General features: G+C 34.3%; 1 protein-coding gene across 1 annotated transcript; it reads left to right on the top strand.

The window, feature by feature from the left end:
* Positions 1-60,401: 60,401 nt before the first annotated feature.
* On the top strand, positions 60,402-136,241 carry LOC143224307 (fibroblast growth factor 18-like). The gene is made up of 5 exons (XM_076452703.1): positions 60,402-60,779; positions 106,708-106,753; positions 120,364-120,589; positions 123,744-123,856; positions 134,290-136,241. The coding sequence occupies exons 1-5, from the start codon at positions 60,766-60,768 to the stop codon at positions 134,608-134,610; spliced, it is 720 nt and encodes a 239-aa protein (XP_076308818.1). The 5' UTR covers positions 60,402-60,765; the 3' UTR covers positions 134,611-136,241.
* Positions 136,242-144,179: the final 7,938 nt, after the last annotated feature.

The following is a 144,179-nucleotide window of genomic DNA, read 5'->3' as shown; positions in this document are numbered from 1 at the left end:
AAAGGTTTCATCAGGACATTGTTACAATGGAAAAACGATATCAGGGCAACTGGAATCCGTCAATACTTGCTGACTACTGTTGAACACTGCAAAATGATGCACCGAACATTGAATACAAACGAAAATCAGGAGCAAAACACTTTTAATTATGTTGAACTTAATAGCGTATAACTAAACTAAACTAACGTGGCAGGGGTTCAGTTTAGAGAGAGAGAAATCCGAAGAGTTCTCTCTCCAACTGGGGTGTTCAGGAACTTTGTAGTTCCTCTTCGTCCCCTCGTGGATTGTTATTAGGATTAAGTGGTGGTTTTTTTATTATTATTATTATTTTAATAAATTAATTATCGTTATTATTCTTGACTTTTTGGGTGGGGAATGTCTCACTAAATGGTCTTTTGGGTGGAGGCAAAGGTAGCAGTGGAAAGAAGGAAAGGTCGGGACCTGTCTCGAAAAGAAAAAGTTGGGTAGATGTGAACATGAATGTAATTCATTCAAGTTCAGATCAAATCAAACGGCCCGATTCTGGGTCTGGCAAAAAGGTTGCCTGGGCTGGGATCTAGAAATCCAATGCCTGAAGATTTTGATGTGGGGGGAAACGGGAGTACCCCGAGAAAACCCACTTTCACCCGACAGGCGCCGAAAGTTTTGCCTGTCGTGTGCCCTGTACCTGAAAAGAAAAGGAATTCATGTTAATAACATAGTTTTTATGTATTTAGACTCTTTGTTGAGTGGATTGTGTATTTGAAACATAAACGCATTTAAATACGTTATTGCCAGTAAATAGTTAACTATCTATTTTTCAGAGTTTCTACGTGATGAAGCAAAACCAAAACTATATTTGTGCATACCCACCAGGTACCTGTCACAATCTTTTCAGGAAGCAAAACATTTAAAAAAAATGTTGTGCAATGTTATCAACCAGTGTGTCTAGCTAGCATGGTAATCTCACACTATATACTCTTTTATTGTCTTGTTCCATCACATCTGGACCATGTACCATCGTAAGAACCTTTTTGAAACTAGCATGAGTGAATATACTTGAAATAATATTTAGCTGTGTGGGTGTGGGATACAACAGAGGGAGATTTGAAAAGTCTACAAACTACACTATTAACTGATATATATATCAGACGTTCTATTCAACACTACTGACCATGATTTGAAAAGTCTACAAACTACACTATTAACTGATATATATATCAGACGTTCTATTCAACACTACTGACCATGATTTGAAAAGTCTACAAACTACACTATTAACTGATATATATATCAGACGTTCCATTCAACACTACTGACCATTAACAGGTTTGGCTTTCTTGTACTGTGACTGGCACGTTTTCTTTATGATCTAATGGAGAAATAAACGGTTGTTACCGTTCTCCAAAGACGCATCTTTTACATGGTTTTTGTGTATATAACTATATGCAATATCTTTTACAGCCTATTATTCTTAACATGTGGTTTTTGCATCTATTACAACATATATTATAATTCACTATAGTCTGCATGTGGTTTTCCCATCAAGAACAATACTTAATATATAATGTGTTATCGTTATTTTTCGCAGTCATTAAGGATAGCATCAAACAAAGTAAAATCTATGAAACATTTTGTAATATCTGGGCAACCTTCCCACTTAAATCACGATCTAGTGATTAGGGCATTCGACTAGTAATCTACGGATAGCATCTTCGAATTCCAAAACTGACTATGGTCGCTTTTTCAGCCTTGAAGGCGCTGTAATCTGACGGTCAGTCCTACTATTCGTTAGTGGTAGGTGGTTTTGACTAGCTGCCTTTTCTCAAGTCTATCGCTTTAAAGTTAGGGACATCTATCGCAGATATATTTCTAGTAGCTTTGTGAGAAATTGAGTGAACAATCAAACAATGTTACTTCAGTTTGCCAGAAATATTCGAAAAAGAAATCTGAAGATTACATAAGACATTTGAACGTCCTACATTACTTGTGAACACTGACATACTTTAAACATCACATGTTATCCTTGTTAGCGTTACCATATAACACAGGGTTACATATAGCTGCGTGCACTGGACCAAACAACCAGCCTGAAAACACCGAAGTAATGATAGGAAAACTCGACAGATGCGATCTAGTAATTCTAAAATAAGAAAAAAAGTTCATTTGTATTTAATAGTCAATGAAATATACAGTATACTTTATGTTTTTAACCTTTTTAAACATTTCTACTGTTATTTAATCAGAAGGAAATTTAAAGTTATATTTCAGAAGTTTGTTTGTTTTTTAATTTCGCTCAAAGCTACACAAGGGCTATCTGCGCTAGCCGTCCCTAATTCAGCAGTGTCAGACTAGAGAAAAGGAGGCTACTCATCACCACCCACCGCCAACTCTTGGGCTACTCTTTTACATTATAACGCCCCCACGGCTGAAAGGGTTAGCATGTTTGGTGTGACGGAGATTCGAACCCGCGACCCTAAGGTTACGAGTCTTAACGTGCCTTAACCACCTGGCCATGCTGGGCCTCGGAAAAAAGTAAACCTCAGGACAGAATAACATTCGTTAGGAACTATAAGTAAAAGTGTTTAATCTGATTACTGTTTACAGCTCAGAATGTCTTCCAGTTTCAACCTAAACCAGTATAATATCAGTAAGTACACGCATAAGAAGTTAGGGTTATAAAAAAAAACTGTTTCCAAAGGAGAACGTTGTTATACGTATGGCAAAACAATGGACACATGACCAAGATGGCGCTATGGAGATTAGAATACTTTATATGTTTTAACTGAGATAGTAAATGAATCTGTCGATTAGTGTATTGGTTGATGGAAAGCCTTGCAATATGTTAATCAACAATAGTTTTGTATCTGGCTGATCTGAAGTTAGACAGACGGACTGATGCAAACAGTACGAGGCAAAAACCTCCAAAAATAATGAGATTTACAGTCACCCTGATAACGGGATGTTTCTTTGCAAATTATTTGTGTGATAAGAGTTTAAATTACCTTTACTGTTGGAAACTTCTCTGCACAACATAATGTGAGGGTAATTAACAATTATGGGTATAGGCTTCAAACAAGATCACAAATGTGGGGTAAGACTCGCCTCAAAGGCCTTAACAACTTATTACCAGGGATAACGCATGCGCTACACGACCATTACATGAAATATGGAACTTTAAGAACAAAGATGAATGTAAATGAGAAGAACAAATTTAAGATGTAGTAGAGCAGAACTGGTTCGAATCAGAGGTAATGAGAAGAACAAATTTAAGATGTAGTAGAGCAGAACTGGTTTGAATCAGAGGTAATGAAAAGAACAAATTTAAGATGTAGTAGAGCAGAACTGGTTCGAATCAGAGGTAATGAGAAAAACAAATTTAAGATGTAGTAGAGCAGAACTGGTTCGAATCAGAGGTAATGAGAAGAACAAATTTAAGATGTAGTAGAGCAGAACTGGTTTGAATCAGAGGTAATGAAAAGAACAAATTTAAGATGTAGTAGAGCAGAACTGGTTCGAATCAGAGGTAATGAGAAAAACAAATTTAAGATGTAGTAGAGCAGAACTGGTTCGAATAAGAGGTAATGAGAAGAACAAATTTAAGATGTAGTAGAGCAGAACTGGTTCGAATCAGAGGTAATGAGAAAGAACAAATTTAAGATGTAGTAGAGCAGAACTGGTTCGAATCAGAGGTAATAGAGAAGAACAAATTTAAGATGTAGTAGATCAGAACTGGTTCGAATCAGAGGTAGTGAGAAGAACAAATTTAAAATGTAGTAGAGCAGAACTGGTTCGAATCAGAGGTAATGAGAAGAACAAATTTAAGATGTAGTAAAGCAGAAGTGGTTCGAATAAGAGGTAATGAGAAGAACAAATTTAAGATGTAGTAGAGCAGAACTGGTTCGAATCAGAGGTAATGAGAAGAACAAATTTAAGATGTAGTAGAGCAGAACTGGTTCGAATCAGAGGTAATGAGAAGAACAAATTTAAGATGTAGTAGATCAGAACTGGTTCGAATCAGAGGTAGTGAGAAGAACAAATTTAAAATGTAGTAGAGCAGAACTGGTTCGAATCAGAGGTAATGAGAAGAACAAATTTAAGATGTAGTAAAGCAGAAGTGGTTCAAATCATAGGTAATGAGAAGAACAAATTTAAGATGTAGTAGAGCAGAACTGGTTCGAATCAGAGGTAATGAGAAGAACAAATTTAAGATGTAGTAGAGCAGAACTGGTTCGAATCAGAGGTAATGAGAAAAACAAATTTAAGATGTAGTAGAGCAGAACTGGTTCGAATCAGAGGTAATGAGAAGAACAAATTTAAGATGTAGTAGAGCAGAACTGGTTCGAATCAGAGGTAATGAGAAGAACAAATTTAAGATGTAGTAGAGCAGAACTGGTTCGAATCAGAGGTAATGAGAAGAACAAATTTAAGATGTAGTAGAGCAGAACTGGTTCGAATCAGAGGTAATGAGAAGAACAAATTTAAGATGTAGTAGAGCAGAACTGGTTCGAATCAGAGGTAATGAGAAGAACAAATTTAAGATGTAGTAGAGCAGAACTGGTTTGAATCAGAGGTAATGAGAAGAACAAATTTAAGATGTAGTAGAGCAGAACTGGTTTGAATCAGAGGTAATGAGAAGAACAAATTTAAGATGTAGTAGAGCAGAACTGGTTCGAATCAGAGGTAATGAGAAGAACAAATTTAAGATGTAGTAGAGCAGAACTGGTTCAAATCAGAGGTAATGAGAAGAACAAATTTAAGATGTAGTAGAGCAGAACTGGTTCGAATCAGAGGTAATGAGAAGAACAAATTTAAGATGTAGTAGAGCAGAACTGGTTTGAATCAGAGGTAATGAGAAGAACAGATTTAAGACGTAGCAGAGCAGAACTGGTTCGAATCAGAGGTAATGAGAAGAACAAATTTAAGATGTAGTAGAGCAGAACTGGTTCGAATCAGAGGTAATGAGAAGAACAAATTTAAGATGTAGTAGAGCAGAACTGGTTCGAATCAGAGGTAATGAGAAGAACAAATTTAAGATGTAGTAGAGCAGAACTGGTTCAAATCAGAGGTAATGAGAAGAAAAAATTTAAAATGTAGTAGAGCAGAACTGGTTCGAATCAGAGGTAATGAGAAGAACAAATTTAAGATGTAGTAGAGCAGAAGTGGTTCAAATCAGAGGTAATGAGAAGAATAAATTTAAGATGTAGTAGAGCAGAACTGGTTCGAATCAGAGGTAATGAGAAGAACAAATTTAAGATGTAGTAGAGCAGAACTGGTTCGAATCAGAGGTAATGAGAAGAACAAATTTAAGATGTAGTAGAGCAGAACTGGTTCGAATCAGAGGTAATGAGAAGAACAAATTTAAGATGTAGTAGAGCAGAACTGGTTCGAATCAGAGGTAATGAGAAGAACAAATTTAAGATGTAGTAGAGCAGAACTGGTTCAAATCAGAGGTAATGAGAAGAACAAATTTAAGATGTAGTAGAGCAGAACTGGTTTGAATCAGAGGTAATGAGAAGAACAAATTTAAGATGTAGTAGAGCAGAACTGGTTCGAATCAGAGGTAATGAGAAGAACAAATTTAAGATGTAGTAGAGCAGAACTGGTTCGAATCAGAGGTAATCTACCGTTTATCTGCAAACAAGTTAAATAATTGCTGGTTTCTAAGTAGTGAAGGACATTCAAATGGAAATAAGGTTGTATTCTTGCATTTCTTAAAACAATTCTATAAGAGATTATAAAACAAGGATTTGTGTAGACTATGAAGCAGAGAAAACGTAGCATGAACACTGTGTATAGAATCGAAGATGAGTCTGCTTTTAAAACAAAACCTATATCATTTATCATGAATCAAGTGTTAATGTCAAGTGTGTTTATGTAAAATGCCCGTGGATGGATAGGATAAATGTTGATATCGAACTGATATTGTTTGTTAAATATGAAAATAGTGTATCTACTTTTCTAGGCTTGCAATAGTGTATCTACTTTTCTAAGCTTACAATAGTGTATCTACTTTTCTAGGCTTACATTTATTTTGGTTTTACACCTTTGTTTACACCACCAATTAGAGCGATTCAAAATTAGTTTGGCAACACCTTTTATATATCATTTAAACCAAATGTCATTTCTAAGGTCGTCTGTGAGTTGATGTCAAATACCTTGACAGTTTGTACAATTAAAAAAGAGACAATTTTTGAAAATAACTGATATTTTACGATTTTTTAAAAACAGCACAATAAATATTATGAAATCACAAAATACCAAATTGCCTAGCCATTCATTCATCCATCAATAAATATGAGATCCCCAAAGTTAAAAACAATTAATTTTTAGAGAAAGTGAACAACCAGCTAAGTTTATTTAAATAAATGTTATTTGATATATTGAACATCTTCTTCTATTGGTAATGATAAAGAACAGTTAATTATTGTACAGGCCAGGCGTAGCCAAGTGGGTTAAGGCGATCGACTCGAATCCCGGTCGCACCAAACATGCTCGCCTTTTCAACCGTGTGGGCGTTATAATGTAACGGTCAATCCCACTATTTTCGTTGGTAAAAGAGTAGCCCAAGAATTGGCGGTGGGTGGTGATGACTAGCTGCCTTTCCTCTAGTCTTACACTGCTAAATTAGGAACGGGTAGCACAGATAGCCCTCGAGTAGTTTTGTGCGAAATTCAAGACAAACAAATAATTAATGTACGAGATCATCCAGGGCTTAACAGAGATTTATTTGATTGTTTGAGCTGAGTTTCCAGTATTATATATCCTCATATGTACCGCTGTGCCACTAGAGGACATTTGATAGAGGATTTGAACGTCTAACTAAAATCCGGCATAGCTGTTATATTTAAGGATTAGCCAATCCTAATTCAAATAACAATGTTTTGTATGAAGAAGTAAATTTAATACAGAAAGGAAAAGCTAGCAATGCAGAAATATCATAAATTAACGGAAATTAATTACAATAATAATATGGAACAAATATAACATACATCAAAAATACTGAATTGTAATTCCAGAGAACAGAATTTTCATGTCACTTATTCCTATTTTTATTAATATCTTAAGAAACACGTGTGTGAGTATGAAAATGACAATTTATTTCATGAATATTACTGATGAAAAACTAGTCATTTTTAGATCCAATAGAGTAGTTAAGATAGCTTACTGTGAACTAAATGGGAAACGTTCCTGAGTGAGTTCATAAGGCAAATTATTTGTAACACTTCCACTACCGTTTTAAAATTATTATTAATGATTTGGAGAAATTAATATTTACAAACTTCTAAAGCATTTTAAAATAAAACTCATATACAAAGATGGAATATTGAAAAATAGGATAAAATTTGGTTTAAAGCAAATAAAGCATATCAAATAGTCACACAAATGAAGCATATCAAATAGTCACACAAGTGAAGCATATCAAATAGTCACATTAATGAGGTGGAAAATTTTCTCTGGAAAAGGACAATATTAAAAATCTCAGTTAATGTGCTCAATGAATTAACAACAATAAATATTATAAGATAAGATTTCAAGAGCGTTTGACTAGGTACAGTTTCAAATCGTTGTCATTTTAGATCTTAAAACATTTTCATAGAACAAATAATCAACTCACATAATGATTACACGAGACTAGTGTTTTTATAACGAGACGTGCAATTTCCAACTTCGCGAAATTTTTATTCTGTTCATGTAGATTTGCAATAAGGGTCACGTTTCACCTCCTTTTCATGTGACAGAGAACTTTATTTTTCTTCATTCTTAGGATTCAGAGATGACGTCAAGAATACGTCACACGCGGATCTAATGCACTGGCGCCACCTATATAAGTATAATAGTACTGTCTGTTATGTGGCCATGTAAATGCTTCGCAGGTTGTGGATGGACTATTTCCACCAAGGGAAACTGAACCCCTGATTTTAGCGTTGTGAGTCCACCGACTTACCGCTGTATCGGAAGGGGGGAAGGACAAATTTTAAACAAAATTGTTACGGAGGCTCATTAGGTTCATGGGGAAATACATACAAATTTTCGATTTTGCATTTGGCGGTTTTATGAGTGTTTTTGCGGAGTTTTTTTTAACCACTACTTCACCCCTGTTGATGGATTTTCACTAAATTTGGCCTGACAATTTGATGGTTCAATGAGGAGATATATATCCAAATTTACGATTTCATATTTTTTGTTTTGCTATTTTTATAGGCATTTCGGGGTTTTCAACTTATCTATCAAGGAATCAACTTTTCATGTTCTAAGATAACCTTTCATTAATCATGAATTTACGTAACTTCCATCCAGGGTACAGGCTACCTGCCAGTATTGTTAAAACGTCATTACGGTATGGAATGCCTTTTTTAAGCTGGCGAGACATAAGAATACATATTATCAGTTTGTATTACCAATTATTAATTTAATCTAAATTTGTAAAAAGGTAAGATTTAAATAAGTTATTTTTTAGTTTTATATTTATTATTCACAGTATGAGTTTATAATGTAAATAGTGAACTGAATCTAGATATGTAAGATTATAGAATGTAACGTAGGTTATTTTTGGTACCGTACTCGTTAAACACAAAATCAGTTACTATTGAAAATCTTTAGTTTATATATGAATTTCCCAAATGTTTAGGTTTATTTACACATATATATTTGCAGATCTATAAGAGTATAAAACTTAAATCAAGCTATTTTTGGTTTTAAATGTTTTTATGTACATGGCAAGTTTATAATGTCAGTTGTTAAATGAATCTTTCTGTATTATACAGTGGTCCGTCCCCCGCTAGTAAAGCGGTATGTCTTCAGATTTACAACGCTAAGATCAGGGGTGCGATTCCCCTCAGTGAGCTCAGCAGATAGCCCGATGTTGTTTTACTATAAGAAAACACACATACACACAGAGTGGTCCAAAATATCTTTCCTATTTTACAGTTTAATAATTAAATAAGTAAAGAAATACAGCAATGCAATTTTCAACAACTTGTAACCAACTGATGTAGTTTATATTGACATGTCAGTAGACATGCACAACTAGTAGCTCTCACCACGTGTAACCAACATTCGGTTTTCTTCTACGTTTATTCAACTATGTCATCAGTAACAGTGGAGATGGCGTTCGTTATCATGGTGTTAAGCTTCAGGATGTTTGCTATAGGTTTTAGATATATGATATCCTTAACATACCCCTATACTTCTTTTTTTGTACTTATGCTGTAACACAGCCACTGACTGAGCCTTTTCTTGCACGGTTACTATTTCATGATGTAATATTACTCACTGGAGTGTAAAATAAATATCACAATAAAAGCTGTTTGAGCTGAACTATAGGATATTGAAAACTACATGACTATATTTCCATTGTTAATTAGGTATTAAAGTTTAAAAGATAATATTACACTACCTTATCTTACATTTTACTAATGTATATTTATATTTCCGAACTCTTCTAAAGGCCACTTTTAAAGGGTAAATATACTAATTTTTAATATAAATGTATTCAGTGATTTACAAATGGAAATTATTGAGGTAATTTCCAGTATATTACAGGAGAGGGGACCACCAGCGGTTTCCATCAACTGAAGATAACACTCCCCACCTCCCGAGAACAAGCAGCGTGTAATAACGCAAGAGGTCATCTCACCTACCGACACTAAGTTAGAGAAAAAAAAACCCATCAAAACCTTCGGTAAACGAACAGTTTAGGGACCATAACAGACAGAAATGTATTTTCCTAATTACATTCGTAATCGTACACCGTTTCACATATTCATTTAATGCTTACAATGTCAGATTCACGAATATTAATATTATTAATTGTCTATGGTTATTGCTCAGATAGCTATAGAAGTTTAACTTTAATATCCAGTTGTTCTATTTATTTTATAGGACTGATTATTTAACAGATTTCATAACACAGGGATACGACAGTATTGTTTCGTCTAAAGATTTCTAAAATGTTTACTGTTAGTGAGCTGGAAGGAGGTAGAAACATAGCGCGTTGAGCGTGATTTTTATGTCTGGAAATTTCATAAAAATCCAGGACAAAAAAAATTGAGCCATATCAGAAGGGGTGATAAGCTGGAGTGTACGGCTGACTTAACATGTTCGTCAGTTAATAAGTAACTAGTGCATGACATAATTAATGAGTAGCCAATAATAAATTAATTAATTAATCTGCTACTGTTAGCTCTTTCGTCATCACTCGTTCAGTGTTATGAATATTGACTTTATATTGTGTTTTGACGAAGAAGTAAAACTGTAAAATGAGCAAGTAGAATTTCTATTACGTGTCGCTTATTGTGAAAATAGGCTTATAGACTAACACTGGCTATTCTAAACGTAGACTTTTAAGTTTAAGAAATAAAAGTTTTTTTTTATTTCATTATGTGGACTGATTGGACTTTCCATTATAATATTTACTGAATAATCGAAAAGAACTATCCCAACAATATAAATCATCAAAAATATAGAATACGGACTTAAAGGATGGATAAGATCACTTCACGATAACAGAAGTTAGCTGGATGAAGTTGGATCAAAGTGGAACTATAAAGATGTTCTTTGAATTAAGACCAAGACCCGGGATGACCAGGTGGTTAATGGACTCGACTCGTAATTCGAGGGTCGCGGGTTCGAATATCCGTCACACTAAACATGCTCGCCCTTTCAACCGTGGGAACGTTATAATGTTACGGTCAATCCCAATATTTGTTGGTTAAAGATTAGCCCACGAATTGATGGTGGGTGGTGATGATTAGCTGCCTTCCCTCTACGCTTACACTACTTAGTTAGGGACGGCTAGCGTAGATAGCGCTCGTGTAGCTTTGCGCGAAATTAAAACAAACAATTCATACCATCAGTAGACTACAGAACTGTTCTCTGATTTCAGCTATCAGTGGACCTAGACAAATTCTCCATAAATGCAGGCAAACAGAGAGTCTATATAGTCGTTCTGTTTGTTCAGATCCACAATGGGCCATACATTCTCTCCATGAATTCAAATAATAAACTTATACAGGTGTTCCATGAATTCAGATCAACAGTGGGTTTATTTTTCTATTTTGTGAATTCAGATTAACTGTAGGCATATACAGCTGTTCAATTACTTTATATAAACAGCGAACCTGTACAGCTGTTCAATTAATTTAGATAAACAATGAATCTGTACAGCTGTTCAATTAACTTAGATAAACAGTAAATCTTATATACGTACAAACGGTTGGTACGAGTAAAGAAGGCTCTATGTAGAGGAGCGAACAACATAACAATGAAACAAAACAAAAACTCAACATACTAAGAAACCAAATAAACACAGCCATAAAACTATGCTCACCAGATAAAATTAACGATGAATTAGACAAAATAAAACAATACTTCATCAACATCAATAAGTTTCCTCCACAAACCGTAGAAAACATTATACGCACACACCTAGACAGAAAGCAAATTCAACCAACAAAAGTAAATATATCTCACGAATCAAAAAATCACGAAACCATATACTGCTGTATACCATATATTCCTGACATCAGCAAACAAATAACCAACATTTGACAAACTAGTAACAACATATGACATTCCAGTTAATACCAAATTTATTCAAAAACAAGGCACAAAACTAAGGTCTATACTATATGAAACTACAGTGACAAACACCACACCAACATTATTTATAAAATACAATGTGATAACTGCCACGACTTCTATATTGGAAAAACAAGCAGAAAAATGGAAACCAGATTCAAAGAACATAAAAAGTCACCTTCACACGTTTTCGGACACTGCAAGTCAAATAAACACAACATAACCATAGAGAACACTCAAATACTAAATAAATAAATAAACATAAACAAACGTAAAATTAAAGAAACCTTACTTATACAACAACTCAAGCCCAAAATAAACCAATACAAATGAATGCCTTTATACCTGTATTAATAAATATAATCCAGCATCTAGGTACGCCCTCTACATTCCTACACTCAATTACACAACCGCCTTCAAACATGTGGTCAAGTATCGGTCAGTTACCTCTTTCTTTCTTTGTGAACCTGATGATGACCGAAGAAGGTCGAAACGTTGTTCGCTCTTCTATGTAAAATATTTTCTCAACCCAAACAAGCCGTTTTTGCATATAAACAGTGAATCTATACAGCTGTTTCTTGAGTTACAACAAGCAGTGGGCCTACACATTTGTTCCGGGAATACATACCAAGAGTGAGCGTATACATTTGTTCTAGAAATTCAGAAAATAGCTGGTCAGTACGCCTGTGTCCTGAATATTATTACACTAACGTCCTATTTGTAGAGTTAAACATACGTAGGTGAGTTGAAATGTATATCTGGCTTCATAACGTATACTACAGAAGATGCAGTACAAATACAAAACTATTGGTCAAAAATGATGACTTGTTATTGACTCTTTTGAAAATATTTACACAATGATGCAGTTTAATTAAAATAATTGTAATTGAAGATAATGTAAGTGTTAGTAACAACTGCGGTGCTAGTTACTGAAAAGCTGTTGTTCCTAGAGGTCTGGATTACTATTATGGTGTTAGTGACTCTCCAAAACTCCTGCTAGATAAGGTTTTGGTTATAACTATGGCAAAAATCACAGATATTTGGGTTACCATTATTGTGTTAATGATTGGATCACTATTGTTACTACAGGTTTAAGTCACTGTTATTGTGTTAGTAACTGGATCACTGTTACTGCTAGAGATTTGGGTCACCTTTATTGTGTTAATGACTGGATCACATTGTTGTGAAAGGTTTTGGTCATCATCAATGATTGGTCGACTACTGCTACCACAGTACCAATGAGAAAATTGCACTACTTTGGTCAAAAAATAATAAATAAAGTTATCTTCACTCTTATCTATAATATTTTTATGCTACAAAAGAACGTTATAAAAATTAAGATATTAGCTTAACGTGTAAAACAAATAAAGAATGAAGTATATTTCTTTCAATAACTAGGTGTGTGTGAGTTTACTTATAACAAAGCCAAATCGGGCTATCTGCTGAGTCCACCGAGTGGAATCAAACTCCTGACTTGAGCGTTGTAAATCCGTAGACTTACTGCTGTACTAGCGAAGAACCTAGGTTTGTTTGTTTTTGAATTTCGCACAAAGCTACTCGAGGGCTATCTGCACTAGCCGTCCCTAATTTAGCAGTGTAAGACTGGAGGGAAGGTAGCTAGTCATCACCACCCACCGCCAACTCTTGGGCTACTCTTTTACCAACGAATAGTGAGATTGATTGTCACATTATAACGCCCCCACGGCTGGGAGGGCGAGCATGTTTGGAGCGACGGGGATGCGAACCCGCGACCCTCAGATTACGAGTTGCACGCCTTAACACGCTTGGCCATGCCGGGTCCAAAGACCTAGGTAAGGGTATTTGCATTTCATATTAAATACGAAACTAAACTTTAACATAAAAATCGTTAAACGTTTTATCCTTTTCATGATCGATCTTTTTTAGTGTTATTAGTAATAAGTTAGCTTAAGGACTAGTATTACAAACTTGTAGATTTAAAATAATATAATAAAATTTAGGCTTAAAAGCTGTTATCATAGTATTGTGATTTGATATCATGCGGAGAATATTGTGAAAATTTTCAAGTTAACTTGTTTTGTATTTCACAAAATAAACGCAAATCATGTATTAAAACATATTTTGTTTCTAAGAACTTGCACCAAATTCCTTTTAATAAATTCATTAAACAACGGATCATCAAATTGACCAAAATTTACCACACCAAACTTTCACATCACTTAAACTAGCGAATATCCACCTTTTGTTGTTTCAATATGAATGTCACCTATCAAGACAGAAGTAAATTTAAGGAATTAAAATGCAATAAATTCATGGTTCGATTCCTCACCAGAGTGACCAGTGTCGTTTTGCTGCTATGAAACAAACAAACAAGCAATTGAAATTTAAATTAAATATTATAAGTAAGGCGGCAGCACTGTCTATGTAGTAATAGTCCACATTGTTCATTTAATGGTATTATAAATATCTCTCCAATAATGTTTCCTTTTATAATAATATATATGTAATAACTGAGTCACAAGTTATGATAATATTGGTAAATATCAGAGAAAAAACGTTTGGAATTTTATTTTTATTTCTTCTGCGTTTTTGTTTATTAGCCCGTCAGAAATAATCGGACAAGTACTGTTACGCCCATCCCAAACCAATAATATACCCTAACTACACATTTTGTAGCAAATTGAAATAAATACATTTTACGAAGAAGAATAAAAGTGCAGTCGAAAGAGTCAAACATCGGTACATTCTTCTGTTAGCCAATCAAAATTAAGATGGTTCATGAAATGAATTCGTAGCGTACTCATAGAATTAATTGTTTGTAAAAATCAATTAAATTAACAGCTTCTAATATATAAAAAAGCCAGAGCGTTTTGGTAACGCTACGTTCCAACAATGGCTTTTAATTCATGTTGCTTAGCAACAAAAGTATATCCTAATATTGTTGTTAGTCTATGTGCTAAAAGTATGAAATGAATTGTATATTACAACAAAAATGGCAAAACATTTGTTGATTTCTTAATCTAGAGTCTATGTTGGCTGAGGAATTTATCATTTTATTGAAGACGTTGATGATATAAAAAAAATAGCTTAATTCAGAAACGATTTTTACTTTCGTAATAAATTTCATGCACCTGGCTCTAAATCCACAGTACATCTTTACCTTAAGTTATCATAGCAACACTCACTACACTTATAAGGTTTCACGGCCTCCTAGTACTCCAGTCACTAAATCTGTAACAAGCAGACAGTAATCGAACCATTCTATCTGGATAACGAATCGTGATATGGCGTGACACACACACTGGTTTTATCTTGGTTATGTAACCACCAAAACAATGGTGTCAACTAATTTCATTTAGGTGACATCGTTTCAAACTGATTTTATAAGCATTATTAATGATTATTAGTAATTAAAAACAGATAAACGTAATTATAGTGTGAACGATGTTATCATTACCTCTTGCAGTTGATGTTCTTACAAACATTGGTGTTTGTTTAAAATTTTTATGCATTGAGTGAAAGAGTAATTACTAACCAATAATAGACAAACAATAAATATTATAGTCGGTGCTCCCCAGTCTGCGGACTTACAAACAAAAAACCGGGTTTCGATAGCCGTTGTGGGCAGAGCACACATTGTGTAGCTTTGTGCTTAATTCTAAACAAACAAACAAAATTATAGTTGAAATATCATTGTATTTAGAACTTGGTTATAAAAACAACCTTCTTATGTATGTTGAAACACTGCATTAAATAGAACAAGCAAACAAGTAACGAAAAACTTTTAAAAACGATTAAATCATAGCTAAGTTTAATTTATTTTATTTTTGTCTATCAACATTCTTCTACACTATGCACGTTCATGTGTTGTTATGTAGAAATGATACAACTGTCATCACCATTATCTTGTTTACATCGATTTCAAATAATTGACATCAGCCATCCATGCCTTTACTTCCATTTTTGAAAATGTTATTTTTCCTTAAATGTATGGTTACTCCAGTGATATATTTATGGCAGCAGTTATGGCAAAACTCGCAATACGTTAGTAACTATGGGCAAAAATTATTCCTCAATATTTACAGACTATCGTTACACATTCTGCTTTGTTTTGAAATTTCTGAATATTAAAAAAAAGGTATTTTAAAGCACATGCATAATAAAAAATATGTTGTATTATTCAAGGAATACATCATACATATTAGTTCAGAATGTCATCTGTAGCTTCGTAAATTATCAAGAACTTTTGTCAAGAATTTCTATGAAAAGAAATATGCCCTTAATAAATTGTCTTTCGTGCGCATGCGCATCGCCCTGGATATTCAAAAAGGATGATTCCTCTCATTAGAGTGTCTAAATACTTCCAGTAAAGTTAAAGATATTAGTCACGAAGTGTTAGAAGACCGCGGCCATCGTAATTTACTCATACTTGTGTGGCGTTTCGATAATAGCTCCTAGTAACTGGAGGTAAACCTAATAAATTACACAGAATTTCGACTGCTGAACTAAGCGACTGCGCGAACGGTTATCAATAAAATAACTCTATAAATCCGCAATAGCGGTGTTCCAGCTTCAGTTCAGTGCTAGGCAGTTATTAACCTTTGATTAGTGATGGCGGGAAAACTGAGAACACCACGTGTGAACAGATCTCTAGATACCATAAAATTGACTCTTATTATGAATATATAACGACTTGGGTGTTGTCTAATTGTTTGTATTTTTTTTTCTAGTCTCTATCAGTGGGAAGGTTGCTAAAGTACGAGACGCTATCTGTTCTCGAGCATATAAATTGACCAATTAGCATTGGCCTATTTGAACCTTCTGGTTCCTTCCATCTTCTCATCTTTAGCTGACATTCGTGGTTGATCTTATTTACTGAACATTTTATGGGACGTAAAGTTACAAGTGACCTCAGAGACGTAAAATATGTAACCAAATGCACTTTGCCGTGGTCGCTCTAAGCATCCTTTGCCAACCTTCCTTTCAACTTCTGCAATATAACACATTTGTGGGATCACAGAAAACTCCCGACACCGTAATAGATGGGCAAACATTTTGTTATTTACTATGCTAATTAATTCATATAACTATTTAATTCTCAAGCAATCGAGGAGAGAAGATAGTATCATGTAGTAAATGCTGTTGCACGTAGTCTTTGTACCGCAGCTGCTTGGGAATTGAACGTTGTGTGATCTGCTTTCTGATCTGTGATACTGCATTCCGCTAATATTTATAGGCAATTTCTTTTCTATCTTTTGTAAGACCACATGACAAAAGATTTACAACGCTTGACTAAGGACGAGCATGATAACTTATCTGTAAATCGGGTTATAATATTCATTACCCCCTGCTCTTGACCCAAAGAACGTGAAACTTTCAATGCAATAATTTATTTGTTTGTTTGTCAAAAGATGAGTAATACACGACTTATCAGATTTCTAGTAAACTTTATGAATCAAAAAGACAAGCAAAGGTCGAGGTCAAGTATAAAACATTATCTACAAATTATGCTTTTGTTTCACTGCACAACTACTTGGATATTAGAGTAATGGAAACAAATATATGAGTTATCAAGTTAATATCATTTTACATTTTAACTCTAGACACGCATTTAGAGCACTTGGCTTTCAAAGTACAAAGGATGTTTGTCAGCGTTATTATTCTGCTAGTGGGTACTTTAGGATTTGTGTGCACAAACGTTTACAAACTTAATACTTCCATGGAAGGTGATCTGTGACGTAGAATTGACTGGTACACCAATCAACCTCCCAGATGTAGTTTTAGGTGGATAACGTTGAACGAACTGTTTTCTTACACATAAAATGAATAGTGAATTTTCTGAGTTCGCTTACAACAATACAGATTGGATTCCATAATCTGAAGTAAACTCTACACATAACGTTTGGCCAGGAGAAGAAAAATAAAGTTACCTGAATATAGATTTAAAACACTGTAGATAAAACTAGATAGTAGAATACAGAAGTACGTAATCATGAAACTGGAGAACTACAAGTATGATAAGGAAACTTTCGATCAATCCTTGGGTATGTTTGTGATCATTTTAACATACGGAAAAACATGAAAAAGGATTAGAGGTTCTATGAAATTTAAAGTTTGGCCTTTTCATCTATTTCTTTCTTTATGTTGAAGTCCTGACAGAAATCGTTGATTAATAAATCAACAAAAGATCGGTGATAAGAAAAGTATATTTTCTCCGAGTCATTACGCATGCTGGTTACTTAATGACCAGTGGCATCGCAACCAGAATGTGAGGTAGTCTACCACAGGAGTCTTCGGAACAGTAGGGTGTAATCTTGATTGCATCCTGCAACTTACGACCCTGGAAGCTGAGATTCAGTTTGGAGAAGTACAGTTTGACAGAAAAGACGTGGTAACTTCTACGGAGATGAATAACTGGGTTTAGACGTTGGCAGGAAGTCCATATTATCTAAATGAGTTTCAGATAGTAAATGTATTTATTTAGCGAACCTATGTAATTATTAACAACATTTATATCAAGTAGGAGTAATATGTAGAACTAAGTAAAATGTATTACATGGATTATTGAATTTATTAAAATGTTATCGAACAATAACCTGTACACTTTTAGCATAAATTTATCAGTATAATCAAATAATCTTAAAAAAAATAGTTTTATATATAATAACAGAAGTTTTGATTTCTACGAAAACGTATCTCAGGTTCTGACGAATTTGTTTAATTTTATGAAGAAGGAAACACCAAGTGAAACTGGATTATCTTTGTATATAATTAAACACAAAGCTACATAATGGATTATCTGTGCTCTGCCATAACGGATATCGAAACCCAGTTTTTAGCATTGTAAGTCCGCAGACATGCCGCTGGAGGTAGAGAGCTCGGAACCTTTACAATCAAAAGGTTGAAATAGAGAAAAGTTTTGTGAAGTGGATATCTAAAATACGATATGTACCTAGCTTTGTGAAGTGGATATCTAAAATACGATATGTACCTAGCTTTGTGAAGTGGATATCCAAAATACGATATGTACCTAATTTTGTAAAGTAGATATCCAAAATACGATATGTACCTAGTTTTGTGAAGTGGATATCCAAAATACGATATGTACCTAGTTTTGTGAAGTGGATATCCAAAATACGATATGTACCTAGTTTTGTAAAGTAGATATCCAAAATACGATATGTACCTAATTTTGTGAAATGGATATCCAAAATACGATATGTACATAGTTTTGTGAAGTGGATATCCAAAATACGATATGTACCTAGTTTTGTGAAATGGATATCCAAAATACGATATGTACATAGTTTTGTGAAGTGGATATCCAAAATACGATATGTACATAGTTTTGTGAAGTGGATATCCAAAATACGATATGTACCTGCTAAACATAAGAATTTACAATGTGTATGTCAACATTTTAATTTTTCTCTACTTTAAATTAGTATTCACAAATTAATTTTACAAATTTTGGTTTATATTTTTTAAACGCCAGCTAGCGTTGACAAAATTAATTTGATTTATTTGATTTCTGCCCCTTAGACATTAGTGTTAAAAATAATTATAAAAAATATGATTTATTTGCTTATTAATACCCTAATCATACAAACTAAAATATGCTTTTAGTCCTTACCAGGGAGTACACTAACCATTTCTATGCAGGGATGGTTCATATTAAAGCAATACAAAAGTCACTTTTAACTCTGGTGTGATGCTAAAGTAAACGATGCTATTATTCCGAGAAATCAACTCTTTTACATTACACGTGTTTTTTGAAAAACTTGCGCACAGACATTACGAACCAATAACAGGTGAAAATTAGACGACAGTAACATGTAGAATACTCGACGCTTTGTACACAGTACAATTGGTGTCTTTAGGTAGCAAACCCATATATTATGTAAAAGGTTAAGAAGTAAAAATAATAATACACAGACAGGTAAACAGAAGCTAGATATGATAAGCTATGTGGCATAGCCGTTTTATATCCGAATTGTATGCCACTTTTCAACTATCTGGATCGTCCCAGTGTCTAAAACTGGCGAGCTGCCAAAACAAGAGTTCGTGTTTTCGTTCATCACCAACTTGCTTCATTAGACCTAGTATTTACTTTTTCTAGCAGTAACTATAATTTTGTCTTTATTTGATAGAGCAAAACAGACTCTATGATCTCTCACTAACTATTTTATTATTATTCTATGCAAAATGCATAAAGCTTTAGTATACATTCTATAACCTACTAACCCACGTACATCATCTTATGAAGAAACGAAAGTAAATAAAATTATATGACTCAATTTCTCTCAATACATCAACCACACAAAGTGAAACATGTTTTAGTCCTATTAGTGTTAATACATCAACCACACAAAGTGAAACATGTTTTAGTCCTATTATTGTCAATACATCAATTACACAAAATGAAACATAATTAGTCCTATTAGTGTCAATACAGCAATCACACAAATCGAAACATGCTTTAGACCTATTAGTATTAATACATCAATCACAAAAAATGAAACATGCTTTAGTCCCATTAGTATTAATACATCAATCACACAAAATGAAACATGCTTTAGTCCCATTAGTATTAATACATCAATCACAAAAAATGAAACATGCTTTAGTCCCATTAGTATTAATACATCAATCACACAAAATGAAACATGCTTTAGTCCCATTAGTATTAATACATCAATCACACAAAATGAAACATGCTTTAGTCCTATTAGTATTAATACATCAATCACACAAAATGAAACATGCTTTTGTCCTATTAGTGTCAATACATCAATCACAAAAAATGAAACATGCTTTAGTCCTATTAGTATTAATACATCAATTAAAGAAAAATGAAACATGCTTTAGTCCTATTAGTATTAATATATCAATCACAAAAATGAAACATGCTTTAGTCCCATTAGTATTAACACATCAATCACAAAAAATAAAACATGCTTTAGTCCCATTAGTATTAATACATCAATCCCACAAAATGAAACATGCTTTAGTCACATTAGTATTAATACATCAATCACACAAAATGAAACATGCTTTTGTCCCATTAGTACTAATACATCAATCACACAAAATGAAATATGCTTTAGTCCCATTAGTATTAATACATCAATCACACAAAATGAAACATGCTTTAGTCCATATGTATATATTACTGGAATCGTTTAGAAATGTTTAAGTATTACAACTAGAATACATTTATTGATTCATACTCATGACGTCATTTAACAAAACTCCAAGTTTGGTTTTATATATATGTACTATAACCAATATATATAGGTGTATGTATTTACTGGATGATTTCATAAACGCACGAGCTCGTATTCTCTGTCTTAGCCATCTTTTCTACTTTTTGTATTTTTTTAGAAGGTGGACGCGTAAAGGTAGTTTTGGTTAGATTAAAATACAACGTTGAAATATTTTTAACTTCGGAGATTGGATGAGTAGTTTTATATACACGGAACTCTTGTTCTTGGCAACAGAACTACACGGACCAGTATGGCGAGGTGGTTAGGGCGCTCGACTCGTAATCCGAGGGTCGCGAATTCGAATTCCCATATCACAAAACATATTCGCTCGTTCAGCCGTGAGGGCGTTATAGAGTGATGGTCAATATCACTTTTTTTTTTTGAAAAGCATTTCAATAGTTGGCGGTGGGTGGTAATGATTAGTTGCTTTCCCTCTAGTCTTACACTTCTAAATTAGGAACGGCTAGCGCAGATAGTTTTCTTGTAGCTTTGAGCGAAATTCAAAAGGAAACAAACAATGGGCTATCTTTTCTGTCCCCTCAGGGGTATAAAACACTTGTATTATGAGCCTTAATATTGAAATGTTAAATTAAATTCGCATCTTCAACAAGATATGAAACATTAATAAATAAACTGTACCATACCTTTATTTATACAAAACGTTTATGCTAGAATAATTTTTCGTTGTGCAATTTGAGATATCCAAGAAACTATGTCCGCTACAATCAGTTTTCGCTTTCTCTGTTAAGCGTGATATATCCTATAACCTACGTGTAGGCCTACCAGTTTAGTGTTACCTTTAGCAGCTGGAGGTATCCTACAGTGTTATATATATATATGTTTTAAACAGTTACGTCTTACCTTTTGCAGTTTCATATATCTTACAGTTCTTGCCAATTTAACCTTACCTACCGGTTCGAAATATTCTAAAGTTTTTTATATTCTTTCACGAGTTTAGTCTTACATTACAGATCTTGAGACGTATTTCAATCTCGATATGCTAGTTTATTTTACCTCCTGCAATATAAAATATTTTAAATTCGATATGATTTGTTGAAAAACATGTGAATAAAATATTTTGTTCGCTACTTTTATGTTTATTAATATGTGTTTGTCGGTGTTTAGGTTTCATTGGGGTCATAACTATCTACATTTGATGTCTACCATTAGTGGCTGCTATATGCGAGTACAATTTGGTTGAGAAATGTTTTGATATACGTTGAAGCGAAAACGATATATTCTCGAAATCTGTCTTCATGATGGCGGCGCTTTCAACCCTAACCATAAACTTTACTTAAAAATTGTTTTTGATCGCGATTATTCCCGATAGGTGAAGGAAAACTAAATCAATTTTAATTTTATATGCACAAACTGATGAAGATTACTTTAGTATGAGGCTTTCTAAGAGTACACGTTGTGCTTTCTGTTATCTTTAAATAGAGCTGGGTATAACTAGTACAATCAATGATTTATTTGAATTTTTTGTTTTTTTACTGACTCCATTAGAGACTTATTGGGCAAGCTACTAACTGTATTCGAGTAGTGTAGTGCATAATATTACTTGTTATCTATGTTTCAGCATATTTCTAGGGTGGAGTTTCCTCACGCCTATTTAAACTATTGCCTAATTATATAAACACAGAGGAAATGTGTCGATCACCTGCGTGATGACGTCTAAATATATCTTGATTGGTGAAATGAATAACGATTGTTGATGGTTTAGGTACACGTGACAAGAAATTACCAACATTATATATACGTATGCAGACGACAAAAACACAAAGTTAAATTCATAAAATAACAGCGAAATAAGTACATCAAACGTAGGCACTTACACATGAGCTCTAGTTTCTTTTAGCTCTTCGTTCTGATAGTTTTTTTGTACTGAAACTCATTAACCTTTAGGGTTTATTCTCACTTCACTTTACGTGACAAAACTAAGAACAATTCTCTTCAGAGCTTTGTCGAACATGATAATCTTATTGGAAAGCTATCGCTATTTTTATTTTTTTATTTTGAGTCCTCGTAATTTTTTAACAACTGGTTTGTTTTGAAATTCGCGCAAAGCTCCTCGATGGCTATTAGCATCACGAATACATGATACATGTAGTCCTATGAATACCTTGATACATGTCGTCCTATGAATAGCTTGATACCTGTAGTCCTATGAATACCTTGATACCTGTAGTCCTATGAATACCTTGATACATGTAGTCCTATGAATACTTTGATACATGTAGTCCTATGAATACTTTGATACATGTAGTCCTATGAATACCTTGATACATGTAGTCCTATGAATACCTTGATACATGTAGTCCTATGAATACTTTGATACATGTAGTCCTATGAATACCTTGATACATGTAGTCCTATGAATACCTTGATACATGTAGTCCTATGAATACCTTGATACATGTAGTCCTATGAATTTCTAGTGTGTTGATAATATCTGATTAGCAATACATCAAAACTTACTCAACCATTACCATTATTATGGGAACTAACCTGGTCTGATGGTTAGAGTGCTTGCCTCGCAATCAGAAAACTACGAGTACAAATCACGTTATCGAACATGATCACCCTTCCAGCCGTGTAGATGCTATTATGTGACAGTCAATCATATTTTTGTTTGGTAAATTAGTAGTCCAGGAGTTAGTGGTGACTGTGTTGATTAGTTACCTTCCTCCTGATATAGCATTTCCAACTTAAAGACGACTGAAGAAGATAGTTCTTGGATAGCTTTATGCGAATTTACACAAAACAAGCCAACTTTATGCCTTTTCCCACACAATTGTATATTAAACTAAAGCAAAATAAAATTTGATAAAATTAATGACAAACCTTTTGATTTAAGATGTAGGACACAATAATCTGATTTAATATTATTTATTATATTATGATTATTACAGAAAATTTACAATTTACAAGTTGAAAACAGAACTCAATACAGCTGTTATGTTTTTAAATCATAAATAGTTATATGTTTCACTTTGATGTTATCCATAACTTCTGACAAACTGAATGATAATCACCAATCTCTTTTCTCCACTCTTTTCGAGTTAACAAACTATAAGATTTCTTACTGGCTATTCACTCAAGATTACTGACTTACTCTGTTTACTTCGAATATGGAACATCTCTTCACTATATGACATTATCATAAACCTCCCTTTATAGGATTATACATTCATTTTGATAGAAATATACTTATGATTTCCAAAAAAAACCTTATCAACATCTTTGTTAACCAAGCTTTCAACTTAGTGAATAATAGTGTCCTGTTTCACACTGAGTTGAATTACATTAAAGAATGCCTTTGTAATACTTCTTTCCCTAAACTCTGTGTGAAACAGTTATCAACAGAAATTTATATGCAAAAACGGCTCGTTTGGGTTGAGAAAATATTTTACATAGAAGAGCGAACAACGTTTCGACCTTCTTCGGTCATCGTCAGGTTCACAAAGAAAGAGGTAACTGACCGGAAGGCCCACCGCTAGTACAGCGGTATGTCTACGGATTTACAACGCTAAAATCAGGGGTTCGATCCCCCTCGGTGGGCTCAGCAGATAGCCCAATGTGGCTTTGCTATAAGAAAATACAATACTGAACGGAAGCTGACCACACTGTTACTTTTGATGTGCCAAATAAGGAAGTAACACTGTTCTTATACTTTATGGATAAACACTTGTATAGCATAATAAGTAAGAGATTTCACAAATGTTATCTGAAAGTACAACTCCACAGCATCTTTAAAACACAAAACTGACTGTTATCTGTGTTTATCTTTAAGCAAATAGTGGTCTTATGTAAAAGTTCTCTGTGGTACCTCTCTACGCATGCCTAAGCTTCAAACTTTAGTACATGGATTCCACTGCCAGGAGGCTTCAACAATGATAACAAGTTCATCGGAAGTTAAAAACTACATGATTCTGGCATCGGATAAAGCACGTGACACTAACGTATATAAGCAGCAGCTCAAAATTAATTCATAAAAAAGCAATTGGAAACCATCACCATTTTACTAAGAAAACCAACATTATACAATAGACAACAGGATGTACCTCTAACATTTAATCAGAGAATCATGAACCGTTATTGATGTACAATGTTTCTACATCTTTTAGAGCGAGCATTCACCCAAGTTTGTCCAACTCTCAGAGTTATTATTGTATAATACTTCTTCATCTCATAGAATGAAAAATTACCATAATATGTCCGTTATCTCAACACGGTTTTGTTGTTTTGGTGTTAACCATAACCCTTACCTTTCACTCAATGTTACACTTTTAACATGATGGTTTTTCCTGGATCTATGTTAATTGTCACCTCGACCTCTCTATCATTTTGTACTATCCTCTTCTTTTCTCCTGTGTTTCAACGTTAACCATCATAATATGCCCGGCATGGCCAGGTGGTTAAGGCTAAACCTAATGTATGCTCCAAGGCTCGTGAGTTCGAATCTCCGTCACTCCAAACATGCTTGCTCTTTCAGCCGTGGGGGCGTTATAATGTAACGGTCAAACCCACTATTCGTTGGTAAAAGAGTAGCCCAAGAGTTGGCGGTGGGTGGTGATGACTAGCGGCCTTGTTTCTAATCTGACACTGCTAAATTAGGGCTGGCTAGCGCAGATAACCCTCATGTATCTATGCGCGAAACAAAAAACAAAACCAAACTAAACATCATAATATTTTCTTTCACTTACTGATATCGACTTACTCTATTTAACTTTTTATATGTGTTAAAAATAACCCAATGTTTTTCCTTTCATGCAGAATTGCTTTAAAGGTTTCTCTTTAGAGAAACGTTGCATAATTCTTGAAGTTTTTCCATTCTGTGATTATGAATTTGAAATATCTTCACATAAGTTACGAAGCATCAAATAACTGATTTCCAAGGCTTTCTGTTTAATCAGTGTGGTTTTATATATTCTTTCTAGAAACAAGAAAATCAACTCTTCTCCATGTTTATTTTATTTTAATACTTTGTGGGTAAAACTGTACCATTATCGCATGAACGCAAATTAGCAACACCTTTGTAGTGTCCTTCTGAGAAATATATATATGCAATTACTGCTCACCCAAAAAATGTAATTCTAATAGCTGTACATTAAAATTATCAAATTACATATTAGTAATAATAAGAATATGGGACTGAAATATGGAGAACTTCAGGGTGAACCAGCTATATTGATTTTATCAATGTGTGAGTGAAATATAAAAACTTCAGGGTTAATCAGCTATTTTGATTTTAGCAATGTGTGAGTGAAATATAAAAAACTTCAGGGTGAACCAGCTATATTGATTTTATCAATGTGTGAGTGAAATATAGAAAACTTCAGGGTGAACCAGCTATATTGATTTTATCCATCACCATTTCATCCTACAGAACTATAGGAGTGAGCTATGGAACCTCAGGGTAAACCAGTTATGTTGACTCTAAGAATGTATAAAGGAAATACAGAAACCTCAGGGTAAATCATTTGTATTGATTCTAACAATGTTGAAGTGAAATACAGAAACCTCAGGGTAAATCAATTGTATTGATTCTAATAATGTTGGAGTGAAATACAGAAACCTCAGGGTAAATCATTTGTATTAATTCTAACAATGTTGGAGTGAAATACAGAAACTTCAGGGTAAATCATTTGTATTGATTCTAACAATGTTGGAGTGAAATATAGAAACTTCAGGGTAAACCAGTTACATTGATTTTAACCATGTTGGAGTGAAATATAGAAACTTCAGGGTAAACCAGTTACATTGATTTTAACAATGTTGGAGTGAAATATAGAAACTTCAGGGAAAACTAGTTACAATGATTTTGACAATGTGGGAGTGAAATATAGAAACTTCATTGGAAACCAGTCACATTGATTTTAACAATGTGGAAATGAAATATAGAAACCTCAGGGTAAACCAGCTATATTGATTTTAACCATGTGGTAGTAAAATATAGAACCTCAGTAGATCAGAAACACTTATTCTAACTGTGTTGGACTAGAAAATAAAGGTATTTTTGTCTTCATACTGATCTATACATCTGACTGTTACATGAAGCTAATATTTTTCTACATACTTGTATAAGATTTCTCTGCAATGATTTGTGATTATTTCTTGTAATTGATACTTGTGAATTTTAAACATTTAATCTGTTTATGTTTGATTCGTAAATAATTCTTGTTTATACCTGAGTATTTTAATGGTTTACCTTAGCTAATCCTCGATTATATCTTTTATATCCCTACCGCAATCTGACATGTTCCTCACTAATAAAAGGTTTTAATTCTAAGAAATGGTTTGTTGCTTTATGTTCCGTCAACGAAGTGTACCTGATGCTTTCAGTCGGTTCAGTCAATGTTTATAGACTCGCACACACAAAAAAAGGGGAAAAAAGTCTCTTTCTGTTGAGTTTAATCCTGTTTAATGACATCTACTAAACTTTACAGCACATCTGGTACATTCAAAATGTAATTTTGTAGTAAAACAGACGTCAGCCGCTAAGATTTTGTCTAGTTTAATGGATTTCAGCAATAGGTGACGTTGTCACGTGCGGAATTATTTTTATCAGTAAATCTAAAAAAACAACTGACTAGCTACAAGCTTGGTATAGGTGATTGGTATACACAAGCTTTAGATAGCAGGTATACCTAAATAACAATAAAAAATATTGTGGATTTAATTAATTATTCAGACGACGGGTATATCATTCAGTCTACAGGTGTAAAAGCAAATTTATTTATATGAAATGGTCTTATTTGCGAAGGTTGATAAAACATTAGTTCATACTAGTGAGGCCCCAGTATGGCCAGGTGGTTAAGGCACTCGTCTCTTAATCTGAGATTCGTGAGTTTGAATCCCTATCTCACCAAATATACTCGCCCTTTCAGCCGTGGGGGCGTTATAGTGTGACGGGCAATCATTCTATTCATCGGTACAAAGAATAGTACCAATATTTGACGTTGGGTGGTGACGACTAGGTGCCTTCTCTCCAGTCTTACACTGCTAAATTAGGGTCGGCTAGCGCAGGTAGCTTTGCCGCGAAATTCAAACCAAACCTAATTTTTGAGAACACTTATTGATCTTCCCTTATAATTGTTATTTCTCTCTATTATTCAATACTGAACATCTTTTATAACAAATTTTCAGTGTAAGTCAGTAAAACTCGATCATTCTCAGAGTTCGTATCTTTAAAACTTCTTACTAACTTTTTACATGGTATGTCGGCATCGCCTTACAACACCAAATTAAAAAAAACAAAAACCAAAAGCACAGATGTCCATTGAAGTTCCATCAAGGGACTTCCTTGGTACGTAGTCCAATGAAGTGAAAAAGTCACTAGTTTCTAATTTTGCAGTGTAAGACTAGATGAAACGCAGTTAGTCATCACCACCCACCGCCAACTCTTGGGCTACTCTTTTGCCAACGAATAATGGGATTGACCGTCACATTATAACGCCATCATGGCAGAAATGGCGAGCATATTTGGTGGGACGGGGATTCGAACCCGCGAACCTCTATTAATAAGGAACAATTTACGTCAGCCGTCCATGATTTAGAAACTATAGACTAAAGGAACATCAGCTAGTTAACACTACATACAGCGAACTCTTCGGGTACTTTAATTCAAAAAGAGGTAATAACTATGACATTATAACACATCATGGTTGAAAGGGAAGACATGGTAGAATTCGATTCACTATCCGCAGATTACAAGTCGACAGATGCTACCAATCATATTATTGCCAAGCCCGATTTTGAAGTTTGTTTGGAAGATTGTGAATCATAACCAACTTCGTATTCTTGTTGTCTTTTCATTATTTTGTTTATGATGTTGTAGATATGCTCTGCCTAGTCACAATGGCTATTTTGGGGTTAGTGGGTACTATTTCGCAACCACTAATTTTGTTGTGCGGTTGGAGACTTTGCTCCGTATTTAATACAGGGTTTTTGAAACCGCTGCTATATCAAGTTCTCTTTTCTGGGGGTTTATCTGCTTCGAAATGCCTTTCATAATACGACATTAGCAATTTTCATGAGTGAAAATATTTCCCTACAAAAAAAAATATATGTTTTCCTTCAGCAGTCTCATGCTGGCAACATTACATTTTTAAATAGTCGAAACTTGGAGTGAGATAAATATGTGGATTTTAAACAAATTACTCGTCTCTGCACTACATCAACCTCAGGATGTCTATAAAAATATTGTACTTTGGGATTTATTTTGAAAACCGTGTTTGTTATTTCATTGTAGCAGAATGATCCTGTTTAATCTACCAGAAAATTAAAAATACTGTTTCTGTTTATTATCAAGCACAAGGCTGCACAAAGAGTTAGCTGTGTTTCTACTTGGTTTATAGTAGTATAAGACCGCAGATATACCGCTTTGCAACTGGGGAAGGGGGAAGCAAGTAAAATAATTATCACTCATCTAGTTCTTTTGTGCAAGTAAAATAATTACCATTCATCTGGTTCTATTGTGCAAGTAAAATAATTATCATTCATCTGGTTCTATTGTGCAAGTAATTAAACAATTAAATAATTACCTTTCAGGTTATTTTATGTTTTTTGTCTATCACAACATGCAGAGAATATATCTGATTAGAAACACAATCGGGAGTAATCCATTTTGTGTGTAGTGTTTAGGAAACCTTATTAGTAATTATTAGTGTTAACAGCATTGATAATTTTGGTTAATTTTTTACCTTCAGTAACTATTCTAAGGTTTTTCATTCAAATTCTAACACCAACTTAGTAACTGCTGAAGATATATTTTGTCAACTTTTAACATAACTAGTTAAATTATTAATATTTTTTCCACTTTATTCATCTTTCGAGGATTGTAAGGTTAAAGATCAAAGGTTAATGATATCAGCTCTAACATAATTCAATAATTATCTTATTTTGTCCCTTTTTCCATTGCGTATCACGTATTTAATGATCGTGTTTTAGTATTAGATCACTTCAAACATAATTATGTCACTAGTTCTTCTGTTGTATTCCCTCATGGATCCCCTATCACGTGAATAAGAATCTATCTCTGGATGACACCAGTTCTAATATTTTGTTTACAATCTTTCCTTATCGACACAAGGTTACGTGGATAAGAATGTTAATATTTCCTTATCAACACAAGGTTACGTGGATAAGAATGTTAATATTTCCTTATCGACACAAGGTTACGTGGATAAGAATGTTAATATTTCCTTATCGACACAAGGTTACGTGGATAAGAATGTTAATATTTCTTTATCGACACAAGGTTACGTGGATAAGAATGTTAATATTTCTTTATCGACACAAGGTTACGTGGATAAGAATGTTAATATTTCCTTATCGACACAAGGTTACGTGGATAAGAATGTTAATATTTCCTTATCGACACAAGGTTACGTGGATAAGAATGTTAATATTTCCTTATCGACACAAGGTTACGTGAATAAGAATGTTAATATTTCCTTATCGACACAAGGTTACGTGGATAAGAATGTTAATATTTCCTTATCGACACAAGGTTACGTGGATAAGAATGTTAATATTTCCTTATCGACACAAGGTTACGTGGATAAGAATGTTAATATTTCCTTATCGACACAAGGTTACGTGGGTAAGAATGTTGATATTTCCTTATCGACACAAGGTTACGTGGATAAGAATGTTATTTCTTTTCAGTATCAATTCCTAGATAACTACTTTAATAATGTCTTATATCCTCATGTTATCGATACAAGCTTACTCTGTTTGTTTGTTTTTGAATTTCGCCTAAAGCTACACGATGGCTATCTGCGCTAGCTGTCTCTAATTCAGCAGTGTAAGACTAGAGGAAATGCAGCTAGTCATCACCACCCATCGCCAACTCTTGGGCTACTCTTTTACTAACGAATAATGGGATTGACCGTCACTTTATAACGCCCCCACGGCTGAAAGGGCGAGCATGTTTGGTGTGACGGGTATTCGAACCCGCAACGCTCAGATTGCAAATAGAGCGCTCTAGCCACATGGTCATGTCGGGCCTTCGAGGATAAGAATATGGGCTCTTGCAAGAAGAAAATGGATGTGAAACTTTCAACATTAAAGATTTAACACCGTATTAGAAATGATATATTAAGTTGTAGTTTTATTCAGATACCGAAATAACTACTTCAATAATGCAGGCTCTCTATCAAGAGTTTCGTATGGATTTTATAAAACGGAGTAGGTGATGCTAAAGTTTTAAAATAACAAATTATGGATTATTAAAAACAAACAAGTGAGTTTACTTTGAATTAATAGAACAACAACTTTATCCTTCGCCGCCTGTTTTGATGTATACATACAATAACTATGTAAAAAAATAAAAAGACGACCTGCTAGGAGATCCCCCAATGATACAGCGGTAAGCCTACGGATTTACAACGTAAAATCAGTGATTCCATTCCCTTCGGTGGACTCAGCAGACAGCCCGATGTGGCTTTGCTATAAGAAAACACACACACCTGCTAGGAGAGCCAAGCGAAGATACGCATTTTTTAAGTGACTGCATTTACACTGGGGATGAAATTCATTGTTTTTTTATTGTCGCTAATTGCTATTCGTAATCTTTTAAATTGGGCTGCTTAACAGTGTCGTCTCTCTTTCAAGTTCGAGGCGCCCGCTATTTACAAAATCTACTATTGACGACCCAGAAACGAAACCAATAATTTAGACTTAGTAATAATGTTCAAAGAGTACGCACGAGGCATAAGCACATCTGAATTCTTACATCTTCTTACAAACTATTTTTTTCAACGATTTTGAACATTCTCGATGTCAAACCAAAATCAAGCATATAAAATAGTCTGATTTCATTAAACTTAGTTCAATACTTTAAAGATTGGTGTTCCTCCTTCGAGAGTGAGCATATCATGTAAAATATTTAAAATAACATAATATGCTTTGTAAAGTGTTAAGATTTGTCTTTTTTGAAAACTCGATTTTCACTGTGACTGTATATCCTAACTAGCCTACTATAAACAATGTGTTTTTCTTATAGCAAAACCACAAAGGGATATCTACTTAGCCCACCGAGGGGAATCGAACCCATGATTTTAGCGTTGTAAAGCCGAAGACATACCGCTGTACTAGCGGGGTACGCTAGAAACAACCCTAAAAATAAACATTAGAAAATTAAAAATAATAAACCTGCACAAAAAGCATTATGGAGTACTTTTTATCCGATTAGAAATACTATATTTAAGTCTAGTTTCAGCTTTAACTAATTTAGCGAACATCAGTTAAGTAAACATAAATTTATGATATTTTATGGTGTGCGTAACACATTCTTCAGCCTAATTTTGTGTTTCTCTAGCATTGTTCTTAGGCCTACTTTCGAGGTGTATTTAATTCAAAACACACAGTACACTTTAACTATGATTTTTATTTCATTCGGTTGAGATAACATGACGTAAAATTTAATATTTATGTTTATCTAGTCGAGTCAAATTCATACACCTATAAATAAAGAATATTTCACGCACCAAGTATCAGGTTTGTTGTCAATAGTCTCTTCATATATTATAATTTATAACTATACACTGAGCACCAATACATGTTACGCTGCCCGGCATGGCCAGGTGGTTAAGGTACTCAACTCCTAATCCGAAGGTGGCGGGTTCGAATCCCGTCACACCAAATATTCTTACCCTTTCAGCTGCAGGGGCGTTATAATAAAGTAACAGTGAATACCATTATTCGATGGTAAAAGAGTAGTCCAAGAGTTGGCGGTGGGTAGTGATAACTACCTGCCTTTCTTCTAGTCTTACACTGCTAAATTAGGGACGGCTAGCGCAGATAGCCCTCGTATAGCTTCACGCGAAACTCAAAACAAACGAAACATTTTGCTCAAAACGTCACATATGCTATAACTTACCAGCTGAAGACTTACATTGAAGTCATCTCGTACGATTTCACTATTTTAACTCTGACCAATGAGGAACAATACCTCCTTATAGAAGAGAGTTTGTTCAGTCACAAACTAAGATCTAAAATCAGAGTTAAAGAAGTTCAGTGGTGGCGCCAGGATATTTTCGTTGAAGGGGAGGAGGCTGAGCGGGGCTGAGGTAAATTGTGGAGGGGCTTTCCAAAATTCCATCAGTATGAAGTACAGATGGTAAATTATAATAATGTAAATACCAAGGTACATTTCAGAAAGGTGTGCTATTTTGAACTGCCTTTTCAATGCAGTTTTCATTGGAAACTCATACTCTGATTAATAATGCATTATTGCAAATTAGAAATAATTTGTGTATGAAAATATGCGTATATGTAAAAGATGAAGCTCACCCAAGGTAATACATAATAATGAAGAAAATCAAGATTAACTCAGATTGAACATTTAATATACCATTAAGAGTAAAGCTACAAATAAAAAGAAATATAACATAAAGACATAGTTTACATAGCAAAAACGAATTATCCCATGTGAAGTTAATACACTCTGAGGAAAAGTAAGGTTACTATCAGCCTAACTATCTTTCAGTACGTTGCTGTGGGACGCATGACACATACTTCCGTCTTTATGAAGACGTTGCGTTCTACAGCTTTATGTCTCTCTGATGTTAATTGTTAAGCAACAACGACGATTGTGTTTTCCATATTTTATGAATGTCTGGAGGTAACAATATTGGGGGGCTGAGGGGGTCTTGGGGGTTAAAGTCCCCAAGCCCCCCTTGGCGCCGTTTACAATGCTAAACTCAGGGGTTTGATTCATTTTGGTGGATACGGCAGCTAGTTTGATTAAGTTTTACTATAAGAAAACAAAAGCCCGGCATGGCCAAGCGTGTTAAAGCGTGAGACTCGTAATCTGAGGGTCGCGGGTTCGTATCCCCATCGTGACAAACATGCTCGCCCTTTCAGCCGTGGGGGTGTTATTATGTGACGGTCAATCCCACTATTCGTTGGTAAAAGAGTAGCCCAAGAGTTGGCGGTGGGTGGTGATGACTAGCTGCCTTCTCTATAGTCTTACACTGCTAAATTAGGGACGGCTAGCACAGATAGCCCTTGAGTAGCTTTGTGCGAAATTCAAAAAACAAACAAACATATTAAACAAACACACAAATAAAGAAACTTGCGTAAGGTACTAATGGCAAAATACGTAGTAGCGGCTGTTTGTGCTTGAAAACCATTAGGCTTAGTGCCCGTAAATGTTATAGTAAGAAAGAAATTGGAATGCTCGTCACTTTACTTTTAGTTTCCTCTTTAAGACTTAAGCGATGAAAGTTGACAAACCTTTGGAAATGAATAGGCCTGACGTAAGTAATGAAAACCACGTAAGTTTTATATTTTTTAATCATTAATTTGTCCAAAATAGGGAAGTTAAATTTCTTTTTAATAAAAATAAGGAAACTATTTTGCAATATGCTGCTCACTATGACCATGACATAGTATATTATGGACAAAGTATGGAAATTAACAATAGTGCATGACCAAAATAAGTGAACCGTACTGTAAACGTTTAACATTATGACTTAAAACTTCAAAGTTAATACTGGTTATAACAAAATTAGAAATTGATATGAATATGTTTTACTAAGAAAGTAAAGTTGCCAAATACATTAATTTTATGATTAAACACAAAACAAAGTACTGTTTGTAGTCACGACGGAAAATCTAGATCAAAACTTAAAACATATATATAAACATTTATTAATGTTTTTTAATTAAAACGAAGTATATAACAAAAGTGGTTTATTTCTTATAACGAAAATTAAGCTTAGAAGAATTAAGAAATTTCAATAAAATCTATCTTGAAGGCTTAAAGTTAATGCAAACTAGGGCACACTATATTTCACTAATTTTTGTTTGTTTGTAGCTAAGATTAAAACTACACAATGGGCTATCTGTGTTGTACTCATCACGGGTATCGAAACCTGGATTGTGAAGCTATAAGCCTTTAGACTTATCGCTGAGTTATTGGGGGTTTCAATAAGGTAAATTCACAATATTCAATACATACTCTTCATAGCAGTATCTCACATTCTCCCAGTCATAGACTAACCCAGTCATAATTGTCTCTCCTTCCTGTAAATTGGGAATCCTCTCATAATAAATCTCTCCTCCCTTCAACTATGGGCTTCAGTCGCAATAGAATATCTACTCTCTCTAACTATGGACTCCAGTTGTAGTAGAGTATTTACCCCTCCAACTATGGACTTCAATCATTGTAGAGTATCTACTCTCTACAATTAGAAAATGCTATCAGAGTCTCTCCTCCATTGAGCTAGGGAATCTTATCATTGCAGAGTTTTTCCTTCCTCCTATTAGAGAATTCTGTCATGGTAGAATTTCTCCATCTTTCGTTTGGTGAATCCTGTTAAAGCAGTCTCTCATTGCTTAACTATGGACTCTTGTCTTACCAAAGTTTCTCCTGGTTCATGATTCTATAAGTGATTATTTTCCTTAACCGTTCTTGGTAGATTTTGACATGCAAACAGCATGAATAAATATCGATTATATTTAGTTTCGTATACTTTCATACAACTGAATATGAATTATCGTTTGAATTTCGATTACACGTGCCTCAAAAATAACCTCACGATGATTCTAAATTAAAAAAGAAAAGAAAAACAGAATAATGCTAATCAAAGTAAGGAAATACTTGAAACAGACAATGTGTTCAGTGACCACCGTTTGTCGGGCCTATTCATACATTAGGTTTGGTGTATTTTGAATTTTGCGCAAAGCTACACGAGGGCTATCTGCGCTAGTCGTCCCTAATTTAGCGATGCAAGACTAGAGGAAAGGCAGATAGTCATCACTACCTACATCCAACTCTTGGGCTACTCTTTTACCAAAGAATAGTGGGACTGACCGTCACATTATAACGCCGCCACGGCTGATAGGGCGAACATGTTTGATGTGACGGGATTCGAACCCACGACCCTTGGAGCATATATTAGGTTTAGCGGCTGTTCGAAACTTCACAGCATACAATATATTTGTTTTAACTTTTGTCATATGATTCCGTTCATTATTATTATTTTGAATATTGAGTATTTTAGTTTCGTATGATTGGTTATTACTATATTAGTTTCGCTGATCGAGTCCATTTATAAGAAAATTATTGTGGTAAAACGGGTAAAATGATACTAGTACTAAAATCTTGGCATACCTCAGTATAACTATGGATATAAAAAATATGCCAGCCACATCACTTTCCAAGGATAGTACTTAAAAAAATAGAAATAATCGTTTTTAGATCCCTTTGCTCGTTTTGTGCGACAACAATTCACCATTGTCTTGTGAAAGGAAAGTCAAGTATCTTTAATTTTTGGTCTTCATCAAACTACAGCAGGTTTTACCATTATACTTGGAGTCAGCACGTTCCACCACAAGGTATAACATAGTTCTTTAACGCGTTTTTACCAACAAACTTGGAGTCAGTACGTTCTACCACGAGGTACGACATGGGCCTTCAGCGAGTTTTACCATCAAAATTGAAATCCAAATTTTCTACAGTCAGTAAATTTTACCACTAGGTGCTCGTTCAGCGCGTTTTTCCATCAAAACTCCTTAGAATCGGCAAATTGAACTACGATGTGCAATATGCTAATTCGCTTCTTTGTTTTTAATTAAACACAAATTTGTCATATGATTAGGATTTTTAACAGTGTTAAAATATGGACAGCAGGAATCAGCACAGTACTTTTGTTTTGTATTTACAACAAAGCTGCCATGTCTGTTTGTTGCCTTCCATAAACTACTGGCTGAAGAGAAGATTTCCGATTAGTGACACCCTATCAATCACCCACCATCCATGCGAAGGGCATGACACTAACTCGTTTAGCATATCCACATCTTATTAAAACATGATGAATAATTTGTAGCATCGCGTGGATTCGAACCCGATTTAACAGCTCAGAGATCCTAAGCTCTCTTTTGGAGCCAACTCGCACCCTAAAAGCCATTCCCAAAATTACTGCGTCTTTTTTTTCCAGACGCATCGATATTTTGTCACTAGAAAATCAAACAATCATATGTATAATTCTTATTTATCTACCATGAAATCAACGACTATTCCGATCTTTAAAACAAACCTGAATATATTGTTTATTTTTTTATTTACTGAACACGTGTTAACTGTCTGAATATAAAATAAAGATTTAACTGGAGAACACGCAATGATAAAGTAAACCAGTTTATCTGGTGAGATTTCTCTTCCTCCTTGTCTACGTTTTGGTTAAATGATAAACGATCTTATTTTTATCAGCACCTTTGACCACAAACGTAGTAAAAACTGGTTTAATGATATCACATTACGAATGACATAATGCAGTTTATGCATACCAGTAAATATTGGTTTCTTATTATTTTAGTAAAATGCTGCAAGGTTGGTCATCTGTGCTCTAAGAATCAAAAAAAGATCGTACCATGGATTTTAACACTGTAAGTCTTTAAACTTACAGCTGACCCTCTTGGAGAAAGATTAACACCCTGGCCTATCTGTGCTCTGCCCATCGCGGGCATTGAAACACGATCTTTAGAGTTATAAGCCCACGGACTTACCAGTGAACTATCGGGGAGCGTAAAAAACATAACCAGTTACACGATCTGTTATCGCCGCAGAAATCTAGCGATGAATTTTACTGGTTTAAGCCCCCAGAATCACTGCTAACTAACCAGTTTGTTTGTTTCACATGTTCGTGCAAAATTTCGCACATGTTATCCGCTTTGCTGTCCGTCATTACGAATAACATGGATATGTCATTAATAGTTTCCACCAATATCTTCCGTCATACAGCAATGTCTGTTTACTTCTAATGCTAAAAACAGGTAGAATACAGTTACATGTATTTAAGTTAGAGACATAACAACCATTTTCTTTAACTATGATTCGTTTTATTCTTATGTAACCAACATGTTCTAGTCATATAGTCATAATTCGTGTCATTCTTATGTAACCAACACGTCCTGGTCATATAGATATGATTTGTTTTATCCTTAAGTAACCAACACGTCTTGGTCTTAACACTATGGTTAGTTTTATCCTTTTCTTTGTTTGTAATTTAGTGCAAAGTTACACGAGGCTATCTGCCCTAATATAGCAGTGTAAGCTTAAAGGGACGATAGCTAGTGACCACCACCAACCGCCAACTCTTGGGCTATTCTTTTACGAATGTAGAGTGGGATGGCCGATACATTATAACACCTCAAACGTTGAAAGGGCGAGCATGTTTGGGGTGATGGGGATTATCATTCTAGCCACGCTTATTCTTTATACTCTTGTAAGCAACACTTTCTGGTCACACAGTTTAGAAGTTTCAACTGTCCATCTGTCACATACAAAATAATGTTCTGTGTATCCCTGACTTACAGCTAATTAAAAGGCTTAGTTGGTTGGAATATGGATTATACACAAGAGCTGTCATAAAAAAAACAGTAAAATTACAAATATACATTCCTTTTGGTATCGTCTGTGAACTTGTTTGTCTGAAGAGGTTATGATTTGTTTTTCTACAGATATAAACCCATTCGTCATGGCTCTGTACGTTCCAATAGCTGAGAGCTTGTCGTGAATCGTATTTGTAGGTGACAAACATGTTCCACAAAAATGCATTTTAAATAAGTAAGTACGTCTCATAAAATACAATCAATTATTTTTGGTCTGTTTGCTGAAACGACAATACCTTGCTTAACATTGTTTTGTTGCACAAAGTTGTCGAATACGTTGTTTTTAAGAAGAAAACGAAACTAAAATGGAACCTATGAGTGAAAAATTGGAGATCTAAAGAATCACAAACAAACACAAGAGATAATTATTAAAAGCATCTTAAATAAATAAAAGCGTACTCCACATTCTGGGTTCGGTGATTCAGTTGTTGAAAGCGCGCAGATAACCTGTTGTGTGGTATTGAACTAAAAGAAACAAACGGAGGATAAATAGATAGAAATGGAAGATCAACATTTTGGAGCATTGTGTAAGTAAGATGGAAGATATTAAAACAATATATTGTAACGAGTTTACAGAGTGGTCGAGTCAAGTAACAACTGTGAAATTGACATAAGGCTGGATTAAATTAAAAGTAGAAAATAACTAAGAGTAGATGATTGGATAGTCGGCTGATAGTAAGCGTAGGTACATTAGGTAACTAATTAGTAGAAATATTGAGAGTGTAAAAAGAAAGGTGCCAGTGTCTTACGAAAAAATATCTCAAATAAGTACACTAACAGATGAGTAAAAAAAATAGAAACATATTTGATGACGTCGTTGAAGATTTTTAAAGCATAAGGAGAAAACCTAGAAAATATATTTCAAAGATGCAAGAAACGCGTCCCCTAAGTGGCACCGTAGTATGTCTGTGAACTAACAACGCTAAAAACCGAGTTTTCATACCCAATATTAAAGAAAATACATGGGGAATCAAGTATGTACAAAATTTTAAAAAGGGAAAAGAGGTTTTTGATTTGTTTGGAATTAAACAAAAGTTACACAATGTGCTATGTGTGTTCTGCCCACCACGTGTATCGAAACCCGGATTTTAGCGGTATGAGTCCGAAGACATACCGCTGTGCTACTAGAGGGGGAGCACCATTAATGAAAAATTAATACGAAATAGAAAACATTATGGAAACGAAGATATTGCATCTAGTATTTTATTAATCAATTTGTATTTGTGGGAGGGGTTAACCATCGTACATAACTCCATATATTTTGAGAAACAAACTAACTATTGAGGATATATGGAAAAACTCAAATTTTCAGAGAATGAACAGTGAGAATATTTTTGTATCCAAAGACATATTTTAATGGTGCTGGTTAGGAAAGGTAAGTATCATCTTAAAACAGACTTGACACAAAGTAGAAAGCAAATCCTTTTGTAGTTGGAGGATTGGAATCCGACATCGTTTTTGTTTTTAGGTTTAGCAACATATTGATAAGATCAGAATCGAGACAATTAAAACGACTAAAAGTAAGATAAAGGCACCGCTCTTTGGTGCACAACAAATGAAAAAGGAAACAGGCTAGTCACATTTTACACCTTGACAACCTGCCAGAATTATATCAATTTAAGTGTAACATGTTAAGAGGTAATTTATTTCTTCATTTTGAAAGTAAAGAATCAAGGCAACTTTGAGCGTTAATCTCAAAACAATAACTTCAAGGACGTCCAATGTGAACAGTTGCCACAAGAACTGTCGTGGAAAACAGATGTACAATGTGAGCAGCTACAATAAGAGCTGTCATGGAAGGTAGATCTACCAATAGATGTACAATGTGAACAGCTAGCTACCAAAAGAACTGTCATGGAAGACAAATCTACCACTAGATGTACAATGTGAACGGCTACCACAAAAACTGTCATGGAAGACAGATCTACCAGTAGATATACAATGTGAACAGGCACCACAAGAAATGTCATGGAAGACAGACCTACAAATAGATGTAAATTGTGAAGAGCTACCACAAGAACTGTCGTGGAAGACAGATCTACCAGTAGATGTACAATGTGAACAGCTATTACACGAACTGTCGTGGAAGACAGACTTACGGATAGATGTACGATGTGAACAGCTACCACAAGACCTGTCGTGGAAGAAACATCTACCAGTAAATGTAGAATGTGACATTTATAGGTGAAACTTCGTGATGAATGATGAGAAAAAGTTAAACTACTATGTCAAAAATTAGAATATTTTAATAAGTATAATTTATTTATCAACAAAATTTCTGATTATGATTGGTCTCGTAAGTTGAAACACATTATAACAGAATATATAACATTTTGTTTTACTTAACAAATGGGACGTAACCAGTTCTTAGTCCTCCTGAGATTTGTTGTTAGGAGTTTATAGCCTGATTTTTCTTCTTTCTTGTTGTGATCTTATTGAGGTCTCACTTTATTTCATTTTTGTCGCCCCCCGCTAGTGTAGCGGTAAGTCTACGGCGTTGCAACGCTAAAATCAGGGGTTCGATTTCCCTCGGTGAGCTTAGCAGATAGCCTAATGTTGCTTTGCTATGAGAAAATACACACACTCATTTCTGTCCTAGAAGTTCCCTCCTGGTACAGCGGTATGTCTAGGAATTTACAACGCTAAAATCAGGGGTTCGATTCCCATCGGTAGATTCAACAGATAGCTCGATGAACCTGACGATGACCGAAGAAGGTCGAAACGTTGTTTGCTCTTCTATGTAAAATATTTTCTCAACCCAAACGAGCCGTTTTTGCATATAAAATTCTGTCCAAGAATGTTCTTATCCACTGACAGGTTTTCCTCACTCTGATAATTTTTTCTCAGTATTTACAACTAACTTTATTTTGATTAAATTTTCATGATTTCTCATACGTTCTCACCTTATATCATCACGTAGATTTTTCCTTATTCGTTGTGTATTTCCTTATCATCAGCTAACAGATCTGTCGTCCTTTTAGACTCATTGAAAGTTTGGCGTCATAGTGATGACAAACTTAAACTGTACGGTGTGTTTGTGTTTTCTTATAGCAAAGCTATCTGCAGAGCCCACCAAGTGGAATCGAACCCCTGATTTTAGCGTTATAACTCCGTGGACGTACCACTGTTTTAGCGGGGGGCTAAACCATACAGACTCTGGTGAGTAACATTGGAAGACCACTGTGTGAATAAGAAAGTTAATTTTTTATCATTGTTAAAAAATTTGAAAATAATTTTCATTCGACTAATTAGCAGTGAGTTATCAATGATATAAAGAGAAATATCTCGAAAATATTTATTTTAATGTAATATTGGCTTCACTTTTACAATGCCTCCTAGACAATAACAGAAATTATTAACTCATAGAGTTCCGGCAATAATTTTGAAATGTCAATGAAGAGCATTATCCATAAGAAAATGGAAGTAAATTTTTCTGACCTAAAAAAGCAACAACTTTTCTTTAAACTAATATAAAATCTTAGTCTTTATCAGTAGAGTTAGGCTTAACAGCTTTAAGAATAAAATAGAAGCAACAGAATTCATCCTATTTTTTGGACTTTCTATGCTTTATGAAACAAATACAGTATATTAAAGAAAAAAATGTCAAACGTTTTCAACCAACTCAGGTAACGCTGGTCCAACTAACGTCTAGGAGAGATAAACCTGGTGCAACCGGCCAAAATATTTTCTAACTGACATTTTCCAACCTTTTTGTCTTTTCTTGCATGAGTAAGTTTAACGTATTATAAATAAAAAAAGACGTTTAGATTTGTTGTGAAAGAGGGGGGGCTCGCAGTTTTGGTTTTCAATAGACTTCTGTACGTAAAGCGCCATCTGGGCATCGTGTAACTGAAACATCAAGCGACAGTGTTTGTTCATTGCATTCTTCTTCGTAAGTTCAGCTTTTCATGAAACCATTTAATACGAATGTCGTGATGAGGGCTTGGAATGAATATGTCATCAACATATCTCACGTGCTCCGGGTGAGATTCTGTTGAAAACAAATACGTACTAAACTATAAGCATGAGTAACTGACACAAGTATAACTAGATGTGCAAGTTCTCTGAATGTGGGCGGAGTGAGAATTTCATCTAATCAAGATAGTAGTTTAGAGCTCCATCTATTGGGACGTTGGTAAATACGTTTTTTGTTATTTTTTTTTATTTATCGAAAGACGAAATAAGTTTTTCATTAAATTTCTTATTTTTACTTGTGATAAAATACTTTTAACTTTAAATTTGTATACATTATAATTTATATAAATACACTAGCGGTAACAGTTTGTTAGTTAAACATTTGGCCAAAAAACAAATTAATTTATTGTTACAACTAGATTCAGTCCAACAGATTTGTACAGTTTTGGAAAGAAGGAAACTGTATAAGAAGAAAGGAAATTCAATTTTTTTGCACTATTAAACTTTCAACTGTCTTGAATATAGGTTCGAGTTGTGTCACAATGCCTTTAGTTAGTTAAAACATATTTCAGATTATTTATCGACATTTATTTGATAAACTGATAAAAGTTTTAAACATTGAACCATCTCTCGAGACATCTTGTGGCCTTTTTTAGATTAGAAAGATTAATCTGTTGGAACTAATAAAGAAAGTTTCAACACACGTATATAACAGTTCACAAAACTCTAAAAATCTGTGATAAACATATAGTACTTTGCAAAAGTGTTAGGACAAAATTCAAAAGTTAGATTCCAGGCTACTTTCAAATAACAACAGAAGATAAACCGCAGATGAAACATCAATGCTTTATAAATCTTCATATTCACTGCAACAGAAACTCAGTGGAACTGCTTGAGTTTAGCAAACAGATCATCAGTGGAACTGCTTGAGTTTAGCAAACAGATCACATTTTGTGTACCCCCTCTTGCTTTCAAACATTGTTTCAACATATTTAATCAAAGATTCCTATGGGATTTAACTCCAAACGTGTCTCATACACCCCATCATGTTTGAAGTGGTGTTTGATTTGTCAAGTTTGTGATCTGTCAAATCCAAGTTCTGTGAAACTGGGTTGAGATAGGACTCTGTGGGGCCATCACATTATTTGAATTTCTTCAGCAGCTTCGTTCTTAGCTTAGTAATTTCTAGTTGGAAGAGTGTTTGGAGTCGTTATCTTCTTGGTTGTAGAATCTTTTACCAATAGTACGAAAATCACTAGATATATCATGACGGTTGAGTATTTGATAAAACTTGCGCTATTCCATTATTCCATGTATTTTGCAAATATCTCTTGTTGCTTTATTAGAAAAATACCCTCAAACCATCACACTATCTCCTTTCACAACGTTTCGTGGTAGATGCTATACATTGAGGTAAGTATATTTTATCTTTTCGCTGCGGAACGTACAACCTCTACTTTGAACCAAATATTTCAAACTTCGACTTATCCATCCATAACATTCTTTTCCAATTATCAATAGTTTAGTTTTTTGTACTTTTTAGCAAATTTCAGTATCTTGACAATATTTGGAGATCAAAGTAGAGGTTTTCCAACTGCTACGTCACCAAATGTTCCAATCACATTGAGTCTTCTTGATACCGTAGATATGGACACTTTTCTGTCATTTGGTACAAGACTGTTTATCTCGTGCTTGAGATCAATGTCAGTATTCCTTCTGTCCCAAAAGCTTCATAAACAATGGTACTTAACATTAGTATCAATGGTACTTAACATTAGTATCAATGGTACTTAACATTAGTATCAATGGTACTTAACATTAGTATCATTGAAGTAAGGTGCTCTGCCACATCTTACTTTTCAGACTTACCTGCTTCGGTTTCGTGATCTAGGGTTACCTGATAGTGTTTGGGGAGCGTTTCAATTCTGCCACAATTTGTTGGAGAATCCAACTTGCATCACGTAAAACTTTTATGCGACCTCTCTGTTCTACTGATAATTGTTAATGCTTTTTGGGCCGTGACATGACAACAAAACTGTATATATAGTGTTAAACACTGTTTTTATAAATGTTTATTTTTGGAGTGCTATTAAGTTGATTTTTTCTAACATATAACGGTATCATATGATAGCTTCTTGTTACCTTCTTTCTATGTAGTTAAAACACTGCATGAGGTACCATGACAGTTATTTCATACCCTAAATTTGATCAGTTTGTTGTTCAAACAGAACCCTTATCATATGCCCTTAGTACGAGTGTATGGGAATTCTAAAGACTTAACTTATCTCATTCAGGGAATGGTGAGGCATTTCCATAATGTTGAAACTTAGATTCTGTAATAGTATGGAAGAACTATTCCAATAAAATGGAAAGAATGACAAAACATTCTCTTGTCGTAACAGTTTTTCACATTATTGCATAAGAATCACATTATGAAACTGGCTGATAAAGTTTCAACAAACATTTACAACCAATTGACAAAATGACTACTAATATATAAATAAAATTAATAAGCAAGAACTGACTGGAAACGATTCATCAGAAGAAAGTTCAGATAGTAACTATCGACCTTTCTTGAATAGACCACCTGAATGTTTTATCAAACAAATACAACAAGTTCACAAAACAGCTGGTAAATTTTGTTTTGAATTTAATTTGTCTTTCCACCAAAAATCCATTTACTAAACACATCCATACGCCTCACGATCATCCATAGATCGTGTTGGGTAAGTAAGATTAGTAACTCATAATTAACAAACAAAGTATACTCACACACCTAGACCAACAACAATAAATACCAAGATTGAACAAACTACGAATACCCCAGATATTAAATAGGGAAACAAATATAAACAAACGCAAAGTCAAAGAAGCCCTACTTATACAGCAACTAAAACCAAAATTAAACCGATATAAAGGAACACCTTTATAGCTATACTATTTAATAACCTAAGATCCAACTGCATCGCCCCCTACTTTCCCGTACACGTTTATACTCTCGTCCCTAAGATATGTGTCCGTCAACGGCCGCATTCACACACTCTTTCTTTCTTAACCTGAAGATGACCTAGGAAGGTCGGAACGTTGTTCTCTGCTTATCAATAAAAGTGTTAATATTCATATCAGTCGTTATGATATCCATTTTTAATTCAAGTGGGTTTCTCGTCATCAAGAACAACAAACAAAGTTCTTTTAAGCAACCGTATACAACTAAGTAAAAAAGACACCTACCTATCTTTCTTGAATCGTAAAATTAATGTTTTGCAACTGACGAAAACTAAAATATTAAAACGATTCGCTAAACATAGGCAGGATCTTAACAAATAGTAGCTAAAGATACGTGTTGAATAAGTAATTTTTATCTTTCAAAACTAACAAAGAAAGACCGGCATGGCCAAGCGTGTTAAGGCGTGCGACTCGTAATCTGAGCGTTGCGGGTTCGAATACCCGTCACACCAAACATGCTCGCCCTTTCAGCCGTGGGGGCGTTATAATGTGACGGTCAATCCCATTATTCGTTGGTAAAAGAGTAGCCCAAGAGTTGGCGGTGGGTGGTGATGACTAGCTGTCTTCCCTCTAGTCTTACACTGCTAAATTAGGGACGGCTAGCACAGATAGCCCTCGAGTAGCTTTGTGCGAAATTCAAAAAACAAACAAACAAACTAACAAAGAAATTTTCATGAAAACATGTATACCCGTTTATAAAAGTAACTTATCGAATTTTGTTGTATGTGTTGTGAGTGACCAAAAATGATTTTAAATTGTTTGTTTTTTTAATTTCGAACAAAGCTCCACGAAGACTATCTGCGCTAGCTGTCCCTAATTTAGCAGTGTAAGATTAGAGGAAAGTCAGCTAGTCATCACTATCCACCGCCAACTATTGGGCTACTCTTTTACCAAAGAATAGCGGGATTGACCGTCACATTATAAAGCCACCATGGCTGAAAATGCGAGCATGTTTGGTGTCACGGAGATTCGAACCTGCGACCCTGGGATTACGAGTAGAGTGTCGTAACCACTTGGCCATGCCAGGCCAGGTTTATAAAGCGTATAGAAAGAACTCGCATAACATATCCAGATAATTGTTGCATCAGTGGTATTAATATGGTAGAACTACTACAAAAATTTATACAATAAATCCAACGAACCCAAAACCATCGACCAAAACTTTGAGGTATAAATAAAACTAACTTGTAGAAATTGACAGATATCGTTTCATTAAATATATACACGAACGCACAAGTAAAGACCTTTTATAGATATATAATAGTAACTTGCCAGAACTACTACATGAAGTATCTAACATACCAAAACCTCATTGGCCTCTTTGTTGAATAAGTGAGATTAATACGCTGAAACTGACCAAGGAGTTTCAACAAACAAATAAAAACCAACTCTTTCGATAAAATCTATTGACTGTTCTTAGATAAGTACACTTAATAGTATTGGCCAGGAATGAATCATCACACACACCTGACATCTTACGCCTCTTATTGGACAATTAAAATTAGATGTACAGGTTTATGTGAAGTAAAGCACCACGAGTATCGAAACCCGGTTCCTAGTGTTGTAGGTCCACAAACATACCTCTGTGCCAATGGGTGACTAACAAGACCCGATCAAAAAAGTGAGTGGAAATAAGGTTCGTAATATCTCAGCCATGATATCAACCATCTCAACTCTGTTCATTTCAACAAGGATCAGTTGTCTAATTAACGACCGATTTATTATACATCAAACCGATATGTCTTAAGAACAATAAAAACAGTCTGACTGAGGTTCAAGCACAGGTCATACGTACAAACATTATGGTTCTGATTGTTCTTGCTCTCTTGCATGCAGGAAGACTGTTTTGTGCCTTGTTACGAGTGGAATGCATCTTGTATGTCTTCTGATATATATGCTGGACTTATGAATTCACGGCTGCGAACATCTAATTCAATCTCGAAGACCGTACTGTAGTGAGCAACAACTGTTAAATAAATTTTGATTGTGTTATAGCTTATGGTCTGATTTTACAGTGAGAGCAGTTTCACGTTCTATAAACGACAGTTACAGTCTATTCGCGACAGCTTGCTCTGATCTGTTGAATTTCGTTTATGCAGTGGCTGTCCACGATAGGAAAACATCCAAACTTCCTTTTTATGGCTTAAAATAAACTTAGCATATTGTGAGTAATGAGACAAGAAAGTAACAAGAGGTATTTCCTGGGATTCAGTAAGTGTACAAACAAAATAACAGTTCCTGAGAAGGAAGGAAGAGGTCAGCACTGAACCTGACCCTTCCTGGTCCAAAACATGGACTGAATCTTGATAAAAAAAAAAAGGGGTTATATGTAGGTCATAAAACGTAACATAAACTGAATAAGTTATCATGAAGCCAATATAATAAAAGGAACCAAAGTGAATGCTAGCTTTGAATAATTATAATCTGAAAACCTTTAATTATCAAATATATTAATGTGAGAAAACATAATCTGAAATTATGTTATGTACGTTTTCATTGGCAACCCTTTGGCTCATCGTCGGACTCACAACGCTCGAAAGCGATTTTTGATACCAATGATGGGGAGAGCACAGATAGCACTTGTGCAACTTTGTGTTCAACTACAAACAAACTGATCTTTTCATTATTCATTTCTGTTCCAGAAAATATACACTTGGTTTTATTTTTCAAGTACGACTTGACTGGATTTTTATTTCTAAATACCAGCTTTCTTTGAAAATGTATACACGTCCATGGCTGACTTTGTTAAACTCATCAAAACCCTGAAAGCTGACGGAATAATTTAGTTCTGATTATACGTCGAACGAAGGTTATAATACTTTTCCATGAATGAGGTTACACCAAGGACCAGAAATATCTTCCAATGTAGAACGTCGGAGCATGAGCAGTGTATTTTGCTTTTATTCAGGTCTCGTGGGCTTATAAACCAGAAGTTAATTATCTGCCTGTTTGGTACTTATCGATCATAAAATCAAACCACTTATTGTATCAAATTCTCTGTTTTTTGTTTTTTTTCTTATTTTAATTTGCGATGAATTCCGGCTACGTAAAGAGGTTCTTTTGTTACTTAAAATTGATAAATAGTTTCTTACACTACAATTATCTGTAAGTTAAAAGCTTTAAATCAACTATCAGAGGTATTGTCTATAATTTTGGTTTGTAATAAATCACATACATCTGAGTTTTCAATACATTACAACGTTTTCGTAAGCCTTTTTAACTAGCTTAAAGATCTTATAGTAATGCAAAATGAAGCTTATGGTACAGTCTGTCTTTATACTGTACAATTAACCAACAATGATATCCTACTCGCTTTAGAAGTTAAATTACAATAAATTTGCAGATAATTTGAATTATAATATTAAAATAGTTTTATTTCATAAAAGAATCTTACACCTGTTTCAGTTAAATATAAAAGTTATGAGTACATTAAAACAGGTCTTCTCTTGCTGGTACAAGGGCCGATGTGGCTTTGCTATAAAAAAACATACACGCATTAAAACAACTGGTTTGTTTGTTAGTATATTGGATTTCGGACAGAACCAGTCGTAGGTTATTTCCAAAAGCTGTTCCTAATTTGGATGTGATAGAATAAAGGAAAGGCAGATAGTTAATATTACCCACCGTCAACACTAGATCTACTCTTTTACAAACAATTGACCGTCAAATTACAACGCCCTACGACTCAAAAGTCGAGTTTGTTCAGTGAAAGGATTTGAATCCCAGACCCGAAGAGAAGCCAGATGGTAACCAGCATGAAATATTCCTTGTCGATACACCTCTTGGAACTGACAGATTATTTATTTATAAAATAAATATATAGAAATCTTGGTTATCAAACTGTAAACAGACACTTTATTTTATATGTTGAGTGTTGAAACAAATCCAATATTACACCCCTGATAGTGTGAGAGCTGACACGGATTAATCTTTCTGACGTTTTAGGTTAACTGAGTTTGAGTTACCTAAGCGTTAATCTTTTTTTAACGTTTCCACATCCCAATTACCTTCTATCAAACGTTTGCACTTCTAAAGCTGTATTTTGATTTGTTTAAAAAAAGGATCAAATTTTCTTATAACATGAACATGGTCAGTTTGTGGACTTATAACATGAACATGGTCAGTTTGTGGACTTATAACATGAACATAGTCAGTTTGTGGACTTATAACATGAACATGGTCAGTTTGTGGACTTAGTGTATTACGAAATTCTTCTTATTTTCGAGATGATGTTTCGGACTTTACGGCAGAAGAAGCCCTTAGTAATCTTAGTCCAACAATTCACAATAAGACCACAGTAAACTCATTTAACAAAATTTATAGTAATTGGAGGCTTAATTCAGTTAAATTAGTTTGATTAAAATAGATAATGTTTTACTCACTTTTAAAATGCAGTGTTATTCAAGATGGGTTAAGTACCACAATTTAAACTCTCTGTACTAATGATTACATAATTTTACGGCTAGTTACGATTCTTAATAACAAAATGTTTCAGCATTAATAAAATTCATTTGTCGACACTCTCGTTTAAATCAATATGATTGTTAATCGATTGATAAAGTTTAATACAGAATGTTGAATAACCACTGAGCAGGTTAATAATCTAAATTAAACGCCACTTTGGAATTGTGAATTTTTCAGTCCTGGGTTGAGATCTTATGTTTAAACCAATATGTTAATAGTTGCAGAGCTAATACTCAGTAGGCGTAACCATATGTCACATGACGTGATAAGTTAGCTATAATTTTTACATTATATGTAATCATCTAAGTTTTCTTGTTCTTTAGTTGACATAGTTAAAATATGCTTGTTAAACTGCCAAGCATGCTAACTCATAGTGAATAATAAAACTCACACCATTACTAACTGAGTTCCACAGTTTCGACTACACCTGATCAGCTGCATCAACTGAAGAGTTACGGGGATACATTTTACAGGAATGTTGGAGTGCGAGAAGCACTCTTTAGAAGATAACTATCAGGTCATTGCACAAGGAATGTCCGAAAATATAATATAGAAAGTGCATCATTTCTCTCTTTGTAGAAGGTTTTAATGACTAAAATATGATATTTAGTAGGATATGTATAAAATTATCCAGACAAGTAAAAGAAACTAACCCAACTCCACTTTTTCAGATCATTAATCAAATAAACCCCGACGAAGATGGATGTGTCTGAAGAGCACATTTGGCATATTATGCCTTATGAGTTTAAAAAAGGCAATAGTGTAGCAGAAACTACACAAAACATTCAAGGTGTTTATGGTGTGGAGTCTCTTAATGAAAGAAAATGTTGAAGGTGGTTTTGGAAACTCAAATCAGGTGACTACAATTTAAGTGATGCGCCACGTTCAGGTTGTACTGTTGAGTTTAATGATGACTTGCTGCTGGCTGCATTTGATGAACATTGTGCTCTAACAGTTGAAGAACTAGCACAGAAGATTAATTCAACCAATTCAACAGTTTACCGTCATCTGCAACAGCTTGGAAAAGTGTCAAAACTTGGAAAATGGGTCACTTATGATTTTACAGAAGCCAACCTTACAGCAAAAATGGACATTTGCACTTCTTTGCACTCTCGTAAATGTAACTCACCTTTCTTGGACAGGTTAGTGCTGAAGATGAAAAGTCGATACATTATAAAAATGTTAAGCGCCGCAGACAATGGCTCAGTGCAGGTAAACTGGCTAAAGCACAGTCCAAAATGGACCTCCACTCAAGTCTTGTTAAGCGTTTGTTTTTAGTTTGTTTTGAATTTCACGCAAAGCTACACGAGGGCTATATGCGCTAGCCGTCCCTAATTTAGCAATGTAAAACTAGAGGGAAAGCAGCTAATCATCACTATCCACCGCCAACTCTTGGGCTACTCTTTTACCAACGAACAGTGGGATTGACCGTCACGTTATAACGGCCCAACGGCTGAAAGGGCGAGGATGTTTAGTGTGACGGGGATTCGAATCCGCGACCCTCGGATTACGAATCGAGTGCCTTAACCACCTGGCCATGCCAGGTCTAAGCGTTTGGTGGGATATTGTTGGTGTCATCCACTTTAAGTTGCTGCCACGCAATGTAACGATTACATCAGACTTTTATTATCAACAGATAGAGCGCTTGAATATTGCACTAAAAGAAAAGAGGCCTGCTTTGATCAATCGTCAAGATGTTGTGTCACACCAGGATAATGAACGTCCCCATACAGCAAGGTTCACATTTGTAAAGACTGAAGAGCTAGACTGGGAAAACTTTTACATCCTCCCTATTTTCCAGACCTTGCCCCATCTGATTATCATGTATTCCATAGTTTACAGAACTATCTTGATGGAAAAGAGCTTGGAACATATGAAGATGTCAAAACTACCCTCTACATTCTATTCCTCCAAACTTCAATAATTTTACAGAAGTAACATTCAGAAACTTGTGAATCATTGGCAGGAAGTAATTAATAATGATGGAACATATATTATTGATTAAATATCATTAAAAGTGTTTGAAATCCCTTCTCTTTTTCTAAACCTAAAATCGAACATTACTGTAGAAACTGTTTTGTATAATCTTAGCTTATCACACGAGCGCACGCACACACACACACACATACATATATATATTATTGCAATACATTAACTGTTAAATATCCATTGGTTTCTGAGAATGTGAAAAGAACTACTAAGTTTTTATTTACATGTGTATACAAATTACTCTAATGAGTAAATTTTGTTTGTTTATCGTAAAGCACAAATGTATGAAATGAGATTGCTATGTTCAGTCTATCAGCAGTATTAGATCCAATATGTAGAGTTATAAGCCCACTGAGCCACCAGGGGGTGAATCAATAAAGATAATTTATTGTTATTACGGAATCCCCAAGCAGATGTAAAAAGGTTAATCATTTCGACCTATAAACCAAGTATAAAAAGCTTCAGCTGGAAAAGATTTAAAACCTGCCAACAATACTAACCTAATCTTTAAAACACACCAATAATGCTAACCTAAACATTAATACCCATCAATACTGCTAACCTAAACATTGAGACTCACCAATAATGCTAACCTAACCTTTAAGACCCACCAACAATGTTAACCTAACCATTAAAAGCCATCAATAATAAAAATATATTTGAAGATAAGAAATTCAACTCATATTGTAACCTTCAACTCTAGGAGAAGCTATCATTACACTTTTTTTTGACAACTATGTCACTTTTAACCCATTGTAATATTTTATTTTGATATATTCCAACCTTGGCCCTTGACACTGAATCTAAACCTATTCAGTTGTATCCTCTACAAAACTATATTTTAACATCTCAATCGAAGAAATCCACCTTATAAAGGAATATACAGAGAAAAACTGGGTCAGACATAACAACGCAAACTAAATAAAATATATATAAATATTTGTTTTCTTCATGATCTACATGTGTTCTACCCATCTTAAGTATCGAAACTCGAATTTTAGTGGCACAACCCCACACACTTACTGCTAAACCTTCATTAGCCATATAAAAATAACCACTGGCAAAAATTACAGGAATAGCCTGGTAGTTGTGGCACTCAAATCGCTACCTGAGAGTCGCAGATTCGAACTCACGTCACTGAACATGCTTGCCCCTTCAGCCTTGGGAGCGTTATAAGGTGACGGTCAATCCACTATCCGTTGGTAAGAAAGTAGTCCGAAGATTGACAGTGGGTGTATTTTGACCAGCTGTCTTCCCTCTAGTCGATCATTGACAAATTAGGGAGGGCTAACGCAGATAGCCTTTGAGCAGCTCTGCGCGAAATTCAAAAACAAACAAACAAAAATACAAATGACCGTAAAATATTCCAAATAAATTATAAAAAAAAGTAATTTTAAAATATATTTAAATTAGGGGGTGGTTTACAGAGTATTACGTAATATTATCATTCCTTAATATGTTTAAAAACTTATCATTAACGGAAGGATTTGTTTAATTTCCAGTTTAAATACCATAAATTAGATTATTTCGAAACAATGCTGTAGTGACAGGTACATTTAGTCTCTAGGTAAGCACAGTGGGGGGAGTGTCATATCTTAACTAAATGAATGTGAAAATATGACACTGGTTTCTTTGTTTAACCTCCTGCTGGGACGTTTACTCCTTCCCTGAATGTTTGTGAAAGTGATTCAGTATATTAGGTCTAGTTTGAAGTAATCGAATCTCTTCATATGATCCAAGAACTGTCGTTAAGTGTGTAAGAAGACATAAAAAAACTACTCTGTGTTTTAAAATACAAACTAACAGGAGCTTGTCTGAAATTGACAAGTGTGTGTTTCATTCGCTTGTGTTATCTAAGGCTTCGTGTTGCTCGTGCATGCTGTATCACTGACATCTATTCTTCTATCTAATTAAGTATAAAAAAAGTAGCAAAGTTAATGGTGAAAATAGCCTGATTGTGTAGGAACGCCTCCCACTCACATAACTGATAACTCGAATATTCTAATTTCAAGAAAACTAATAAATATCCGCTTTAAATTTCGACAGCTGTGCAGTAATTGTTTTAAATATGGTGAAAGAACCCCTTTGTAAAGTTCTTCAGTTTGTTGATTTCTGGAATTATTTATTTTAAAGACATCACGAATTACGTATAGTCTTAGCTGTTTCTTTAATTGCCATGTCTTCCTCAATGTTTGCAGTTTTATACTTTTATTACAACGATGTATTTTTTTGTTTACTGCGCAAGTGAATATGTGTATATATGTTGTATGTACCTCTTTTCACTTTTAGCAAACACTTTAGGCCCATATTTAATTATAGACGGTATATAATTGGTTCTGTTGGAAGATATAAAGAAGTCTCGTTATTTAAGTCTAAACATAGGAAACCTCACCGAATAACTATTGAGTCCTCCTATGCTCTTTAATGACCAAGTAACATCAACTTCACAAGTGTCTAGTAGGTAACTACCTCAATCTTTGATCACTAATTAATCAGTATCGTGATAGAACTGGTGTTGATGGACTACATCTTGAAACTGGGCAGAGTCAATGGTGATAGACTGTCTCTAGTCTAAGTAGAGTCGATAGTGTTGAACCATGTTTCTGGTCAAGGTAGACTTGATAGTGTTGAACCATGTTTCTGGTCAAGGTAGACTTGATAGTGTTGAACCATGTTTCTGGTCTAGGTAGACTTGATAGTGTTGAACCATGTTTCTGGTCAAGGTAGACTTGATAGTGTTGAACCATGTTTCTGGTCAAGGTAAACTTGATAGTGTTGAACCATGTTTCTGGTCTAGGTAGACTTGATAGTGTTGAACCATGTTTCTGGTCAAGGTAGACTTGATAGTGTTGAACCATGTTTTTGGTCTAGGTAGACTTGATAGTGTTGAACTATGTTTCTGGTCTAGGTAGACTTGATAGTGTTGAACCATGTTTCTGGTCTAGGTAGACTTGATAGTGATGGACTATGTTTCCAGTCTAAGTTGCTAGTTGACGGTGATGGACTATGTATCCAGTGTAGGTTGTTAGTTGACGGTAATGGACTATGTTTCCAGTGTATGTTGTTAGTCGACGGTGATGGACTATGTTTCCAGTATATGTTGTTAGTTGATGGTAATGGACTATGTTTCCAGTGTATGTTGTTAGTCGACGGTGATGGACTATGTATCCAGTGTAGGTTGTTAGTTGACGGTAATGGACTATGTTTCCAGTATATTTTGTTAGTTGATGGTAATGGACTATGTTTCCAGTGTAGGTTGTTAGTTGATGGTGATATGGTAATTGACTATGTTTACAGTCTAGGTAGAGCTGATGCTAATGGACTATCACTCTAATCTATCTAAATTTGGTAGCAATGGACTATGTCTCTAATTTAAGTAGAGTTTATGCTGATGTGTCCAATTTATTTAGAGTTGATGAAAAAGTACTTTTCTAATACCTTGTTCTTAAACACCCAAACAGTCTTCATGAAATTAAGATCAGAGTATTGGCCAGTAGAGACTGAATATCAGTGTTATATCACTGAAAGAATCACAATCAATATTAACTTTGTGGCTGATGTCATTATCGTCTTGGAAGTAACGATCTCTGTTTGGATGAAAGAAAGTCATAATAAGGAAAAATTACTATTGAATATGGCTAATTCAGAGGAACAATAAATCCTAGCTTATGCCCGGCAAATGAGTCCCATAATGTTGCTCTGCCTAAGGAACTTTCACAGTTAAGACTCTGCTATATGGGTTCACAACTCCATTACTTCTTTGGTACGCTCTAACCTTTCCGCCATTGCAAAACAAAGTAGAGTTTCATTAATCTGAACCAATCACACATTTCCAATGGTCCAATGTAGGTGATCTAATCACCACTACCATCATACATTTCCAATAGTCCAATGTAGGTGATCTAATCACCACTACCATCATTAATTTCCAATGGTCCAATGTAGGTGATCTAATCACCACTACCATCATACATTTCCAATGGTCCAATGCAGGTGATCTAATCACCACTACCATCATACATTTCCAACGGTCTAATCTGGATGATCTAGTCACCACTACCATCATACATTTTAAACAGTAAAATCTGGATGATCTAGTCACCACTACCATCATACATTTCAAGCAGTAAAATCTGGATGATTTAATCACCACTACCATCATACATTTTAAACAGTAAAATCTGGATGATCTAATCACCACTACCATCATACATTTTAAACAGTAAAATCTGGATGATCTAATCACCACTACCATCATACATTTCAAGCAGTAAAATCTGAATGATCTAATCACCACTACCATCATACATTTCAAATAGTGAAATCTGGATGATGTAATCACCACTACCATCATACATTTCCAATGTTCCAATCTAAATGATCTAATCACCACTACCATCATACATTTCAAGCAGTAAAATCTGGATGATCTAATCACCACTATCATCATACATTGCAAACAGTAAAATCTGGATGATCTAATCACCACTACCATCATACATTTCCAATGTTCCAATCTAAATGATCTAATCACCACACATTACAAGCAGTAAAATATGAATGATCTAGTCACCACTATCATCATACATTTCCAATGGTCCAATGTAGGTGATCTAATCACCACTACCATCATACATTTCCAACGGTCCAATCTGGATGATCTAGTCACCATTACCATCATACATTTTAAACAGTAAAATCTAGATGATCTAGTCACCACTACCATCATACATTTTCAATGTTCCAATCTAAATGATCTAATCACCACTACCATCATACATTTCAAACAGTAAAATCTGGATGATCTAATAACCACTACCATCATACATTTTCAATGTTCCAATCTAAATGATCTAATCACCACTACCATCATACATTTCAAACAGTAAAATCTGGATGATCTAGTCACCACTACCATCATACATTTCAAACAGTAAAATCTGGATGATCTAATAACCACTACCATCATACATTTCAAACAGTAAAATCTGGATGATCTAGTCACCACTACCATCATACATTTCAAACAGTAAAATCTGGATGATCTAATAACCACTACCATCATACATTTCCAATGTTCCCATCTAAATGATCTAATCACCACACATTTCCAACGGTACAACCTCTATGAACTAGTTAGTACTAGAAAAATTGTGTTCTATTGCTGATGAAAAATAAGTGGTTTAGATGTGTGAAGAAACTTGCTGAAGCACAACCCCATGTCCATTATTGTGGTGGGAATGGGTGTCGGTGGGGCACTCATAAAGCTATATCTATCAGTGTGTGCACATACGAGTATCTGTTGGCCCCAGTAAACTTCAAAATCTGTTTTGATAGCTCTCTCTTCCGTTCACAACTTTCCGTACTAAACAATCCTACAGTGTGAACTCATAACAATGACCTTTGATATACCAGTTAGGTCCAGCGTCTTCAGAATTGAAGCATTTGTCAACAACACTTTGTTCGAAGCTTGTCCATTATTGCAATAACTTATGGGTAATAACATGTGATGTTCGTATTTATAAACAACTCGTGCTTATTCCCTCTCTGACATATAGGACAGGTCTATTTCAAAAGTGGGAGTTTCTAATGTTTTCACCAATTAGTTTAAAAATATAACTATGACCACTTTAAGACATCTTACGTTTACTCAAGAACACACCCAAACATACGCCTGATAAAACATCTATGGTTAAAAAAAATAGCTTCCTGTTTTGTTTTGTTTCACTTGTTTGAACTTCATGAATAAGCGAACACACAATGTATTAACTTGCTTTATTCAAAAAGCATTAGTAATTAAAATCTTCTTCACTGTCGTTTTTAAACATGTCTAAGATACTGTTAAAGATCTGATTTATTATCTAACTTTCATTTTCTATCATGCTCAGGTTTTTTCCATTGCTGTAAACGCCTTGCACATAATATTCTGTAAATGGATTGTCCCATTCTCTTGTGGCCTGGCATGGCCAAGCGTATTAAGGCGTGCGATTCGTAATCTGAGGGTCGCGGGTTCTCATCCCGGTCGCGCCAAACGTGCTCGCCCTTTCAGCCGTGGGGGCGTTAAAATGTGACGGTCAATCCCACCATTCGTTGGTAAAAGAGTAGCCCGAGAGTTTGCGGTGGGTGGTGATGACTAGTTGCCTTCCCTCTAGTCTTACACTGCTAAATTAGGGACGGCTAGCACAGCTAGCCCTCGAGTAGATTTGTGCGAAATTTAAAAACAAACAAAAAACAAACCCTTTCTCTTTTCGCTAACTTATGCTTTCGTACTTTAAATTAAAACCATTTGTTTATTTAAAGAAGATTCGAAGTCACTTAGTGCCATTCTTTAGGAAGTTGAAGAAATACCCAAATTAATACATTGTTTTTTGTGCATTCATTTATTAGCTGAAAAAGACACCATGGCACTATGAGTACTATGAGTGTTATTCTACTATCTAGGAGGTTAACTGAAGTACACAACTGAATACACTGCTTTCTTCTCCATTCATTTATTCGTTGAAAAACACACACCTTAAGCACAATGAGGTCTTTTCTTAACTAATATAACTTTTACTTTTCTTAGCTACAATGACCTGAAGAAGGTATTTGCACAACTAACGAAACCTCTTCTACCTTAAAACAAAAACAAGATAGAAGTTGCATATACAAAATGTAACCTTATGTATATTAAGTTGACTATACAGAAATAAACAGAAAAAACAATTATCTCTATTTATGAGAATCAAGTTCCGCCTAATTTTCTTTTTGTCATTCTCACGTGCCAGCAATAGCTGGGATGCGAAGTAGTTGAATCGAAAAACCTGTTGGACTAGTCAACTTCGCGGAAAAATACAAGGGCTATCAGTCAACGCGTCCAAAGGGAAAGCAGAATTGATTTAGTCTGATGATTTTATAAGTACAAGTAAATTAGAATATACGATTTAACTTCATTTATGCGATTATATTATATGCGTTTGATTATTAATTAATTAGCATCACAGGTTGTCAATTTTACTTTACGAGGCGGAGTCCTTTTCCTGCACCACCTAGTGGTACTAGATGGAGGCAATGTTTTTGAACGTACATGTTTACTTATAACATTTATTTCGAACATTATTCGACAAAATTCGGAGGAAATTTTATAAAGTTTATAAGATATAAGCAAGAAACACGAAGACAGGTGGCGTTATTTAGACTGTGATTTTATATAAAAGAAAACTTAGTTCAGGGATTTTTAGCTGTCTGAGAAATTCTTATTTTGTCAATGTTAAGGCTTAAGAGAGCCATATTTCAGGTCCCACACAATTAATTTTAATATAATAGCATAATTTATAGAAAAAAAAATATGTGGATATCAGTGGGAAATTAAGAAGTAAAAACCTTGGTGGTTAGAGGAATTGTACTTCCGTATTGAAGCTCTACCCATAATTGTCTAGTATATATTTATCTGATTTGTTTTGAATTTCGCGCAAAGCTACACGAGGCTATTTGCGCTAGCCATCCCTAATTTAGCAGCGTAAGACTAGAGGAAAGGCAGTTAGTCGTCATCACCCACTGTCAAATTTTGGGCTATTCATTTACCAACGAATAGTGGGATTGACCGTCACATTATAACGCCCCCACGGCTGAAAGGGAGAGCATGTTCGGTATGACGAGGATTCGAACCAGCGACCCTCGGATTACTAGTCGAATGCCTTAACCACCTGGCCATGCCGGGACCCATATATTTACTTCATCTTTCTTCTTGAATATTAGAAACTGGAAGAGGTCAACACGTACTTAAATGGGGTAAAATCCCAATTTTTATCATCAATTTCAACCAGATGTGGTAGACACGAAAACGGTACTCCAGCTTCTGGAACGTTGATAAAATGTAAACATGTAAAATTTGATTTTTCCGGCATTTTCTCTGTATTAAATAAACTTACATTTTCCAGAAGTTAAAAGAAAGTAGAACTTAAGCAAGAGTTAACGCATTTTTAAAGATACATTTCTGTTGTTAGGGGTGGACTGAAACTGAGAGATATGATTCTTAGCACAGTATTGATGAAAAAAAATTCCATTTCAGATTCTATTCAATGGAAAGCTATCTGTATTAATATCTCATTAACTAATCACTATGTTAGCTACTATTTTTCTATAAAAAAAAAAGAACGAAGAATACTCAGTAACTCCTATTTGTAGGATTTTATCAATAATTCTAAGCAACGCTCGAGTGTTTTTTTTTTTAACTTTCTGAGATTATTGTTAGAGATAACCGTTGAGTGAATCATAATAATACGTTCGGTAATTTTGTGTTTCAGAGTTGCACGTGACAAAAATATCCCTCTCTTTGACCTGAATCGTCAGCGGTAAGCTTCAGAGCTGTAACTCTAACACTCGGGTTCGATCCATGCAGCTGGCAAAGCCTGTATTGCTAATTGTGCATTTTCTACTAAAAACAAACATACAAACATTCGGTCCGAGTGTACCCTAGATACGTATTAAATCTGCAGGTCCGAGAGCTCATGGTTAGCCGATCGAGAAAGGCATGAGTATGTTATAACAGCAGTGATTAAATCCCACTGTTTGATCTAGCAAGAGTATTCCATGAGATAGTGATGGGTGTTGTTGAGTAACTACCTTCTCTCTCTCTCTCTCTGATCTGACAGTTCAGAATTGGGAAAGGCTAGGGCAGTCAGCCTTCTGTATCTTTGCGCGATATTCTGAAACAAAGCCTATGATTTGATAACCGCCGTGCCCACGTGACAACAGTAAAACCTTAAGCTTCTGTGGGTAGAACAGAACGAATTCCCGATTGCTTTCCAGTATCTCTGTTGTCGTAGGCAGGATCGTTTCGATACACCTAGAGAAACAAGAGCGACTGTACTATTTTACTTGGCGTGTTACTACTACTACTGGTGGTGTCTCTCCCATATCACTGACTCTTAACTCCACGTTTACCTGGCCTTGTTCAATGGTGTTTCGGGAGTCGCCGTGTGACGGAGAACTTCCCTCATTTGACCAGAAGTATGCCAGAGACAGATGTCGGTGCTCGCACGTTCGTGATCAGGAGAAGCTGTTTTGCAGCTAACCAGAAGTTAAAAACCTCCATAGAGCTGAGACAGCACACGAGCCGGCTGCCTACTGCTGTTGTCCGTGGTTTCTCGCGTTCAGTGCCACAGCCCAGCACTCCATGTCTGCCAGTTAAGGCCACATGTTAATATTCAAGTAAGTAAAACACAGATTTTTTTTTTTTAAATTCCGCAACACAATATTTCCCAACTCGGATGAGCTCAGCTGTTATGACTCTCAACGTCGACTCAAAACTCTTACAGCGCATACAATTTATTATTATTATTTTATTTAAATGCATTCAGCGCAAATATTTACATATGGTTTTATGCGTTCTGTCCACCCTGCGGAATCGAATCTTTAATTTTAGCATTGTAACTTTGAAAAATGTAGGATAGACACACCAGCTAATTATACATTTGTTTTCGCTATTTACGCGAGACAGGTGACATGATAAAACAACGTGTTTATTGGTTGATAACCAAAAGCTTGCTTAGACCCTCACTCGACGATTGTTATCTGCCTTTTAGCTAAGAAGATATATATAGATTGAGTTTCATTAGCAGCGGAGACGTGTAAAAATTGCTCGTATCTTACATGCTAGGTCTTTTCTTTCTGTAAAATACGCAATTTTCTCAGACATTTCCAACAAATAATCTTCAACAACTTAAGAAGTTACTGTGCATTACGAAACTCATTCGTAACCTACTAGAACTTAACCTGCAAACACACCAAAACCTACACGTTTTTAATGGGATAACACAACAAAGGTTAAGACATACCCACTGCCTTTACTACAGTGACACCCAGGATTCACAAAACTCCACGTGGTAACGATGTTTCATTACACTTCAAATGACGAAATACTCGTGAACGTGCACCGAAGTTATCTTCAAATATCACTTCCTGTTTCAAAATGAAATATTTCACTTGTATCAAACCTCAGTTCATTAAAATGTAAATAATGCTTTTAACATCACTATGATAGATGTCTTATAACAACTAGTATTATGACTACTTTTATTATAACTTCTAGTATTATGACTACTTTTATTATAACTTCTAGTATTATGACTAGTTCTATTATAACTGCTTGTATTATAAATAGCTGTATTATAAGTACTAGAATTATAACTAGTTGTATTATAACTACTAGTATTATGACTAAATTTATTACAAGTACTAGCATTATTACTACCTATATTATAAATAATTGTATTATGACTACTAGAATTATAACTAATTGTATAATAATTACTTGTATTATAACTAGTTATTTTATAACTACTAGTATTATAACTAGCTGTATTAAAACGACTAGTATTATAACTAGTTGTGTTATGACTACAAGTATTATAACTAGTTATTTTATAACTACTAGTATTATAACTAGCTGTATTAAAACGACTAGTATTATAACTAATTGTATAATAACTACTCGCATTACAAATACTTGTGTTATAACTACTAGAATTTTTACCACTTATATTCTAATTACTCGTATCAAAACTAGTTGTATAATTACTGCTTGTATTATCACAAGTTATGTTTTAAATAGTAGCATTATAACTACCTGTATTATATTTAGTTGTATTATAACTTTTAGTATTATAACTAGTTGTATTACAACTATCTGTATCATAACCAGTTGTATTATAACTATCTGTATTATAACTAGATGTGTTATAACAAGTAGTATTAAAATACCTGTATTATGACTACTAGTATTATAAATACGTGTATTAAAACTACATTTTTTATATCTTCCTGTATTATAACTAGTTGTGTTATAACTACCCGCATCATAACTACTTGTAGTATAACTAGATGTATTATAACTACATGTAATAGAACTAATTGTATTATAACATCTACTATTATACGTAGTTGGGTAATAACTACTAGTACTATATATACTTCTAATATAACTACTTCTTTCACAATTAGTGAATTATAATTAGTGTTGTAAATATCTGTATTATAACTTGTAATATCACTAACTAATTGCATTATGACTACTTGCAATGTAGCTAGTTGTGTTATAACTACCTGTATTATAACTCATCGTATTATAATTACAAGTATTATAACAAGCTGTATCATAATTTCTGATCTTATAACAAGTTGTATCATAACTACTTGTATTATAACAAGTTGTCTTATAACTTCCTGTATCATAACTACTAGTAATATAACTAGTTGTATAATAATTACTTATATTACAACTAGTTGTATTATAACTACTAGTAATATAACGAGTTGAATTGTAACTAGTACTATTACAACTAGTTGCCTTATAACTATTAATATTACAAATAGTTGTATTACAATTACTTGTATTATAACTACTAGTATTATGTCTCGTTGTATAATAACTACTTGTATTATGAATACTTGTATTATAATTAGTTGTATAATAACTACTTGTATTATGAATACTTGTATTATAATTAGTTGTATAATAACTACTTGTATTATGAATACTTGTATTATAATTAGTTGTATAATAACTACTTGTATTGTAACTAGTTATATAATAGCTAGTTGTGTAATAACTACCCCTACTATAACTAGTTAATTTATAACTACTAGCATTACAACTACTTGTTTTATAACTACCTGTATTATAACTAGTGTATTATAACTACTAGTATTATAACTAGATGAATAATAACTACTTAGATGTATATTAACTAACTGTATTATAACTGGTTGTTTTAAACAAACTGTTAATATTATGACTAGATGTATCATAAATAATTGTATTATGACTAGTTGTAAGATAACTACTTGTATTATAACTCGTTCTATAATAACTACTTGTATTATAACTCGTTCTATAATAACTACTAGTATTATAAGAAATTGTATTATAACTACTAGTACTACAACTGCTTGTATTGTAACTAGTAGGTTTCAACTAGTTGTATAATAACAACTTGAGTTATAACTACCTATATTATAACTGCTTGTATAGTTATTGCTTGTATTATAATTAGTAGTATTATAACTACCTGTATTATAACTGATTGTGTTATAACTACTTGTATTACAAATACTGGTATATAACTAGTTGTATGATAACTCTCTCTATTATAAAAAGTTGTATTATAACTATTTGTATAATAACTATTTACATAATGACTACTTGTGATATAAATATCTGGATTATAACTAGTTGTATAATAACTATTTACATAATGACTACTTGTTTTATAAATATCTGGATTATAACTAGTTGTATTCTAACTACTTGTAATATAACAACCTGTATTATAACTACTTGTAATATAACTTGTTGTATTATAACTAATATTATGATAAATACTTGCATTATAAGTAATCTTATAACTTCCTGTAATATAACTTCTTGTATTATAACTACCTGTACTATAACTAGTTGTGTTACAACTGCTGGTATTATAACTACTTCTAGTACAACTAGTTGTTTTGTAACTACCTTGTATTATAAGAACTACTATTATAACTACCTGTATTATAACTAGTAGTATTATAAGTATTTGTATATTAACTACTTGTATTATAACTAGTTGCAAAATAACTACTTGCATTGTCACTTGTTGTATTATAACTACAAGAATTATGAATAGTTGCATTATAATTACTAGTATTGTAGCTAGTTGAATTATACAACTAGTATTATTACTAGTTGTATTATAACTATTAATATTATAACTTGTTTTCCCCCCGCTAGTACAGCGGTATGTCTCCGGATTTATTACGCTAAATCAGGGGTTCGATTCCCCTCGGTGGGCTCAGCAGATAGCCAGATGTGGCTTTGCTATAAGAAAAACACACACACACATTATAACTTGTTGTATGTTAACTACTTCTATTATAACTATTTCTAATATAACTACTGGTATTATAGCTAGTCGATAATAACTTCTTATAACATAGCTAGTTGTATTATAACTACTAGTTTTAAAAGCAGTTGTATTATAACTAGTTGAGTTAAAATTAATATTATTTTAATAAGTTAATAATTACTACTAATAAATATAACAACTACTTTTTTATAACGAGATGTATAACGACTACTTGTATTAAAACTAGTTGTATTGTAACTACCTGTTTTATAACTACTAGTATTATAAGTAGCTATATTATAACTAGTAGTGTTATAACTGGTTGTATAATAACTACTAGAGTTAAAACTACTTGTATTATAACTAGTTGTATTATAATTACTAGTATTAAAAGTAGTTGTTTTAAAACTAGTTGTGTTATAACTACTAGTACTATAGTAGTTGTATTGTAACTAATAGTATTATAACCAGTTGAATTATAAGTACTAGTATTATAACTATTAATATTATAACTAGTTGAATTAGAAATACTTGTATTATAACTATTAGTATTATAAATTGATAAATAACAACTTGCATTTTAACTACTTTTATTGTAACTACCTGTGTTATTACCAATTGCATTATAACTGCTGGTGTTATAGCTAGTTATGTTATACTTATTAGTATTATAATTAGTTGAATAATAAATACTAATTTTATAACTAGTTTATTACAACTACTATTATTATAACTTGTTATATAATAGCTACAAGTATTATAACTAGTTGAATAATAAATACTAATTTTATAACTAGTTTATTACAACTACTATTATTATAACTTGTTATATAATAGCTACAAGTATTATAACTAGTATAATAACTACTAGTGTTATAGCTAATAGTTTAATATTTAATAGTATTATAACAAGTTGTATTATAGCTAGATGTATTATACTTACTAGTATTATAACTAGTTAAATAATAACTGCTAATATTATAACTAGTAGTATAACAACTACTTTATTATAACTATATGTATAACAACTACTTGTATTATAACTAATTGTATTACAAGTACAAGTATTATAATAACTAGTATTAGAACAAGTTGTAGCACAATTACTAGTATTATAACTAGTTCTAGTAACACAAGGTTTATCATAACTACTTGTATTACAACTACCTTATTATATCTAGTTGTATTATAACTACTAAAATTAAAATTACTTGTTTTATAATTAGTTGTATAATAACTACTTGTATTGTAACTAGTTGTGTAATAACTACTTGTATTATAACTACTACTGTTATAACTAGTTTATTATATCTACATGCATTATTACTAGTAGTATATAACTACTTGTATTATAAATTGTTTTATTATAACTACTTGTACTATAAGTAGGTTTGTTATTACTACATGTATTAATAGTAGTTGTATTATAACTGCCTCTATTATAACTACTAGTATTATATCTACTTGTTCTATAACTAGTTGCATTATAACTATTTGTATTATTACTTCTTGTATTATAACTACTTTGTTATAATTAGTTTATTATAACTGTTAGTATTATAACTACTTTTATTATAATTAGTTGTATAATAACTACTTGTATTATAAGTATCTGTATTATAAGTAGTAGAATTATAACTAGTTGAATTATAATTACTAATATTATAACTAGATGTGTAAGAAATACTTGTATGATAACTAATTGTATTATGACTACCTGTATTATAACTAACTAGTTCTATAATAACTACTAGTATTACAACTATTTGTATTATAGCTACTTGTATTATATCTCTTTTTATTATAACTAGCTGTAATTAACTACTTGTATTATAACTAGTTGTATTATGACTACTTGTGTTATAACTGCTTGTATTATAAGTAATTGCATTATAAATACCTGTACTATAACTAGTTGTATTATAAATGCATGTATTATAATTTCCTGTTTTATAACTAGTTGTATTATAAATACTTGTATTATAGCTAGATTTACTATATCTTCCTTTGTTGTAACTAGTTCTGTTATAACCATTAGTATTATAACTTCTTGAGCCATAAATAGTTGTATTATAACTACTAGTATTATAACTTCTTGTACTATAAATAGTTGTATTATAACTACCTGTATTTACAACTACTCCTAATACAACTAATTATATTATAACTACCTTATTATAACTACTAGTATTATAATTAGTTGTTTTATAACTACTAGTATTATAACTAGTTGTATTATAACTACCAGTATTATAACTATCTGTATTAAAACTATTTTTATATCTTCCTGCATTATAACTACTAGTATTATTTGCTTTTGTATTATAATTAATTGTATTATAACTACTTATATTGTAACTAGTTGTAATATTATTACTTGTGTTATAACTAGTTTTATTATAACTACCTGTATTATAGCTAGTTTTATTATAACTACTAGTATTATAACTAGTTGTGGTATAACTACCTGTATTATAACCAGTTTTATTATAACTTCTTATATTATAACAGTTGTATAATAACTACTTGTATTATAAATAATTATATAATAACTTCTTTTATTATGACTAGTTGTAATATGAACTCTTGTATTATAACTAGTTTTATTATAACTAATTGTATTATATCTATTTTTATTATAACTACGAGTATTATAACTAGTTATATTATAACCAACTATATTATAACTACTTGTTTTATAACCACCTGTACTATAACTAGTTGTATTAATAAAACATTCAGTTATTTGTACTTTTTGTATTATACTCCTTGCATTATAATGATAATTATCAGACATTTCCAAAAATCTTGAAGGCAGTTGGTGGTGAGGTCTGTGCAGTCAGAACTACTTCTTGTAGTATACTATTTGTTGTGTTATGATGCAACTAAAAGTGCTTGTACCAGTGTGATATTTGTAGTATTATGGTGCAAACAGGACTACTTGTACTTGAATAATATTTGTGCTGCTATGGTGCAACCAGGAGTGCTTGTACTTGTGTAATATTTGTATTATTATAGTTCAACCAGAACTGATCGTAATAGTATAATTTTTGTACTATTATGGTGCATCCAGGTCTGCTTGTATACTATTTGTGCTATTATTATGCAACAAGGAACATTCACATATGCTTCTACGTACATTTGTTTCCTAATTGCCAAGTATGCTTGTGTCAGGTTTAAAGTTTTAATTTCCGTTATAGATACCTAACTACATCAAGTGCTAGACATTCTGTTTTCTTTCTTTTTTTTCATCTCGTCACTTACCACATTAACAGATTATAACTACAGGTAAACTACTCTGTGTGTTTTACCCACAATGATAAAATTTTAACAGTAAACACTTCCTTGAGTTCATGTGATTTGATAATCATATTCTCTGATAGAATTTGAGTGTTTTACTAGTGATCAATTTCTCGCTGTCAATTCACGTATTTGTCAAATTATTTATCACTTTAATTGTATGCAAAGTGCTATTGTGAATGCATTTCGCGCCATCTGTTTGTCTGTTTCTGAACCATTTGTTATGTCTACATTTAATGTCATAACAATGAACTGAAATGCTGGTCAGTTGTGTTTTTTTAAATTTTTTAATAAGGATTATTTATGCTTACGATTGATACATGCTTTATAGCGCAATTTTTCCCATTTTTAGTTAATACAACATTGAAAATTCTTTACCAAATATTAATTGTTTTGCTGTTTTGTTTTTCAGTATCGTCAAATATTTTTTTCTAATTTTTTTTCATACATTGATTGTCTTTTCTTTTCTTTCTTACTTGGGAGGTCAGAAGGAGAACCTCATAGTTTGCAACATTTTATCGTCCACAATGATTCTCAGGTTGGTCAACGATAAGTTTACGAACTTATAACAATAGCAATAGCATCTGTGGTTTGATTTCTCGCTGTCGACAGAGCGCAAATAATCCTTTGTGTAGCTATATATTGAAACACGAACATTAGTAATAATCCACTCGGGTAACTAGTGGAGACACCACATCTAAGGTATACCCATCACACACCTTATAATAAGTTTACTTGTCATAAGATTTTACGTAGGCCTAGGGATATTCAAGAATTAGAAAAGTACTTCAACTATACTGTATACGTCATATCTATTGCAGATGACACGTTTTGGTTGTTATTAGCTATACTTGTCATAAGGTAGTATTTTAGACCTATTATATTTTAATATAATGTAATGTTAAAAATATAATATGCTCTTCGGTGCAGGGGTGTAGATTTTTTACACCTGATGGGGGGGATGATTTTTGCAACTACTTATGTGGACTGTTCAATTTGCAAATTAATAATATATGATTACGGTGAACCTGAAAGCAGTCACAGAGTAATATTGTTGCCACAATACTTGCATGTATACTTAGGCCTACTGACTGATACTTAAGAACTATCGCTTAGATCGAAAAGCTTAGAAGCACGCCTATATTAAAGATGTACATTTCGGCAACTGAAAAAGCCTACATCTAGGCCTAATTATGTAATTCGATTGGTAAGAACACGAGAATCACAAGAACAAACACACAATTTGTAGGCCTGTGATGCAATAAAAATTCAACAGACCAAACTGTAGGGGGGGATGATTGTATACACCATACCCCCATCTAAAATGAAGGGGGATGTATACCCACCATCCCCCCCCAGGATCTACGCCCCTGCTCTTCACACACCTTACGATAAATTCATTTATCATAAAACATTACTTTAGGCCTATTACATCAGATATTTTCTGGCTTGTAAAAGAGAGTTCGTACGAAACGTTATCAAATAGGTAAATTACTACCACAGTGATTAAAAGGTGATTTTTAGCTAAAAATATAATTTCTTTATTTTGTCACAGTATTTTTCTACTTATTTAATATGTCTAACACTAATATTTTATTACGAGTATAACTGATTAAAATCATTATTCGTCAGCGTGTGGAAAGTGTTTACATCATAATGATTTTCTCCTTACGCCATATATATTTATGACTTAGAAAATTACGAAATATTGAAGAACCGGCACATGTTTATAGCAGACATATTAAGTTACTTTGGGTGTTATATACATTTTCCTCTGACATTTAGTTATGTGCCTCTTAGCAACCACAATTTTTGTTTCGTATTTTCCACATTGTTACAGAGTTTCTAATACATGTAAATTATTAACAATATTGATAAATAGTGTTTGTACACATTTGAGCATGACCAGGTGTTTAGGGCCCTCCACTCGCAATCTGAGGGTCTGAGGTTCGTATTCCTGTCCAAACAAACATGCTCGCCCTTTCAGCAAAGGGGCGTTATATGTGACGGTCAATCCATGTATTCGTTGATAAAAGAGAGGTCTAAGAGTTGGCGGTGGGTGGTGATAATTAGCTGTCTTTCCTCTTTTTTAGTTCTTTCACTGCTAAGTTAAGGAGCAGTTAGTGCAAATAGCTCTAGTATAGCTTTGTGCGAACTTCAAAGAATATTGTTGAACGAGTAAGGATCGTGCCCGAATCTTATGGAAGTGTTCTGACTGTTATAACATGATTTAATAACCTGTAAGTATACATTGTTGGTGTTATTTTGAGCTAAAAAACATACACGACTAACAACCAATCATACTGTTGTACCATTGTTGCTGTTATTTTGAGCTAAAAAACATACACGACTAACAACCAATCATACTGTTGTACCATTGTTGCTGTTATTTTGAGCTAAAAAACATACACGACTAACAACCAATCATACTGTTGTACCATTGTTGCTGTTATTTTGAGCTAAAAAACATATACGACTAACAACCAATCATACTGTTGTACCATTGTTGCTGTTATTTTGAACTAAAAAACATACACGACTAACAACCAATCATACTGTTGTACCATTGTTGCTGTTATTTTGAGCTAAAAAACATACACGACTAACAACCAATCATACTGTTGTACCATTGTTGCTGTTATTTTGAGCTGAAAAACATACACGACTAACAACCAATCATACTGTTGTACCATTGTTGCTGTTATTTTGAACTAAAAAACATACACGACTAACAACCAATCATACTGTTGTACCATTGTTGCTGTTATTTTGAGCTAAAAAACATACACGACTAACAACCAATCATACTGTTGTACAAATGAGGAACACCTACCTCTTCTGGACATACAACGGAGAATTTCAACACTACTAATTAGCATAACCTCTTATCATGAAAAAAATGTTGTGTACACGTAATGGGAAAATATGTATATAACACATTACGATGTTATCAGCACAAATCCCAGGGAGATAATACATATTACGTACCAATGTGTAACACGTCTGTACTAAACATTGGTTATTTACGTATAGATATCTATTTAACCTAAAGAAACATTCTAGATTACATGCAGAACAAAACAGGTACTAAAGAGATTTCGAGGACAAGGTATCAATCTATTATACAGAGTTAGCAGGGAAATTTAATATGTAACTTTAGTGGTTTATTAAAGTAGTATATATTTATATTTTATTACACCAGTAACTTTAATGCTTTTAAACTAATAGTAACATATATTGTATTACACCACTAGCTCAGTGTTTTTAAACTAATTTCTACATATACCGTATTACACCATTACTTTTAGTGTTAGGCTTGGCATGGCCAGGTGGTTTAAGGAGTTCGACTCGTAATCCGAGGGTTGCGAGTTCGAATCCCCGTCTCACCAAACATGCTCGCCCTTTCAACCGTGGGGGCGTTGTAATGTGACGATCAATCCCACTATTCGCTGGTAAAAGAGTAGCCCAAGAGATGGCGGTGGGTGGTGATAACTAGCTGCCTTCCCTCTAGTTTTACACTGCTAAATTAGGGACGGCTAGCGCAGATAGCCCTCGTGTAGCTTTGCACGAAATTCAAAATAAAATAAAACAAAACAAACCTTCAGTGTTCTCAATCTAACCCTCACATCGTTGTACATAAATGTTTGCACTCAGGACTCTTTAAAGGTTTATAGCTTACACTACTGAGTGATTTCAGGAAGAAACGAAAAGTTCTGAAACAGGTTAAACGTTTTGTACATTTGTTAACCAGCCACAAAATGTGTGTTTAAATAGCTCATAATATAAATCTACAATATTGGGGATGAAAAGTGCATGTTTACTTCATATTTCCATACAGATGGTACAAATAGTTTTCGTTCTTGCCTACCTGTTGTTATTTATTTGTTTCTGTGGCACGTGTTAAGGATAACGTTTGTAGTGGCTTCTCCAGGAGAAAGAGGTTCTAGCCCCCGCGGGGTGCACTAGAGCGGCTATCATATTGCGTTGTTTAATATAGTAGTATTTCACCGAGCAAATGGTGGTTGTCTCCGTCAATGTTGTTGTTGTTTGTAGTCAAACACAAAGAGCTATCTGTGCTCTTTTCAACACTGGTATCAAAACCCGGTTTCTAGCAGTATGAGTCCGCAGTCATCCCGCTGTGCTACAGAGAGCGTTTTCTTCGAAGAATCTTCACATCTATTTACAAATATAAACTGCTTATTTTCGTTGTTTTCTTTTAAAACTGACGTTAAACGACATCCATAACAATAAACCTCTGTACTCTGATTAGCATACAAAGTATAGAAAGTATTTCTTAAGTATTCATAAACCAAATAATATTTTTATCAGCATATTTGTTTGTTGATAAATTTTATACAAAGGTCACTGAATAGCGACACCTTGAACATGCTCATGTCAGAAATTTTCATCAAAATATTTAACTTGGAAAAAAACAGCAAAATTATATTGGCATCATATTTAATTAAAGCTGCATATTATCAAAGCAATAGGTTAAATTGAAGAAACCTGTGTTTCTATTTAAAATCCACAAGCTAACACCGTTTTATAACACAACCAAAATATTTATTTAAACTATTAAAAAGTTGCAAAAGTCACTCTCCATGTTTCAACATCTTCAGGTATGTGAAAAACAATTTCTGTGTAATATATAGTAACAAAACCCATGGTCATGTGATTACTTGTTTACAGGTTCAAAATTAAAAGATCACGCCATCTATATATTTTCTGATTTCCTAACCCTTCATCTTTATTTCAAATCAAGTTATATTTGCCGTGTTTCACTATTTAAATGTTTTCTCTAATATTTCCAGCAATCATATTATTTGGTTGAGCTAAAATAACCGTTGCCCCCCACTTGTTGATTGATACGCCTAGTATAATTTACAGGTTCAGCTAACATTTCTCTTATGTTCATTTATTATAAATATTAAGTTTCTTATAGTTTAACCAATGACTGTATGATCATATTCAAATAAACACATAAATTATACTGGACATAATCAACCAATTGGAAGAAAACGGTTATTTTGACTCAACCAAATAATACGACTGCTGGAAATATTAAAGAAAATATTTAAATAATGAAACACGGCAAAAAAAAAACTTGATTTGAAATTAAAGCGAATGGTTTGAAAATCAGAAAATATGTAGATAACGTGATATTTTTTGAATTGTAGACTAGTAGTCACATGGGCGAAGGTTTTGTACTTATATAAAACTCTGTAACGGTTTTTCACATTCCTGAAGATTACGTGAAATCATGTTGAAACGGGTAAGGTGACTTTTATAACCGTTAAACGGTTTAAATAGAGATGTTAATTGTGTCGTATAAAACATTGTTCGTTTGTTCGTTAATATTTTAAGTATATCATATCCCATGCTAAGTGTGGAAACAATTATATCCAACGTTACACATTAGTAGAACAAGGAGGTTGGCGAATACGCGATGTATTGTTGTGATATAAATATTTAACTACTTAATATACGGATAAACATAAGAATCAGCTTCATGTTAGGAGATTTATATACGCCATTTAATAAATAATAATAAGGTAATTACGTAGAAACTTCAAGTAGAATTGATAAATAGCAAAATAAAGTAGAGAACAAAGAAACATTTAAAAAGATTAGCATCCATTATTTGAGATTAAAAGATACTAGTATTGTAGGCATAGAGACACTTCCGATTAAATTAGCGTCCTTTATTTGAGATCAAATGAAATGAGTGTTGTGGACACATAGCAACTTGTAATGAGGTTTATACACATTGTAAGGGCACATAGAAACTTTTTATGAGGTTTATACACATTGTAAGGATACATAGAAACTTGTTATGAGGTTGATACACATTGTAAGGGCGCATAGTAACTTGTAATGAGGTTGACACACATTGAACGTGTACATAAAATCTTGTAGTGAGACTTACACACATAGTAAGGGTACACAGAAACTTGTAACGAGGTTTATACACATAATAAGGGTGCATAGAAACTTGTAATGAAGTTGATGCGCATAGTAAAGGTACATAGAAACTTGTAATGAGGTTCATACAGTTGCATGGTCACATACACGTTTGTAACTTATGTACTACATATTTTTTATAGAAAACAAATAATTGCAGTGTTTGTGTAGTTAATTATTACGTGTAGGGAAAAACAAGATTGTTAACAGTGTAAAGAACTGTGTTACGTGAATGAACGTGTTGAGGTGAAGTGTCGTAGTGTCTGGTTCGATCATGTGTTCTCTTCTTCTAAGTACCGTTGCACGACTGTGTTTACTGATGCATACAAAGACAAGCGTTATGTAACTTTAATGGGCAAAGCTTTATGTAAACCACAACACGATAAGACTCGACGTCTATGAGTTAAAAATACAAACTATATGTAAACAAAGGTAGTAGATGAGCACGTGCTGGGTGGATGGGCTTCTGATAAGTTTATATCCTTACTTGATTAGAACATTCCTCAAAGTATAAATTGCTTGCGTTTAACTCCAGCTCCACTCCTTCTTAAGTTCAAAACGTTTTATCTTCTGGTTTTAATTTTTTGTTTCAATTTTTGACAACTTTATGACACTGTATTAGTATTTGTGTAATAATTTTTACTTTTGCCTTTCACCATAATATTCCCCTGCTGGTACAGCGGTAAGTCTACAGATTTACATCGCTAGAGATTCGATTCCCCTCTGGTGGGCTTAGCAGATAGCTTGATGTGGCTTTGCTATAAGAAAACACAAACACATTACCAAAATAATTTTACTTGTTGATACGGGTATTAAAAAAAAAACATAATTCCAAACATCTTCAGACAGTAGAACATAACCAATTAAAATGGGTGCGGGGTTTCATAAATCATTAGAAATTTTGTAATTAATTTGACGTCATAGAATTTATAGATAGCACCCATTTATTAAGCGGCTATGTTGGTTGCTTCATCCTGTCAATAGTCTCAACTGTTCTGAAAGCTCTTTAAAATCTTACCAAGACCCTCAACCCACTGAGTGGTCTCACAAGCAACACAAGCACGAGGCCAAACATTACTTTCGATTTTCACGCTTCCTGTACTTTGTACTTTTTCTTTCCCCGAATTCACTTAATTTATGACGTGTTCACATGTATTGTGAACCTTAACCCTATTAATCTACTTATGAATAGCATGCTGTGTGGTCGTAATCACTTGTTTAAAAGTTTACCCGATACTGTTGGTGAAAGATTAATTATTTATCATATTAGGACTGCCCTCGAAACATTTAGACTATCGTGACCTTGACTGAAACATCAAATTCATCTCTTGCTGGACATTCAGTATGTTTTAGCTACATCAAAATATACTTTAAGTTTATTGAACTTGAAGTAGACAAATAAATTACAAACAAACCCAACTTCGTATCTGTTAATTAATTATTTAATTCTATTCTTATCAATAATCTATTAAGATAACCTGAAGCAAATTAGCGAACTATTCGAAAGCGCTTCAGTTCTGGGTCTTATTTAAAAACCTTTTTAGTGTATAGTAGTAACGGCCTTTAGGTCCCGGCGAGATTTCAAAGTTTAAAATTTTATCTCTTTAACTGGTTATACTTTGACTGAGATACATCATCTGACAGTAGCAGATTACATTCATTAATCCTCAGGATAATTATGGGTTATTTTTTAATTTTCGTCACGAGAGGTTTTCTCTTGAACAAGCTGACGTAATAATAATTACTATTGTATTTAGTGTAATTGATACTTAATTTCAATTTTTTCGTGATGTCAGAAAAACACGTAATTTAAAAAATTCCTGGTACCAAGTGATAAAAAATAGCGCTTTCGATAAATGAACTGGGGCCCGGTGTGGTTAAGTGTGTTAAGGCGTGTGACTCCTAATTTGAAGGTCGCGGGTTCGCATCCCCCTCGCGCCAAACATGCTCGCCCTTTCAGCCGTGGGGCGTTATAATGTGACTGTCAATCCCACTTTTCGTTGGTAAAAGAGTAGCCCAAGAGTTGGCGGCGGGTGATGATGACTAGCTGCCTTCCCTCTAGTCTTACATTGCTAAGTTATGGACAACTAGCGCAGATAGCCCTGGCGTAGCTTTGTGCGAAATTAAAAAAAAATCAATACAAACAAACTAAACCACACAAATAGTTAACTTACTCCGTATTTTATCCATGGTAAAATAAGAGTTATTTTCTAAACCACACGAATAGTTAACTTAATCCATATTTTATCCATTGTAAAATAAGAGCTATTTTATAAACCACACGAATGGTTAACTGAATCCATATTTTATCCCCGGTATAGTAAATATAACACTTTTTCTAAGCCACCTGACTAAGTGAATTGATTCATAGTTTCACCAGTGAACAAAAGGTAACATTTTCTAAATCTACTGAATGATGCATAGTTACAAATTCATAAAAGATCGTGAAAAACATGTGCTACAATTTCATTAATCAGATAAAATCATGAAACATCTTTGAGTACAGTTTCAGTAAACAGGAAAGATGGTAACAAATATTTATATAAGTTTAATAAAACATGTTGATACACATAATATTTAGTTTTAGTAAGAAACGGAAGAAGAAGTTAGTTTTACTCCATTAAATAACTTTATCTCTGCATTCAAATTGTCGAAACATAAGAGTGACGTAAGGCACAAGCTATGTAAGAGAAAACAAACATCTAGGTTCGGAATTGTGATATTTAATCGCTTTCATCGAAATGTATGTTCATGAAAAATGACTTTTAGCCATCTATGATATTTAATTTTATTCTGTCATGGCTCGTTATAAGAAACACTGCGACAGATTTTAGTTTGTTTTTTTACCTGTTTTTAGAGCCATTGTAGTGCAGAGACGTTCGACGTAAAGCGATAAAAAAGCTTTTTACGAGTAAGTGATAAAACGCTGTTACTCCCTCTGGCGGACAGTTTGCATCCTTATAAAAAGTTCATCCATGAATGTGTTGATATATGTGACGTATTGAGTGTAATGATACACGAAACACACACAGACTGTGATGATATAGGAATGAAGAGGGGAAAACTTATAAGTTCGATATTAACAGTTTCGAACTGCATAATTTGTTATTGAACGCGTGATTGGAATAACATAGACCGGCGTTAAACAAATTGGTTGAATGCTAAAAGCTTAGGCCTGTATAACTTGTTATTGACCGTGTCATCAGAATATAATAAGCCTGATTTAAATAAATTGGTTGAATGCTAAAGGCTTAGACCTGTATAATTTGTTATTAATCAACTGTCATAATTTTCTTTATTGCATCACAACATATAGTTCAAGAATAGTATATAAAAAGTAAATGTCCAAGACACTAGATTGGCTTTTCCACTTCCAACTAGCTGATACTGTTGCAATTCTTGGATCTACGTATAAAGTGCTCGGTTGTTTTCATTAGATAAATATTAATTACTTTTAACCTTTGCTTATTCTTGGCTCGCTTATTTAACAACTTTTTGTTAGAATGGCCACTTATATACTAAACTGCGTACCATAAGTTATGACGACACGTGATAAGTGCACGAGATGTTCCTCTTGGAATTAACGCGTTGTTCGCGAGTCAGGTGAGCTGTATTCGACAGATAAACACTTTAAACATATAAATACATAAACGTAGACTTACACATTCAACGATTATTAGCAAACCAAATAAAGCTCGTGAGCATAGGAACCCACCAATCCGGGTAGAATTGATCGCTGGCTGATGGATGGCTGACTTAGAATACGTATATGTTACCCTAGTGGCTGTTCTCAGAATTATGTAAAATAATGACACTCGGAAGTTTCAGAGTACTACTTCCTGTTGCTGCAACTTAGCAAAATTATTTATTACAATACTTTTTATCTATTTTTTCCTTTTTTTATATTTTATATATCTATAAAATTCTTAAACCGAAGACTTTTTTTAATGAAATTCCCTTGCATATTTCTAAAGATATACTGGTTTGTTTTGAATTTCGCGCAAAACTACTCGAGGGTTATTTGCGCTAGCCGTCCCTAATTTAGCAGTGTAAGACTAGAGGGAAGGCAGCTAATCATCGTCACCGACCGCCAACGTTTGGGCTACTCTTTTACCAACGACTAGTGGGATTGACCGTCACGTTATAACGCACCCACGGCTGAAGGGGCGAGCATGTGTGGTACGATAGGGATTCGAACTAGCGACCCTCAGATTACGAGTCGAACGCCTTAACCCACCTGCCCATGCCGAGCCATAAAAATGTATTAAATTATAACATTGACTTTTATAAAACAATTGTACTTTATTAAAAACATCAACATCTGAAAAAACAACGATATAAAAATATTTCAGTATGTTTAAGGTAGAGGTCCAACTGACGAGTGTCAGTAGAAAAAATAGGAGTTGGTAGCAAGCAATGACTTTATGATCTGTAAACAATCAATAGAAAAATAAGTAAACAAAATTAACGAAATTATTGAAATAGTAAAAAGTTTAATCTAAAAACTTATAATAATTTAGTACAGGAAATATTTTTATAAACAATTATGCAATTATTAATTCAATTAAACAGTATCTGTTGTTAAGTATTTATTTAAAAGTCGTCTGTTGTTCTTATAACAAAGCCACACTGCGCCATCTGCCGAGTCCACTTAGGGGTTTCAGAGGCAAGCCAAACGATATTAAGTTGCTTTTTTTAATGCACTTTCGTAGGTAGTTATACTGAGAGCTACCATTACAAATGAAACTAAGCCTTAAATTGGGAGATGATTTCAAATAAATTTCATTTTTTGTATTAATAATGGAAAATAACCCAATAAAGGATATTTACAAAAAGGTAAAAAAGAAAAAGAAACAGATACTTAAGATACAAAAACAAATCCAGGTATCTTTATGTTCTCTTACATTGTGTTCTTTAACATATATCACATAATCTTCTTTTATTTATAACCAAGTAGTGCAATAATTCCTAATTATGTTCGTGGCAATTGGTGGAGAGTGAGATTGGGTGTTTTGATTCTCGCGCAAATCTACACACGCTATCTGCGCTAGCCGTCCCCAATTTGGCAGTGTAAGACTAGAGGGATGGCAGCTAGTCATAACCACCCACCGCCAAACTCTTGAGCTACTCTTTTACTATCCAATAGTGGGATTGACCGTCACATTATGACGTCTCCACGGCTGAAATAGCGAGCATGTTTGGTGTGACGAAAATTCGAAACCGCGACCCTCGGATTAAAAGTCGAGTGCGTTAACCACCTGGCCATGCTGGCCTTATGTTTGATTTGAATTTTGCGCAAGGCTACACGAAAGCTATCTAAATTAACCGGCTCTAATTCAGAGGGGAAGGAATAAAGAGAAGGCAGCTATTCGTCAGCATTCAGCGCCAACTCTTCGGATAATTTTTTTACCAACGACTAGTGGGATTGACCTCATATAAAATGAAGCCACGGCCGGAAAAGGTTGAGCACGTTTGGTGTGATGGCGGTTCAGATTGTCAAACACTCTGTACAGCTGGAGAAAGAGAAAAAGGCCTCTCAGCCCTCTAAACCCATCAGTAAAAAAAAAGAAATCATTTACATTTTTAATTTTTCCTTCAACAAAAGTGGTGGGACATGGGTTGTCAATAAGAAAAAATCTAGATTTCGAAAATGGTGATTTCAATTTAAGTCCTTGTGGTAATACAAAACGATTATCTCGTTTTAAGTTAAGAATATGTAAAGGAGCAAATTATACAAAATAGAATTATAATTAATAATTATAATTAATAACTATAATTAATCTCAGTATCTCTAAAACATAAAATTGTAACTAACGTGACTACTGCAACAACATAAAATTGTAACCAATCTGGGCACTGAAGCAACATGAAATTGTAACTAATCTGGGCACTGAAACAACATAAAATTGTAACTAATCTGGGCACTGCAACAACATGAAATGTAACTAATCTGGGCACTGCAACAACATAAAATTGTAACTAATTTGGGCACTGCAACAACATAAAATTGTAACTAATCTGGTCACTGCAACAACATGAAATGTAACTAATCTGGGCACTGAAACAACATAAAATTGTAACTAACGTGACTACTGCAACAACATAAAATTGTAACTCTGGGCACTGAAGCAACATGAAATTGTAACTAATCTGGGCACTGAAACAACATGAAATGTAACTAATCTGGGCACTGAAACAACATGAAATGTAACTAATCTGGACACTGAAACAACATAAAATTGTAACTAACCTTGCCACTGCAACAACATAAAATTGTAACTAACCTTGCCACTGCAACTACATAAAAGTGTAACTAATCTGGACAGTTCTGAAATTTCAAATTTAACTGACATAGACGTTGCTGTAACTGATCTTGAAATACGTGTAAAAATGATGTTTGTAAGATTTAAAAATAATATTTTAATTATTTGTGATGAAGAACAAAGCTATCTGTTCTCTGCCCTTCGCGGATATCGAAACCCGGTTTCTAGAGTTGTTACTCCACAGACATACAGCTTGGTCTCTAGTATTTTGAAACTTGTAATTGTCATCATTTTAACCTCTTATTAGTGTCGAGTCAGTGACTCTTTGGAACTTCCAAAACAGATTTATTTTTTATTGAAAAATTAGATCTTGATGTAGTCCCATACATGCCTTTGATATAAGCACACATTTACGTGTTCGTTCTTTTGTTGTTATTGTTATTTTTGTGAGAAATAGAAGGTGATTCGCTTCACTTTGCAAGTTCTTTCCACCCTTAGAGCGCACCGGCATTTCCTCTCTTCTTCTCGCTTCATCTACAGTTTTAATCATTTTATGTCGTGATACTTTGAGTTTATCTGTAAATTTGTGACAGCGCTACCTGGTGGCGACAGTAAACATTTATGATATCAACTTAAAGTGCCTGTGTTGATAGAGATAAGGCTCTCTAGAATACGCTGTTACCCAACTGATTTGTCCACTAATCAGTCTAGACAACATCAACAATGCTACTAAATGATTTCTATTCGTAATACGCTATCAAACAACTGTTTGCTACACCAGTACCGCCTTCACAACGTCAACTTAAAGTACATAATATGAAGTAATTAATACAGATTTTGTGTTATAATAGAGAGGAAAACTGGTTAATTCATTATCAGATAATAGACAGCAAAGCAGAGACATAGATGGATAGAAGTAATCACATCAAATTATGACTTTCAAATTTCTATCAACAAGTCTAGTTAGTTAATGGATATATCAGATAGGGATAACACGTTGATAAGTGTTAAAGTTTTGGATTTCAGAAATAAACTAAGGTATTTAATAATGTGTACTGTACATCCATGATGTTAAAATGATGTCTTAAGGTTCCAAATCCTAGGCTCTGTGTGTTCTATGAACAATATGTTTCATGGTACATTAACGAAACAGAAAAATGTCATGACTGTTTGCAGTTACGTTCTTCGATTTGCTATTTAGTTCATATAGTTTATAACTTTTAAAGACGATCTGTTGTACAGTAGCTTTTCATTCAAACAGACACCAATTATAGCAAAAAAGAGCTCGAATATTATTAGGTGATCCCAGGGTATCAGAGACCCCTAGGATTTAGGTGTAGTCGATTTTCTGCCTGAACTAGCGGTCACAAAGAGACAGAGGTTTCTAGGATTTAATTATAGTCGTTCTTTTGTCTGAACTAGTGGTCACAAGGAGATAGAGGTCTCTAGGATTCAGGTACAGTCGATTCTCTGTCTGAATTGGTGGTCACAAGGAGACAGAGGTCTCTATGATTCAGGTATAGCCGATTCTCTGTCTAAACTAGTGGTCACAAGGAAACAGAGGTCTCTATGATTCAGCCATTCATATATTTGACGTAATGATGAGAACGGATACAGTACCCTCTGCCACAAAGACCTTATCAACCTTTTCTGGACCGAAAAAATGGGATTTATTATCACTTTTAAGAACGCGTCCACAGCTCAAATTGCAGAGCGTGCTGAGTGTCATTACGTCTCAAAACCTAGAGTTTCGATAGATGAACAGTGCAGATAACTCATTGTTTGTAGCCTTACATTAAGAAATCACCAACAGCTTCCATACGCAACTAGAACTGGTTTATACGTCAAGGATAAGTGTGACATTAGATATTAATTACGTGTGGTTTTGGTACTTTGTACCCTCGTAAATTTTATCAGTTTCAAGTTTTAGATAAAGGATTAAATAATAAATATATATTGCTTTATTTTTATTGTGTATCTTAAAACAACCTTGACACTGGGGAGAATTATCGAACATTGTCGTCTTATCAGGAAATTTGCACTGGGATATTTGCTGTCTGATTCAAGAAGCTGAAGCACACGTTAAAAAAAAACTGTCTCATATTATTGAAAAATCGCTTCTAGCGAATAATCGAAAACGCAGAAAACTTACATATTCTAAATGTACTTCTGGAAACACACCTGCGTGTCTAAAGAGAGAAATGGGTTTGGTTTGAATTTCGCACACAGTTACACGAGGGTCAACTGCTACGCTAGCCGACCTTAAATTAGCGGAAAAAGACTAGAGGAAACTTTTGGGCTACTCTTTCATCAACGAATAATGAGATTGACCGTCACATAATAACACCCCACGGCTGAAATGGCGAGCATGTTTGGTGGGAAGGGGATACGGAAGACGTGACCCTCAGACTGCGAGTCTCTAACCACCTGGCCATGCCAAGCCCGAAAGAAATGGGAAACACGAAACTTTCCCAAACCAGTTGTACGTGTTAAATGGATAATGAGGAATACAGAAAACTTAATTAGGATCTTAGCCTAACTGTAAGGCTTAAGGAAACATCAGGAACATAGAAAACTCACTTAGGATCTTAGGCTAACTGTATGGCTTAAGGAAGATTCAGGAACACAGAAGGCTCACATAGACTAACTGTATGGCTTAAGGAAGATTCAGGAACAAAGACGACTCACGTAGGCTAACTGTATGGCTTAAGGAAGATTCAGGAACAAAGACGACTCACGTAGGCTAACTGTATGGCTTAAGGAAAATTCAGGAACAAAGACGACTCACATAGGCTAAATGTATGGCTTAAGGAAGATTCAGGAACAAAGACGACTCACGTAGGCTAACTGTATGGCTTAAGGAAGATTCAAGAACACAGAAGACTCACGTAGGCTAATTGTATTGCGTAAGGAAGATTCAAGAAAACAGAAGGCTCACGTAGGCTAACTGTATGGCTTAAGGAAAATTCAGGAACACAGAAGACTCACATAGGCTAACTGTATGGTTTAAGGAAGATTCAGGAACAAAGACGACTCACGTAGGCTAACTGTATAGCTTAAGGAAGATTCAGGAACAAAGACGACTCACGTAGGCTAACTGTATGGCTTAAGGAAGATTCAGAAACACAGAAGACTTACGTAGGCTAACTGTATGGCTTAAGGAAGATACAAAAACTCAGAAGACTCACGTAGGCTAACTGTATGGCTTAAGGAAGATTCAGGAACACAGAAGACTCACGTAGGCTAACTGTATGGCTTAAGGAAGATTCAGGAACACAGAAGACTCACGTAGGCTAACTGTATTGCTTAAGAAAGATTCAGGAACACAGAAGGCTTACGTAGGCTAACTGTATTGCTTAAGGAAGATTCAGGAACACAGAAGGCTTACGTAGGCTAACTGTATGGCTTAAGGAAGATTCAGGAACACAGAAGGCTTACGTAGGCTAACTGTATGGCTTAAGGAAGATACAGGAACACAGAAGGCTCACGTAGGCTAATTGTATTGCTTAAGGAAGATTCAAGAACACAAAAGGCTCACGTAGGCTAATTGTATTGCTTAAGGAAGATTCAAGAACACAGAAGGCTCACGTAGGCTAACTGTATGGCTTAAGGAAGATTCAGGAACAAAGACGACTCACGTAGGCTAACTGTATGGCTTAAGGAAGATTCAGAAACACAGAAGACTTACGTAGGCTAACTGTATGGCTTAAGGAAGATTCAGGAACACAGAAGGCTTACGTAGGCTAACTGTATGGTTTAAGGAAGATTCAGGAACACAGAAGACACACGTAGGCTAACTGTATGGCCTAAGGAAGATTCAGTAACACAGAAGGCTTACGTAGGCTAACTGTATTGCTTAAGGAAGATTCAGGAACACAGAAGGCTTACGTAGGCTAACTGTATGGCTTAAGGAAGATTCAGGAACACAGAAGGCTTACGTAGGCTAACTGTATGGCTTAAGGAAGATACAGGAACACAGAAGGCTCACGTAGGCTAATTGTATTGCTTAAGGAAGATTCAAGAACACAGAAGGCTCACGTAGGCTAATTGTATTGCTTAAGGAAGATTCAAGAACACAGAAGGCTCACGTAGGCTAACTGTATGGCTTAAGGAAGATTCAGGAACAAAGACGACTCACGTAGGCTAACTGTATGGCTTAAGGAAGATTCAGAAACACAGAAGACTTACGTAGGCTAACTGTATGGCTTAAGGAAGATTCAGGAACACAGAAGGCTTACGTAGGCTAACTGTATGGCTTAAGGAAGATTCAGGAACACAGAAGACACACGTAGGCTAACTGTATGGCCTAAGGAAGATTCAGTAACACAGAAGGCTCACGTAGGCTAACTGTATGGCTGAAGGAAGATTCAGGAACACAGAAGGCTTACGTAGGCTAACTGTATTGCTTAAGGAAGATTCAGGAACACAGAAGACTCACGTAGGCTAACTGTATGGCTTAAGGAAGATTCAGGAACACAGAAGGCTCACGTAGGCTAACTGTATGGCTTAAGGAAGATTCAGGAACGCAGAAGGCTCACGTAGGCTAACTGTATGGCTTAAGGAAGATTCAGGAACACAGAAGACTCACGTAGGCTAACTGTATGGCTTAAGGAAGATTCAGGAACACAGAAGGCTCACGTAGGCTAACTGTATGGCTTAAGGAAGATTCAGGAACACAGAAGGCTCACGTAGGCTAACTGTATAGCTTAAGGAAGATTCAGGAACTGAAACAAAATCAACAACTCCAAACTATACATCTTTTGTTGTTGCTCAAATATCAAAATTGTTGTAAAAAAAAATACAAATGCTTTACAGTATATTATACTGACCATCTGCATGGTATAATATCGGAAAAAATAAACTGTTTTATGACAATTATTTTAGTATTCTTCATTTATAGTATGAACTGTTGAATTTTACGGTAACAGTCATAAATGTTGAAATCAACATTACGAAATCCGTCCACCATATTTTAGCCTCTGCGTGTGTGTATATATTTGTTCGTGTGTTTCTCAAGAATATTTATCAAAAACGACGGAAGCTGCTATATACTTAGAATATGACCCAACTCAGATGCGATTAATTAATGGAGGGTCAAAGTCAAAGGTCAAGGTCACAAAAATCAAAAATACATTTTATCAATTCACACAACACAGGACAATTTTTTACACTATGTAACTCAGTCAAGAATGATCAGATTGTGATAAAACTTAGTAAAAATTCGTAGAATATTACTGTTCATTCTGCGCCAGAAATGGTCCGCGTCCGTTGATAAAGACGGAAATACAGACACGTCTTCCTATTTTTTAGGAGCCTAACACGATCGACGCTGTGTGACGGAGGTATACCTATGATGCTAAACAATGTCACTGTCGTGGGCAAATACACAGGTCAAAATAAATAGCTCTTGTTTTAGCATTGACAAAGTGTATTGTTGACCACTTGGGAGTTTGGGATTTTGTGCCGTTAAGAAGATAAGGTATTTCCATTGAAACGCCCTAAACTTTATATTTCAAGTATGAAATTAGTAAACACATATTAGAACATGTGTCATTTTATTGATTTATTGGGGTTTTACTGATACATTTGGCATTGAGAAATTAGAAATTAGTCCGCCTTCAACAGCATTACATAAACTAGTAAGTAGGCGCATATATTCAATCATTGCTTCCTTTTTCTGTTGTTAAGCACAAACCTAAATAATGGACTATTTGCGCTGTGCAAACTACAGATATTGAAGATATTTTTAGTTTTATAAGTCTATAAACTTACCACTAAGCAACTGGGAATTAAAAACTAGGTAAAAGTTTCAACGTCCCTCTTGGCTGAGTAACGATTGCCAACATTACTTTCGAGTTTTAGAATCGAATACTGACATAAATATAGAACTAACTGTTTAACAGTGATTGTCTAAAAAACTGGTGAAATTAATTCTAAAACTGAAGAAGTTTGTAATTATATTTTACCTATCTATCACCTTTTTTGTTGTTGTTGTTGTAAATCAAATTTAACACGTGTTTCTCTAAAGTCGAGTACTTTCTCATTCTTTAGTGTGCCTCATTTAATAGTAAAGGTACATAAAATTTACGCAGGCTGACTCACGAGCCGAGTCAGCCATTTTTACTGCTTAAACGGAGGAATGTTTGGCAGACAGAGCTGTAGATACCGACTGTATGGTGTCACAGGCTTTCAGCTTTCTGGTCATATTGTCTGCTTTCAGGAAGCGAGATATCTTTAAGATAACATATCTTTTTATAGACTTGTTTGTTTTTTGGAATTTTGCACAAAGCTACTTGAGGGCTATCTGTGCTAGCCGTCCCTAATTTAGCAGTGTAAGACTAGAGGGAAGGCAGCTAGTCATCACCACCCACCGCCAACTCTTGGGCTACTCTTTTACCAACGAATAGTGGGATTGACCGCACATTATAACGCCCCCACGGCTGGGAGGGCGAGCATGCTTAGCGCGACGCGGGCGCGAACCCGCGACCCTCGGATTACGAGTCGCACGCCTTACGCGCTAGGCCATGCCGGGCCGCCTTTTTATAGACTTTTAATACTAACTGGATAATCATGTGGTTCACGAATGAATACATATAATGAATATGTTGCAGGTGGTCAAATGAATTATTTGTAACTGTCAGTACTGTGAAGTAGATACCCCAGAATAGTTGTTCGTTTTTCCACCAATTAAAGCAAAAACCTTATTATTGTTTTTATAATTAATTAAATATTTTGTATAAAGAACACTTTTAAGATTAATTCCAGATAACATGAACTGTATAAACGATATAACACAACATTTCGCGTCTCTAGAACTTCGGAGTTTTGAAGGTAAAACCAAACTGGACTTTTTGCGAAAAACCAGACATTGAGATTTTACCGTCATTCTTGTAACCGTTCCACAGTCCCGAAGTGCGGAACGTGCTTTTTTTTTGCGGCGTGGTAACACAACTTTTGGACCTTCGTGCTCACAGTTCAGAGAAATATATTCGCTATCGACGTAGGGAACTATTTAAATTACAATAAATATACCCTATAAGCAAGGGGAATCTCGAAAGCTGTAACTTCCTTCTTCAGGGGTGCTCTCAGAAGTAATCAGTTGACCCACCTAGATGTTTATGTTGACTTTTCCTTCGTCACTGAAACTCTCATATCTAGTCTATGTTATGCACAGCCATGAAACCTCTTTCCGTTTCATGAGTAAGTGTAAAAAAAGATAAACGTTTCTTACGTTACTTATGTAAAAGCCTTCAATAATGTGAACCATCGGAATGAAAGTCATTATTTGTTGTTTTATACACATGAGGAAGTGTGATGGTTTTCATTCACCTGTTTGTTAAATTTAAGATTTTTACAATTTTCTACAAATTTCGTGTGTTCTTCCTCAAAAAAATTTATTTGTCGTTTGGTTCCAAATACAAGGCTTCACAATGGGCAATCTTTTTTGTACCTACCGCGGGTATCAAAACGCGCTTTTTATCGTTAGAACACCTTCAGATTTATCGCTGAGCCACTGGAGAGGTAGGTTCTCAGAGGATAAGAGATGATATACGCAGTCATAAATTAACTGAAATATTCGTTTCTTTAATGTACTTTGCGTTGACTTCAACAATAAACTGGAATATAAATAACGAACTCCAACAATAACAAGAAATTTGAAGAATAAGTTATAGCATTACCGCAAACTTTCAAGACTGAGAACGTATGAACATAACGTGAAAACTTTCAAGACTGAGAACGTATGAACATAACGTGAAAATTTTCTTCACTCTAAAGATTTTTCTACACAGCTTGCTCAAGATAAGTATTTTAACGCAAAATTAAAATCGCGAACTATCGAAACTTGATGTGCCCAATATAAGTGCATTTCAACTAAAAAGTACCATTGAAATGTGTTTTTTATGTGTCTCAGTATATGTTTATTTATTTTCCTTGGGCTATAAAAAGGCTGCTGGAATCATAACAAAAGTAGTGTTAAGTTCTGTTTGTAAAAATAGCACGTTTCACTTTTTATTTTGTTCGTCACTAGAGGGTGCTTGCATGTTCAGACTTTTAAAATATGTGGTGCTTTCTTTTTCTTTAAGGTGCATTCCTTGTGTTGGTGGATTCCCAAAATAAAAATAAAATAAAGTAAAAACGTTTTTTTCAGAAAAACAAAACGAAAGACAATCTATATCGTTGGGCTTACCTGGATGTGTTTCTCAGATTGATTCAAATCAATTAGGAAAAAACAACCGTACCAGTGTCGTGATATTGTTGTTTGTAAATTCTTTAGCCTACACAACTGGCTGGATTCCCCTAGCGGAGAGAAACAAAAATTAGTGTACACGTCACCTTGCCACAAAGCAGAATTTCAGGAACTCCTTCGGCTCGTATGGAAATGATGAAGAAAACCAGCCAGTTTACAGTTCAACAAAGAAATTAAAAATGGTGAATTTATTACTTTACTTCGTACCTCAAGAGTTTATTCTTAAGCGCAAACATACAAAATGTTATATCTGTACTTTACACATCTCGGGTTTCAAAGCATGAAATATTGTGTTATGGACTACCAAAGGTAGTTTTTGATGCTAATATATATTACCAAGTCGTCATTTAATATCTCTACAATGTTATACATCATACCTGTTCTTATTTGTAATGCTTGACATGTCTTCATTCAGGACACTCGACTCCAAGTCTGCGGGACGTGTGTTTGGATCGTGTCATTGAATATGGTCGCCCTTTCAGATGTGAAGGTCATTTCCATTATTGGTTGGTAAATAGTAGCCCAAGAGTTGGTGATGGGCGGTGTTGACTGGCTGATCTCCTTATAGTTTATTGCATCTTAACTGTAGAAGAGTAGTATAGGTAGCTCCCCGTGTACGTTTAGAGAAACAAACACATTATTACAATAATTAATTAGCCATAACTCACCAATGTACATATGTTAAAACAATACGTTTGTCTGTTGTTTCGTGATGACGAGAAACCCACTTGAAGAAAAATTTATCTCAAGACGGCTGGTATGGGCATTAACACGTTTATTAGAATAAAATAGAGAACAGCGTTTCGACCTGAAGATGACCTAAGAAGGTTGAAATGTTGTTCTCTACTTTATTTCTTGAGAATACATTTTGTGTGTTCTTTGTTCATGAATTCTGTGGAATGATGTAAACTTGTACATGATATTAAGTGATTGGTCTTCATGCATCCTGTAGAATTATATGTTTATGTGATATTAATTGACAGGTCTTCGTGTATTCTGTGGAAACATATGTTTAGGTAGAACTCTAACTATTCATCTAGTAGTCGAATAGTACCAACAACGACATAATTTGGAGAAACTTGTATGCGTTCTAGTAGTATAGTGGAACTCACATTTACACAATCGTGATACAATTCTGTACGTCTAATGGTCTGGTAGAACTCACACTTGCATAATAGTGAAACAACTGTGTGCGTCTAGTGGTCTGGTACAACTCACATTTAACTAATAGTGAGACAACTGTGTGCGTCTAGTGATCTGGTAGAATTCACATTCACATAGTAGTGAAACAACTGTGGTTGTCTAGTGATCTGGTAGAACTCACATTCACATAGTAGTGAAACAACTGTGTGCGTCTAGTGGTCTGGTACAACTCACATTTAACTAATAGTGAGACAACTGTGTGCGTTCAGTGATCTGGTAGAACTCAGACTCACATAACAGTGAGACAACTGTATGCGTCTAGTGATGTGGTAGAACTCACATTTACATAATAGTGAATCAAGTGTGTTCGTCTAGTAGTCTGGCAGAACTCACATTCACATAGTAGTGAAACAACTGAGTGCGTCTAATGGTCTGGTAGAACTCACATTTACAAAATAGTGAGTCAACTGTGTGCATCTAGTGGTCTGGAAGAACTCACATTTACTTGCACATTTACATAATAGTGAGACAAATATGTGCGTCCAGTAGTCTGGAAGAACTCACATTTACTTGCACATTTACATAATAGTGAGACAAATATGTGCGTCCAGTAGTCTGGTAGAACTCACATTTATATAATAGCGAGACAACTGTGTACGTCTAGTGGTCTGGTAGACCTCACATTTAGATAATAGCGAGACAACTGTGTACGTCTAGTGGTCTGGTAGACCTCACATTTAGATAATAATGAGACAACTGTGTTCGTCTAGTGGTCTGGTAGACCTCACATTTAGATAATAGCGAGACAACTGTAGTGGAGACTCGCATTTAGATAATAGTGAGACAACTGTGTTCGTCTAGTGGTCTGGCAGACCTCACATTTAGATAATAGTGAGACAACTGTGTACGTCTAGTGGTCTGGCAGACCTCACATTTAGATAATAGCGAGACAACTGTGTTCGTCTAGTGGTCTGGTAGACCTCACATTTAGATAATAGCGAGACAACTGTGTACGTCTAGTGGTCTGGTAGAACTCGCATTTAGATAATAGCGAGACAACTGTGTACGTCTAGTGGTCTGGTAGACCTCACATTTAGATAATAGCGAGACAACTGTGTTCGTCTAGTGGTCTGGTAGACCTCACATTTACATAATAGTGAGACAAATATGTGCGTCCAGTAGTCTGGTAGAACTCACATTTAGATAATAGCGAGACAACTGTGTACGTCTAGTGGTCTGGTAGACCTCACATTTAGATAATAGTGAGACAACTGTGTTCGTCTAGTGGTCTGGTAGACCGCACATTTAGATAATAGTGAGACAACTGTGTACGTGAAGTAATCACACCTATGCAGTGTTTGGGTGTTCACGTGCGTGAAACGATCATACGGTTTTATAATCGTTGTTAACAAAGTCACATAGTATTTACTATACAGTTAACATACTATTGTTTTATACCAAATAGAATGTATACGAACTAATAATACATCTGCACGTTAACAGTACAAAGTAAAATAGAAACGTTTACCAAATATAAAATATTTTAAATACATATTTTTATGGGAACATCTGTATGATGACAAAGAAATAGCATTGAAAATATATAGTTTCTGCACTTAGTCGCAATAACAAGACGAAAGTACAACTGGAATTTATATACCTGTTACGTATTTTTATGTTTGATTGTTTGTCAAACCGCGACTTTATTACTGATACGGTCGCTTCGTTGTAGCAACTCAAATCGCTTCATTATAGCTGTTATAGTTTCGTTTCTATGGTTACATATCGAACATGAAGTCGATGAACTATAGGTAACATTATATGTTCTATATATAAATATATGTATAGCTTATTCTATAGATGTATAACACGTCTTCCTAGTGGCCCTAGCGGTAAGGCTGAAGGCTCACAACGTTACGAATCTCATTTCGATACCCGTGGTAGACAATGATCATTATAACCACCACCTTCTTACTTAAGCCATTTGTAGCCAATCGTCAATATTTCTTTTCAACTTAAAAGATCAGAAAACTGTATATAAAAAGTAATTTGCCAGACGTTTGTATATTTGTGTCACTGTCTTTGTCTTCGTCTTCTGCAAGTGTCCATTTGAAGACATCAGTGATTTTAAGGCCACCATCTTTAGTGACTACAGACCTGAGACATTTTTCTGAATATCCAGATTAAGTTTACCTGTACATGTTTAGCCTTCATCTTGAATCACTGCAGTCTCGGAGGTTTGTCCGGATATCTTCATCTAATGCATCTTTTTTCCATCTTTATTTACTGTAGACTTGAAGGTTTGTCCAAATATCTTGATCTGATATATCTCTATCTTCTTATTTTCCATCTTCAGTGACCACATACTTGAAGATTTGTCCAGATATCCTGGTGTGATATATCTCTATCTTCTTATTTTCCATCTTCAGTGACCACATACTTGAACAGTTTACCTGTACATGTTTAGCCTTCATCTTGAATCACTGTAGTCTCGGAGGTTTGTCCGGATATCTTCATCTATTGCATCTTTTTTCCATCTTTATTTACTGTAGACTTGAAAGGTTTGTCCAAATATCCTGATCTGATATATCTCTATCTTCTTATTTTCCATCTTCAGTGACCACATACTTGAAGATTTGTCCGGATATCCTGATCTGATATATCTCCATCTTATTTTCTATCTTCAGTGATCACATACCAGAAGGTTTGTCCAGATATTCTGATCTGATACATCTGTATCTTTTCAAACCTTCATCTTCTGTAAATATCGACCAATAGTAGAGGTACACGTGTATACCTAAAAAACTAACTATTCCAAAGATGACTTATCCCACGTGGTCTAGTGGCTAGGTTACCTAGCTTTCATCCAGGAGGCCCTGGTTCGATTACCGGCATGGCCAGGTGGGTTAAGGAGTTCGACTCGTAATCCGAGGGTCGCGGGTTCGAATCCCCGCCACACAAAACATGTTCGCCCTTTCAGCCGTAGGGGCGTTGTAATGTACGGTCAATCACACTATTCTTTGTTAAAAGAGTAACCCAAGAGTTAGCGATGGGTGGTGCTGAGTAACTGCCTTCCCTCTAGTCTTACACTACTAAATTAGGGACGGCTAGCGCAGATAGCCCTCGTGTAGCTTTGCGCGAAATTCAAAAACAAAACAAACAGATGATGAATTGTCATTTGTTGTATGGATGATTTCTTAAAACGTGTTAACATAAGATTGTAAACAGGTTTTTTATCCACAAAACAGGACTGACACTGATTGTTTCATGAAAGTAAGTATTTTTAACAGATGTTTGCTTTGTGACCTGTATGGTAAACATCTGAAACAAAACTTATAGTTAAAGAGGCCAGCATTAATGGGCGAATACAACATGTTTTGGCCCGGCATGGCCAAGCGTGTTAAGGCGTGTGACTCGTAATCTGGGGGTCGCGGGTTCGCATCCCCCTCGCGCCAAACATGCTTGCTCTTTCAGCTGTGGGGGCGTTGTGATGTGACGATCAATCCCACTATTCGTTAGTAAAAGAGTAGCCCAAGAGTTGGCGGTGGGTAGTGATGACTACCTGCCTTCCCTCTAGTCTTACACTACTAAATTAGGAACGGCTAGCACAGATAGCCCTCGAGTAGCTTTGTGCGAAATTCAAAAACAAACAAACAACATGTTTCTGTTTCCGCCACATGGTCTCAACACGGCCAGTTTCAACACCAGAACAAAAAGAAAAACACAGAGAAATCAAACACTGTGTACATCACTGATTGAGACCTGTCACAAGGTATTTTTGTACTGAATACCATGAATAGTTGACAAAAACCACAAGTTGTGTTTTCCTCACCGAAAAACTCTACAAAAGATAAACAATCACAAATTGTTTTGGACGTTCAAAGAATGTCTTTATACTAAATCCTACGTAAATTATTCTTAATATGGCGAAGACTAAAACCCATAAAATTATACTGTTTTGTGACATGTTGACCTCCTAAAATGATCAAGAATAGCCACATTTCACAATTGTTAGGTATATATCGGACCCTTAGAAAACTCTCTTTGTATAGAATTATGGCTGAGTAATTGAACACAAGCCCCAAAATTATGCATTTTTTTTGTGAGCTCTGATGTCACCTTCTATAAAGACTCAAAATGGCAAACTATTGGGCACATGAAAATTAATATTTGCGCCAATTATCGTCTTTGCAGAGGAGCATAAAAAATATATATATACTTGGGTTGTTTGACTTTTACCACAAAAAATCCTTAGAGTTTGGTTTGTTTTAAATTTCGCGCAAAACTACACGAGGGCTATCTGCGCTAGCTGTCCCTAATTGAGCAGTTTAAAACTAGAGGAAAGGCAGCTAATCATCACCACTCACTGCCAACTCTTGGTCTACTCTTTTACAAACAAACAGTGGGATGGACCGTGACATTATAACGTCCCCATGGCTGAAAGGGCGGGAATGTATGGTGTGAGAGGGATTCAAACCCGCGATCCTCGGATTACGAGTCGAGTGCGTTGACCACCTGGTTATGCCGGACCTTAAAATTCTTAAAAGGTCTAAATTAAAAAGAACGAAAGTATTACCCTACTAAGTTTCAAGCCAATCTGTCTGAAACACTTACTTGTGTTTAAGTTTCCCATGATTTATATGAGGAAAACGTTTCCTGATCCACCCCTACTGCTCAACAGAAAGCCTGTTGGGTTATAACTCTAAAAATCGGGTTTCGATACCAGCAGTGGATAAAGCTCTTCGTTGGGCTTTGTGTTTAGCAACAAACTGATGAATGTCTTTTGGAAGAAAAAAAAATATTAGTCTTAATAAAAAACGGATTTTTAATATATTTTAATTGTGATCGAAAATTGCTTTAGATAAGAGAAAACTTGTTTTTATTACGCCTTGACTTTTTTAAAATTCCTTAACATTAAATAACAAGAGGTAACTAGTAGTTTTAGATCGACGTTTTCCCATTTCGTTCTATCATTTATCACTTTAAACTACCCTTTCCAGTTCATCCAGGAAGCTCTTATTAAGCCTAATTATTTTTTTTTCTTTTTAGTTCATAACACGCAATCAGTCTGGTTCGTTTTTTTCAACAGTTAATGTTAACTCGCTTTTTATCGAGTTATCTGATTATTAGCAAATAAAATCAGCTAAGGTCTTAACCTGAAAAAAAGATGGTTTTGTTAAAACTTCTCCAATCTAACTCTCTTCTTATTTGTTTGTTTGTTTTTAATTTCACGCAAAGTAGTTTTGCGCGATATTCAAAATAAACATTCTTAAGACTTAGCGTAATATTACTTTTTAATATAATAACCTTTTAGACTTCATTCAACACTACTCTCAATAGGCTCACTCAGTACACTAACTTTAACTGTATTTCTAATAGAACTCTCCTTGTTCTAAGTCGTCATATTTTGTGATTTATCGAAAGGAAACAAGGACGTTTGTGAATTAAACGTCATAAGGAACCATTTTATTTATACCGTAATTAATAATTTAGCATTTGTAATTAAACTTTAAATACCTTAGGGCGCTTATCTTTTAAATAAGCCGTTCTTACGTCAGAAATTTTAAAAATGTAGGATAACATATTCTAAATGCATTTCGAATGAATAGAGATGTTCTAAAAACAAGACTACGAATTGTTCATTATCAATGCGTTTCATGAGTTAACTGTAGGCGCTGTGGTAAATGAATAAAATACATTGTGTTGCCGGTTAAGAAAATGAAAGAGATTTTCTTACAAAAGAGCCGCCTGAAACAAAAAAAGTGACATTTAGTAGAAATTCATCCTAAATTGAACAGCTTATAATAACGAAGGTTCAAGTAATGTTATGCACTTTTCTTTGTGGAAAAACGAAGAGATATTAGTGAATCAGGCAGAACTAATTAAACTATGATAGTCTGTAATGAATAATAAGTAGATAGAATGAAATAGATTTGTTATTCATGGTCCTGAGCAGCCGGACAGTTACAATAACAAAACTGAAGCTAAAAAAATAAAGAAGCTTAATTTAAGCACCCATAGTGGAATTTGAAAGTTTAACAAGTAAGTATCGAAATATATTATGAAAATAGAATAGGACGTTTATAAGCTAACTTAGAGCTATGCGTGAATGCTTGTTTGCGGATAGAGTTTGATATCGTATATAAAATATATATATATTATTCTAAAAAAAATAAAATATTAAATATGGTAACGAACATATTAACATAACAATTCGCAGCCTTCTTTCGCAAGTGGCACAAGGCGGAATGTTTACAGACTCATACCGCTAGAAACCGCGTTTCGATACGTACGTGGTGGGCAGACTACAGATAACTCTTTGTAAGTGTTGCGCTCAACTACAAACAAAGACAAACTCAGTAGATTTCAAAATATTTCTTTCAGGTTAAAAACATACAAACATTAGACTGCAACGTGTGGAGGATATAAAGTCGTCATGGAAATACCGTTTGTTCTACGAGCCAGTGTCACATATTTAAATATATTATGACATTTTTATTTACCTCTGTTTTATGCTGGAACCCAAACAACAAAAAGTCAGTAGTAATTTAAAGACAGCACGTTTCACATTAAACTTAATACAACGTAAGGAGGCTAATACTTTTATACATGGTATAATTCGTAAAACAGTAATCGACTAATTATGATTTGTTAAATGACACCAGCATTCCCACCTTGATAGAAAGTGTTGACAGTTATATTAGGGTGCAAAATGATATTCATGATAAAGATTTGTCTGGTCTTTTTACTCTTGTACATTGATATCTTGAACGATGTATACACATCTAACATGTATTAAAAAACATTTGAGAAAATAAAGTGCTCGTTTAATTTAAGAGTTTATCCTATTTCGAGTATATAAGTGTTGGAAAACGAAAACAACCCATTGTATAATATGTATATATACTTCTGTAGTGCCAGCTAATACTGCAGATAGCAGACGGGAATTCTTATCTCACTCACAAGTGCTTTAGGTAATTTTAACAAGGTTACGTCTTCGAGGTGCGTAGGGTCAGACAGTTCGGGGACAATAAAACCACTTTTGTTCCCCTCGCCCAGTATGCACACGTGTGACGTTCACCATCGCATGTAATGTGAGTTATTTATTTGCATATATTAATGGATTCGCTTATATCGCTAAAAAGCGAGTTTCGATACCCGTCGTGGCTACAACACGGGTAGTTCATTGTTTAGCTCTCTGCTACAGCAGGTTTTCTTAATGTGTCCTCCGATAGGACAGTGGTAAGTCCGGAACTGCTAAGTTACAATCCAGGGTTTGATTCCAGGCGGTGGACACAGCAGGTAACTCAAAATGGGCTGACCAGGTAGGTCTGGTGGTTATGGCACTCAGCTCATAATTTGAGTGTCGCGGTTTCGAATCTCCGTCATATCAAACATGCTTGTCCTTTCAGCAGTGTGGGCCTTACAATGTGATGGTCAATCCCATTATCGTTGGTAAAAAAGTAGTCCAGATTTGGAGGTGGGTGGTAGTCACTGGCTGATTTTCCTCTAGTCTTGTACTGCTAAATTAGGGACGGCTAGCGCAGATAGCCTTCGTTTGGCTTTGTGCGAAATTCCAAAAAGATACAAGTTCAAAATGAGTTCGCTCTACAACGATCTGAAAACTATAAGGATTATATAACTGGACACAAAACTAGGTTTCTGTTGTGAATAAATACGGCAATTTATTTGATGCAAAAGTGTACCTTCCTGTAATTCACGTGCGCTTAGTTTGTACGGGTAACGTTATTGTTTTCTCCGACTCCTCTTTTAAGATCAGTTCTTTGTCTGAACGTGAGTTGGGATTCATATTTCTGTTTACGCTAATAATTAATTTTATCTTCGATATACGATTTTGAATCCTGATGAGATATAGTTATGCAGATATAAGTAATTGGGTATAACTTTCCACAAAATACGATAGGTTCTATTTTTATTAATATAAGCTGATTTTATCTTCATCTGTCAGGTATATTTTTCAGATATATCTTTCACTTGTAACTGGATATAAAGTTTCGTTTTTGTTAAAGTACATTCATTTCTCTAGGTGTTTTTATTTTTTATTTTTCTCTAATTCACTATGATTCTTTCTTTGTAGGTAAGGTAGGTTATACAATGTGCTATGTAGTCTCTTTGTGTAGGTAAGATGGGCTGTATTTTTCTAATGGGACATGAATTTGCCCATGGTAAGTAAGTACTTTTTTAAATCGAATATGAATTTGTTAATGGTAAATAAGAGAGGTTATTTATTTTAAAGATGAGATAAGTTTGTTCATAGTAGGTAAGAGAGGTTATTTTTAATGGGACATGAATTTGTTCATGGTAGAGAAGATGGGTGGTTATATTTTTGGATTTAGTGTGGTTTAACTATCCGAAAGAAATATGAAACCTTTTTTTGTTAGGTACTCTTCTTTTTTTTTTCTCAATTAAGAAATATTTCTGATAAGATAACTTGTTTCTATTGTGATGACAGATTATCTTTCCGTTTCACTTCAAATTTCTGTTTAGAATCTGAGAGCCGTTACTCTGAAACCCAGTTTTTCTGTTTTACTTTATTTCGCATTCAAAGAAATGATTTAGTTTGTTTTGAATTTCGCGCAAAGCTACACGAGGGCTATCTGCGCTAGCCGTTCCTAACTTAGCAGTGTAAGACTAGACCACTTACCGCCAACTCTTGGGCTACTCTTTTACCAACGAATTATAACGCCCCCACGGCTGAAAGAGCGAGCTTGTGTTGTGTGACGTGGATTCGAACCCGCGACCCTCGGATTACGAGTCGAGTGCCTTAACCCACCTGGCCATGTCGGGCCTCAAAGAAATAAAGGTTTGTGGTTTTCATCAAAGTCGACATCTGGAAAACAAACATCTAAGACTGGTTAGTTTTTGTCACATCTGTATGGATAAACGAATATATCGCATACAGTTTATTCTAATGTTATATTACGCGTTTTCCAAATTGTCCTCTTGAAATTTAATTCATGTAAGCGGTTTCAAGTTACAGAATTAATTGTTAGGCTCTCTATGAGGTTTTGTTATTTTCAAATAATCCAAGTAAGTAATTCAATGTAACTGGATCAATTAATCATGATTTTTAATAAAAAAAATAAAAAAAAAATTTTATTTTTATTTAATTTTTCATATATATTCGAATATAGATTTCAACTAGGTAAACAACAACAAAAAACTGCGAGCAATTTCTTCCGAAATGATATATCCAACTGCATTAACACTATTAAGTTGTAAGATCTGTGTCGCGGGATTCAGTCTGTGACGTCATTACTTGTTGAGACTTGTTTTTCTTCCACGCGTCATTAATCAACATTTACCAAGCCCCATATTGTGGTTCGTAAGAACTCGAAAGTGGCCTTTGAAAGTTTTCTAAAACTGTCAACGTTTTTGTATGTCTACACAAAAGGATTAAAGTCAAAGACCCTTTAGATTGTTTAACCTGTGACCCCTTGGTGCGATCTATGACACCTAACTTCTCAGTATGACCTTTGGTGACCTCAAGATAAAAGTGTTATCTGTTTTAATCGATTCTTAAATCTCCTATTCGTTTCACTGTTGTTGTTGTTGTTGTTGTTTTTTAAATCAGGACCTAGGAGCATGAATCAGCGTCAGAACAGGTTCCTGATACAAGCTGTCGATCAGCTTTCTGCTTTTATGTCTTTATTCTTTGTCTTAGTAGGGTTTTCATGTTTGAGAAGAGGAAAAAAAAAACAAGAGAAAAAACGAGACAAATGTAAAAAAATACAATTAATTACAAATTTAAAATTGAAAAAAAGATATATTGTTCTACGGTAAATACGTACAAGTTCCATTTCCTTATTTAACAAATCGAACAAGATGACCAGACGATGTTTTTAAAACAGCTGGTGCTCCAGAAACAGGGCATTCTGGTAACAACAACGAATACCTGGTCTGAGAAGGAAAAATAACGTGAAGAGAATTCTGGTACTCAGTTCAACGTGTTTCTACTTTTTGATCTGCAACTTTGTTTGTAATTAAGCACAAAGCTACACAATGGGCTGTATGTGCTCTGCTCGCCACCGGTATCGAAACCTGGTTGCTAACATTGTAACTCTAAAGACACACCACTCTGGTGATTGATCCACAATCATTTATAATTCAAAGTTTCCTGTTCTCTATGAGTCGTGGTTGGTTGTTTGTATTTAACTAAAAAGATTCACAATGGGCTATCTTGGCTATGCCCATCGCGGATACAGAAACCAGTTTTCTTGTGTTGTAAGTCTGCAGACGTACTGCTCCACTGGAGGAAGAAACTGGTACCCTAAAATATATATTTCCAAGCGAGTTCTCTTCGTGATTTGGTTAACGTTTACTAAACGTCGCTCATTGAAGTTCGTTTTCCTTTCTCAGATTATTTCGCGCAAAAGTACACGAAGTACATCTGAGCACAGCCTTCTTTAATTATAACTTAACAGGCTAGACGGAAGGCAGACTGTGAAGAGCACCCACCGCCAGCCTTTCGTAACACTTGTCGCATTCAGAAATGCGATTCGAACGTTGGAATTATAACACAACCACGGCTCCAAAGGGCGGAGCCCGTTTTAAAAGCGACGGATCATAATCTTCGAATTCACATCCGAGGCACGCTAACCACTAGGCTACAACAATTCTAATAATTTTTATACAAGTATTTTAACTTTAAATTTTAAGATATCATGTAAATAAAACAGCTAAAGCATCTAGGTCAATTTTACTATTTTAATGAATAACCCATTTGAGATAAGGCTTAACTATACTTTTATCAGACTACATATTTCATTTCTATCAGAGGTGGAGTACATTCTGATGTACCTGCGAAACTGTGTCCTCTTTCTAGAACCTTCCGGTGCTATCGTTTAAGCTCTTAATCATTTGGCTTATTTCTCCAGGAATATTTTGAAATTCCTACGCGTTCTGCGAAAGGTATATATTTTGCTGACCAACCAATACAAAGTAACCTCAGACACAACCTTAATGGTTTAAAAAAAAATTGAAATCGCTACCTATAGAATGAGTGAAATCAATCTCAGTCAAACTGGTCAGTTATTGTGCACTTCTTTCTCATTGGTAAGAGGCAATTAAACTCATGGTTCGAGCAGCTTGGCCTCATTGAATACCAACAAAATATTTGACGGGATACACCTGGACCGGTTTAAGATAACCGCAGAAATCGGTCAGAACAATTTTAGTCTAAGTGAATAATTTTACTTTTTACGCATACCTCAAATATACTTCTTTGAACAGATAACATCATGGACTATTTAATTAATACTTAATACAGGCCTATATATATAATGTTATGGGTTATTTACTCTATATAAATAATATAATACCACTGGTTGACTCCGTACTCTATGATTGGTACAATTAGTACTACACGGTTGGTACAGAACATACTACACAATTTATACAGCTATTACTATACAACTGGTACAGTTATTACTATACAGTTGGTACATTTAATATTACACGGTTGGTACAGTTAGTACCACACTGTTGGTACAATTACTACTACGCTGTTAATACAGTTAGTACATTTAGGACTATACAGTTAGTATTACACTATTGATACAACTGATATAGTTGAGACTAACAAAATATTAGTGACACATTAAAGTCATTTTAATGTTTAGTGTTTGTTTTAGATAATAAAAAATTAAACTTTTTTTTATACTAGTCATTTTAGTTTAAAAACTAAACATTTCTTGTTATGCATGTTAAAGTAATAGGTATGTTACGCCAGTGTTATCCACAACTTGATGAAGTTATTTTCAATCAGGTTAGAAGGGTGTGACGTTTTGGTAATTTCTACACTTTTAATTAAACACCAACTATAGAATGAACATGGCATCCACTACCTGATTTATTTGGCTACACTAAATATATATATTTTTTTTTTTCGTTTCTTGGATTCACAGCGCAGCAGTTTCTATAGGAGAAGTGTGCTGACGTTTCATAGAATATAATAGTTTGCTCTTTATGATCTACGTCTGATATACTTGGTTATCAATACCTATTTTACGAGATAATTCCAAAAGACTTTGAAACAATAGGCTATCCATAAAGAATGAAACGTGAAAATTTTCCTCTGGATAGTTTTATTATGCTTTATATCTCGTGAATGTAGTTTATACACGTTTCGCATCATGTGATTACGGATTATAGAGAGTATGCCATATATAAACGACTTCGAAGTCTCACCACGTTGTTAAAGTCACCAGTAACACTTTATCTTATGACGTCGCATCTTGACAATATTACTGTTATTTCCATTGTAAAGCCATTACATCTAAAGCACACCCTTGCCTCCTGAAAATTTTCATAAGCTATCTAGTGTGCAAAAATGTCAGTTTTCTAGACCTTGTTTCAACAGTCCAATCAAACAAACGGTGCTTCCCGCTGCTCAGCTGGTATGTTTTGTTATGACTTAGCAAAACTGTCTGTTTCTTTTGTTGTGTAGTAAGTAGCTTGAGATGTGCGACAGCTGAACGAATATGTCGTGGAAGCATCTTGTGTACAGGTGACTTGTAGTTCTTTTCCAGACAATGTTCCTTCTTAATCATGATGTTTCACACTGTTGCCCAAAGTTCCTTCTTAATCATGATGTTTCACACTGTTGCCCAAAGTTCCTTCTTAATCATGATGTTTCACACTGTTGCCCAAGTTCCTTCTTAATCATGATGTTTCACACTGTTACCCAAAGTTCCTTCTTAATCATGATGTTTCACACTGTTACCCAAAGTTCCTTCTTAAGCATGATGTTTCACACTGTTGCCCAAAGTTCCTTCTTAATCATGATGTTTCACACTGTTGCCCAAAGTTCCTTCTTAATCATGATGTTTCACACTGTTGCCTAAAGTATTTCTTAATCATGATGTTTCACACTATTGCCCAAAGTTCCTTCTTAATCATGATGTTTCACACTGTTGCCCAAAGTTCCTTCTTAATCATGATGTTTCACACTGTTGCCTAAAGTATTTCTTAATCATGATGTTTCACACTATTGCCCAAAGTTCCTTCTTAATCATGATGTTTCACACTGTTGCCCAAAGTTCCTTCTTAATCATGATGTTTCACACTGTTGCCCAAAGTTCCTTCTTAATAGTGATGTTTCACACTGTTGCCCAAAGTTTCTTCTTAATCGTGATGTTTCACAATGTTGCCCAAAGATCCTTCTTAATCGTGACATCCCACATTTTTGCTCAAAGTCCCTTCTTAATCATGATGTTCCACATTGTTACCTGGGGCACATAGGCAGTTTTTGCCACTGACGTTTCTGCTCGTAGATTCTAAATTGTTACAAGACGTCACACTTTACTTATCACAGCTGAGTAATGACTTATCACATGTCTCTTTTTGAAGGGTACTGGGGTTACAGATTGATCCATATTCCCTTGTATTAAAATGCCATAAAGGAGAAGGGATATGCTATATCCCCAATCTGAATACATTTTTATGATTTGAATGTTTGAATATTTTACGACGAGAAGGAATGTTACATACACTTCATAAAATCGATGAATTTTCAGTAACATTGTACTACCTACGTGATGCTGAACAATCTCAAAATATAGTTCTGATACATGTCGTTCCACCACGCCTTTACATCGGCTGTGGTTATTATGCGACTTGATTATTTTAATATAACATACTCAATCTCATGTACATGCATATATTTTAAATATCTAGGGAGGGAATGCCTTGTCTGAATATTCTCAGAAATACTGTAATTAATTACATGGCTTGTTTGCTCAGCCTCAGTGACGCTGCTAACGATATATTTGACAGTAAACCTAACTGTGTTTGCAGGTGTGTTTAATTACATGGCTTGCTTGCTCAGTCTTAGTGAGACTGTTAACCATATCTTTGACAGTAAGCCTAACTGTGTTTGCAGGTGTGTTTAATTACATGGCTTGCTTGCTCAGTCTTAGTGAGACTGTTAACCATATCTTTGACAGTAAGCCTAACTGTGTTTGCAGATGTGTTTAATTACATGGCTTGCTTGATCAGTCTTAGTGACACTGTTAACCATATCTTTGACAGTAAATCTAACTGTGTTTGAAGGTGTGTTTAATTACATGGCTTGTTTACTCAGTCTTAAGTAACGTTGTTAACCACATCCTTGAGAGTAAGCCCTAACTGTGTGTCAAAGTAGTGTTTTAGTTTTCATATTGCTAGTGACGTAGTTAACGTCTAGACGTGATTTTGAAATAATCTTACGACTTTTTCTGACAGACTGAAACGTTTCAGAGAATATTTTCGTTACGTACTAGTTTGAAAAGGCCTATTGGTAACCAAGAATTAATTTCGAAGCATCGAACTGCAAATGAATTAAAGAAAATTAATAATTCTTTTACATGTTGTAAGACAAGCGGCGTACTGAAACCAAAACCTGTTTTATATATCCGAGGAATAATGAACATTGTCACAAAACTCCGACAATACGAAATTTCGAGTTCGGTACAACCTTTGTAAAATGTTGAGCTTAAAAATTTGGAGCAGTACTTGAATGAATTTTACGCGTATAATCTAATTATTCTAACTTATTAAAAAACAAATTCTGATAAATGGAAAACAGTTAGAAAGTACGGAAATTTCGAACTTTTTCTTTCGGTTGAATTCAGAATTTCGTTGAATTTATGAATACTACCAAATGATTTATTTTGACTATATACATAAGACTTTGTAATTGACCTATAGGTGTCGCTACCTTTCGGCAGCATGAAGCTTACAACATGAAAGTAATAATTACTATAATTTTAGGGGAATTCTCAGAAAAGAAAAACTAGATTTCTCGCGATAGTTTGTATTACCATTGGAATTAAAAGGAAAAAGAAGTCAACAGACATTGATGTATGTGTAACTGAAGCAGAAAATACGTATAGGAAAACTCAGTATATCTTGATTAAAATATTAATTTTTTTCTGTAACAAAATTCGAAATTTATCTAAGTACTTCAACTATTATTAGAATCATAGTTAATAGAAAGACTGACCGGAATGTGTTTTTAATAATGTAAATGCTTATAAGCCAATTAATATTCACCAAATACCACTGTTTAATTTGTTCTTAATGACGATTATGACCCTCCCCCCACTTCCCTATTGGTTCAGTGGTATGACTTCGAGTTTACGTAGCTAAGATTCTGGGCTTGAAACACCTGGTGGGTAGAGTACAGATAGCACATTACGTAACTTTGCACTTAGCAACAACCAAACCGAATACTGAATTTGTACTAACTGTTAGAAGTTTATATTTTGAGTATAACAATCATTCTGAAAGTAAATTATTTATTAAATTCAAACATGTTCGCTCTTTCAGCCGGGGGTGCGTTACAATGTTCACGGTCAATCCCACTATTCGTTGGTAAAAGAGTAGCCCAAGAGTTGGCGGTAGGTGGTGATGACTAGTTACCTTCCCTCTAGTCTTACACTGCTAAATCAGGGTTGGATAATGCACATAGCCCTTGTGTAGCTTTGCGCGAAATTCAAAACCAATCAAACCTATTAACAGCGGCATCTGTTGGGCATCTGAAAAATTAGTATCATATTTGTCACAAATCACGAACATTATTATTCTAGAAAAAATACCAACAGCAACTTTTCATCAACAAGAAAAACAAAACTCAAAACTAGGTTCTCACAATAAACACAAAATGTATACTTCTTTCGTTAAGTTTGAAAACAGATGTTAGCATAAATAAAACCCAAAATAATATGCAAGCGATATTTGAAATACGTAATTTATCAGAAAGAAAGTATTGGTTTTAATAAAGATAGAACCTATAACTATATTGTTCAACAGAGAGCTAAATATCAGTCACACTAAAGAACATTACCTAATTAAATTTAAGGTATACGTAAAAAGACCTTTAGGAAGTCTGATTTCAGACTAAACTTAACATGTTATATATTCTTCCCTTTAAACAAAATCTACTGGTAAAACGAAGTAATGGTAATTTTTGACGTGAGGGATATAACATGTAATATGTATAGTACCTTACAAAATAATATCTATAGTACCTAGAAAATATTCTTGATAGTGCCTTACAAGGTAATATCTACAGTACTTAGGAAATAATATCTATAGTATCTTACAAGGTAATCTATAGTACCCTGTAAAATAATATCTATAGTACCTTACAAGGTAATCTATAGTACCCTGTAAAACAATATCTATAGTACCTTACAAGGCAATCTATAGTATCCTGTAAAATAATATCTATAATACCTTACAAGGTAATCTATAGTATCCTGTAAACTAATATTTATAGTACCTTACAAGGTAATCTATAGTATCCTGTAAACTAATATCTATAGTACCTTACAAGGTAATATATGTACCATTTTCTTATACAATAATATCTGTAGCACCTTTTTATGTAAATATTGTAAATTATTCACTAATAAAACGAAAACCCAAGATTTAATAGAACATTGTAATGAATGAATTAGCACAACTTTATGGATGGATTAAGTGTCTGAACTGAATTAAAAACCTTTAGTTTCAATTATTGTTTCAATAGACATCAAGTTTCTTCAATATTGTTTGTTTTCTTCCTTTTCGATAACTATAATTTTATGCAGTCGCAAAACTACTGAAACTGTCAAATGTGCAACATTAAATAATTAAAGGAACAAATCACAACTTTCTAAAAACAAACAACAAAACAGATCTATTCGTAACCGAACTGTTGTGTTAGTATCTTCGCTTATATATTTAGTGTAACACACCATAGAGTAAAAACTTTATTACGTATGTTTCAGTGAACATGCGATCGTTAATCATTTAGTGACTCAATACACATGACTGGAATATCAATACTCTAAAACTTACAAGAAAATTATATGTGTGTAATAAATTAGACCACTTTGCTCTAATTAACCTTGCATATATTACGCCTTGATACGGTCCTGATTTCATAACATTGCTTACGTGAATACGAGGTTTATTTTATAGGTCTCGGCTTAGTTTGATCTTGATTTTTTATACTGTTATTTTAACAGTGTTTTTATGCGTTATACAGAGTCAAAACTGCACATAATACCTATACAACAGTATAAAATATAGGTAGTTTTAATTGTAGTGTTTTGGATAGTATAAAAACAACGTAAGGTGCGTGTTGTTTATAGTTGAATATACACACAATGTTATTAATATTCTATCTTTAATGTCCTAGTTTATATATAAAATATAAAGATATGTGTGATTTAGAAGTGAAGCTACACGTACCGGTTGTAGTAAAGTAATTGTAAAAATCTTGTCTTTGTAAGTAAAGTGTCAGCGATACCATGTCACAAACAGATTTTTTTGTTATTAATTCAATCTAGGTTTTGCCCAGTTGTTGCCTTGCTCCTCGTGCTCAGTATCCAGTGGGTAAGTAACCTCTTTATTTATACTCTTATTTTCATTCTTCTTTAGAAACAATCAGACCAATGAACACGTATGGTCATTCAGTCACGCGTGACAAGTGGAAACATCACTTGATCTTTGTAAAACGTTCAGGATGGTACGGAAAAACTAGAAGAGACAGAAATGAAAACACTATGTAGTAAAACTAAATTATTTAATAGTAAAAGAGAACCATGAATATCTTAATAATTTATTTTTGAAGTCAAAAGTTATGACCTTTGTCATTTGATTTGAATCACATTATTTAAAGCAGAAACTGTAAAACTTATTTCATGTCTTTTTTTTCTCAAACACTTTGGGTCCTCCGCTGGTACAGCGGTAAATTTTCGAATTTACAGCGCTAAAATCAGGGGTTCAATTCTCCTCAGTGGACACAGCAGATAGTCCGATGTGGCTTTGCTATAAAAACACACACACACGCACTCAAACGATTCGAAACTAAAATCCTCTGAAGTTTTGTTAATACAGATCTGTTGGTTTTTGCTAGATGTTCTAGCTTTTAACATTCTTTGTTACGTCAACAACCTGAGTAAAATAATTAGAAAAGACATATGCGTTAGAATATTGCTGATCATGAGGGAACAAATCCAAATAAAAAATGAAGCATCGAAATACTAAACTGATCTGTTTGCTAGAAACTCCATCTACACTGAATTGGAACATCTGGGTTCCACATGTTGGTGGAAGTTACGTTGTTGAATGTAAGACAAGCTCAAATGGATTAATATGTGCTAAATACGCAGGCCACATAAGCCATTGTGTATATGTGCTGAATACGCAGGCCACATAAGCCATTGTGTATATGTGCTGAATACGGCCACATAAGCCATTGTGTATATGTGCTGAATACGGCCACATAAGCCATTGTGTATATGTGCTGAATACGGCCACATAAGCCATTGTCACGCTCTTCTGGACAGTTGCGAACATTATTATCACAGAAGATTATTGTATTTATGGTTTTGGAACAGGTCCTTCCCGTTTGCCATGATGAAAAGAACATTGTAGTGAATTTTAAATGTTATTTACCATTTTAAATGAATCAAAGTTTGGGTAAGTATGATTGAAAACGAAAGCTATTCGTCCATCTAAATAAATCAACGGACCTATTGTTCAACATGAGAACAGTTTTCACACCATTGCAAAGTTTGCAGTAGCTAAAACTGTCGAAACAAAACGGGTAGGGTTAAATGTCTTATGTGATTCTCTTCACGTGGGTTACTTTATATTAAGTAAAAAAGTAAGACGAAGTACGATTTTTCAAATCACATCAGTTACTCATTGCAATGAATAACCACATTTTGGTGTTCTAAACTTCACTGATCTATGCTTTACTTTCATCAGAAACAGTTTTCATACTTGACGAATGCCAAGTAATGTATTTTGTAATGTCCCTCACATGATAGTTTTAAAATAATTTATCCTAGCCACCATTTAAAAAATTTAACAAACTGGAACAAAGGACTGAGTTAATTACATCTCACAAACCTATCCAATGTTTTGTTGGGTTTTTTTCTGTAAGTCAGGTCGCCACGAGTTTGTAGCCACTGTTTTCTTTAGGTGTGACAATATGGATTCATAGTCATCACATTCTCTAATAACAGAAGGTGGTAACCACTATTTGCTGTACCAGCAGAGGTCAGTGGCCTTTATTTTCTTTAACAACGAGGGCTTGTGGCAATTTCTGTTTCTAGTAGCAGAAGCTGATGGCCACTGTACCTCTCTAGGTGGAAAGTTGTTGTTGTTACTGGTCTTCTTGAAAACCGACCTGAGTAGAATAATTTTATTTTTTTCAAATTTCTGAGATTTATATGATCAACTTGCAGATGTAAGGATCTAAACGTATATTTAATAGGGTCTCAATAAAGTGCTCAGTCAGTATTTCGCAACAGCGATGTTCGAAGTTTGGAAAAGATATACGAACTTCACAATTTTTAAGACATTCATACATCATCTTCATGTACTAAAAGTCATCTACCAATAATAGTATTTTAGGCTTATCAAAGATGGCATGGTCATGTGATTAACTTAATGCTTTTAAAGTTATAAGGTGTTGAAATTGAAACGTTGTAATGCTTGTGTTTTTAAACCTTGTTTATAGCCGTCTATTATGGTTTTCTTTAAAATATAAAGGTTGAGCATGTTTAGTGCAATAAATTGTGGATCCGGCGACCTCATGTTCGCGTCCCGTTCACTCATAGGAAAATTATCTCAGCTCTTTGAAGCCAAGAGTAGATTACAATAGTTATGATCCAATCCTAGTTTAAGATTAGACGAGCCCAAGCTAGCCACTTTCCCTTTAGTCATAAAGTCAAATTTAGAAACTGTTATAGTGCGATAGTATTTGTACTGCTTTACAAGAATATTGTAAGAAAAATATATATGTAAAAACATTATATATATAATCGAAGTCTGTTTGCTTGTTTTGAATTTCAACTTTTTTTTTTACACTGAGCTCAGCTATCTGTGTTTATTCCATTTTTTTTTTACTTTACGTTTTATATTTGTTTGTTTTTGAATTTCGCACAGCGGTATGTCTCCGGATTTACAACGCTAAAATCAGGGTTCGATTCCCCTCGGTGGGCTGAGCAAATAGTCTGATGTAGCGTTGCTATAAGAAAAATCACAATCACAATTTCGCACAAAGTTACACGGGGGCTATCTGTGCTAGCCATCTCTAATTTAGCAGTGTAAGACCAGAGGGAAGGTAACTAGTCATCACCACCCACCGCAAACTCTTGGGCTACTCTTTTACCAACGAATAGTGGGATTGACCGTGACATTATAACGCCCTCCATGGCTGAAAGAACGAGTATGTTTGGTTTGACGGGGATTCAAACCCGGAACCCTCAGATTACGAGGCGAGTGCCTTATCCACCTGACCATGCCGAGTTCTAATAACGGAGAAAGGCTAATGTGATTTAAATATAACATTCTTAATGGAGAAAAGCCAACATATTCTAAGTACAGCATTTGTTAATGGAGAAGGACCAATCTAATCTAAGTACAGCATCTAGCAACGGAACTTTAATTAATTTTTTATTTAAAGTAATAATGTCTTAACATTAAACATAAAAATATGTCATCATGAAAGCTTCATGGAATGTGAATATAACCGGCCTTCATTTGTTGCTTATAGTTATTAGTTACAAACAAAATCCAGATTTAGGGACAAGTAACCATGAAACCCTTGTTCTTACTTTGGATGTGGGAAATAAAAGCTAATTATTATTTCTGAAACAACAACAACAAAAAAGAGCCTTTTTTGTACTTTCCACGTCTTATCGTACAAATCTACTGATAGGAATTAAGGTTGATAATAGTAATATTTGTCCACTACGAAATATTTAATGGTTGGTGTTGTCACGGATACTGGCCAGAAGCTGAAAATTGATGTTATCACAGGAATTGTGGATTGGAGTTATCACGGATACTGGGCAGAAGCTGAAATTTGATGTTATCACCAGGAATTGAGGATTGGTGTTGTCACGGATACTGGGCAGAAGCTGAAATTTGATGTTATCACCAGGAATTGAGGATTGGAGTTGTCACGGATACTGACCAGAAGCTAAAAATTGATGTTATCACCAGGAATTGAGGATTGGTGTTGTCACGGATACTGAGCAGAAGCTGAAAATTGATGTTATCACCAGGAATTGAGGATTGGTGTTGTCACGGATACTGACCAGAAGCTGAAAATTGATGTTATCACCAGGAATTGAGGATTGGTGTTGTCACGGATACTGACCAAAAGCTGAAAATTGATGTTATCACCAGGAATTGAGGATTGGTGTTATCACGGATACTGGCCATGAACTTAAGATTAGAGGTATTAAAGATAGTTACTAGAAACTGAGGACTGGAGGTATCATGTATACATACTAGTAATTGAGTACTGACAGCGTCTCTAATACTCACAAGGAACTGAGGACTGACATTATCATTGTGTTAAAGAACGTTTGATTGTGTTTATAATATAAATACCATGTTATAATATAGCTCACCTCACCAGAAACTATGATGTTCAACATATTGATTGGAAATTTCTGATCATATTTCACATTTATCCTTGTTAACTACCTATGTTAACTTAGGTTAACACTTAACCCTTAATAAACGGGTTTATCCATTTTCAATATTTCGATACACGTATGTTATGCGTTGTTTACATGTGACATTTAGAAATGCATTCAGTACGCTTAAAAGCAAAATTAATGAACACAAGTCTTTTCTCTAGGGCTGTTCGACAGGCAGTTAATTTCACAGTTCGTCTAATTTAGTACTGATCTGGTTACTTTGTGATGACATATATTTTGTACGCCATTGTTCGCGTCACAAGAATGCACATTATTTGACCTATTATCAATTTTGCATATGCTAATAACCACCTAGGTGTAGCTTACAAAATCCATTTCTATTACTTCGACTAGTGTAGCGCCCAATCGAATACAATACTTTGGCCCCGATTTGGTGTAAAATGTCACAACGTCAGAAAGAAACAATACATGCCTTTCAGTGAACGAACCAGAGTCTCTTAAATCACGCCTTCAAACTGTTGCGCATTTAAGTCACCGTTACACTTTCCACTGTCTGTTTTTGTCTTATTGTTTTTGCAGATAGCTATATGAAATTTCCCAAACTTATTGGGTATATGATTTTTTAATTAAATATTTTTAACTTTGTATTTGATACGACGACTTTACCCATTATACGACTTTCCATTTAATGTTCTTCACGCTTTGCATAAATGTATTTGTTTGTTAATAAGCACAAAGCCACACAATGAGCTTATCTGTGCTATTTTCACCTTGGGTATCAAAATCCAAGTTTTAGGGTTTTTGGTTTATAGACCGCTGTGCCACTCGAGACTTTGGGACAAAATATATTATTGAACTGGAATTAAAATGTCTGTTGGTGTCATGAAAACTGTATTCAACAACTTCCGTAAATGATTAGAAGAAATCCACTTCAAATATTTTATACCTTTACAATCTTCCAATGGACTATTTTGCACGTTAAAAGAGAAGATTTTGTTTGTTTGTTTTTTGAGTTTCGCACAAAACTACTCGAGGGCTATCTGTGCTAGCTGTCCCTAATTTAGCAGTGTAAGACCAGAGGGAAGGCAGCAAGACATCACCACCCACCGCCAACTCTTGGGCTACTCTTTTGCCAACGAATAGTGGGATTGACCGTCACGTTATAACGCCCCTACGGCTGAAAGGGCGAGCATGGTTGACACGATGGGGATGCGAACCCGCGACCCTCAGATTACGAGTCAAATGCCTTAGTACGCCTGGCCATGAAAAATAAGAAGGGAAACATAGACTATTATTTCGATCTCTTATCAGCAACTGAACCTAGGTTTGTGCCCACTATTTTCTCTGACAAATATTTTGCAGTTTGGGTTAAGTCCTGCATCTCTATCTAAAATCCTTCCCTCCCTCAAAAAAAACCAACAAAAACGTTTTTCCGCTAAGTAGTGGAAAGTTTGTTTAAACAGTCATTACGATAGCTAAGTAGTGGAAAGTTTGTTTAAACAGTCATTACGATAGCTAAGTAGTGGAAAGTCTGTTTAAACAGTCATTACGATAGCTAAGTAGTGGAAAGTTTGTTTAAACAGTCATTACGATAGCTAAGTAATGGAAAGTTTGTTTAAACAGTCATTACGATAGCTAAGTAGTGGAAAGTTTGTTTAAACAGTCATTACGATAGCTAAGTAATGGAAAGTTTGTTTAAACAGTCATTACGATAGCTAAGTAGTGGAAAGTTTGTTTAAACAGTCATTACGATAGCTAAGTAGTGGAAAGTTTGTTTAAACAGTCATTACGATAGCTAAGTAGTGGAAAGTCTGTTTAAACAGTCATTACGATAGCTAAGTAGTGGAAAGTTTGTTTAAACAGTCATTACGATAGCTAAGTAATGGAAAGTTTGTTTAAACAGTCATTACGATAGCTAAGTAGTGGAAAGTTTGTTTAAACAGTCATTACGATATTAACCATTGTATGCAGATTACCTCAATGTGTCCCCCGCTAGTAGAGCAGTATGTCGACGAATTTACAACGCTAAAATCAGGGGCTCGATTCCCCTCGGTGAGCTCAGCAGATAGCCCGATGTGGCTTTGCTATAAGAAAACACACTTAACTGAATGTAACTAGTCATGTTAACATCGTATGTCGATCACCGACATATGATTGATAATCTTGAACAATAATAAACAAACAAAACCTTATAAAGTTCAAAGTTTTGTTTCTTCTATGCTGCTCTTCTACTGTTGTCTTAGAATACATAAATTAATAAAAATTGAAGTGTAAAACCAAACCAGTTTCCACAAGGTTTTGTTGCACGTTTTATCTGTGTCATCTCCATTTGTTCGTGTGACAGTTCAGTATTATATAAATGATAAATCCATAATGCGTATTGTACAGTATTTATTAAAAAAGTTTATTTAAAACAAGATAAGGATATCAATGTTCTATTATCTACATCAGATTAGTCACAGTTACCACAATTTTAATTCTGATATAAAGTGTACTTTAAGATGGCACTTGCTGAGTTATGTTTTATGACAATATTAGCTGTCCTAACGTCTAATTCTTTTGTCATCATTGTATTTGATGAAAATATTAACTCTACTACCCTCTTGTTCTGTTGTTATTGTAGTGTTTGATGACAGTATTAACTCTACTACCCTCTTGTTTTGTTGTAATAGTGTTTAATTACAATAGTAACTCTACTACCCTCTTGTTCTGTTGTTATTGTAGTGTTTAATTACAATAGTAACTCTTCTACCCTCTTGTTTTGTTGTTATAGTGTTTAATTACAATATTAACTCTACTACCCTCTTGTTCTGTTGTTATTGTAGTGTTTGATGACAGTATTAACTCTACTACCCTCTTGTTTTGTTGTTATAGTGTTTAATTACAATAGTAACTCTACTACCCTCTTGTTTTGTTGTTATTGTAGTGTTTGATGACAGTATTAACTCTACTACCCTCTTGTTTTGTTGTTATAGTGTTTAATTACAATATTAACTCTACTACCCTCTTGTTCTGTTGTTATTGTAGTGTTTGATGACAGTATTAACTCTACTACCCTCTTGTTTTGTTGTTATAGTGTTTAATTACAATATTAACTCTACTACCCTCTTGTTCTGTTGTTATTGTAGTGTTTGATGACAGTATTAACTCTACTACCCTCTTGTTTTGTTGTTATTATGTTTAATTACAATAGTAACTCTACTACCCTCTTGTTCTGTTGTTATTGCAGTGTTTGATGACAGTATTAACTCTACTACCTTGTTGTTTTGTTGTGAGTGTGGTGTTTGATAACAGTATTAACTCTCCTAACTACCTACACAAATTCTAGAGAATAGGAGAAGGAAGTGAAGTATTTCAAAGATTTTCAACAAATACAGTTTATGTACAACATATGGTATAGAACAATCTAGCAAATCGAAAAAAAAGCTATGAAGATGTAAACACCATCTATTTAGCCTTTGAACTGAACATACGCTAATGCTGTTAGATATTGCATCTATTTAGCCTTTGAACTGAACATACGCTAATGCTGTCATATATTGCACCTATTTTAGTGAATAATTTAGGTGGTCTCCAAATGGAAATGGAGTTTATCTGTTTGTTGTTGTTCCTGTTGTTTTGGTTGGGGTTTGGTTATGAATTCTTCACAAATAAAACTTCTCCTAGCTGCTTGATATAGTGGTTAAGGTTCTTGACTAGCAATCTGAAGGTCGCAGGTTCAAATTTCCTTGACCGAATATGCACGTCCTTTCAGCCATTAGGATATGCTATATTGTGACGATCAGTCACACCAAATGCTGGTAAAAGGTCAACTCAAAATCTGGTAGTTAGTGGTGTTGATAAGTTGCCTTCTTTGTAGTCTATAACTTAACTTAATCACAGGTAGCGTATATATTTCTCTTCTACTAGAAATTGAAACCAATCTTCTAGACTAACGTAACCTCAAGATATATTTTTAGGTTTATGTCCAATACCAATGATACCAAACTGGCGAAGAAATGCATTTAAAGTTTTATAAGTAATAATAGCATATTTAATTATCTATGCTCATCACCAGCTTGATATTTATTTTTAAGTAAGTTGTATTGCTCTAATCAGGAGTTTATATTAACTGCCGACATCCTACGCCTAATATTTTCTGAAATAACACTTATGCATTCTTGGAGGTCACATTACTTTCGCTCGATTAAGTAGTTTCAACAACGAAAATCCTCGAACTTTTTACGCAGTGAATAGAACACAAGACTCCTGGTTATGAGTCATGTCAACACATTTCTCATTCTCTGTACTTTCAAGTATCATATGTTGTAACTAGAAAATGTCGCAGATGGAGCCACCGTAGGATAATATGGAACTAGAAGATTATGGTAACATCAATAAATTATTTTTCTTCTACCTTTCTAAGGCTGTTGACTGTATATACATTTAGTTCCCATCAAAAGCTTCACAAAACAACAATAAAAACAACCAGAGCAGTTGATAGCTCTGGATGAAATTTTAACCTCTTGAAGATGTAATTATACCTTTACTGAGTGAATAATAATGATAGATTAAGTTAAAACTAATTAGCCTTTTTAAAAATCCACTTTCATCTTAGGTAATGTCACAAATATGATTGGATGTGTTTCACAGTTAGTATTATCAGTTCGTAGCGATCTTCTAATTTGTGTAATAAGATATCGGGTGTGGATAGATGTCCCGAACTAGTAAGGAATTTGTTACGTTTGGTTACTGTTGATAAACTATGTTTGAGTGATTGATGTTAGCGTCTTAATGAGATGAATATATTAGTGATTGTATCTTTTCATTAAATATTCAAATGAAATTATTTCATTATTCTTTCATTATCATGTAAATAATGATTCAAACACGAGATATTTAAGAAATGTTTCTGTCATGCTGTCAATTCATTCATGTTAAACATCGTTTACCTTTTATATGCATATTTTATTTTCGATTGTTTAATACCAAGTTATATATCAGCAATGAATGCGTTTACTTAAACCCTAACCTCGTATCCAAATATTAATTTATTATCTGAAAACAAATCTGTTTATCAAACATTAATCTGATATCTTAAACACTACAGTAATCAAGCACTAATATTTTATCCAAATACTAACCTGTTATCCAAACTAATCTTATATCCAAATTCTAATCTGGTATCCAAATTCATCTTGTAAAGTATCTTGATGCTAGTATGATATCTAAAGCGTATGTCATTTGAGTAAGTCAGAGAATCGTGTTTACCACAAATCTTCGAAATATTTGTCATGTTACACCTTATTATCAGGTGTTATTCAAACAGTTAGAAAAACATTGGATTTGATTTTTTTTTTTTTTTTACGGATAAACTTCGTAGGTTCTGTTTCACATTTTTTGTTTTGGTGTAGATTGTCCTACAATGTGTCAATGAAATTTCAATTTGTGTGTCACACATTACCGGTTGCCAGGTCTACTCAACTTGTGTGCATTTCTCTCAGTAGAAGTCGCTGGATCTAGTAATTCTAGTCAATTAATACACGCGTTTCACAGTAGAGACCGCAGCATCTACTCAACGTTTATCTGTGTTGCTTTTCAACTTGTATGCGTTTCTCTCAACAGAGGTCGCCGGATCTACTCTACTTGTGTGTCTGTGTATCAAGATAGGGGCTCGTCTTATCCACTCAGCTTGTATTCGTTCCTGTCTAACTTCTATTGACTCTTTAACTTGTTTGTTTGTTTTTGAATTTCGCCCAAAGCTACTCGAGAGTTATCTGCGCTAGCCGTCCCTAATTTAGAGAGAAGGCAGCTAGTCATCACCACCCACCGCCAACTCTTGGGCTGCTCTTTTACCAACGAATAGTGGGATTCACTATTCCATTATAACGTCTCCACAGCTGAAAGGGCGAGCATGTTTTGTGCGACGGGGATTCGAACCCACGACCCTCAGATTACGAGTCGAACGCTTTATCCATCTGGCCATGCCAGGCCCTTTAACCTGTCAATTTATGAAATTTGTCAAGGAAGTATTGAGTAAACAAAAAAACTGAATTGGTAAAAATCCTTGCGTATTACGTATCGACAAAATTCATGAATGGTACCAAATTCTAAGGACCATGGTATATTTTACAAATAAATAAACACATACAGTCATGTGAAAACGTTAGGACACCCTATGAAATCTGTGTATTTGTGTAACACTTTTGGATATATAGATATTTAATCTCATTTTCAACAATACTGAGAGATGATAGGAATATAACTGAACAATTAAAACTGAAGAAAAGACTTTTTAAGATCTTCTGTAAATGTAATTCTACAAAAATGCATATTCTAACTGAGGAAGTAGTTAGGACACCCCCCACATTTATTCCCACTTAAAATGGCTCAACTCACACACAGGTGTATCACACTAGGTGCACATGATTAGAAGATCGTTACTCAGCATTTTGAATGAGGCTTGCCTTATTTAAACCTCAGACATTTAGTTTGTTGTGCTCCTGACTGTTGAAGTGAGAGTGAGCACCATGGTGAGAGCAAAAGAGCTGTCTGAGGCCTTCAGAAAGAAAATTGCAGCAGCTTATGAGTCTGTTAAGGAATTTAAAAAGATCTCAGAAGATTTTGAAATCAGCCACGGGACCTACAGCAGGTTCTGGCTACTGTTGATGTGAAAGTGCATGCATGCCTCTACAATCAGAAAGAGACTGCACAAGTGTAACTTGCATGGGAGGTGTGCAAGGAGGAAACCTTTGCTCTCTAAGAGAAACATCAAGGCCAGACTGAAGTTTGCCAGAGAGAATGTAGACAAAGACCAGGACTTCTGGAATGATGTTCTTTGGACAGATGAGTCCAAAATTGAATTATTTGGACACCAGAACAGAGGACATGTTTGGCGTAAACCAAATACAACATTCCAGAAAATGAACCTCATACCAACTGTGAAGCATGGAGGTGGAAGTGTCATGGTTTGGGGCTGCTTTGCTGCAGCAGGACCTGGACAGCTCACATTCATAGAATCCACCATGAATTCTACTGTGTATCAGAGGGTGCTTGAGGATCATGTGAGACCATCTGTAAGAAAATTAAAGCTGAAGCGGAATTGGACCCTGCAACACGACAATGACCCAAAACATACCAGTAAATCTATCAAAGACTGGCTAAAAACTAAGAAATGGAGAGACCTGGAATGGCCGAGTCAAAGCCCAGATTTTAATTCCATTGAGCTGTTGTGGGGTGACTTGAAACGGGCTGTACATGCAAGAAACCCCACAAACATCTCACAGCTGACAAAATTCTGCATTGAGGAGTGGGGCAAACTTTCTTCATTTTTGTAGAATTACATTTACGGAAGATCTTGAAAAGTCTTTTCTTCAGTTTCAATTGTTTAGTTATATTCCTATAATCTCTCAGTATTGTTAAAATTGAGATTAAATATCAATATATCCAAAAATGTTACAAAAATACACAGGCTTTCAGAGGGTGTCCTAACTTTTTCACATGACTGTATTTAGCCTATTTATAAAGGTAAAAGAAGTAACTTTCTTCGCTTGCTTACGAAAATCGCGTTTAATGACACAAAATAGTTTTAATGTGCTGGTGTGTCACAGGGCCTGATTCTTAAAGCATGACTCTTGAATCTCGATATATAGAAATTAATTAACACACATGCAGATATTCTATAAAAATAATAAAAGTTGTACTAATTTTAACTTTTAAGCTGCTAACTTTTCTTTTAAATTTAACAACCGCTCGTAAAGTATAAAATTATTACAAATAAAGCAACGAATAGTGAGATTGATCACACGTTATAATGCCTTTACGGCTGAAGGGACAACCCTCAGATTATTATTATAGATACAACATTTGTCGTATTTAATCTTTATCTAAGAATTTGTACCGGACATGGCAAAATGGTTAATGTTTCGGGCTGTGAATTAGTAGGTCAAACTTTGGAGCGAGGATACTATGCAACTAGGCTATAGAATTGTCACCAACAACATGGATCAACTCGTGACCGTCCACGATCTGGCAGACCTCGTGTGACCACGCCCGCACAAGATCGCAACATCCGGTTACGTCACCTTCGGGATAGGACCACCACTGCGACGTCTACTGCCTCAACCATACCAGGGCTGCGTAGCATTTCCGATCAGACCGTACGCAACCGTCGACGAGATTCTTAGGCTCCATGTGCAACCCATCATGGTGAACGTCAACGACGTTTTTCAACATGACAACGCCCGTCTTCACACAGCCCGACTCACCACTGTCTTCTTGAGACACCACAACATCAACGTTCTTCCCTGGCCCTCCAGATCACCAAATTTAAACCCCATCGAACATCTTTGAGACGAGTTGGACCGACGTCTGCGACGGCGACAACCTCAACTGCAGACTCTACCTCAGCTTGCAGTAGCTTAGCAGGCTGAGTGGACAGCCATTCCACAGGATGTGATTCGTTATCTCATCACTTCCATGGGCAGGAGATGCCAAGCTGCTATTGATGCTCACGGGGAGCATACTCGTTATGACGTTTGAGTGACGTTAAACTTCACCTTGTGAGCGTGGACTTCGCCTTTGCAGACTTTGGATGTTCAGCAGTGAATGTGCAAAGTTTCACACATGTCATACAAAACTACCCGGAATAAACTTGTTAACAATTTGTCTCATATTTTGCCTTTTGCGTTTCTTTTTTTCAAGAGTATATATATTACCTTCTGACCTAAGTAAAAGATTAGTTTCGTTTGTTTGCTCATTGTTATAAAGCGAAGCCACACGGAACTATTTACTATATCCACCGCTGGGAATCGAACACTGGACTTTAGCGTTATAAGTCACTAAATTCACTGCTGCCCAGTGAGGGACCAGCAGATAATAATCAAAATTTTCAAAGATGGGCTATTTATAAATTGTCCCAAACTTCAAGTAATGTATCTTTGATATTTAAATAGTATTTTTTATTTTTATTTTGTTGAACTGTATTAATCTAAGAAAATGAACAAAACAGGAAATGAACATACAAAATCGATAAATATTGATACCTGCAAAGTACATATCTGAATATCTTCATTCCTGTTCTTTCAATAAACAAACCAAACATTAGTGAAAGTTATAAGAAACGTACCTGCAGTTGGAAAATTTTGTATGTTAAAGAAATAAACTAGTCAAACTAGTTAAATCATTAATGTTCCTATAATTGTTTATGTTTACGCGAATTTCTATGTCAAACAAGCACATTTTCACAGTCAATATGTATTTTATATAAAACAAATTATGAAGCATTCTATATCTCGTGCTTTCTGAAAACTGTGAAAAGACGCCTACTTTGTTTTAACGACCAGCTTGTTATAATGTTGATGTCGAAACACTTTTATGAATTTTGTCCAAGTTTATAGACGGACAATATGTCACGAATTCCATTTAGCTACTGCTATGCGACAAACAAATATTCACAAGCGATTTAGTAAAACATCCAGAACCCATGCTGAAATGTTGTAAATCTTAGTTCATTAAGATTCCCGTCTAATTAAATTAAATTTATTTATTCGACACTAGATGTCATGCCAAGCTGTCTACAAAAGTTCTGAGGGACGGATAGATGATCTGATTTCATTGCCAAAAAGGGACGTTAGGAACGGTATCACTCGTTATCATAAGTTATACCACAATTGCACAGGTCATCACGTACGGATTACACCAGTGAAGAGAAAAAGGAGGAGAAAGAAATCTAGGAACAAGTGTGGTCGATTTAAGGCTATAGGAAAGAGTGATGATAATTACAGTAAGTCAATTTGGTTTTGGTTTCCTTTTTCCACTTTAGAACACACTTATGTAACCAGTTTGAAATCTTCAAACAACTTAACCGTGACAATATCAAATTTGTAAATGAATTTGGTTTTAATAAGGATTCTTAGTTATTTACGTCGGTTATTCAAATATTTAAGGACACTGGGCAATCATATCTTCTAGACTGACTGCCCAACTGTGAGTAAAATGGTTTTAAACCTCGCTTGTCAAAACATGCAACTCTGAACATGAATATACAGAACTATAGATCAGTGAACTACTGGTTCGTCGCATTAAAGAATCGCCATTTGCATTGTTGGATATCGATGCGTTATAAGAGTAACTGTCAAATCCTATATTCAATTAGAGTAACACAAGAAATGGCATTGGATGCTGTTGATTAACTCTTTTTTTCTTCTAGTCTATCAGTTCAAAATTACGGACATTTAGTGCAGAGTATATTTTTGTAGCTTCACGTAAACGTTAGAAATAAATAGATAAACATTTTAAATAAGCTTATTTTTTTCTATTGTTTTTAAAAATATAAGTGTTTGCGTATTCCATCTGTTTACAGTTTTTCTTTTAATGGTGGTCGTTAGCGCCATCTTTTGTCTCTACTTTTCATTTTTGCTTTTTAATAGAGATTCCTGAATATCTAACGTTATTTTCACTATTTGAATAAAATTGTCGTGTGTAGCTACTATTAATACTTGTTATTGTTTCTTTATGATATTTGTTGAATATTCTGTTATATAAAGCTTATTTTTATTTTATTTTTGAAGATACACTGCTGGCCAAAATCCTAAGGCCAACGAACATAAAGAAAAAATATACATTTTGCGTTGTTAGAATCAACAACTTATTTGAGTAGAGCTTCGAAAGATGAAAATAAGAAAATAAAAAAAACTTTTTTGGCATTTAATAGGGAAAATGTGAACACTATGAAATTAGCCTAAATACCAGTTGGTCAAAAGTTTAAGACCATACTGAAACGAAGCGTTAATCGATAAACACGTAACGAAATGTAGTCATTTGTGTTCAACCATTAGCATTGTCAACATCTCCCACTGACATCTCTTGTGTTACATTGGGTGAAAACATGGCAAAGGCTAAAACGTTGACAGAGTTTGAACGTGGCAGAATTGTCGAGCTGCAAAAACAAGATCTCTCTCAACATGCCATCGCTGGTGAGACTGGGCGTAGTAAAACTGCTGTTGCAAATTTCTTAAAAGACCCTGAGAGATACAGAACAAGAATTTCAAGTGGTCGACTCAAGAAAATTTCGCCGGCGTTGAGCAGGAATATTCGACAAATTGTAGGGCAAGACGCTAGCCGATCGTCGAACCAGATTAAGGCCCTTACGAACGCATAATGTAGCTCAAGAACAATAAGAAAGGCTTCAGAAACCATAAACGTGTTGAAAGTCCATGCCTCCTTCCACACCACGAAAGAGCTCGGTTAAACTTTGCTGAGAGGCATCAAACATGGGACGTAGAAAAGTGGACGAAGGTTTTGTTCTCTGATGAGAAAAAATATAACCTGGATGATCCAGATGGCTTTTAACGTTACTGGCGCAATAAGGATATCCCACCAGAGGCATTTTCTACACCACACAGTGGAGGAGGTTCCATCATGATCTGGGGTGTTTTCTCCTTCTATGGAACAATGGAGCTTCAGGTTATACAGGGGTGTCAAACAGCAGCTGGCTAAATTGACATGTTGGAGAGACCATCGTTATTGACTGAAGGCCCTCGCGTGTGTGGAAATGACTGGATCTTTCAGCAGGACAATGTTGCAATCCACAATGCCCGTAGGACAAAAGACTTTTTCATGACAAATAACGTGATTCTTTTGGACCATCCAGCGTGTTCGCCCGGACTGAACCCCATTGAAAATGTTAGGAGTGGATGGCAAGGAAAGTCTATAGAAATGGACATCAATTCCAAACAGTGAGTGATCTTCGTGAAGCCAACTTCACCACTTGGAATAACATTCCAACCAGCCTTCTGCAGACGCTTATATCGACTATGCCAAAGCGAATGTTTGAAGTTATTCGCAATGACGGCCGTGCAACTCACTACTGAGACCTCTTGTTGGGCATTTCCTACCCTGTCTAGGACTTCTTTTTGGTATGGTCTTAAACTTTTGACCAGGTAGTATTTAGGTTTATTTCATTGTGTTCACATTTTCCCTATTAAATGCTAAAAACGTTTTTGATTTTGATTTTTCTTATTTTCGTCTTTCGAAGCTCTACTCAAATAAGTGGTTGCGTCTAAGAACGCAAAATGTATATTTTTTCTTTATGTTAAGTGGCCTTTAGATTTTGGCCAGCAGTGTGTATGCTAAACAAGCCAAACTTAAAAGAGTAAAAAAAATGCCTATAGCATTGTTTCGATTCTCAGCAGAACATTATCAGAGGAGAGATAGAGAAGGTAGATTGTAGAAGATATGCTTTAGGTTTAAGTACACTAAAAATATTGACTAAAGGGTATTGTTTGATGGTCTTCATTGTTGTTTAGTTTACACTTAATAGATATTAAACTGTGTTATCTTCATTCTTGGATTAAACGCATTATTGAATACGCTCCTACTGTCGTGGGTACTTAAAGTATGTAGGTTAAACTATGTTAAATTACTCATGAGTTTAGCGAAGAAACACAGTATTGTAAGTAACTACTGGTTTGATTTTCGTATTTATTCTGCAAATTTGGAATGTACAACTGTCTTTTGCATTCTCTTTATATTTCGTCATAAAATCTGTTGGACAAATATCTACAAAACTTTAATTGTAGGATCACTACTTATGAATCGCTGATTTCTAACGTATTGACACACAATGATAAAGATGATGTGGTGTTAAACTTTTACCTGTAAAAAAACTCTGTCCAAATACGTTTTTCCTCCAAACGATCCTTTTAATTTTAAGTAGTTTCTTCCTGTTTCATTAATTTAAAGTGATCAAATAAATGTTTATTTATAACTTTCCGATCACGTATCGAAGAACACGTGTTCATTAAATGTCACGTGTACACCAACTGTTATCAGGTTTTTATCGTAGTTTATTAAAAACAAAAGTGTAGCTGTTTAGAATCAAAGTTTATGCATTTGTATTAAGTCGAAAAAATCAAAGTTCTTTTATTTTTTTTCAGTAACCCTAGTGTTTGAATCCAAAACGATCAAGGGCCTGTCAGGTATAACCATTCGGGAAAAGCGAACAAACAACTATTTGTGTTTTGATAACAAAGGCAAACCAATAGCAATGGTAAGTATAGAAATTGTTGCTTGTAATTATACACTAGAGAATTAGACATCTCATGCAAATAGAAGGACATTCGTAGAGTCGAAAATAAAAATTTGGGAGCAAGAAGCCAAATAAATGAATAGTATTTAATTTTATATGTAAAATTAATCTGTTATATTGCTGGATTTATTCGTATAAATGTTTCACAATCTAGTAATTTCATGTTTGTTTGTTTTTCAAAACCTAATATATTATGTTTATAAACATTATCGAGTGTTTCAAAATACATAGTAGATAGACACAGTAAAGGTGTGTATGTTCTAAAGACGGCTGGTATGGGTAGTAAAACTTTAATTAAAGTAAAGAACAATGTTTCGACCTTCTTAGGTCATCTTCAGGTTAACAGGTTTGTTTCTTTTTGTTAACCTGAAGATGACCTAAGTGGGTTTTTAGAAAGTTACTTAATTCCATGTTAACAGTAATCATGACACCTTTGTGTTAGAAATGTATCTCAGGAGGGCTGGTATGGGTATTGACACTTTTACCACAGTAAAGCGGACAACAACGTTTCGACCTTAGATCATCTGCAGGTTAACAAAGAGAAAGGCTGCAACTGACTGTTGCCGAGCACATCTCATAGGGACGAGAGAGTAAACGGGTATAGAATTGTAGGGGACGTTGCAGTTAGATGCTAGCTTATTAATTAGTATAGGTATAAAGGTATTCCTTTATATTGATTTAATTTTAGTTTCAGTTGCTGTATAAGTAAGGCTTCTTTGATTTTGCCTTTGTTTATGGTCAGGTGGTTAAATCACTCGACTCGTAATCCGAGGGTCGCCCATTCGAATTCCAGTCACACCAAACATGCTTGCCCTTTCAGCCGTGGGGACGTTATAATGTGTCGGTCAATCCTATTATTCGTTGGTAAAAGAGTAGCCTAAGAGTTGGCTATGGGTGGTGATGACTAGCTGCCTGCCATCTAGTTTTACACTACTAAGTTAGGGACGGCCTAGCGCAGATAGCCCTCGTGTAGCTTTGGGCGAAATTCAAAACAAACCAAACCTTTGTTTATATTTATTTCCCTATTTAGTATCTGGGTGCTTTCTATGTTCATGTTGTATTTATTTGATTTGCAGTGTTCAAAAGTGGGTGAAGATGTTTTTTTGTTCTTTGAATCTGGTTTTCATTTTTCTGCTTGTTTCCCCAATATAGAATTCGTGGCAATTGTTGTATTGTATTTTATGAATTTTGTTGGTGTTCAGATTGTCAGTGTAGTTTTTACATAATATGGACTTTAGTTTTGTGTCTGGTTTGTGAATAAATTTGGTTTACTGGAATGTTGTGTTTTATTACAATTTGTTTCCAAGTATTGGTTATTTTCTTGCTAATGTCGGGAACATATAATATGCAGCAGTATAAGGTTTTGTAGTTTGTTGTATCTTGGGTTTCATTGTTGTTTGTTATAAAAAGTAGTGTGCATGGATCAGGATAGAGCACAGCTATTTATGCAGTGTCTTTCATTAAAGCGGCAGTAATCTGATAAAGAAAACTCTTTGAAAACTGTGTTCCACATCCATTATTATTATGTTACAAATATATTTTAAAGTTGTATATAGATTGTACTAGGAATCAATGCCCATGAATTGAAAAAGCGTAAATTAGTAGTTCAAGGACATACTGTAATAACTCTTATATAGTCAGAGACGGATGGGTAATTAAACCTGAAAAATGAAACCAATACTGGCCCACGGGTTCGCTGGTATACGTATAATATTTAAAATGCATACGTTTGTACAAAATACATGATAACACCCATTTTTATTCGTGATGTAGTTAATACGAGGGATCAGACAACACAAACCGATATAAAAGCGTCCCCCGTGACTCAGCGGTATGTCTGCAGACTTACAACGCTAAAAACTGGGTTTCAATACCCGTGGTGGGCAGAGTACAGACAGACCATTGTGTTGCTTTGTACTTAATTCAAAACAATAACTTTGAATGATATTTTGGGCCCGGCATGGCCAAGCGTTCGACTCGTAATCCGAGGGTCGCGGGCTCAAATCCCGGTCGCACCAAACATGCTCGCCCTTTCAGCCGCGAGGACGTTATAATGTGTCGGTCAATCCCCACTATTCGTTGGTAAAGAGTAGCCCAATAGTTGGCAGTGGGTAGTGATGACTAGCTGCCTTCCCTTTAGTCTTACTCTGCTAAATTAGAGACGGCTAGTGCATATAGCCCTCGTGTAGCTTTGCGCGAAATTACCAAATACTTGTAATTCAATTCCTTTACAATGAGTTGATCTATTTTTCCTTTAATAACATAACAAACAGATTTATTCGAATCACACTTTAGTGCTTCCTATTTCCGTTTTTTTTTCAACACTCAAGGATGACGTAATTCTTAAAACAGACAGAAAACATTAACTGTGTTGTTTTTCCACGTAAAAATTACTTGGGGTTTCAGTTTTGTTTATTTCTGTACAAAATATTTTAGTTTTCCAAATATAACATTTTTCTTCTGTGTCTGCATTTAATGAAATGTTGTTATCAACACAACATAAATATTTAGTAAATAATTTAAATATATTTGTTTAAATCTTGGATCACCGTGTTGTTTTTATTCTCTTCACAACAGGAGAATTTTGTTTTGTTTGTTTTTGAATTTCACGCAAAGCTACTCGAGGGCTATCTGCGCTAGTGGTCCCTAATTTAGCAGTGTAAGACTAGAGCAAAGGCAGCTAGTCATCACCATGCAACGCCAACTATTGGGCTGCTCTTTTACCAACGAATAGTTGGATTAACAGGTTTGGAGGGAGGGTGCTCGAGTCGTTACACTGTAATTTTCGCTTCTCCTTTGTGGGTATTTGGGTATGTTTAATTTTTTCAATATCCAGGAGAGTCAGGTGCACAAGACCTCTTCCTCCATCCCCAACTTTCATGTCGGCTACTAATAAGAATTTGTTGTTGTTCTAGATTTTGGGCCAGAGTATCTCACTGTACTCCGGTCCTTTTCAGGACAATCTCCATGTATTGTCTTGATTTGCATTATATTTCCTTTATCCATTTTTTACATCTATTCCATTTTAATTTTTTTATATTTTTATTCGTTTTTGGTTTTTTCACTTATATATATATATATTTCTTTTTTCATGTATATTTATCGGAAAAAATTAAAATACTAATATTAATAATAAAATAAAACTATTTATAGGCGTCTAGTGCATGGTGGCCAGCTTGTTTTATGTTTCTTAAATATATATTTATAGGAGATAGGTACTTATCTATGTTCATCATGTACGTAGTGTCTGTCGAGATCACACAATAAATCATTTTTATGTCAATTCATATTAAAATAATTTAGTGCATTATGCAAGTCTTACAGATATTGTTTCTATGTTTGCATACTTGTGTATGAATGTGGATGAAATACTGCGTGGTACTTTATAGGCTGAAGTTAAAACTGAGTTTTGCATTTTTTTGTAGTTTATGTAATTATTTTTGTGTTATGTTTATCCAGGCAGGAGATGCATATTTTGTTATAGGCCTAATGTTCCTGTGATTTTGTGCTCGTGTAGTTTTACATTGAATTTCTCGAAAATTCTGCATATCGCGTTGTATGAAGGCGTGTTCCAAATGAATAATGACAAGTTAGTGGCTATGTGCATGTCAAAACATGTTTTATTGTAATGTTAAACAGTTCCAACTTGAGATCGGACCATTGTTTGAAAGGGGACAAGGGGCGCCCCACAAAGTTTAGAATCCCCGGACCACCTCTAAAGCTAATCCGGCCCTGGCTTTGGTTGTTTAACATTTCGTTTTAGATACTTCAGAGACCAGGGTGTGTGAAATGGTTTATTTTGTACGTTTCGAATATTCAACAACAGCAAAAAAAAACTGTGTTATTAAAAATTAGAAACTCTGGAATACCTTAACATTAGAATAACATATCAAAGGCAAACTTGGACCCAATTAAGGTTACCTTATTCAAATACCAGTTAATCCTTTTCTTATCAGTGTTTTAACTGTGCCATGATTAGTTTTAACTTATAAAAAATAAATAATGCTTTTGCCAACAAACTGTTTCACATGAGACCGTGTTGTATGTTTTTGAAATATTTTATAAAACTGGAGTATTTCGCCACCAATTAGGCGTTTCGATAACATTATTATTCTCTTGAAATCACTTTTCTTGATATAAAAAATGTTTTTTTATTCAACATATTTTAACAATTTATTTAAAAACAACACATCTTAAGCTAAAATCTTCTTTCAACCTTTCTTTGTTTATCGGTTTCGTTGCTTTATTCATTAAGTTAATTGTGCTATTTATCGGTTTCGTTGCTTTATTTATTAGGTTAGTTGCTCTATTTATCGGTTTCGTTGCTTTATTCATCAGGTTAGTTGCTCTATTTATCGGTTTCGTTGCTTCATTCATTAGGTTAGTTGCTCTATTTATCGGTTCCGTTGCTTTATTTATTAGGTTAGTAGCTCTATTAATCAGTTTCGTTGCTTTATTCATGAGGTTAGTCGCTCTATTTATCGGTTCCGTTGCTTTATTTATTAGGTTAGTTGCTCTATTTATCGGTTCCGTTGCTTTATTCATTAGGTTAGTTGCTCTATTTATCGGTTCCGTTGCTTTATTCATTAGGTTAGTTGCTCTATTAATCAGTTTCGTTGCTTTATTCATGAGGTTAGTTGCTCTATTTATCGGTTTCGTTGCTTTATTTATTAGGTTAGTTGCTTTATTTATCGGTTCCGTTGCTTTATTCATTAGGTTAGTTGCTCTATTTATCGGTTCCGTTGCTCTACTCACCGATTTTGAAGCTACCGTGGGTTCACCCATACTCCTTATTAAACGTTTCCTCTTTAATGGTGCCCTCTGGTGGCACAACTGTAAGTTTCTGGGCTTATAACACGAAACATTATGTATCGATACTCGTGAAAGACACAGCCCAGATAGCCCATTGTGTAGTTTTTCTGCTTAATAAATAAACAAACAAATATATTTGTCAACTTTTAATATCAACTGAGAAAAATAAGTTTAAAAATACTTAAAAGCATTTAAAATTACTACAATAAATTTATAATAACTATAAAAAAATATACATAAGGATGCAGGGTAGTGTGTCTGGTGGTTAGGAAATTACCCTGCGACAGGATACACTGTGTATTTATTAACGAGAGTGATAGTTTAGTAATTTACAACGTCTCTATCTCGGACTATGGTAACCCAGACTATCATACATTATCTGTAGATGTTCTATGCTGGACTCTTACTGCATAACAAATTTTAAGACAATCCATTAACAAAAGCCGGAAATATAACATCTCCAGTTTTGACTGGGTTTATTCTTTTTCTTTCTTTGACTCTAAAAGTACGGAAACTTAATTTCAATGCATCAAGTTTATTATAAAATAAAGCACAAAGCTATACAATTAGCGACGGGTACTAAAACCTGGTTAGTAGTGTCAGTCCGCAGACATACAGCTGTACCACTGGGAGTTTGACGATAAATATACTTAAATTTAATGGATTTATTTTTCAAATTTAGTACACTGATAGATGTTTTCAACCTACACTTAGAGTCTTATTTGGCGTAAATATAAGCCACATAGGCAAATTTATTCAACAAAACCTGCTCATATTTGACGAACCTTTTTGCGTACGTCTACACAAAATGTCACGTTAGCTTTAGGTTTAACATTTTTACTACAGCTTCACCTAAGAGTAAAAGTGGATTTTAATTTTTTTTTTAATTTTTGTCATTCGGGTTAAAGATGGCTGACTAGAGCAGCAGAGCTATAAGGTAAAAGGACGTGCCAGATACGTAAGCATTGGTTAGGCCAAGCAAAATAGATTAACAGTTTATAGCTCGTTTTCAAAAGAATCATTGGGTGGACAAGTTATTACTCATTATTATTTGACAACTTTCCAGCACAACCTTACAGAATTTTATGAAATGAATCTAATAAAAGAGCGCTTAACGTCATGTGATATTAGCTTAAACAATTTGTATGAATAACGATGCTTGATACAGCTGTACTGATAACAAGAAACTGTTAATCTAATTACTATGGTGTTACTACAAAGTAAGCAATCAACAATGTTTTAAGAGATAAAAACTGCCAGCATGTATGAATATTAAAGAATCTGGTTGGTCCTAAAATAATGTAGTGCTTACTATATTTGTGTCGGCTCGGCATGACCAGGTGGTTAAGTCACTCGACTCGTGATCCGAGGGCCGCAGGTTCGAATCCCCGTCACACCAAATATGCTTGCCCTTTCCGCCGTGGGAGCGTTATAATGTTATGGTCAATTCCACTATTCATTGGTAATAAAGTAGCCCAAGAGTTGGTGGTTGATGGTGATGGCTAGCTGCCTTCCCTCTAGTCTTACACTACTAAATTAGGGACGGCCAGCGCAGATAGCTCTCGTGTAGTTTTGCGCGAAATTCAAAACAAACCAAACTAATACTATGAGTGTCATTTTCTTGTTTAATGTGACTTGTTGGTGTGTGTTAACATAAAGTCTTAATATCTAATTAAAAACACCTTAGGTGTGGAAAACAAAAAGGTTTCCACCAAAAATAATTCATTGTACGACTTAATGGAAGTCAAAATTGGTGGCCAAACTGGTAGCTGTACTTATAGCATTGAAGATAAAAGCTATAGTTGAAAAAGATATTAAACTTACATTTAGAAAAGTAGAGTTTCCCATCGCATTCTGCTTCCTTAGTTTAACACACGTGCCATTAAAGCACGCGCCAAATGATTTTTATCAACCAAACCATTTGCTTTTCAAAGTTTCAATTGAAATTTAAGGACGCAGAGAATTACTGTTAAAGTATTATAAAATGATAAATAACTACTAAAATATTATACGATTTTTATCAGAATCCCAAAATTCAAATGATTTGTTCAAAATAATTTATTTCTTCCCAAATAAAGTTAACACAAACTCAAGTATACTTTAAAAATGGGTAATGGGTTGAGGAATGAAGCTGTAATTGACCCATGTAGATGGATAACATGTGGTATCAAGAGAATTATTTTTATTGATCAAATTACCTGTAAAACAGATAAATTATTTTATATTAACCCAAGTATATATCAATTCAATTATTTAGTGATAATCAGTCAAATAGTATTTCAATTATTTTACCTGAATTTGTAACCTAAGTCAGGTATAAATAAATATATATAATCTTCGCATAAGGCAAGTAGACACACACAGTACTAATTGTAAGGATTGTTACTACAAAACACTTTAATTTACTTGAATGAAATAGCGAATTTATATAGATCATTAATCATAGTTTAAAAGTTAGGTGTTCAATTCTGAAAGCCAACCAAATATTGGAAAACAAATAGGCTTAACAAATATTAGTAAAACAAAGTGCCTGAAAATGACGTTTTCTAAAAATAACAACTTTTTTAGCTATAAGAAATATTATTCATAATTTCTTAATAATGTTTTATAGCTATACAAATATGTAAATAAAGTAAATAACTTTTATTCAATAAAAAATAAATTTAATCCACTCATCCATGTCATTATTATAAATAAAAACAACAATACTGACTTCATAACGATTGTTCCAAATAACAAAACAATCGCCGAGACGTCTCTTCTGTTATAACTAAAAACAACTCAGTCGCTCCAGTATTGCAGTATCTATTATTACACTATGTAACACACATTTTGTTCCTGGCTGATGTGTCTTATATCTTGATTTCTTATGTTGTAAAAGTACAGAAAATGGCCATTATTCCCTTCAAATTTTGCTTTTTGTGACCTGGATAATGAAATTTTGAAATTAACCTGTTTTCTAAGTAAAAACAGGCAAATTTGTACATTTTTATTTACATAAGGTCTGAATAAAACAACGTATAAATCAAGATTTACATGTATTTATACTGAAGTTACACAGAAATGTTTTGAAGTGAGTAGTTTTTCGAAATTTGCGAATGTAATGTACATCACTGACACGTATCAGCTCCAAAATATAGTTTCCCATCATGTTTTCGTTATTCGCTCCCAGGTCACAAAAGCAAAGCTTGATGAGAAAAATAGGTCTTTTCCATTTACTTTAGGCTTAAGCAATTGGAAAATAACACTTTCTGCCCGGTAGAAACAAGATAAAGTAAACATTTTGTTACATAGTGTTATTATTCGTACTGAAACCAACAGGTATTTGTTTCTTTATCTAAGTTACAGCGGAACAGCATCAGATTTAGCTTTGTTGTGGCAATAATACAGACAATATTTGTACAAAAACTTAGTTTTGATATGACCACAGTCATTGTTAGAACATATATCCCGTATTTGTACAATATACTTGGTTTAATGATGTTATCAAATATTTAGTTATTTATAGTGTTTATTTTAATACCCTTTGTACAATCCACGGTATAGCCATACTGTCGTTTTTTCCACATTGTAATATATATATATATACAGATATTAATAATTTGTACAATCCACGGTATAGCCATACTGTCGTGTTTTTTTTCCCCATATTGTAATGTATATATATAGAGATATTAATAATTTGTACAATCCACGGTATAGCTATACTGTCAGTTTTTTTTTTCCATATTGTAATACATACTCTTCAAAAAAAGAAACGCAAAAGGCAAAATTTGAGACAAATTGTTAACAAGTTCATTCCGGGTAGTTCTGTATGACATGTGTGTAACTTTGCACATTCACTGCTGAACATCCAAAGTCTGCAAAGGCGAAGTCCACGCTCACTAGTTGAAGTTTAACGTCACTCAACGTCAATAACGAGTATGCCCCCCGTGAGCATCAATAACTGCTTGGCATCTCCTGTCCATGGAAGCGATGAGATGACGAATCACATCCTGTGGAATGGCTGTCCACTCAGCCTGCAAAGCTGCTGCAAGCTGAGGTAGAGACTGCAGTTGAGGTTGTCGCCGTCGCAGACGTCGGTCCAACTCGTCCCAAAGATGTTCGATGGGGTTTAAATCTGGTGATCTGGAGGGCCAGGAAAGAACGTTGATGTTGTGGTGTCTCAAGAAGACAGTGGTGAGTCGGGCTGTGTGAGGGCGGGCGTTGTCATGTTGAAAAAACGTCGTTGACGTTCACCATGATAGGTTGCACATGGGGCCTAAGAATCTCGTCGACGTATCGTTGAGCCGTAAGATTCCCTCGAATGTGCAAAAGGTCTGTTTAGGCATTGTAGGCGATGGCAGCCCACATCATGACGCTGCCACCACCAAATCTGTCAACTTCCTGCACACAGTTTGCAGCAAAACGTTCACCTCGGCGACGGTAAAGACGGGTCCTTCCATCCTGCCTACAAAGCATAAAACGTGATTCATCGCTGAACCAAACATGCCTCCATCGTCGATGAGGCCATACCCGATGTGCCCGAGTCCACTTCAGCCGTGCTTGACGATGTTGCTGGGTGAGGATGACGCCTCTGACTGAACATTGAGGTCGGATTCCTGCATCTCGTAGACGGTTGCGTACGGTTTGATCGGAAATCCTAAGCAGCCCTTGTATGGTTGAGGCAGTAGACGTCGCAATGGTGGTCCTATCTCGTAGGTGACGTAACCGGATGTAGCGATCTTGTGCGGGCGTGGTCACACGAGGTCTGCCAGATCGTGGACGGTCACGAGTTGATCCATGTTATTGGTGACAATTCCATAGCCTTGTGATGGTGCTTGGGTGGACATTCACAGCTCTGGCAACATCTGATCGAGATTCGCCTGCTTCCAAGCGACCAATGGCGTTGTTGCGTTGTGCTTCAGTCAGTCTTGGCGTAACTGTATTGCGTGTCGGTGGCTTAACACTGAGCTATGGAAACCGAGAACCCATCACTTTTATAGATTTTGCACATGTTGCACTTGTACAACATGCAGATCTCTCAAACAAATTTATTGGACACGAATGCGTTTTGTCGAAAAATCCGATGTTTTCCTCCGTTTTCAAAGTGCACAACTTTTATTGTCATTTTGGTCTGACAATGAGTGCCTTAATACGTGTAACATCACATACTCTGAGCTTGTAACGTTATTACATATATTTCTCTTTAAAATAAGAAAAAATATCCCTTTTTGCGTTTCTTGTTTTGAAGAGTATATATATACAGATATTAATAATTTGCACAATCCACGGTATAACCATACTGTCGTTTTCTCCATATTGTAATATATAAACAGATATTAATAAATTTCATGCTCTATATTCATCTAATGCCAGTGTAGCTCATTTTCTTTAGATTTCTCTGTTTTTAGCTCCATAAATTATTTGCAGTTTAAGAGGCTGTATTCTTGATAACAATTAAATTTTGTAGCAGATACGAGTTAAATTTCCTCGATTCTGTACCTGTAATCTTCTAACGATCCTTAAATGTACATTTCGAATTCATTTTAAAGTTTCATGTGAACAGTTAACTGATGTACTTTGTTTTTCTATTTGTGCAGTGCAGTGGTGATCGTCTGCGGTGCTTATTCGAGGAAGATATTCAAGACGATTTCTCCATATTTAGGCTGGTGCGAAGTAGGAAGAAATGGCACCTGGGATTCAGCACGCGAGGGAGGCCCCTGCCAAGCAGAAAATTCCGTCGAAAACGATTTAAGAAATGTTTTAGATTTATGAAACGAGATAATGATTTCTCTAGCAACAGGAGTAGTGGGCCTTATTTAGGAAATAACACCAATCTTTTTCACACTTTAGCAAACGAAACTCTCAGTAGAAAGTTGTGGTCAAATCCACAAAGAAACCATCGTTGGTATCCCGGATAAGAAAAACCAACTACATTTACCGTCAAAATGTGAAAACAAGATGCGTGAGATATGTCATCCCTTCCTTTTATTTCAGAAATTACTTTTTTTTCCTGTCATTTGGTAGAAGATACAGAATGAGATCGTGTATGACCAAAAGGTGGCGCTGGCATTGTAGAGATTACCATATAACAATGGTGCTATAACAATATATATTGGATTTAACGCTCGGACCGTTTCATTCCAAAGGGTAGTTCATTTCAGAGGGTAGTCTGTTTTACATTCCAAAATAATCGCCTACTGGAAGTCAGAAGTACTTTAGAAGGATTTGAAACTTTGTTGTAGATATTGTTTAAAATTATGTTTAGAAACAAATATTTAAAACTTTATTAAGAAATGAAGTGATTTATTTTCGATGTTAAATTGAGGATCGTGTTTTACCTAACATTAGTTACAAAAGGATCAGATCACAAAATGGTTGAATGAGATATAAAACGAACTGTGATCAAATAGTCATTGCCAGTCACAAAAAAAAAATTGTTGAGAAGACATTAGCGACCTCTGTTGAAGGCCAGTCTTGAATTTGTTTAATACTTCAAAATGTGTAAGATATAATAATTTCTTTACGAAGAAGTTAAATAGAAAACGACTAAAATTCTTCTTTGAAAAAATGATGAAAACAGATTTTACGGTATTACCAGCTGGCGCGTTGATCTATATTATTGCTGTGCAGGTGGAAAATAATACATACAAGATAATAATAATAGTAATAGCCCTTGTGTAGCTTTGCGCGAATTTCTGAGACAAAAAAAATCTTAAAATTTTCCAACATAAACGTAGCACTAACACAAAATTACAATCGCATGACTGATGAATAATTTTACCAAATTATCATTCAACAGCGTCGTCAGGTTTCATCATGTAAGGTTCAGTGTAACACGTTTGGTACCACAAAATAAGTTACAGTTTAACAGTGTCAAAAGACTTTACCATAGAATTTACACGTATTTACTGACATCACTTAGCATGTTAATGATCGAAAAGAATATGTTAATATTATTAGCCACTTAAAGGCTTTGTGCCTACAAATTACAACACTTTGGTCGACATTACTATAAGACGACATGTTTGTATCACAAAAGTACCATCAAATATTAAGTTTAAATAGTAATTGTAGTTATTAATCTACTAAATGTTTAAGTCGTGGTTTTTAATATGTAATAAATAATAGTTTTATATTGTTGAAAAGTCACAATTTTGTAGTAACATTTTGTCTGAGAAAACTGAAGACAAGGGTATTGCTTAGACAAAAAAAAAATCCACAGATGAATTGCAAATTTTCCAGAAAATATAAAAAAAGCTCTGAAGACCATTTTCTTGATAGAAATAATAAATTTTGAAATTTCGTTGTTAACTATCTGCTGGCTTCTTTAGAACGGGACGAAAGTGACAGTTACTTCTGTTCATTGGAGTACACTTGTCATTGTGATTGGAAAACTACGTCACTCGTGAATATTCTTCATAATTTTAAATGCTTCTTCGTAAGCCGTGTAAGGTAAAGTTAATTGGTTGTAAAAATTACGGTGTAAATAGTTTTGTATGCATATATTTATTCAAAGCCTTGTTTCAAGAAATAAATATGCGTTTGTTTCATTTCACCTGGTGAAAATGCGTATTTCATGTTCGAGAAAAATAACAATATACACCAATTGTATATTCGCTTGAAGTTGGAAATTTATTGTAGTTAAGACAATATGGTTTACGTAATTTTGTTACAGAATGTCTTGCTTCAGTTAAGAGGATATGTATGGTTAACGTAACATTTTCATAGTATGTATTGTTGTACTTTAGACGGTTTTGTTAACACAACGATGTTACGATATGTATCGGTTAGGTTAAAACACTATTCGTAACACAAAGATGTTACGAGATGTATCGTTTTAGTTAAAACAGTATTTTTAACACAACGCTATCACAACATATACTGTTTTAGTTGAAATAGTATTGTTAACACAACGATGTTAACTATATGTATCGGTTAGGTTAAAACACTATTCGTAACACAAAGATGTTACGAGATGTATCGTTTTAGTTAAAACAGTATTTTTAACACAACGCTATTACAACATATACTGTTTTAGTTGAAATAGTATTGTTAACACAACGATGTTAACGATATGTATCGTTTTAGTTAAAACAGTATTGTTAACATAACAATGCTAAGATATGTAGCGTTTTAGTTAACACAGTATTGTTAACACAACGCTGTTACGACGTATATCGTTTTTCTAAAAACAGTATTCTTAACACAAGACTGTTACGGTATGCATCCTTTTAGTTAAAACGGTATTGTTAACATAATTTTTACCCCTCTGTCGTGTTTCACTTAAGACGGTATGATTGACGTCATGTTGTTACGATATTCCTTGTTTCAAGAGAACAGATGATATTACTGAAAATATGTCAACTGTGACTTGATTCGTTTTGGGAAGTACAACTTATCACAGAAATGATACTTTTCTCACAATGACAAACATCGACCAGTTGTTACAAAGTACTGTAGCACATAATTACAAACGTTCACAAACTATTATATCACAGTATCCATACAGAAATCAGCAGCCAAATGAAACAGCTTGGTGTATATGTGTAAACAGGTAGCACACAGCGGCCAAATGATTCCTATTTCTTGTATCAGTGGGTTTGTATAATAAAGAGTGACAAGTGTGATTACGTACTGCGTGGATGTATAAGTGTATTATACAGTAACCAAGTGTTGCAACTTATTAAATGGATGTATATGTGTATCATACAGTGACCAAGTTTTGCAACTTATTAAATGGATGTATAAGTGTATCATACAGTGACCAAGTGTTCCAACTTATTAAATGGATGTATAAGTGTATCATACAGTGACCAAGTGTTGCAACTTATTAAATGGATGTATAAGTGTATCATACAGTGACCAAGTGTTGCAACATATTAAATGGATGTATAAGTGTATCATACAGTGACCAAGTGTTGCAACTTATTAAATGGATATATTAGTGTATCATACAGTGACCAAGTGTTGCAACTTATTAAATGGATGTATATGTGTATCATACAGTGACCAAGTGTTGCAACTTATTAAATGGATGTATAAGTGTATCATACAGTGACCAAGTGTTGCAACTTATTAAATGGATGTATAAGTGTGTCATACAGTGACCAAGTGTTGCAACTTATTAAATGGATGTATAAGTGTATCATACAGTGACCAAGTGTTACAACTTATTAAATGGATGTATAAGTGTATCATACAGTGACCAAGTGTTGCAACTTATTAAATGGATGTATAAGTGTATCATACAGTGACCAAGTGTTGCAACTTATTAAATGGATGTATAAGTGTATCATACAGTGACCAAGTGTTGCAACTTATTAAATGGATGTATATGTGTATCATACAGTGACCAAGTGTTACAACTTATTAAATGGATGTATATGTGTATCATACAGTGACCAAGTGTTACAACTTATTAAATGGATGTATATGTGTATCATACAGTGACCAAGTGTTACAACTTACTATATTGATATGTGTGTATTGAATAAATTGACCAAGTATTACAAATTATTGTGCCAATGTCTATGTGTAACATGCAGCAAGTTTGTTTTACAACTTACTCTGTCGATGTACTGTATCTGTGTAGCGTCGTGACCAAGTGTTAAACTTTACTGTTACACACATACATCATCAAGTGCTAGGACTCATGTCTCTACATGTAGTAAATAAGCTTTGTAATTTCTTCTTTCGAAGCAATAATTTTGTTCAGGATTCGTTATTTAAAGATAGGTTAATTATGATATCTGTGGTTATTAATCATGAGTGACTGTTTGAGGAGTGCATCCACGTAAACATCACATTTCCTTTCTGACTTAATCTGTACGTCATTTATTAAAGTTTTTTCTTAGTGAATTATTTGAATAATATAGTGTTCTATATGTAAAATAAAAGATTAAGCCGCAACCTCGCGAGAAAGCGGAACTTGGCAATCTCTGCTAGCAAGCAATTTAGCATCTTTATTAAATTAAAGGGCGTTACTTGGGCACCTTGAGGAATTTAAACAAGGGTTTCTTTGAATTTTGTGATCGTTGCACGTGGTCAAATGGATATAATTGACAGCTTTAGCAAAAAAAAAAAAGATTTTTTAAGCGAGTCAGGTTTCGGGTTTCGTCACGGACATCACAGTAAAACGAAATAGCCCCTCATCCACGCCTTGCCGTTAAGTAGCTAGAACAAGCTCCTTAAAGTTGATAATTATCTCCCCCCCACTAGTAAGAACTAACGTAGAATTATTAATTTATTCGAGCTCTGTAGCACTGTAGTTTCTGAAATTCCCACATAAAACTCTCTCGTTTTCTTTAATTCTTCTCCCATTTTACTTAAACTCATAATTCTGAAATTCCCTCATAAAACTCTCTCGTTTTCTTTAATTCTTCTCCCATTTTACTTAAACTCATAATTCTGAAATTCCCTCATAAAACTCTTTTGTTTTCTTTAATTCTTCTCCCATTTTACTTAAACTCATAATTCTGAAATTCCCTCATAAAACTCTCTCGTTTTCTTTAATTCTTCTCCCATTTTACTTAAACTCATAATTCTGAAATTCCCTCATAAAACTCTCTCGTTTTCTTTAATTCTTCTCCCATTTTACTTAAACTCATAATTCTGAAATTCCCTCATAAAACTCTCTCGTTTTCTTTAATTCTTCTCCCATTTTACTTAAACTCATAATTCTGAAATTCCCTCATAAAACTCTTTTGTTTTCTTTAATACTTCTCCCATTTTACTTAAACTCATAATTCTGAAATTTCCACATAAAACTTTCTCGTTTTCTTTAATTCTTCTCCCATTTTACTTAAACTCATAATTCTGAAATTCCCTCATAAAACTCTCTCGTTTTCTTTAATTCTTCTCCCATTTTACTTAAACTCATATTGGCCTAATTTCTCTGGTATACAAACTAGATAACATTATTAATTCAAACCTGACAAAAATAAAAGAAAAATTTATTCACATTTATCCGTTATCTTCCCTATAGGACAGAAAAACTACTTAGATAGAGACAGGACAAATTTAATAATGAAATTAAAACAACAACAAAAACATAACTGTTGGACAATGCAAAAATTAAATCGAATTAACCAATTAAATAATACCATGACAAAACTACACATTTGTATTTTCATATACTCTGAATAATTATAAGTACAAGATCTATTTAATTGAATACGGAACAGATTGACGACTGAAATATATTGATATAGATTATGATGTAGACCCACAGTTCAAGTATATTAATACAGATTATAATATACTTGAGACATGATCTGCATGACTTAGATCCATGGATCATGTATATTAATATGTATTATGATATAGATCCATGATTAAAAGTATATTAATACACATTATGATATAGATCCAGAGCTCAAGTATTAATATGTATTATCCTGTAAATCTATGGCTCATATATATATTATGATATAGATCCATGTCTCAACTATAATAACATAAATTGTGATATAGATTCATGGATCAAAAATATTACTATAGATTATGATGTAGACCCGTATTTCAAATATATTGATATCTATTATGATATAGATCCATGGCTCATGTATATTAAAACAGAATATGTGTTAGGGCCATGGCTTATGAACTTTCATGTGCATCATGATATAAATACATGACTTATCTACATTAATATACATTATGATGTAGATTCTTGGTTAAAGCATATTTATACAGATTATGATTTAGATCCACGGCTCAAGTATTTTAATATAGATTATGATATATATCCATCGTCAATTATATTAATACACATTATCATGTACATCCATAGATCAAGTTTATTGATATGTATGATGATGTAGATTAACAGTTCAAGTATATTAATATATATTATAATATAGATCGATATCTCATGTATATTAATTTATATTGTAATATAGGTCAATGGATCAACTATATTAATATGTATTATGATGTAGATCCATGGCTCATCTATGTTAATATAGATCCATGGATCAACTATATTAATGTGTATTATGATGTATATCCATGGCTTATGTATATTAATACAGATTATCATGCAGACTCATAGCTCAAATATATTAATATGTAGTATGATATAGTTGCATGATTCATGTATATTAATAAAAATTGGTACTCAGATCCATGGCTCATGCATATTAATATGGAATATGATACAGATTTATGTCTCAAGTACACTAATACATATTATGCTATAGATCCATGGCTATGGCTTATGTATAGTAATACAGAATATTATGTACATCCATGTTTGAAGCATTAATATGTATTATGTAGTAAATCTATGGTTCATGTATATTAATATATATTATAATATAGATCCATCCCTCAACTATATTAATATAGATTTTTTTTTCAAGACCCATTGCTCAAGTATAGTAATGCAGAATGTAATGTAGATCCATGGTTCAAGTACGTTAATATATATTATGAAGTAGATCCATGGTTCATGTATATTAATACAGATTATTAATAAATAATACTTATAAATATAATTAATAAATATACTTGCGCATATTTATATGTATTGTAATATAGATCAATGGCTCAACCATATTAATATACATTATGATATAGATCCATAGCTCAATTGTATTAATATTGATTATGATTCAGATTCATGGTTAAAGTATTAAAAATATAGATTATGATATAATTCCGTTGTTCACGTATATTAATACAGATTATGATGTTGATCTCTGGCTCATGTATATTAATATGTATTATGATACAGATCCATGGATAACGTATATTAATACAGATTATGAGTTAGATATATGGCTCATGTACGATAATACAGATTATGATGTAGATCCATGTCTCAACTATATTAACATAGATTATGATGTAGATCCATATCTCAACTATATTGATATGTATTATTATATAGATCCACGGCTCATGTATATCAATATGATACATATAGATACATAGCTTAAGTATATTAATATAGATTATGATATCGATCCATTGTTCAAGAAGTTTAATACAGGTTATCATGTAGATCCATGGCTCAAGGATATTGATATGTATTAGTATGTAGGTTACTGGTTCAAGTATATTAAGATATATTATTATATAGATCCATATATCATGTATATTAATATAGATTATGATACAGATCAATGGACCAACTATATTAATATGTATTATGCTGTAGATCCATATTAATAGTATTATGATATTGATCCACGGTTCAAATATATTAATACAAATTATGATGTGTATGCATGAATCAAATAAACTAATATGTATTATGGTGTAGATCCATGGCTTATGTATATTAGTACAGATTATAATATAGATCTATGACTTGTGTATACTAGTATAGATCCATGGTTCAAGTATATTAAAACAGATTAGTATGTGAATCAGTATCTCAAGTATATTAATATGTACTATGTTATAGATCCATGGCTCATGTATATTAATATAGATTATCATAGAGATTCGTGTCTCAACTATAATAATATAGAATATGATTTAGATTTACGGTTGAAGTGTATTAATACAAATTATCATATGGAGCCATGACTGAAGTATATTAATATGTATTATATTGTATGTCCATGACTCATGTTCATTAATATGTATTATGATATACATCCATGGCCTATGTATATTAATACAGATTATGATATAGATCTATGGCTCGTGTATATTAGTATAAATTATGATATATATCCATGGTCCAAGTGTATTTATAAGTTTATGATACAGATACATGGCTCATATATATTAATACAGCTTAGCATGTAGATCCATAACGTAAGTATATTAATATGTATTATGATGTAGATGCAAGAGTCAAGTTAATTAATACTGGTTGTCATGTAGATTCGTGTCTCAAGTATATTAATATGTATTACAATATGGATCTGTGGGTTATATATATTAATACAGATTATGATGTAAGCACACGGCTCATGTATATTAAAATGTATTATGACAAAGCTACATGTTTCTGGTATATTAATAAAGATTATGACATATGGTTCAAGTATATTAATATGGATTTGTGTACAGATCCATGGATAGGCTTAGCATGGCCAAGCGTGTTAAGGCGTGCGACTCGTAATCTGAGGGTCGCGGGTTCGCATCCAGTCGCGCCAAACATGCTCGCCCTTTCAGCCGTGGGGCGTTATAATGTGACGGTCAATCCCACTATTCGTTGGTAAAAGAGTAGCTCAAGAGTTGGCGGTGGGTGGTGATGACTAGCTGCCTTCCCTCTAGTCTTACACTGCTAAATTAGGGACGGCTAGCACAGATAGCCCTTTGTGCGAAATTCCAAAACAAACAAACAGATCCATGGTTCATGCATATGAATACAGATTATGCTGTATATCCATGGATCATTTATATTAATATAGATTATGATATAAATCCATGATTTATGTATATTAATATAGATTATGATATAGATCCATGGTTTGAGTTTATTAAAATAGATTATGATATTGTTCCGTTGCTTATGTATGTTAATATAGATTACGATGTTGATCCGTGGCTCATATATATAAATATGTGTTGTGATGTAAATGCATTGCTTAATTATATTAGGTCAATAGACATAAAGAAAAAATATGCATTTTGCATTGTTAGACTTAACCACTTATTTGAGTAGAGATTCGAATGAAAATAAGAAAAGGAAAAAATAAAAATAAAAACCTTTTTAGCCCTTAATAGGGAAAATGTGAACACTATGAAATTAACCTAAATACTACCTGGTCAAAAGTTTAAGACCATACCAAAAATAAGTCCTAAACAGGGTAGGAAATGCCTAAGAAAAGGTCTCAGTAGTCAGTTGCACTGCCGTTATTGCGAATAACTTCAAACATTCACTTTAGCATGGTCGATATAAGCGTTTGCGGAAGGCTGGCTGGAATGTTATTTCAGATGGTGAAGATGGCTTCACAAAGATCATGCATCATTTAGAATTGAAATCCATTTCAATAGACTTCCTTGCCATCCACCCCAAACATTTTCAATGGGGTTCAGTTCCAGCGAACATGCTGGATGGTCCAAAGAAATCACGTTATTCGCCATAAAAGTCCATTGTCCTGCGGGCATTGTGGATTGCAGCGTTGTCCTGCTCAAAGATCCAGTCATTTCCACGCAAGCGAGGGCCTTCAATCAATGAGGATGCTTTCTCCAACATGCCAATGTAGCCAATTGTTGTTTGACACCCCTGTATAACCTGTAGCTCCATTGTTCCATGGAAGGAGAAAGCACCCCAGATCATGGTGGAACCTCCTCCACTGTGTCGTGTAGAAAATGTCTCCGGTGGGATATACTTATAGTGCCTGTAACGTTGGAAGCCATCTGGACCATTCAGGTTAATTTTTTGTCATCAGAAAACAAAACCTTCGTCCACTTTTCTACGTCCCATGTTTGGTGCTTCTCAGCAAAGCTTAACCGAGCTGTTTCGTGCTGGGTCATGTATGTTAATAGAGATTACGACGTACATCCATGGTCTAAGTATATT

This window comes from Tachypleus tridentatus, chromosome 8 (genome assembly GCF_004210375.1).
Source record: "Tachypleus tridentatus isolate NWPU-2018 chromosome 8, ASM421037v1, whole genome shotgun sequence".
Classification (NCBI taxonomy): domain Eukaryota; kingdom Metazoa; phylum Arthropoda; class Merostomata; order Xiphosura; family Limulidae; genus Tachypleus; species Tachypleus tridentatus.
Note: the sequence above shows the minus strand (reverse complement) of the source record. Positions and strands in the feature narration are given on the sequence as shown.

Excerpts from the sequence above, each read along its gene's own strand:
- LOC143224307 (XM_076452703.1), top strand. Across the intron at positions 106,754-120,363 it reads TCGTGCTCAGTATCCAGTGG|ATGTCATGCCAAGCTGTCTA; the intron begins GTAAGTAACCTC and ends ATTCGACACTAG. Across the intron at positions 120,590-123,743 it reads AAAGAGTGATGATAATTACA|TAACCCTAGTGTTTGAATCC; the intron begins GTAAGTCAATTT and ends ATTTTTTTTCAG.